The 144179-nt window shown below is 38.4% G+C and overlaps 1 long non-coding RNA gene across 4 annotated transcripts; it reads left to right on the top strand.

Annotated features, from left to right (window-relative positions):
• Positions 1 to 9165: 9165 nt before the first annotated feature.
• Positions 9166 to 115118, top strand: LOC129145888 (uncharacterized). 4 transcript variants are annotated; one of them, XR_008552033.1, is made up of 4 exons: positions 9166 to 9308; positions 106979 to 107204; positions 108601 to 108822; positions 114776 to 115118. It is a non-coding gene; the product is annotated as an uncharacterized LOC129145888 (long non-coding RNA). The 4 variants fall into 4 exon arrangements; XR_008552026.1 differs by having other exon boundaries at positions 106979 to 107192; XR_008552024.1 differs by having other exon boundaries at positions 106979 to 108822.
• The last annotated feature ends 29061 nt before the right edge of the window (positions 115119 to 144179 follow it).

The raw sequence follows: 144179 nt of genomic DNA on the forward strand, positions 1-144179 counted from the left end.
GACTTCTGCTTTCTTCTGAGGGCTCCTGGCAAGCAGATAGTAGGTATTAGTTGGTGAAACAGGAAATCTTTTGATAGTCAACTATAATCTATAAAAAGGTCTCTATGCTAAACCTGTAAGCTAAATCCCTAATCTTATATTAAGGATTTACAGGAATCCTGTAAGATAAATACAGAGGGACAGTCTTATATTATACATTTACTATGTATTTTTCTTTTTTGGATTATGCTTTTGTAACAGGGTGGTCCCCAGGAAAGGGGGAGGTTCCATGCCCCACCCAAGGGAGAGTGGAGCTGAGCAGGAAGAGGAGAAGCAGAAGAAGAGACTGAGGAAGGAAGCAGGATGGAGCCAGGAGACCTGGAGGAGGCGCATGGAGTCTAGAGACATGTGAAGAAACTGAGCTTGTCTTATGGTCGTGGACTGGGTGACACAGATGTGGGTGAGACCCGTGGGGAGGTGACAATGGCAGCTTTTATCTGGATGTTGATTTTGCTCTTTTCCTTCCGGGCTTGTCCGGTTGTTTGCGACCCTTTTCTGTGGGTCCCCACTGGAAGATGTTTTAGACTTGTGGCAGGCTTTGGGGCCTTGCTCTGGGCCGACCCCATATGGATGGAGTTTTACCCACGAGGGGATGGGTAACTTTGGGTGCTTCATTTAGAAACTAGACTCTTTGCCTTACCTGTATTGTTTCCTAGTTTTTATTAAAGTTCCTTCCCATTAAAGTGTCATATGTTTTGTGTTGATGCGGCGGATGGCAGAACCCATGTAGAATAGGCAGGTTTGCGGGGTTTGGGCTGCCCCTCTCCTTGTCCTATAACACTTTGAATATATATATATAAAATATTCTCATAATTCAATGTCATTAAGATTTCCTTTTAAAATTTTCTCATAGAAATCAGTAGTTTTGATGCCTACATTTATGTCTGCAATACCTTGCAAATTAATTTGTATATATGCTGTGTACTAAAGGTCTGTAGGGGCAGGATGGTCACAGGATGGTCTGTAGGATCCAAGCAGACGGGTAAAAGAGGAGTCCTGGAGCCCTCGGTGGCTTTCTCTGGCTTTTATTAAGCTTTACATGTAGTGTGACAAACAGGTACACGGCAGGCAGGTGTGCCAGGGGGCCAGGAGGCTGGCAGGACTCCAGGCGGCAGGCAAGTCTTCACACTGAGCTTCTCTGGCCTCTTTCTCTCCTTCTCTTTCATGCCTCTCTCCTGCTTCTGCTTCTCTTGGTGACTATCTCTCAACACCCCTCCCATGGCCCATAGAAATAAACAAGACAGTTTGCAACAATGTAACAACTGCAGGTGCCCCAATGGGGCAGGGCAATCCTAATGGTGGGAGGGCAGAAAAGCCTGAAAAACCATTTACCCTATAATCCACCCCCTCAGGGTTTTCTGCCATACAATCTATTTATATCTCTATATATACAATTTTCCCTTAAATATAAACAATGCAGCTGTGGCCCACAAAAGAAAATAAACAATACAACAGAACACAAGTAAGTCCAGGCAGGGCACCAACGTAGTGCCAAAAGACGATTATTGGCACCAGCAGACGATCCACCACTGCTGCCGAAGGCCCTGCTCATTGGAGGGAGGGAAACCACTCAGGAATCTGCCATCACACGCCAGGAGCTATCAGGCTTCCTGGCCTTCTCTGACTGTGGTCTCTGCCACAGGCCAAACTACATCCACCCCCAGGATGCACTCACTCTTGGATTGACGATTCTTTACTTTGGGGGTAATTGCCAACCCTCAGGGTTTCTGTCTTCTGTCACTCCAACACTGGGCTTTCGCAGCTACCAATGAGGCATGCAGACCCCTGCACTCAGGCCAACCCATTGCACAAACACATGGGTCCGTGTAGTGCAAATGGTTTTTCAGGCTTTTCTGCCCACCCACCATTGGGATCGCCCTGCCTGATGGGGCACCTGCAGTTGTTACATTGTTGCAAAATATCTTATTTAATTCAGTGGGCCATGGGAGGAGTATTGAGGTAGTTACCTAGAGAAGCAGAAGCAAGAGAGAGGCAGGACAGAGAAGTAGAGAAAGAAACCCAAGAAGCCCAGAGCGAAGACTTGCCTGGGGGCTTCGAGGCCTGCTGGTCTCCTTGCCCCCCCCCCAACCCCCGCACTCCTGCCTGCCATCTGCCTGGTTGCCACACTACATGTAAAGCTCAATAAAAGCCTGAGAAAGCCACTGAGGGCTCCAGGACTCCTCCTTTCCCCATCTTCCGGATCGTAGATGACCTGCTCAGTGCCCATCCTGCCCCTACAGTTGGGTATCCTTAGATACAAGCTCCACATGCGGTCTCTCTTGGGTCCCCTCTTTGACTGTGGGCTCCACCACAAGCCACGTTCCCCACCTAGCCCCAAAGACGGGGTCCTCATCTCCTCCCCCTTACTCAACAGTGAGCAGGGCATCACCCACATGTGATTTTAAGAGACTCATTGGCCTTCCTTAGCATGCATAGGCTGCTTAGCAGCCGCTCAAGGCTTCCCAATCTCAGCACCAGCTTTTGCCTTTCTAAGTTGGCCTTTTCCCTCTGCCAAGGTGCTGGACAGTACACAGGCTGCTTTTGGCCATCAAGGCCCACTGGCCACCCCCAGATTCCCATCTCCCGGGGTGTACAAACAATACCATCCTCCCCCAGGGTCCCCAAAACAGAACATTACCCTGCCAAAGTTACTCTGCGTTCTGGCGGGATTGTCAGTCCAAGTCCATCAGTCTTTTCCTGCATCAGCACTGGGTGAGCTCCCGAATTGTGGTCCTTTCTTCCCCGACGATTCTACTGCCTCAGGAGTTGTGGGCTTGTCCTCTCAGGCAGCCTGGAGGCTGATCCATCTCCTCCTCCAGGTGAGGTCTTGTCCTTCAGCTCCCAGACCTTGTCCTCCTCCTGTAGCATCTTCAGCTCTTTCCACAGTTCTTGGACTTTGGTCACCACCTGTGTTGTCATGGCACACACACCGCTGTCACAGGCAAACAGTCTACTCCTCCTCAGTCCCTCCTGAGGTCTTCGGAGGGCTCCATACCCATCTGCTTCAAATCATCCTGCCTACTTACACAAATTGTAGTGGCAGGCAGGGGTGCCGGAGGGGGGGACAGGACAACCCACCCCCAACAAGCCTTCACTCTGGGCTTCTCTGGCCTCTTCTCTTCCTTCTCTCTCATGCCTCTCTCCTGCTTCTGCTTCTCTCGGTGACTATCTCTCAATACCCCTCCCATGGCCCATAGAAGTAAACAAGACAGTTTGCAACAATATAACAACTGCAGGTGCCCCATCAGGCAGGGCAATTCTAACGTGGGAGGGCAGAAAAGCCTGAAAAAACATTTACCCTATAAGGTCAAAGATAATTTAAACCACATCTATCCAATTATCCCTGTACCATTTGTTGAACATAATATCCTTTATACCTATTTTGTTTCTCAGGTTACCTTTCTTGAAAATCAAATTGTGATTTGTTTCTGTTCTGTTTTCCACAGCACTATTGTTTCTATGTCAATTCCACATTCTCTGGGTTAGTTTAGCTTTATATTAAGAACATGAGGAACATTTTCATTTATTTCCACTTTTATTAAGATAACATTGGCTTGCAATGCTGTATATGACTCAGAAATATTGAATCCCACTTCTTCAGGTATACATTGTCACATCATTCTTACCACCATAGTTCTCCACCAACTTTGGTTTTCTTTTCAAATTAATTTTTAATTTCCATGTGAATTTTTAAATAATCCAGCCAGTTTCTACAAAGAAGACTGCTGAGGGCTTTGATTAAATTTACAGATCAATTTTGAGAGAACTGACACTGATACAATAATGAGTTCTCTGAACACTGACCACAGTATCTCTCTCCATTGATTTAGGTCTTTAATTATCCTAAATAATAATTTGCAATATTCAATTCAGTAATATAACCCAACACTTTGTTTAAATGTTTTGTTTTTTCTATAAGCATTTTTGTAAATCCAGTAGTATTTTCTCTGTAGTTATGTCTTTAGTAAATCAATTTTATTTTTTATTCAAATAATTTTATTATTTTTTCTTATTTACTCTACAGCCTACAGTACAGTGTTGAATAAAAGTTTCGAGAGAAGATATCCTTGCCAACTTTGTGATCATATAGGGAGGTGTTACATATTATATTCTTAGGTACAATGTTAGATGCAGTTATTTCATGTATGTGCTCTGTCATGGTTAAGATATATGTATATGTTTCTATATTATTGGCTTTTTTTCCCCAACAATCAGGAATGAATGTTTAGGTTTTTTTTTTTTTTTTCAAACTATTTCTCTAAGTCTTGAGATAATCACTTATTTTTCCTTTTTAAATTATTTGCATGGTAAAACACATAGAGTGTTTTATTTATTTATTTATTGATTGATTGATAAGATTTTTTTTAAGATTTATTTATTTATTTATACAAGCACTGGGTACAGTCAGAAGCATGGGAGGGTGAGAGAATTCACCAGAGCCAGAGTGGGAAACAGAACAGGGATACTGACAAAATACACTGCTGAGGGGAGCAGCGGGAGTGGCAGGAGAGGTCTGCCCGCCTGTGGGACTCTCACGGGCAGCTGGGGATTGAACTGGCGCTGTAGATGCTGCGGGCAGCTTCGCAGCCCAGTGCTCAACCACTGTGCCATCAGGGGAGGCCCACATAGAGTGTTTTAAAAATATTAAATCTACTGTACATTCCTAGGATTAATCACATTTAGATTAATTTAATTTGTAAAAAAAAGTCTAAAAAATAGGCATCTCTATTGATGAGAAATAAAAATCTATAGGGCCTCCCATGTTGTTCTTAATAAAATTGCTTTATAATAAATTTACTAACATGATTGCCTCCATTTTTCTCTTTTTCCCTCCTCAACAATGTCAATATTTTTGTACAATTTATATGGAAAAAAAGCTGGTATTTTGATTGGGAATTTCTTCAGCTTATATATAATTTTAGGAAGAAAATAATTTTTATTATGATTCTCCCCTTAATGAATATGGGATACTCTTATAATTCCTTGTGTTTGACTAAAGGATTTTAGTCATATATTGTAGTTCTTGTGTTTTATACACTTATTTAGGTTAATTCCAAGGCATTTAATTATTTTTGAAGCAATTATAATTGAAATCATTATCTTAATTTCTTTTGCTTCTTACTCATTGTTTGTATATAAATGGGTATGGATTTTTGTATGTTGATTTTGTTATCTGCCTCTTAGCTGTGTTCATTTATTGTCTCTAATTACATTTTGATATACCACTTGGAATTTCACTATGTAATATATTTTCAGTGATTAGCAACAGTTTTACTTCTTTTCTGACTTGAGTTCCTTTTGTTTCCTATGTTCTTCTTTTAATTCTGGCCCAAACTTCAAATACTGAGTTAAACAGAAGTGGTGTTCTGATCTTAAGGGGAAATTTTCAAGTTACATCATTATTGTATTGACTATTGGTTTTGTAATATAGTCTTTATTATATTGAAACAACTTCCTTCTATCCCCATCTTTTTATTACTTTTTATTGTAAATGAGTGATCAATCTTATAAAATGTTTGCTCTTCATCTATTGATAGCATCATATAATTTTTATCTTTACCTACATTGACATGATTTATTTCATTGATCAATTTATGTATATTAAATCATTCTTACATCCTGGGATAATTCTCACGTGATTATGGTATATGTTTCTTAATTTACTAGTATTTTATTGATGATTTTTTCATTGATATTTATCAGGAATATTGGTGTATAATTTTCTTTTCTTGTGCTGACTTCTGATTTGGGTATTAGGCATCATATAATGTTGGCATCATAAAATATATTAGGGAGCAGTCCCTCACATTTTTAAAAACAATTTGAGCAACAGAGGTCTCAGTTCTTTAAAGTTTTTTAAAGGTTTGAAGCAATCTATTTGCGAAGCCACCTAGCCTTGGGGTTTATTTTTTGCAAGATTTATTATTTCTTCTACTTCCACGGATATGATCAGTTTCTTCAATTCATCTGTTTCTTAGATTAGACTTGATAGGTGATATTGATCTAGAATTTTTTCTCTTTCTTTGGGTTTAGCAAATTTACAGACATATCTGTTTATAGTAATTTCATATTATCTTTTGTATTTCTGTGCTGTCTGCAATAATTTGTTCTCTTTCATTTGTTATTCTACTTATTAATATTTTCTCTCATCTTTTTATTATTAGCCTAGCTAGAGATTAACTATTACATTCATCTTCTAGGAGAAGAAGCTCTTGGTTTTACCATTTTTTGGATAGCATTTTGATCTCTAATTCATTTTTTTCTCCTATTACTTTTACTTTTTCTTCTTTCGACTAACTTTGGGTCTTTTTCTTCCTTTTTCTAAAGCTGCTTGTAATTAAATTTCTTATTTGGAACAATTTTTGTGCCTTAATGTGGGCAAGTGATGCAACTATTTCCACTCAACATTACTTTTGCAGCATCCCATTGATTCTTGTAGCTTATATTATCATTTTAATGCATTTCAATATATTGTCAAATACTGCTTTGATGTCCTCTTTTACCAATAGCTATTAAGCATCATGTTATTTAATCTCCATGTATGCATTGTATTTCTTGTGTTTTTATGGTAAATTTCTGTTTTTATGGCATTATGGTCAGAGAGAATACTAAGAATGTTACCAGAACTCAGCTGCCTCAGTATTGGGAGCCAGGAGCAGCAATGGTGTTCTCTCACCTTGCTGCTCCACCACAAGTCTGTTGTGGCAGTTTTTCCTCAGAGACCTTTAATGTAACAGTGTACTTCCTGGATTCAGGAATGGGCCAATCAGGTGTGAGCTATGGCCTGATTGGTGCTAAATGATCCAGTCAGCCACAGGATTGAAAAATGTCCAATCAGATTTGTGGGTGGGGCAGCCTGAAAGAATATATTAGCCAGAGTCAGAGGGAGCTGAAGATCGGAGCCGATGCCAGCCCCAAGGAGAACAGAAGAGATGATGCCAACCCAAAGAGGAGAGACAACACCAGCCCCTGAAGAAAAGAAGATGGTTCCAGCCTCTAGAAGAAGAAGAAAGAAGGGGAAGGCTCCATTCCTGGCCTATAAAGAAAGAGGAAAAGAAGCATCCAGCAGCCTACTTTCAAGGAAGGAAGAAAAACCAAAGACCTCTGTCAGAGACTGGGCTTCCCGTCCTGTCTCTGACGTTGTCTGAAAGGAGCACTAAAGATCCTGGGCCTGGTGCCTCAAAGAGCTGTTTGTTGTTGGTATAGCCCACTAACTCACAAAGAACTGTTAACACTGGGTGTCTGTGACACCATCTCTGAGGGACCAGTAGTGACCATCACTGCTGGCCAGTGCTATCCAGCTACTCCTAGTGACTGGTGACAACCATCACTGACATAATCTGGGTGAGATAGCCAGCCATTTGTGGATACAGTACGCTCTTTGTTGCCCTTATTTGTAAAATAAACCCCATGGATGTTGTTCCTGAAGCCTAAGGTCTCTTGCAATTGTGTGCATTGGTGAGAATACACTGTTAATGACCTGTCCTCTTATCAGGCACTGTCCTTTGTTAGGCTATAGCCCATATGTCCCTGTTGTGTGGTTATTGCACTGTTTTGGAACTTGGCTTTAGTTTTTGGCCTTTTGGGGCTTTTTTTGGTGGCTCTCTTGTCTCAGAGCCTGGGCAGTTGGGAGGCTGTTCCATCCTTCAATCTGGCCTCCTGCCTTGTTGCCCTCTGCCCTGTACACCCCTGTTTCAGGTATAGATTTGATCTTTGTTGTTTTAGTGACAATTGATTTGTGTCCCATCATATGGTCTATTCTTCACTATTGTCCATATGCATTTGGAAAATAAATATATATGCAGAGGGTTTTGGATGAAGAGTTCTGTAGATGACTGTTAGACCTATTTTCTCTAGTTCCTCATTTAAGGCAATTGTTCCTTATTTATTCTTTATCTTGTTGATCTATTCATTGTCTTTATTTATTTATTTTTTTAAGATTTATTTATACAAGCACTGGGTACAGTCAGAAGCGCGGGAGGGTGAGAGAATTCATCAGAGCCAGAGTGGGGAACAGAACAGGAAGAGTGATGAAATACACTGCTGAGGGGAGCAGCGGGCATAGCAGGAGAGGCCTGTTGCACCATGTGGGACCCTTGCCAGTGGCTGGGAATTGAACCGGTGTTGCAGAGGCTGCGGGCAGCTTCACATCCCAGCGTACTACCGCTTCACCACCAGGGGAGGCCCTATTCATTGTCTTTAGTAGGGTCTTAATTTCTTCTAGTAAACATGGGTGGACAAGGCAAAACAGCAACAAGGCAGGAGGCCATATGGAAGGATGAAAGGATGGAATGGCCACACACCTGTCTGGGCTCTGAGACCAGAGAGACACCAAAAAGCCCCAAAAGGTCAAAAGGCCAATAACCAAAACCAAGGCTATAGCCTAAAAAGGACAGTGCCCAGTAAGAGGACAGGTCACTGTCTGTGGGTTCCCACCCATGCACACAATGGTAAGAGATCTCAGGCTCCAGAAACAACTTCCATGGGGTTTAGTTTACAAATAAGGGCAAAAAAGAGCATACTGTATCCACAAATGCCTGGCTATCTCACCCAGATAACGTCAGTGATAGTTGTCACCAGTCACCAGGAGTGCTGGGCAATACTGGCCAGCAGTAATGGTCCCTCAGAGATGGTGTCAGAGACACTCAGTGTTAACAGCTCTTTCTGAGTTAGTTGGGCTATACCAACAGCAACAGCTCTTTGAGGCACCAAGACCTTTGGTGCTCCTTTCAGGCAATGTCAGAGACAGGACGGGAGGCCCTGTCTCTGACAGAGGGCTTTGGCCTCTCTTCCCTCCTTGAGGTTGGCTGCTGGATGCTTCTTTCCCTCTTTCTTTAGAGGTCAGAAATGGAGTCTTCCCTTTCTTTCTTCTTCTTTGGAGGCTGGAACCATCTTCTTTTCTTTAGGGGTTGGGGTTGTCTCTGCTGTTTATCTCCCCAGGGGTTGGTGTTGGCGGCACTCTCAGTTCCCTCTGACCCTGGCTAATATCCTCTTTCAGGCTTCCCCACCCACAAGTCTGATTGGACCATTTTTCAATCCTGTGGTTGATTGGACCATTTACCAATCAGCCCATAGCACCTGATTGGTCCATTCCATGATCAAGGAAGTACACTGTTATATAAAATCTCTCTCAGGAGCAACTGCCACAACTGACAAAAAGGTAATTATTGTCTGAGGAGCAACTGCCACAACTGACTTGTGGTGGTGCAGCAGGGTAAAAGAACACAACTGCTCCTGTAGTCTTTGACAGCTGAGGCAGCTGGGTTCAGGTAAAACTAATTATGTTGCTATTAAATATTCTCTGAAAATATTATTCTCTCTCTGAAGTTTATTATTAATAGTCTTATGTATCTTTGTGTTTCATCATTTGGCACACAGTTATTTATGTATGCTATTTCTTGTTTCAATGGACAATCATTTTGTAGTGTCCATTTTTATCACTTATGGCCTTTTAAAACAAATGTCTATTCTATCAGATATATTTAAAGCTATTTCTGGGGCCTCCCCGGTGGCGCAGCGGTTGAGCGCTGGGTTGCGAAGCTGCCCGTGGCCGCTGCGGCGCCGGTTCAATCCCCGGCTGCTCCCCGGCCACCGGAGGAGGGTCCCACATGGCGTGCAGACCCCTCCTGCCGCCCGCTGCTCCCCTCAGCAGTGTACTTCGGTCCTTCTGCCTGCTCTGCTCCCCACTCTGGCTCTGGTGAATTCTCTCACCCTCCCGCGCTTCTGACTGTACCCAGTGCATGTATAAACAAAACAAACAAACAAATAAATAAATAAAAAAAAAAACATGCCTCTAAAAAAAAAAAAAAAAATAAAGCTATTTCTGAATTTTTTTTGTTATTTGCTTGTATAATTTGTTTGTTTTTTTGTTATTTTTTGTTATTTGTTTGATGAATACACAAACAAATTATATGATTATAGCTAAGTCTATACTTGTCTCTGTTGGCAAGATGGATTTCTTGTAAACACCAGAATGTTAAAGTTTGCTTTGAAAAAATTAAGTCACTTTACCTCTTCTGACTAGTGAATTCAGGCTATATTTATTTAAAGGTGTTTTTTGTGTCATAATCAAATGGGGCTATAGCCAACCCAGGACAGTGCCCAACAGAGAACAGGGCATTGCCTGTGGGTTCTTCACCTGTGTGCCCAATTGCATGATGACTTAGGTTCAGGAAACAACAATAATGGGGTTTATTTAGCAGACAGGAAACACAGAATTACAAGGTCACAAGTGGTCTGCTATTGCCCAACATGTTCAGAAGTCCCAAACCAAATATCACTCATCCAAGATAGCACCATCCAGCCAACGAAGGCCTGGAGCTTGAAGCAGCTGGCAAGCAGCAGGTCAAGATCCAACTCACAGTGGCAGCTGGAGACACTCACAGGTGGGGTAACTGTAATGGTGTGGCAGCAGACCACAGAAAAGCACCAGATGCTGGATCAATAACAGAGCAGCACCAAGGTGATGCCAACTGATCTGATGAACAACTCTTTGTGAGATATTAGCCCACACCAACAGATAGCTCAGTCCGACACTAGGACTGGGGACTTCAGAGCTTCTTCCAGGCAATGGCAGTGACAAGACTTGAAGCAAACTTCTGGTCACTGCAAAACTCTTCAGCTTCTCTCTCTTCAGAGGTCAGCCGCAGGAAGTTTCCTTCTTCTTTTTTTGAGGCCTAACACAGTATATAACAACTATGGGAGTCTGGGCAGATTCCACAATGTCTCTTGTGGTGCCTCATATTACGTTTCACAGTCCCCCACCCTACTTGATACCTCCTGATTGGACCATTTAATCTGGCTGGTGCCTGAGGGAGGGACTGCTCACAGGCAGCAACTTTTGGTGTGGATGAATAAACCTGTTACCAGAACCCAGCTGCCCTAGCAGTGGGAGCCACCTCAGCAGCAGGACATAGCAGCAGTAGTGGAGTTCTCTCATCCTGCTGCTCCACCGCAAGTTAGTTGTGGCAATTGCTCCTCAGAGCCCAGAAACCACCCTTTTATTTCAGTGATGGCGGCTGCTCCTCCAAGCCAGCAACCGTCCCTTTACACAACCACTATTTCATAGATAATTCCTAGATTGTGGAAGAGACCAGTTAGGTGTGAGCTATGTGATGATTGGTGCTAAATGATCCAATCAGCCACAAAATTGAAAAATGGTCCAAACAGATGTGTGGGTGTGGCATCCTGAAAGAGCGTATAAGCCAGGGTCTGAGGGAAGGGTGTGGAACTCTCTGTTCCAGCCTCCAGACTGGTCCAGCCTCCAAACTCTGTTCCTGGCCCCTGATGAAAGAGGAAAAATGAAGGACCAGAACCCCACATCCAGCAAACAACCTCTGATGAGGGGAGAGAGGTCACCATCAGTACTGGCCAGTTCTGTCTGGCACTCCTGGTGACAGGTGACTGGTACTCTGTTTGTACTTCTGGTGGATTCTATCTGGGTGAGATAGCCAGCTGCTTGAGGCTATAGTAAGCTCTTTGTTTTCCCTGTTTGTAAAATAAACCCAGTAGTTGCTGTTCCCAGTCTCATGAAGTCTTTTACAATTGTGTGCATAGGTAAGAACCCACAGAAAGTAACCTGTTCTCTCATCCAGCACTGTGTCTTTTTTGGCTGTAGCCCATAAGTTCCTATACATGGGCATTATCTTACTATAGCCCTTGGTTTTGGTTTTTGGCCTTTGGGCCTTTTTGGTGGCTCTCTTGTCTTAGAGCCCATGCAGATGGGTGGCCTGTTATCCCTTCCTCCTGTCCCTACTGCCCTGTTTCAAACCCACCACATTTTTAGTGGTTCCCACTGGTTTAGCAGCAATGGGAAATACACCTGTCTTGCCCTGCAGGCCACACTACCAGGCCCTGGATACAATAAGTTTTCATTGTCATTTTGTTATGTTTTTGTTATTTTTTGTGGTTTACCGTATACAATATATATATGTGTTGATAGCGACCTGTTATGTCTTGCTTATGTTACATCTCTTTCTTTTTGCATCTATTTCTTTTTGAGGTTTCTACAAGTTATTATATGATATGTTATTTTTGTGACCCATAGGGTAGTCCTCTCTGACTTATTTTGATGGGCCACATTGTTACTTTTCTCCTCCTCCATGTGAAATGATTTACATGTGCGTTGCCTCAATATTCATTGCTCTGTTGTTTTATAATAATACTTTTAGATTTTTTTGTGTGTTCATATGTGTTGATAAACTTAGATTTTGATTTTCATTGAAATAACTTACTTATTCTTCCTTCTGTATTGAATGTGAAACTTGCTGATTAAAGGCTTCTGAGCTGAAAGTCTTTTATCTTAAGTGTGGTAAATATCTCCTTCCAGTCATTTCTTGTCTATAAATTCTCCATTAAAAACTCCACTGGGGCATCCCTGGTGGCTCAAGGGGTTAAGCACTGCACTGTGAAGTGGTCCTCAGCCTCTGCAGCACGAGTTCGATCCCAGGCCTGGCCAGAGAGAAACCCACATGGCGAAGCAGACCTCTCCTGTCTCACCCGCTGCTCCCCTCAGCAGTGTATTTCAGTCGGTCCACCTATTCTGCTCCCCACTCTGTCTCTGGTGAATCCTGTCACCCCCCACATCTCTGGCCTCTACCCTAGCTATTGTATGCGTAAATAAACAAATTTAAAAAAAAATTCCACTGACATTCTGATTATTTTTTAAGATTTATTAATTTATATGAGAACTGGGGTACAGGCCAAAGGAGTGTGAAGGTGAGAGAATTCACCAGAGACAGAGTGGGGAGAAGAACAGGCAGAAGGACCAAAGACGCTGCTGAGGGATGCAGTGGGTGAGACAGGAGAGGTCTGCTATGCCATATGGGTTTCTCCTTGGCCGGCCGGAATCAAACCCACACTGCAGAGCATGTGGACAGCTTCACAGTGCTGTGCTTAACCTGCTGTGACACCAGGGAGGCCCAGTTTTTAATATTCTGTCCTTGTCACTGTCACTGATTTTCAGTGGCTTTATTATGTTTCTTGGGTTGCATCCGGCATTATTTGTTTGGAACACCTTGGGCCTTTTTGACCCATGTCTGCTTCATTTTTCAAATGAGATAGTTTCAGGAAATGTTTAAGTAAATTTTCTGTACCTTTTGTTCTCATTTCTCCTTATGGGACACCCATGATGTAAGTGTTATTACTCTTTACATTGTCCTAAAAGTCTCTTAAACTACTTTGATTTTGCTTTAAAAATTTTGTCTATGTTGTTCTATTTTTTAAGATTTATTTATTTATGCACACAAGAACTGGGGTAGAGGACAGAGGTGTGGGGAGTGAGAGGATTCACCAGAGATATAGTGGGGAGCAGAACAGGCAGATCAGCTGAAATACACTGCTGAGGGGAACAGCAGGCACATCAGGAGAGGTCTGCTGCACAATGTGTGTAGCTCCCTGGCCAGGGGTCGAACTCGTGCTGCAGTGGCTGCAGATAGCTTCATAGGCTGGGTCTTAACCCCTTGCACCACCAGGAAGGGCCCCTATGTTGTTCTATTTATGTGCTATTCAAGACTGTGTTTTCAAGCTTATTAATTATATACATTTTTTCCATTTTCTGATGTTCAGGTCACCAATATAATTTTGTTTTTATTTTGCTGTAGCTTTTCTTAGCTTCATCATTTCAATTGTAGTTGTCTCATATTTTCTTTATCTTATTGTTGTTTTACATCCTCAAATTTTGTTTTTGTTTTAGAATTTATAAGCATCATTTTAACTATTAGTTAGAAATTCTCTTCTGTCAGGTTTTGCATTTGTGCTAAGTTGGAACTCCTCTAAGAATTTTGTTTTCCAGCATTTGTGATACATTCTTCTGTCTCCTCATTTTATTTTTTATTTTTTTTAACATTTATCCATTTATACAAGCACTGGAGTACAGGCCAGAGACATGGGGAGGGTGAGAGGTTTCACCAGAGACAGAGCAGGGAGCAGAACAGGCAGATGAACCCAAAGCACTGCTGAAGGGAGCAGCGGTGGAGACAGGAGAGTTCTGCCATGCCATGTGGCAATCTCCCTGGCTGGTCAGGAATTGAACCAGTGCTGCAGAGGTAGTGCACAACTTAATAGAGCTGTGTGCAACACACTGCACCACTGGGGAGGCCTCTTTTTTTTTTTTAATGAGTTGTAACAGGGATAGATTTTCAGACTGTTGTCTTCTTTGTACCTGTTCAAATAATCTGAGGACTCATACTGGTGAGGGGTATGAGATAAGAAAGAGGTCTGGATAGTAAGGCACTAAAGGATCATCTCCAGCTAACTCAAGGAGTTCAAACTTTCTACTACACTGTGATGGGAACTCACAGTGGTCAGTTCTGCAGTATTAGTATCTCTCTCTCTCTTTTTTTTAAAGATTTATTTATTATGCATACAAGAGCTGGGGTATAGGCCAGAGACACAGGGATGGGTGGGTGAGAGGATTCACCAGAGACAGAGTAGAGAACAGAACAAGCAGATTAACCAAAGTACACTGCTGAGGGGAGCAGCGGGGCAAGTTAGGAGAGGTCTGCTGCACCATGTGGGTTGCCCCCTGACTGGCCAGGAATAGAACTTGTGCTGCATTTTCACCTTGACCTTTGCACCACCAGAGAGGGCCGTAATATCTTTTATAGTCTCAATTCCACTCCCATTGTAGTAGGGGGAAATATCTGGTGGTCTAGAAGCCTAGGTGTGAAAGAATTAACCAGAGGCAGAATGATAACAAATAGGTGGATTTATTGAAATGCACTACTGAGAAGCAGCAGCAGGAAAGCTAGAAGTACATGCATGAGAAAAAAAATTAAGGCTGTCTTCTATAGTCTGTATTCTCAGGCCTTCTAAGTTTGGGCACCAGTTTACACCAGTTATTTGCAGGATTATCTCTTCTCAGGCTCTGGCCTTTGATACAGAAACACACTCTGGCCTCTGGTTCTTCATTCCTGGAACTGGGCTGTTTTTTCTGTCATAGTGGTGGATCTTAAGCTTTGTCCCCAAGACAACCTTATAAATTCCTTTATCTATCCAAGCCTCTCAGAACTGCCTGCTGGACAAGGAGTGGGGGCTTAGGTTTTAACCTTATTAAATTGTATTTCTACATCATTTTAGATTATTATTAACCACTAGATTTAGCACTGGGCATAGATTTTAGTTGATGTGAGGTCACAGGCCAGTGGTTATTGTCATTTTCTGTCCAGCATAGAGCCTTTCCTGGACATTTTGCTCTCATTATTGAAAGATACTTGAGCTCTAGTTTGTTCAAGTATTAATTTGTTATGGCTTTAATCCTGGATTGGGGGTATGGTGACAGGTATTTTGAATATATCAACCTTTGCTTGGTTAGTAGATTATTCTATGATGAGTCTTATGTAACTTGACCTGCTTCTCCCTGATACTTCAGGCTTAGATTCTTCTATATGGAGAGATGCATTTTCAAGACAGTAATCCTCACCCTGCATCCTTACACCTTCAGCTAACAATGTACCCTCTATCTTTAGTGCTAACTCACAGCCCACTTATCTAGTATAGTGTTGGATCTCAGTATCCTCTACATTGGAGTATGCCTAGGTCATCAACAGTTGTAGACTCTGCACCACAGCCACCCTACTCTCATGTGTATTTAACTGCCCAATCATCACTATAAATATATTTAGATTAGATATAAAATTAGGTTAGATATAAAAAACACAGAAATGATGATTTCAACTTGGAAAACTCAATAGAAAATTTAGCTAATATATAGTTGCTTTAGTTTTTATTTTTTCATTCTTTTTTTTTTTCATTTACTGAGAAATATACAGTATCCAAAAATTTTTTAAAAATGCACTTCCATTCACATCAATTTCCTTAATTTATCTCCAACAATGTTTCATGAATAGCAGTGGAACTAACTGCCTGTGGAACTTTATAAAACCAACCTCTATTTTGCACACAATAAATATATGACATGTATTGGGCACAGACTTTCAGAAATAAATATAATTCAGAAGATCCAGTTCTTGCTTTCAAAAATGCCAGTCCTCTTTTAGGAAGGAAAACAAATAACCAGACACATTTGATGTATACAATTACTGTCATAAACTCACACTTCTTTGTGAGTGCTATAAGAAGTTAAAAAAAAATCTATCAAAGAGTTGACTTTAGAGGTAGAAAGATTATGGAAAGCTTTCTGGATAGCTTATGGAAAGAAAAAGTGCAGGAGAGGAAAGACAGAAATTTCTTGACAATTTGTTGATTTTTGAGGTTAAACCACATTACTGAACTGTGGGGCTAATGTACATTGAATCATTAATATCTATGAAGCCATCCATGCTGCTGAAGTTCCTCAAGAAAGAGTAAAATGACATATCCAGAAGCTTCATAGCCACAGAAATGTAAGTTAAACTGATGCTAATATAGTTCATGCTCTTTATAAATCATATTGGTTTTATCTACTGCTATTTTCATTATATTTATATACAGAAAAGTAATCTTGAGAAATAACGACACTAAATTAACACATAAGAAAGTTTCTGTAGAACTTACAATAAAAACTCTTTCTATTTTAGTGCAATTTTGGGCTACCCTGATGAATACACTTTTGAGGAATGTGACTTGGAAAAACATGAATTGAACAAAAAAATTACACATGATCAAAGTAAATATATGAGAAATAACTTGCCATGGTATAATACAGACGTTGTCATGAAATTCCTGATTCAGGATAGGTTGTCTGATTCAATGAGAGTCATGACCTAGTCAGCAGAGACCCTCAAGTAAGTCTCAGTCTCAATGAATCCACAACCTCTAAACCTCTATATAACTTATCATCACATGTATTGAATATAATTCATTAATACAAACTTAAAATATTTTATAATGACTCAACATTTTTAGTCTAATTCTATCTATTTTTTCTTCAATTTGTTTTTGTGTCAATTGCTTACAAAACTATATAATTTGAGGGTTAATGAATCATTTCTTATGTGACATGGAAGTGAAACTGTGTTGCAAAAATATTTTTTTCTTCAAAATAGTAATTTGAAACCTTTGTTTTCCCTAAATGTCATGGTTAGTGTTGTGAAACCTCCTTTATTTTCTGACATGTTAGACAATAATGCACTACATACTTAATCCTTTCCTATTTCAGCCCACAAATTTCTACAAATTGCCATTTCAACATTTTGTTGGTTCCATTTAAATAATTTTATCTTCATTTGTATAGCAGCATTGGTAACAAAGTGATAGTTATAGCTACATTACTTTTAAAGCATAACTTTAACATTTATGAACTTTTACTTTTTGTTAAATATTTTGACTTAGATTGCTAAATATTTCAGCAAGCTTTTATAGGTTTAACATAAGTTGTAACATATTTAAGAATGCACTCAAACTTTCTTGCACAATCTGCTAAATTACAACCCTTTTCTTATAGCATACAAAGCTGCACTATTCCTAGGCTTTTACTTTATAAGGAAAAAGAAAAAAATGAAGACGGACACAGGTAGTATCAAAGAAAGCAAGTAGAAAGGTGATACTTTCATTCCTGACAATGAGTAATGAGATCTTTCTTACCCTGCAGTGTAACTGGAGGCCTGCCTTGAGGCAACATTAACAAGAAACCCTCTCACTCCTGGAGTGTGTCAGAAAGGATTCACAGCCCATTCTTTCATTTCTTGAGAAGTCCCCCTACGTTGCTGTGTGTATGGTGTTGAGGAGATCATAGATTGAACATGACCAACAAACTGAACACAAACAATAGGAGGCTCCTTACACTTTGCCCCTGTTCTTAGAATGTGCTTTCTGCCCCACTATTCTTGCATGAGGAGTCACTTCAAGGATGCAGTCTTGACAGAGTAATGTGTTGTTGAAACCATTTGAACTGTGTATATGATTGAACTTCATTAGGCCTTTGTATAAATCCTTAAGATTTAATGGGCTGGTGCACAGACCTACTCTTCTTGGCAGATGTCTAAGACAAATCTTATAAGTTTCCATGCTTATTAAACCTGCACCTGCCAACCTGCAATGATCTGCTTCTTTCTTTATTATCTTTCTGCCCTGAGTGTAGAAAGGTCAGTTTCTAATTTCACCATGGAAACAGCCACTATTACAAACCGACATGCAAATACAATATTAGGAACTGGAATGATCACTCTTGCCCAGAAGTAATGAGAAGTACCCCTCACTTGAGTGTCAAACAGGACAAAATAGGGAATATGAACTTCTGCCATCATATGAGAGCAGTGAGACAACACCCTCCTAACCCTGGCAGAAAGGTGTCAGTGAAACTACCTAAAAGTGAAGGTTTCAGTACAACCCAGAGTCTCAGAATGGAATATGATACTTTCCAGATTTCAGTAGATTCTTTAATAGAAACAGATTATTTCAATAGACAATCTCTAGGAGAGCTAGGGTATACTAAAATCAATTTAAAAAAGACATTTGTTGGGCCTCCCCTGGTGGCACAGCAGTTGAGCACTGGGCTGTGAAGCTGCCTGCAGCCCCTGCAGCACCGGTTTGATCTCAGCCATTGGCAAGTGTCCCACATGGTGCGACAGACCTCTCCTGCCATGCCCGCTGCTCCACTCAGCAGTGTATTTCATCGGTCTGCCTGTTCTGTTGCCTGTTCTGGCTCTGGTGAATTCTCTCACCCTCCCGCGCTTCTGACTGTACCCAGTGCTTGTATAAATAAATAAATAAATCTTTAAAAAAATAAAAATAGAAAAATAAAAAAGACATTTGTTGCCAACACTGAGATGACAAACTATTAAAATTATCTGACAATGATTTTAGAACAATCATGATAAAAATTCTGCAATGAACGGTTATAAAGAATCTTGAGACAAGTGAAAAAGAGTCAGATTTAGTAAAGAAATGGAACATAGCAGAAAAGAAATAGAAGACATAAAGAATGAAATTTAAATTTTAATTCTAAAAATACAAAAAATGAATGTGTAGTGAATGACTTCAACTGCTTAATAAAGGCAAATAGGAAAAAAATCAGTGAACAGATAAATGTAAATTTCCCAACCTGAACAAAATAAACAAACTAAAAAGAATGAAAAGAACCTCAAAGACTAGAGAAACTAAAACTACAAATCTGGCACTTATGTCAAAGGAGTCACTGAAGTAGAGGGAGGATTTGCGGTGCCTTGGTGGTGGGTGTGGTACAATAACACACATGCAAGTAGGTGTGAACTTCTACCCCTAATACCTATACAGTGTTGTAAACTGATGTTACATCAGTTAAAAATGATATTTTTACAACTACCAAATAAATAACAGCTGAAAACTCTCCAAATTTGGAAAGAAATATATACCTGCATTTTCAAGGAGATGTGTAAACACTACATATGATTAACACAAGGGAATGTACACCTATAAATAATAACAGAACATTTAACTAAAAATTTGTCACAGAAAGAAACAGAGTGACATATATTAAAACTATTAGATAAAAATAGAATGACATCTTTGGGATCTAGAAACACAGGTTTGACACCAAAAGAAAGACCCATAAAAGGAAAGTTAATGAATAATATTTAATCAAAATTAAAAAATTACTTTGTGAGGCACCCACTTATGGGAATGGAAAAAACAAGCTCCAGAATAAGACAAAATATTTGGAAACTAGCTAACTGACAAAGGACTGGTATCTAAAAACATGCACATAACTAATTAAGGGACATTTCCACAGAGGAAAACAATCCAGTGTCCTTGGCCATATGAATGATAGCCAGTCTGTGGTCCATTTGACCTAGAATGCGCCTAGTAGTCTCATGCCTGCATTTCCTCAGGGACAATGTCCTGAGATTTTTTTTTTTTAATTTTGTTTATTTTATTTTTGCATAGAAGAATGTGGTATAGGTCAGAAGATGGAAGGGTTAGAGGATTCACCAGAGACAGAGTGGGGAACAGAACAGGCAGATTTACTGAAATACACTGCTGAGGGGAGCAGAGGGCAAGACAGGAGAGGTCTGCTCTGCCATATGAAGGTTAGCTTCCTGGGCCAACCTACTGGTGCAAGGGGTTAAGATGCAGCCTATGAAGTCAATCACAGCCACTGCAGCACAAGTTCGATCCCAGTACAGGGAGCTACCCACATGCACAGCACACCTCTTCTGACTCGCCTGCTACTCCCCTCAGCAGTGTATTTCAGCCATCCTGCCTGTTCTGTTCCCCGCTCTGTCTCTGGTGAATCCTCTCACCCTCCAAATCTCAGACCTGTGCCCCAGTTCTTGTATGCATAAATAAACAAATCTTAAAAAAAAAAAATGTTTAGCTCCCTGACCAGGGATTTAACTCCAACCACAGTGGTGATAGCATGATAGTGCTGAGACTTAACCCCTACATCACCAGGGAGGCCCCAAATTATGATACTTTAGAAGCTATAGTTCATAATCAATTTTTCAATTGTGTAGTGTCAGTCTTCTAATTTTTTCTGCTTCACATTTGTGTTATTCTTCACATTTGTGTTATGGGACTTTTTCATTTTATTTTTAATTTAAAAATAATCAATTTATTGTTAGTTGAGGTAATATTTGGATAATACTATCAGGTATTACCATCACAGTCCAGCGATAAATAACCATAGTCCACAATATAGTCCATTGTGTTTCCTTCCCTCTCACTGTGTTTCCTTCCCTCTCATTCTCAAACTCCTTGTCCTCTAGGTGGTTCAACTGTGTACATAGTTTTCTTTTTTTATATATATGTATAGTCAGTTTTTAATCGTTTTTAAGTTTGTTTTTATCTATTACTTTATATTCCACATATTGGTGACTTTTGGTATTTATCTTTCTCTCCATCAACCTTGCAGCAAATGGCATGTGTGTTTATCTTTTTTGATATCTGAGTAATAGCAACATCTTCTTGATCCTTTTGGGAGCGTTTAGACTGGTTTCATAATTTAGCTCTAGTAAACAGTACTGCAATTAACATTAAAGTGCAACTTTCAAGTGTTTTTTGAGATTTTTTGGTAAGATGCTGAGGAGTGGAGTTTCTTGGTCAAATAGCTGATCCATTTTTAATGGTTTGAGACACTTCCATACTGTTTTCCATAAAGGCTAGACAAATTTGTATTCCAACCAGCAATGTAGGAGGGTTTCCTTTTCTCCACATTCAACAGCACTTGTTATTTCTGGTCTTTTCAATATGTTTCAGTATGGGTCATTCTCACATGGGGTCTCTCAATGGTCTCTCCTTTTGGTCTTGATTGCATTTCCCTAATGATAACTGTTGTGAACATTTTTTCAAGTGCCCATTTGCTGTCTGTATGTCTTCTTTGCAGAAGGATCTGTTTAGTTAATTGTGCCCTTTTTCTGATTGTTTTGATTTGCAGTAATATATGTTTATGATTTCTTTGTCTATCTTTGATAATCAGTCTTTTATAGATGTATGAAGTGCACATATTTTCTCACATTCAAAAGGATGTCTTTTTGTTTTACTTATGATTTCTTTCACTGGGAAAAAGTGCTTTGGTTTGATGTAGTCCAAGTTGTTTATGCTCTCTTTTGTTTTCCATGTTGTTAGGGACAAACCCCTAAAGACATCACTAAAGCTTACGTTGTAAAGTGTTTTGCTTATATTTTCTTATATTTTCTTAATGTATTTTAAGGTTTCAGGTTTTATTCTAAATCTTTTAACCACTTTGAAATTATTATTTATTTTTTTTTTGTGGTATGAGATAGAGGTCTTGTTTCTTTCTTTTGCATGCAGCAGTCCAGTTTTGTCATAAAACCATTTATTGAGAGTTTATCCTTGTCCTGGTGTATGTTTTTAGCTCTTTTGTCATAGATTAACTATCCATATATATGTATGCTTATTTCTAGTTTCTCATTTATTCCATTGGTCTGTGTATCTGTTTTTATTTCATCCAAAGACTGTTTTAATTATTAGGACTTTATAATTTTAGGTTTGGAAGTGTGATACCTTCATTCTCTTTCTTTTTTTGGTCAAGATTAACTTGGCTATTTGGAATATTCTGTGATTCCATATGAATTTCTTTGAAACATGCTATTGACATTTTTATTTGTATTGTATTGAATCTTCATATTGCTTTCGGTAGGATGGACATCTGTCAATTCAGATTCTTCTAATCCACGAGCAGGGAATATTTTTCCATTTCTTTATATCTTATCTAGTTCTTTCAATAGTCTTTATTATTATTATTTATTATTATTATTATTATTATTATTATTATTACAGACTTATTTACCTCCTTTGGTTTACTTATAATTTTTCTTCGGTGAAATTTTCTTGGGATTAATTTCTTAATTTCTTCCTCCTCTATATCATTGTATATAGGAAGACTACTGAGGTATGTATTTTGATTTTATATTCTGCCAATCTGCTAAAGTGATTAAGCTGTTTCAATTATTTATTCCATGGTATCTTTTTTTTTTTTTTAAAGATGTTATTTATACATTCAAGAACTGGGGTGTAAAGCAGAGGTGCGAGGTAAGAGAGGATTCACCAGAGAGAGTGGGGTTGCAGAAAAGGTGGCTCTACTGAAATACAGTGCTGAGGGGAGCAGCAGGTGAGACAGGAGAGGTCTGCTGTGCCAAGTGGGTTAACTCCCTGGTGACCAGGGAAACCATACTCATGATAGTGTTGTGTTTAACCCTTGCTCCACCAGAAAGGCTCCTTTTTCCCATGGTATCTTGAGGGTATTTTTGTATATTATTACATCATCTGCAATAATGATAACTTTACTTCTTTCCCAATTTGTATTCCTTTCACGCCTTTCCATTATCTAATTGCTCTTGCTAGAAGTTCTGATGCTATGTCCAACAGTAGTGGTAAGTGTGGACATCATACTAGAAAAGCTTTCAATTTTTCAACATTGAGAATGATCTGAGATGTGGGTTTTCTAGTAGATGACTTTCATTATTTTAAGATATTTTCTTTTTATCCCCGTTTTTTTAGGGTTTTCATCATAAATGGATGGTGGAAATTGTATAAAATGCTTTCCCAGCAACTACTGACATGATTGTTTGTTTTTTTTCTTTTTTTGTTGTTGTAGTTTATGGGGTGAATTATGTAGATTGCTATCCAGATGCTGAATAACCCTTGTTTCCCTGGTGTTAAACAAACTCGCTGATGTTGTCTGATCCTTTTAATGTATTGTTGGGTTCAGTTTGCTAGGATTTTATTCAGGAATTTTATATTTGTGTTCAATAAGGCTATTAGACTAATTACAATAAAGTAAAAATCAAAATCAACAAGCAACTATAAACCAGAGACACAAAGGAGGGGGTGGGATGGGGAGGTGGGATTAGGGTCAAAATAAGTGGGAGTGGGAGTTGTATGGTGAATATAACCAAGATGAAAATGCATACATTGTGCACAAATGAAAAATGATGTAAAAATATATAAAAGAAAATAAAAGGAAAAAAAATCTTCAAGGAAAAAAATATTTTTATACCTCTTCTAGGTTACTGATTTTCTTTGCATATAGATGATTATGGTAGTCTCTAATTATGCTCTGAATTTCTGCAGCATTTGTTGTGATTTCTTCTCTTTTGTTTTTTTTTTTTTTTTAAGATTTATTTATTTATTTATACAAGCACTGGGTACAATCAGAAGCGCAGGAGGGTGAGAGAATTCACCAGAGCCAGAGCAGGGAGCAGAACAGGCAGACTGACGAAGTACACTGCTGAGGGGAGCAGCGGGCAGCAGGAGAGGTCTGCATGCCATGTGGGACCCTCGCTGGCTGCCAGGGATCGAACCTGCACTGCAGAGGCTGTGGCCAGCTTTGCAGCCCAGCACTCAACTGCTGTGCCATCAGGGGAGGCCCTCTAATGGCTTTTGTATTTGTTTGTTCTTTTACAATTCCTTGAGTTGAAAGAAAGCATTATTTATTGAACTCTTTCTTGTTTCTTGATGTGGGTTTACATTACTATACATTCCTGTTAATATTGCTTTTGCTGCATTCCGTATGTTTTGGATAATTGTGTGCTCATTATCATTTGTCTCAATGTATTTTCTAAGTATCTTCATTAACCCAACAATCTTTTGGTAGTGTGTTGTTCAGTGACCGTGTATTAAAGGATTTCCTTCTTTTCTTTTAACAGTTCATTCTAGTTTTATACCTTTATGGTCTGAGAAGATACTAAGTACAATTTGAATCTTTATGTATTTTTTGATTGTGTGTGTGTGTGGGGGGCTACAATGTGGTCTATTCTGGAGAATGTTCCGTGTGCACTAGGGGAAAATGCACATTCTTCTTTTTGAAGGTGTAGTGCTCCATAAATGTCTATGAGGTTCATAAAGTCTAATTCTCTGTTTAAGGCTATTGTATCCCTGCTTATTTTATGTTTAGTTGAACTGTCCATTGGTGAGAGTGAGTTGTCAAAGCCTCCTAAAACAAATGTGTGTACTTTATCCCCAATGTTTGTTTTTAGAGTTGATAGCAATTGTCTATTGTGTTTTGGTGTTCCTTCATTTGCTGTATATGCATTTACAAGTGTTATTTCTCCTTCATGTATCATTTCCTTAATCACTATAAAGTGTCCTTCCCAGGGCCTCCCTGGTGGCCTAGGGGTTAAGTCTCAGCCCTATCACCACTACAGCCTGGGTTCCATCCCCAGCCAGGGAGCTAACCCACATATGGTGCATCCATCAGACCTCTCCTGTCTCAACCACTGCTCCCCTTAGTAGCGCATTTCAGTAAAACCCACCTGTTCTGCTCCCAGGTCTGCTGCTCTGTCTCTGGTGTATCCTCTCACCCTCCTCCCCCACACACACACCTCTGGCCTATACCACAGTTCTTCTATGCACCAAAAAATATGAAAAAAAAACAAATCTTTAAAAATAAATAAATAAATAAAAGATGTGTCCTTCCCTGTCCCTTGTTACTTTTTGTTTAAAAATATTTTATTTAGGGCTTCCCCTAGTGGCACGGGATGTTGAACACAGCGCTATGAATCTGTCTGCAGCCTCTGCAGCGCCGGTTCAAACCCACCTGGCCAGTGAGGGTCCCATATGATGCAGCAGACTTCTCCTGTCTTGCCTGCTGCTCCCTTCGGCAGTGTATTTTGTCAGTCTGCCTGTTCTGTTCCCAGCTCTGTCTCTGGTGAATCCTCTCACCCTCCCGCGCTTCTGGCCTATACCTTGGTTCTTGTATAAATAAATAAACAAATCTTTAAAAAAATATATAAAAAGATTGTATTTATTTATGCATAGAAGAGCAGGGGGCAGGGTGAGAGGATTCACCAGAGACAGAGTGGGAAGCAGAACAGGCAGACTGATTGAAATACACTGGGAGGGGAGCAGCAGGTGACACAGGAGAGGTCTGCTACACAATGTGGGTCACCTCCCTGGCAGGGAATCAAACTTGTGCTGCAGTAGTTGAACATTGCTTCAGAGTGCTGAAGCTTAACCCCTTGCACCACAAGGGAGGCCCCTCTTGTTACCTTTTTAACTGGAAATATATTTTTTCTGATGTGTATATGGCCTTTCCTGCCTTCATTTGAATGTCATCCACTTGTAGGATTATTTTCCAACATTTTACATACATACTTTTTTTAGCATACCGTACATGTATATGCAGATCAACAGATTGGGGGTGGAGTGCACAAAGCCTGTTTGGAATTAGCTCAGGACATCCTTTCCCCCTACCAATTCCCCCCTGAGCTAAGTTCATACAGGCTTTGTGGACTCCACCGCCACTCCAGACCAAAATCCATCAAAACATTGGAAAAGATAAATTCCATCGCCACCAAAGGAAAGTTTGCTGGGACCTGAGGGTGGAGTTAAGCAGCCAGGTTTGGTATAAAAACCAGACATGTGGGCCTTGGGGGCCCCTTGCTCTTGCCTCTTGGCTCACCGCCAGCTCTCCGAGTGCCATTTGGGATTCCAGATAGGCAGAACGGGTAGGACACATTTATGACTTTATCTCCCACTTTTCTCCCTGAGTTGTACATTTCCTCATTTCCCCTTCCCTTTTGAATAAATATTTTATTAACCTTTTATGTGTGCCTGCAGTGGAGTATTAAGTCCCTTTTAAGTGTGCAGGTGAGGACCCACAGTCAGGCAACCTGTTTTATATCGGGGCTGCCCTTTAACAATAGCATTGAGACTTAACCCCTAGACCACCAGGGAGGCCCTGTTCTTATTTTTAAATTAAATTTATTTATTAATTTTCTTACATAATTATTAATTTTTGGACAGCATTTGGTTTCTTTCCTCTGGTGTAGTCCACATAATTCTCTCATACCATATCACCTTTGATTTACCTCCACAATTCCTTGTTTTCTCTTTGCTCCTGTTTTGAGCCCTCTCCCTCTCCTTCCCCTGCTGTATGCCTCTGATCTATGATCAATTTGCCTATTTTGTCTTTTTCCTGACCCTTTCTCTGGCTGTTAGCAATTTTTACCTGGAAGTATATTTTATATAAGTATGAATGTTCATGCATTTTGTTACGTACCAATTGTTTGCAGGATTACTTCCCAGCCGTTTACTTTGAACCTACATTTATCTTTCTATCTCAGATGGGTCTCCTTGAGATAATAGAAAGTTGGGTTTTGTTTTTGTATCCAAGCAGCCACTCTGTGCCTTTTGTTTGGTAAATTCAGTCCATTTATATTTAGAGTGATAATTAATGTATGGCTATTTTCTACTGAAATTTTATCTTCAGTTTTATGATTTCATTTATTTCCTTATTTATTTCTTGTGGACTTTCTTCACTTTAATTTGGAATTGAATGCTCCTTTCAACATTTTCTGCAGGGATGGTTTAGCATTTATAGTCTTTCACTTTGCTTTGCCTTTCAAGGCCTTTATTTTTCCCTTTAATCTAAAAGAGATTACAAAATAGAGTGTTCTTGGCTGTCAGTTTTTACTTTGAGTAATTTAAATACATCATTCCTTTTTTGCCTTGCCCATAGAGATTCTTCTTAGAAGACTGATGCAAGCCTTATGGAAGTATCTTTATCTGTTACCTGCTTGTACCCCTGTATCACCTTCATTATTTTTTTCTTTGTCTTAAACTCCTGCTAATTTCACTACAGTGTGTCTTATTGTTTGTCACATTGCATTTAGGTAACCAGATGTTCTTTTAGCTTCATGGACTGGTAGATGTAATCCCTTTTCCACTTTTGACATATTTTCCATTATTATTCCTTGAATAGACTTTCTGTTCCTCTCTTTTCTCTTTGTGGATAATAATTATTCATATGTAGGATTTCTTAATGGTGTCATATATTTCTCAAATTGCATTGCATTTTTTATATATATTTAATTCCTCTCTTGTTCCATCTGGGTTCTTCCTATATTATTATCTCTGGGGTCACTGATTGATCCCTTCTTTTTCCACAGCTTTCTCTAGAGTTCTTGATCTCATATTGAGCTCTTTATCTCCTGAATTTTTGTTATTTTCTTCTTTAAACTTCATTTTTTTTTTAAATCTTCGGTTCATTGATTTTTTTTTTTATAATACCTTTTTTTTTAAGATTTATTTATTTATTTATACATACAAGTACTGGGTACAGTCAGAAGCGCGGGAGGGTGAGAGAATTCACTAGAGCCAGAGCGGGGAGCAGGACAGGCAGAATGACGAAGTACACTGCTGAGGGGAGCAGCCGGGTATTGAACCAGCGCTGTGGAGGCTTTGGGCAGCTTCGCAACCCAGTGCTCAACCGCTGCGCCACCGGGGAGGCCCTCATAGATTTTTATATCTGATCGAATTAACTTGTTTTCCTGAATTTTTTTTTTGCATATCTTCAATTAGCATTTTTGAGTTCTCTTGAATTTATTTGACTTGCCTTTCTCAGTCCATGTTACATTGACTTGCATTTCTTTTTTTTCTTTTTTCTATCTCCTTGTGTAACTTTATTTTAGCGTTTCTGAACTCTCTATATGATAGGGAACTATGATCCCCCATCTTTTCATGTTTGGATTCTTCAAATTAGTTCTCACCTTGTAATGGCATACTCTCTTGTGGTTTCTTAGTTCCATGAACTGCATTTTTATTATGACCATGGTGTTCCTTCATGCCCTCCCATTGTATTCTTGTTACTAACATCTTTAGCAGAAAGCTAGGGTGCTAAACTATTTATATGTTCCCGTAGGTGGCGCTGTGGTTTTGCTTGATTTTATTTATTTACATATTAGCTTATTTGTACCTTTGCTGGCTTCTTTACACACTCCTTTCCCTCCCTCCCTCCCTCCTTCCCTCCTTCTTCCATCCTTCCTTCTTTCTTTCTTTCTTTCTTTCATTTTAGTTTCTGAGTCATCAGGGTGGAGAAGGGCATGGAGAGTTCAAAAAGTTGGTGAAGATCAGTTATATTTTATCTGGCAGTTCTCCTAACAACCCTTCTCTCTAGGGCTTGTGATGACAGCTGATAGTTCCTATGCTCTCTATCAGCTTCACAAACTAAGTAGCAGCATAAAACAATGCTTTAAAACAACTGTCTCTCTCACTCTTCCTCCTTCTCCTTCCTTCCCACTATCCCTAGAGATAAATATCACTTGGTACTTTCCAATCAGACATTCTTCTGAGCCCTCTCTTTAGGTGGAAGTGAAAGAACAAAAAATAACCTTTATTATTGGTAGCAGGACAAATAAAATCATGACAGCAGCATTCCCCAGTATAAATTGGCATTAAACATGAGCAACTACTTGACAGAATGTATCAATTAACTTATAAATAAATGACTTAATGAAAACAAATTTTTAACATAATTCTTCAACAGGAAATGTGATCTAATAATTGATTTACAATTCTAATTTTAACCGTTAAAATACATAATTTTATTTCATTATTACTGTATGCTCAAATAATCTGCCATATTCAGGAAAGCAATACAATATTTAGAATAGTTGTCACATTTCATCCACTGGGTAGTGTTCCTTCTAGTAGAGTGCACTGCTGAATATGTAACAGGGTGGTCCCCAGGAAAGGGGGAGGTTCCAGGTTCCCTGCCCCACCCAAGGAAGGGTGGAGCTGAGCAGGAAGAGGAGAAGCTGCAGGAAGAGACGGAGGAAGGAAGCAGGATGGAGCAAGGAGACCTGGAGGAGGCGCATGGAGCCTAGAGACACGTGAAGAAACTGCGCTTGTCTTTTGATCATGGACTGGGTGACACAGATGTGGGTGAGACCCGTGGGGAGGTGACAATGGCAGCTTTTATCTTGATGTTGATTTTGCTCTTTTCCTTCCGGGCTTGTCCAGTTGTTTGTGACCCTTTTCTGTGGGTCCCCACTGGAAGATGCTTTAGACTTGTGGCAGGCCTTGGGGCCTTGCTCTGGGCCAATCCCATTTGGATGGACTTTTACCCACGAGGGGACGGGTAACTCTGGATGCTTCATTTAGAAACTAGACTCTTTGCCTTACCTGTATTGTTTCCTAGTTTTATTAAAGTTCCTTCCCATTAAAGTCTCCTATGTTTTGTGTTGATGCGGCCGATGGCAGAACCCATGTAGAATAGGCAGGTTTGTGGGGTTTGGGCTGCCCCTCTCCCTGTCCTATAACAGATTCACTACTAGTCATGATTATAAAATTTATATGTAAATATTAATCTATATGTCTGATATTGTAGTAATTTCATCTTCTAAGAATAGTTATTACCATAATTCCTCTAAATGTGACAAAATATTTTAACTATAAAATGATTTTTGTTTGTTTTGTGTAGCTATATAATGTAAAATCTTGTTGATTATACTGTTACAGATAATGATGAGTGACATTCTTGGACTCAACTGATTTATCAAGAGAATGTTCCAATATCAGTTAAGCTACATTCTTCTCTACTAACTTTATATTTTATACATATATAGTCTAATAACATCTCAATTTTGATATGTTATCTTAAAATTTAGTAAAACTATTCAGGTTGTGCTTCTACAAGTTTATGATATTTATGTAAATTTATGTCAATGTAAAATGCATTTTTTTGGTGAGAGAAAAATTGCTCTGCTATCTAAAAATGTTTTGAAAACCTTGAGTGGCCTTGCTTCTACATTCCTGGTGGTACCTCAATGATCAAATAGTTATCTCATTGATGGGTCTATTGAAATGCAGGTTTTACAGGAAGCATAAGAAGTTCTGGTTTCCATTGTTTTGTAATGGATCCTTCTTTTGTCCTGGAGTCTCTGAAATATATAGGTTTGCACATATAACATCTCCCTGTCAATTAGAACCATAAAATGAGGAAGAAAAACAATTAGAACCATATAAAACTGTTTTGAGTAGTCCTTCAGCTACACATGTCAGTCACCTGACAATTTTGAATTCAACCTTGGTGACACAGGGGTTAATGTCTCAATGCTATGAAGCTATCGCCAGTCACTATAGCATGATTTTGATAGATCCCCTGCCAGGGGGCTGACCCACATTGCCCAGCAGACCTCTCCTGTCTCACAGCTGCTTCCCTCAGCAGTGTATTTCAATAGATCCACCAGTTCTGCTCCCTATTCTGTCTCTAGTGAATCCTCTAAACCCCTGTACCTCTGTCCTACAGTTTTTGTGTGCATACAGAAAAAAAAATCTTTAAAAAAAAATGAAATTGAAGGTAGTTCAAAAAGGAATCTTATCCCATCTCTGTAATTGTATTGACAAACATTCTTTCAATCCATACTTTCAATCCTTTATTACAGGAAACATTTGGCATATTTGTGGATTAACATTACCTATTGAATTTGGTTAATTTCTTTAGGAGAGCTAAAGACCTCTCTAAGTAAAACTAGTTAGCCTGCTGGGCCTCCCCTGGTGGTGCAGCGGTTGAGTGCTGGGTTGCGAAGCTGCCCGCAGCCTCTGCTGCACCGGTTCGATCCCCGGCCACCTACAAGGGTCCCACATGGCGCGCAGACCTCTCGTGCCATGCCCACTGCTCCCCTCAGCAGTGTATTTCATCAGTCTGCCTGTTCTGTTCCCAGCTCTGACTCTGGTGAATTCTCTTACCCTCCCACGCTTCTGACTGTACCCAATGCTTGTATAAATAAATAAATCTTAAAAAAAAAAAAACTAGTTAGCCTGCTCTTTGTATGAAGTTGAACAAAGCAAATTTTCAAGCCTCTTGAGATTTGAAAATTACTGTCATGACTTCACACAGCAGATTTCTTGTGTCATTCCACCCGTATAGTATGAAGCTGTATCCTTCTTTCTACTTGTTATTGTCAGCATTAATAAGGTCCAAGCAGCAAGTTTGCTGTTTGTCATCATTAAGCCCCATCATTACTGTTGCAAAACTAACATATAAAATAGTATGTGAATAACATCTGAAAATGAAGATGATTATGAAGATCTGAAAACCTAATAAATTACTTATCCTTTGTGTGGCACCTTGTCATCTCAATATAAGATAGGATAAAGAAGTGTAAATTGCAAAATGAAAGCTTTTCTATTTCCAGTACTTGCAAGGAAGAGATCAAAACTGAATATTATTTTCAAAAAAAATGTTCTAACCAGGTGAAACTGTTTTGAGTAGTCCTTCAGCTACACTTGTCAGTCCCCTGAGAATTTTGAACTCACAGTACATAGTAAATTAGACCCTAAGAATAAAATTAAAGATAATGTCCTAATAAAAAGTTGCAATGTACCAATTTATCAACTCATTCAACCCATTTTTACCTATGTATTATGACATTATTTATCTTAGGATATAATTCTATCATACTTTTCAAGTTTTATTTAAAAGCAATTAAAAATTTAAGTGATTTTGTTATCACCATTTCACAGGGGACAGATAGGGTTCACTTACTAAATATCTACAGGTATAAAGAAACAAGATATATAGAAGGGAAAAATGGATCAAATAGATATAATTAGATTTGTCCCTGAATCTTTGAACCTGTGAGTGTACTCTGTGTGTGTGTGTGTGTGTGTGTGTGTATATTTTACATCTTTTATGGGTGCTCATAACTGAAATGAAAAAAGTCTCAATAATTGTCAGCAGATAATTTTTTATGTCTTGTTCAGAAAAACTTATTTTTGCTTAAAAGTATTCAGACCTTCTCTAGAAAAAAAATCTTTTTTTTTTTAAAGATTTATTTTAAATATACAAGAGCCAGGGTACAGGTCAGATGTGTGGGAGGGTGAGGAGATTCTCCAGAGCCAGAGTGGGGAACAGAACAGGCAGACTGACGAAATACACTGCTGAGGGGAGCAGCAGACGAGACAGAAGAGGTCTGCTCACCATATGCATTGCTCAGAGGCTGGTGGGGATTGAACCAGCACTGCAGAGGCTGCGAACATATTTAGAGCCCTGTGCTCAACCACCTGCACCACCAGGGAGGCCCTAGAAAAACTCTTTTAACTGGACAGCTTAAATTTTTGAGTACACATAAGGGGAACTATTCTTATGTGTGTGTGTGTGTGTCTGTGTGTGTGTGTGTGTGTAGGTAAAAGCTAAAGAAAATAATCTTTAAATATTTGCAAGACAAGGGCCTCCCTGTGGCGCAGCAGTTGAGCACTGGGTTGCGAGGCTTCCTACAGCCTCTGCAGCACCAGTTCGATCCCTGTCCACTGGCGAGGGTCCCCCCCCAAAAAAAAATACAAGACAAAAATATCTAAATATAATTCCAATGCAGTAAATATAAGTTTCCTGTTTTCTAAATCATTCAGTGTATGAAGGATTAAAGCAAAGTTCTTGTGACTTTACTGACATGCAAATTAGACAAAATGATTCTCAGATCTGGGCTCACCGGGGAAAAGGATGACTTGTTTGAGTTCTAATTCAAGAGGTTACAGTTTGTAGTATTGAAGGACACAGTTGGCAAACTAATATTACAATCTAGCAATATAGGACAATTTTAAAACTCCATATTTCACACATATTTTAAAATTTCTTTTTTTTAAAGATTTAGTTATTTATTTATAAAAGCACTGGGTACAGTCAGAGCGTGGGAGGATGAGAGAATTCACCAGAGACAGAGCGGGGAACAGAACAGGCAGACTGAGGAAATATACTGCTGAGGGGAGCAGCGGGCATGGCATGAGAGGTCGGTGCGCCATATGGGACCCTCGCCAGCAGCTGGGGATCGAACTGGTGCTGCAGAGGCTTGCAGGCAGCTTCTTAGCCCAGCTCTCAACCACTGCAGCACCAGGGGAGGCCCCGAAATTTCTTAATATATAAAATTTCAATAATATAAAAATATAGAGAATAGTGAAATAGATCCCTCCTTGATCCATATTTTTTTTAATTTTATTTTTATATTCCCCATACAATTGCAACCCCCTTAGTTTGACCCCAATACCTCCTTTCCCACCCCTCAACCCCCCATAGTGTGTCTCTGGTTCATAGTTGTTTGTTGATTTTGATTTTTTCTTTCTTATACTTATTCTTTTTCCTGGTCCCTTATTTAGGTTTTCTAAATTCCTGCTATGAGTGAGACCATCCGATATTTTTCTTTTTCTTTCTGGCTTATTTCGCTGAGCATGATCCCTTCCAGCTCTATCCATGTTGCTGCAAATTGCATGTGTTAATCTTTTTTGAATGCTGAGTAATATTCCATGGTGTATATGTACCACATCTTCTTGATCCAGTCATCTATTTTTGGGTATTTGGGTTGTTTACAAAGCTTAGCTATTGTAAACAGTGCTGCTATAAACATAGGGGTGCAGGTGCTCTTTGGAGTTGATGTTTCTGTGTCCTTTGGGTAAATATCTAGGAGTGGAATTGTTGGACCATATGGAAACTCTATCTTTAGTAGGTTGACAAATCTCCACACAGCTTTCCATAGTGGTTGGGCCAGTTTGCACTCCCACCAGCAGTGCAGATGGCCAACAGGCATATGAAAAAATGTTCAACATCACTTGTCATCAGGGAAATGCAAATCAAAACTACAATGAGAAACCATCTTACACCAGTGAGAATGGCACATATTAAAAAAACTAGCAACAACAAATGTTGGTGAGGATGTGGAGAAAAAGGAACTCTCCTTGATCAATCTTGCTTAATCTTGACTCTCCTCCTCCTCTCTCTTGAAGCAAATCTTAGAGGATCTATCAGGTTTTCAATTAATGAATGCAACAAAATATTTCTCTTAAAGATATGTATTTTTAATGAAACATATGCCATCACAACATCAAAACATAGTTCTGTATTATTGTAAGGAAAAGAGTTAAAATTATCCTATTTGTTGCCTTCCACTCAATACATAGTCCACACTCTGAAATGCTACCTTTTTCAGTTGGACATCTAGCAAACAACAAATGGGCCTTGCATTTGCAACAATATATCAGTCTCATGGCTATGAGCACTTAAAAGCATAAAGGAGGTTAGGCAGTGAAGTTGCCTTTAATTCTCCAACACTGAGAATCTCTCTTGTTCTGTCTGCCTGCTTGTGTATAAGGTCTCCTGTTTCAGCAATAAAGGCCTGCAGACTCCACCAACGGCTCCAAAATTCTCTTTATGTGTACAGAATTTGTCAATGAACCTACACAGCCTGGGATGGTTGCAAAATTACCTTTAAATATCCAATCAATATTTACATTTCCCCCATTGTTTTATGTTTTAAAAGTAGTTCGTTACTTGTATTAGAATCCAACTAGGGCTCACATACTATATTTAATAGATATATGTAAGGTTATAGTTTTCATCTATGAGTTCTGATCCTTCTTTAATTGTTCTTAAATTGATTTAATGAAAAAAACAGTTAATTTTCTTGTAGAATACTATACAATCTAAGCTGTATGATTTCATATGATCCAGTGTTAGTAAGTTCTTCTTCCACCTACATTTATTGTAAACTCATATGTAAGGTTAGAGTTTTGAATTAATGAGGTTTTTATTCAAAATAATGAGTTTCTGGGTATATTGAGTCTCAAAGGTACAAAAAATAATCATTCTATCTGTGTTTATAATTACTATTGTGTGCAAATTTGGGTAGAATATGAATGCCAGTTTAAGTTTTGACCAAAAGTGTAATTTTTATTTAAAATTCAAAATCTCGGAGGAAATTGGTGATACATAGAGAGGATGAAGTCCTCAGTTCACAAACTCAGAGTCACAGAAGTTTTCACTTCAAGCTCTCTGTGTAAAGAATGGCAGAAATGTTAATTTTGCAATTTTCCCTCAACTGGAATAATATAGACCTTAAAGTGTAGAAAATTTTATTAAGACTGTTACCACAATGCAGCAGAATAAGGAGGTTTGGGTGAACATCTCCCATAAACATAGCTATAGATAAGCTAAATTTTGTTCTCAGAAAATTTTTACCTCTTCATTGCAAGTGGCAAGAAAGTACAATATGCATATCTTGGTCTGATTTTGTTGATTTGTTTTTGGAGCAGATCAGGGAGATAGTAAATAAATTATGGCCAAGGTGGCCACATCAGTCAAATAAGTCAAGAACGTGGCAGATTTTAAAGGCACACAAACCATGTGTGGGGATTTTATTAAGTGTGGGGAAGGTATTTGCATAAGGTACTAGAATTTTTGGGTTCAATTACAAAAATATGGCTACTGATAATGTGGGCTCGAGTTCCTGTTCTCAACCTTCTGAGAAATTTAAATTGTTTATTTTACACTATTAGAAACCCAGGCCTCATGCTGTGGCTCCATATTCCCTGCATCAAATCCCATGTACCTTGCACCAAGGCCTGTGTGAAGCATCAAATGTCACATGTACTCCATGTCATGGACAGGAGCAGGAAGGAGGTGGATCCTGGAATTTGGGCTCCATGAACCAGTGGACAGCATTTGCTTTGCAAAATAAGAGATGAAATGTCAATGCAAGTTGATTTGACTAAACTTGTATTCCTGATAAATGATACCAGAATATCCTATCTACCTCACCTGCCCCCAAGTTAAAAAAGAAGATAAACAAAAATAAAATACCCCAACTGGAAAAAAAAAAATAAAACACACACACCTTGAACATAAGGAGCATCTGAGTACAAAAAGTAAAATCAAACATTGAATTCCATAATTCAAGAAACAAATATACAAAGATTTTAAAATAACAATTACAGAAAAAAATGAAGTCCTGGGAAGGCAAGAAAAAAGAGAAAAGCAGGTGCAGGACCTCAGAAAAGATATTCAGAAGACAAAAAGAAAAAATCTTCACAGAGATTGAACTTCAAAAATATGACAGAGAGAGGGCCTCACTGGTGGCACAAGGAGTTAAGATGCAACCTATGAAACTATCCACAGCTGCTGCAGCACAATTTCAATCCCCAGCCAGGGAGCTGCCACCATGGTGCAGAAGACCTCTCCTGACTCACCCGCTGCTCCCTCAGCAGTGTATTTCAGTCAATCTGTCTGTTCTGTTCCCCGCTCTGGCTCTGGTGAATTCTCTCACCCCTCCCGCACCTCTGACTGTACTCAGTGCTTGTATAAATAAATAAATAAATAAATAAATAAATAAATAAATCTTAAAGAAAACTGAGGGGAAAAAATGAAAGTCCTGAGAAGCAAAATGACCAAACAGATAAAAAATGACAATCCAAGTAAATAAGGAAATAGCAGTGTTTCAGGATAAAAAATAATTAAAAGAGGAGATGAATAATAATATGGAAAGCTATAGAAGTCTAATAAGCCAAATTGAAAAGTGAATCAGTGAACTTGAAGATGCAGATTTACAGAGAAGCAAGATAGAAGTAAACGAGAAAGAGTTAAAAAAAATGAGGAAACCTTTTGTGAATTATTCATCTCCATGAGGAAACATAATGTGACAATAATGGGTATACCAGAAAGGTAAGGAAAACACAAAGGAAAAAAGCAGAGCCCTAGGTATCAACATGGCAGTGGGGAAACACTGCCAGGTAAGCCCTCCCATTAAAAAAAAAAAAAAAAAAAAAAAAAAGAAAGAAAGAAAGTTAATAGGGAGGAAAAGCAGCAGGTCCTGTGAAAATAAGAACATGGAAGATAAAAGGGCGGCTTTGGCAAACTGCCCAAAGAGGAAAGTTGCCATAAAAGAGGACAAAAAGAGAGGAAAACTCAGAACCCTTCTACCCTCCCACACCCACAAAGCCAGTATACTCTGACCAACAGAAAGAAAACAACAACAACAAGAACAATGAGAACAAACTACAGCTCAAGCAGGACTGTGAGTGGAAAGGAATTACTGAAGGTCCCAAAATGGAACTGTGGAAAACCATGCGGGAGTTGCCATGGAGGTGAGCGACCTGCTCTGTGCACCATTAGAAGAAGATAAGGACTCCAAGGAGAGACCTACAAATAGTCCAAGGCCAGGCGGTAAGCTTGTGCAGAAAAGTGCACGCACTGGAAAAGCATATGCAGATCAAGGCTGCTCAGGTCCCAGCTTCCGTGACCTAGGTTTGTGGGAAGACACCTGGGAACCATCACTGAGGTGAATGACCCTCACTAAGTAATCAAAAACCAGGCACTAGTGGGGCCTTCCCAGTGGCACAGGGTTGAGCGCTGGGTTATGAAGCTGCCCGTAGCCTCTGCAGCTCATGTTTGATCCCCGGGCAGCGGGTGAGGGTCCCACATGGTGCACAGACCTCTCTTGCTGCCCGTTGCTCCCCTCAGCAGTGTACTTTGTCAGTCTGCCTGTTCTGCTCTCTGCTCTGACTCTGGTGAATTCTCTCACCCTCCCATGCTTCTGACTGTACCCAGTGCTTGAATAAATAAATAAATAAATCTTAAAAAAATAAAAAATAAAAAATCAGGGGCTAGTGAAGGCAAAGATAAACAGCTGGGACTATATCAAAATAAAGAGGTGTGTAGCAAAAGAGACAGTAGCCAAAACAAGCAGACACCCCCACTGAATGGGAGAAAAGTTTTGCACACAACACTAATGATAAAGGACTGATCACAAAAATCTACAAAGTGCTGATGAGACTCAACAAAAACAAATTAAATAACCCAGTCAAAAATTGGGCAGAAGAGCTAAAAAGAAACTTTTCAAATGGGAAATGCAAATGGCCAACAGGCATAAGAAAAAAATATACCATCACTTGTAACCAGGGAAATGCAAATCAAAAATCAAAACTACAATGAGATAACATCTTTCACCAGTGAGAATGGCACATATTAAAAAAAAAAAAAAAACTAGCAACAACAAATATTGGCGAGGGTGTGGAGAAAAATGAACTCTCCTGCACTGCTGGTGGGAGTGAAAAATGGTCCAACTACTATGGAAAGCTGTGTGGAGATTCCTCAACCTACTAAAGATGGAGTGTCCATATGATAGCAATTCCACTCCTAGGTATTTACCCAAAGGACACAAACAATAATTCCAAAGAGCACCTATCCCCTATGTTTATAGCAGCACTATTTACAATAGCTAAGCTATGGAAACCACCCAAATGGCCAAAAATAGATGACTGGATCAAGAAGATGTGATACATATACACAATGGAATATTACTCAGCAATCAAAAAAGATAAACTCATGCAATTTGAAGCAACATTGATGGAGCTGGAAGGGATCATGCTCAGTGAAACAAACCAGAAAGAAAAAGAAAAATACTGGCCTCACTCATAGCAGGAATTTAGAAAACCTAAATATGGGACCAGGAAAAAGACTAATTATAATAAAATCAAAATCAACAAGCGACAAGCAACTATAAACCAGATACATGCTACTGGAGGGGGGGTGGAGGAAGGGTTAGGATCAAAACAATGGGGGGATGGGAATTGTATGAGGACTATAACCAAGATGAAAATGCTTACATTGTGCAAAAATGAAAAATGATTTAAAAAATATAAAATTTAAAAAACAACGGGTGCTTAGGCATGGAGGTGGGGTGCAAAATGTACCATTTTTGTGGACACTGAAGTGGGCTACTTCCCATATCCCAGATCTGAGGGCTTCAGAACTGAGACCCGGGGCATGAAATTCAGGGCCTGGGAGCCCCAGGACATGCAGCACAGGGCAGACACAGCACCCCATGCCTTTGAGCCATTCCACGCCAACCCCACTCAGTTCCTCAGAGACCCACTTGGAAAAAGCACTGCTCTGGAAAGATACTAGAGAAGATCTCTGGTGCCACCTAGTGATCAGAACAAAATCACCAGCTTCTTAGTAGTTGGAAGCCAGGGTTTCTAAAGCCACCCTCAGGCTCTGAGAGGGGGTGGGTCACAAAAATAGGGGTAAGAAGGGAAACAAAGCATGGAGTAAGACCCCTTTCTGGAACTGTGACCTAGGCACAGGATTCAGGGCATGGGACTTGCCGTAACAGTGGGCACTGCACAAGGTGATGGCCATTGTTTTGGATGTGAAATCCTGAGATTGAGAACTAGAGTGCAGAATTCAGGGCATGGTATCCACACAGCCATGGTAACAGCAACGGGTGAACACAGGGCAGACACAGCAACCAGCCTGAGCAATAGCCACTGTGTCCAGGTGCTCCCTTCCCCCCTCCCTTTCTCAGAAAACTATAGGGGAAAAGCACAGGTCAGTAAGTACATGTATCTAGCGCTGCCTAGTGAACAGAGAAAAATCACCACCTAAGTGATTCCGTGCTGGAACTTAATAAATACAGAGGGAGGGAACTGTAAGAGACAGTGCCCAGCAACATAGCCACAGCTGTGGTGGAGTTTGGCTTACTAGTGTTGGTCTCAGTCTGGAAAATGCAAATCAAAACTACCATGAGATACCATCTTACACCAGTGAGAATGGCACATATTAAAAAAACTAGCAACAACAAATGTTGGTGAGGGTGTGGAGAAAAAGGAACTCTCCTGCACTGTTGGTGGGAGTGCAAACTGGTCCAACCACTATGGAGAGCTGTGTGAAGATTAATGGACCTACTAAACATAGAGCTTCCATATGATCCAGCAATTCCACTCCTAGGTATTTACCCAAAGGACACAGAAACATCAATTCCAAAGAACACCTGCACCCCTATGTTTATAGCAGCACTATTTACAATAGCTAAGCTTTGGAAACAGCCCAAATGCCCAAAAATAGATGACTGGCTCAAGAAGATGTGGTACATATATACCATGGAATATTACTCAGCATTCAAAAAAGATAAACACATGCAATTTGCAGCAACATGGATGGCGCTGGAAGAGATCATGCTCAGCGAAATAAGCCAGAAAGAAAAAGAAAAATACCGGATGGTCTCACTCATAGCAGGAATCTAGAAAACTTAAATAAGGGACCAGGAAAATGAATAACTATAAGAAAGTGAAAATCAAAATCAACAAAAATCTATGAACCAGAGACACTTTTGGAGGGTGGGTGGCAGGAGGGGAGGGATTGGGGTCAAAATCGGGGGGGTTGAAATTGTATGGGGAATATAAAAATAAAATTTATTATTAAAAAAATGAACAATGATGTAAAAATTAAAAAAATAAAAAATTATAATAAAAATTAAAAAAAAAGTTGTTGACACCCCTGAAGGAACAATCCAAAGAGATGCCCACCAACACCAGTGGCACACGTCCCAACACATAGAACAAATGAGAAAGCAAACAGCAGGGAGAAGGAAAAATACAAATAACCAAGCAAGCCCACAGGAGAAGGACACACCACAGATAGGAAACCAGTCACCAGAGCTCAACAATGCTATGGAAGAAATTCTCTGCCTATCAGATAGAGAATTAATAATCATTGTGATTAAAAAGTATAATGATGGTGTATATGTATCACATCTTCTTGATGCAGTCATCTATTTTTGGGTATTTGGGTTGTTTACAAAGCTTAGCTATTGTAAATATTGCTGCTATAAATATGGGGGTGCAGGTGCTCTTTGGAACTGATGTTTCTGTGTCCTTTGGGTAAATACCTAGGAGTGGAATTGCTGGATCATATGGAAGCTCTATGTTTAGTAGGTCATGAAATCTCATACACCATGGGATATTACTCAGCATTCAAAAAAGATTAACACATGTAATTTGCAGCAACATGGATGGAGCTGGAAGGGATCATGCTCAGCGAAATAAGCCAGAAAGAAAAAGAAAAATACCGGATGGTCTCACTCATAGCAGAAATCTAGAAAACTTAAATAAAGGACCAGGAAAAAGAATAACTATAAGAAAGAAAATATCAAAATCAACAAACAAATATGAACCAGAGACACTCTATAGGGTTTGGGGGGCGGGGAAAGGAGGGATTGGGATCAAAATAAGGGGGTTGTAATTGTATAGGGAATATAAAAATAAAATTTAAATTAAAAAAGTATAATGATGACACAAATAATCAATGAACTGAAGAATGAAAAAGAGACTTTAAGAAAGGAAACAAAAGAAAAGGAGACTAAATATTACTGGTGGAGACAAAGAGCTCTTGGAAAATCATTGAAAACAAAACTGAGGAAATGGAAGAATGGATCAGTACTCTTGAAGATACAGAAATAGAAAGAACCAAAAGAGAAAAAGAGAAGTGCAAAGGAAGAAGAATGAGAATACCCTTAGACAATTATGAGACTCCATGAAGAGAGGAAATATAAGAGTTATAGGCATTCCAGAAGGTGAGGAGAGAGACAAAGAATCTGAGAAATTATTCAAGGAGATAATTGAGGAAAATTTCCCAAGTATGAAAAAGATGAATATAGACATACAAGAAGCAAGAAGAACACCCAATTGCCACAATGAAAAGAAAACTACAGCAAGACACGTAATAGTAAAACTTGCAAGGGTCCAAGACAAAGAAAAAAATAATGAAACTGGCAAGGGGGAAGAAACATAACTTATAAGGGAAAATCAATCAAGTTAACCTCAGACTTCTCCGAAGAAACACTACATGCAAGAAGAGAATGGAGCAACATATTCAACAAACTTGAAGACAGCAAATGCCAACCTAGAATACTTTATCCTGCAAAGATCTCCTTCCTCTGTGAAGAAAAAATATGGACCTCAGGCAAACAGGAACTTCAGAAATTCATTACCATGAAAGACCCACTCCAGAAAATTCTATAAGAAGTCCTAAAGCCAAAACCATCAGAGCAATGAACAAGAAGAATAGAATAAAGCAAGGAATAAAATCACAAAAAAAGACAAAATGGCAAATACAGATGCCAACATATCAATATTAACTCTAAATGTAAATGGATTAAACTCATCAATAAAAAGGCACAATGGATTAAAAAACAAAATCCATCCTTCTGCTGTCTCCAGAAAACACATTTAACCACAAAAGATAAACACAGACTGAAAGAAAGAGGCTGGAAAACAATCCTACAAGCAAATGGACCAAAAAAAAAAATAAATAAAAAAAGGAGGCAAGAACAGCTACACTTATATCAGATGAAATAGACTTCAAATTAAAAAAAAGTAAAAAAGAGACATAGATGGACACTGCATTATGATCAATGGGACAATACATGAGGAAGATATAATACTCATCAACATTTACTCACCAAATGAAGAAGCACCAAAATACATTAGACAGTTATTATCAGCTCTGAAAACAGACATTAAAGAAAATACATATGTAGGGGGATAGTTCAACACTCCACTTTTGCCAATGAGACAAAAAAATTTAAATAAAGACACTAGAGCCCTAAATAAAGACTAGAAGTCATGGACTTAACAGGCATGTATAGGACACTGTGCCCCCAAAAATCCGAGTACACATTTTTCTCAAGCACACAACGATAGTCTACAGAATCTGTCACATACTGGGCCACAAGACAAACATCAACTGATACATGAAGATCAATATCATCCAAATGATCATAAAGTCATCAAACTGAAAATAAATCATGAAAAGAAAACAAAGAACCCTCCCACTTCATGGAGATTGAAATCCACACTACTGGAAGACCACTGTACTAATGAGGAGATCACAGAAGAAATGAAAAAATATTTTGAGTTGAACAACAAGGAGGACACCACTTTCCAGAATGTATGGGATGCAGGAAAAGCATTAATAAGAGAAAAATATATAGCAATACAGGCTCATGTTAAGAAACGAGAAATAGGGTCTTCCTGGTGGTACAGGTCATTAAGTGTTGCATAGTGAAGCTGTCCACAGCCTCTGCAGCACAGGTTCAATCCAGGCCAGCAGGGGAGAAACCCACATGGCACAGCAGACTCTCCTGTCTTGCCCGCTGCTCCCCTCAGCAGTGTATTTCATCAGTCTGCCTGTTCTATTCCTCACTGTGTCTCTGGTGAATCCTCTCAGACTACTGCGCATCTAGCCTGTACTCCTTATATCCCAAGAATTTCAAGGACTTTTATCATGAATGGGTGTTGAACTTTGTTGAAAGCTTTCTCGGCATCTATTGATATTATCATATGGTTTTTATATTTCTTTTTGTTGATGTGTTGGATACCGTTGATTGATTTTCGGATGTTGAACCATCCTTGTATTCCTGGAATGAATCCCACTTGGTCATGGTGAATTATCTTAAGGATACATTGTTGGATTCTGATTGCTAAAATTTTATTGAGGATTTTTGCATGCGGGTTCATTAGAGAGATTGGGCTGTAATTTTCTTTTCTTGTGTTGTCCTTGTCCAGTTTTGGTATTAGTGTAATGTTGGCTTCATAGAATGTGTTTGGTATTATACCTTCCTTCTCAATTTTTGAAAGAGTTTGTGAAGGATAGGCACTAATTCATTTCTGAATGTTTGGTGGAATTCAATTTGTAAATCCATCAGGTCCTGAGCTTTTTTTTTTTTTTAAATAATAAATTTTATTTTTATATTCCCCATACAATTGCAGCCCCCCCATTCTGACCCCAATCCCTCCCCTCCCGCCCCCGCCCCCCTAAAAGTGTCTCTGGTTCATAGTTTTTTTGTTGATTTTGATCTTCACTTTCTTATAGTTATTCATTTTCCTGGTCCCTTATTTAAGTTTTCTAGATTCCTGCTATGAGTGAGACCATCCGGTATTTTTCTTTTTCTTTTTGGCTTATTTCGCTGAGCATGATCCCTTCCAGCGCCCAAGCACTGGTTACAATCAGAAGCGCAGGAGGGTGAGAGAATTCACCAGAGTCAGAGCGGAGAACAGAGCAGGCAGACTGATGAAGTACACTGCTGAGGAGAGCAGCAGGCAGCAGAAGAGGTCTGCGCGCCATGTGGGACTCTCACCCGGTGGCCAGGGATCAAACCAGCCTGCAGAGGCTGCGGGCAGCTTCCCAGCCCAGCGCTCAACTGCTGCACCAACAGGGAGGCCCTTGGAGAGGTTTTTGATTACCATTTCAATTTCACTGCTTGTAATTGGTCTGTTTAAGTGATCTATTTCTTCTTTATCTAGCTTTGGGTGACTATAGAGTTGTAGGAATTTGTCCACCCCTTCTAGATTGTTGAACTAGTTTGCATATAACTGTTCATAGTGGTTTCTGATTAATCTTTGGATTTCTGTTGTGTCTATTGTGATTTCTCCTCTTTCATTTGTGGTAATATTTATCTGTGCTTTCTCCCATTTTTCCTTTGCGAGCCTGGCTAAGGGGTTGTCTATTTTATTTATTTTTTTTGAAGAACAAGATTTTGGTTTCATTAATATTTTGGATTTTTTTTTTTTTAGTTTTGATATCCTTTCTTTCTGCTCTGATCTTTATTATTTCCTTTCTTCTACTAGTTTTTTTTTTGTTGTTGTTGTTGTTGTTGTTCTTTTTCAAGTTCTTTGAGCTTTGAGATTAGGTTTTTTCTTTGAGTTCTTTCTTGTTTCTTGATGTGAGCTTCTATTGCTATATATATTTCCTCTTATTACTGCTTTTGCTACATCCCATATGTTTAGGAATTGGTGTCCTCCTTGTCATTCAACTCAAAGTATTTTTAAATTTATTTTTTGATCTCCTCATTAGTCCAGTGGTCTTTCAGTAGTGTGGGTTTCAATCTCCATGAGGTAGGAGAGTTCCTTGCCTTCTTTTTATGGTTTATTTCTAGTTTGATGCCATCATTGTCAGAGAAGATGGTTGGTATGATTTCAATCTTGGTGTATCTGTTGATGTTTGTCTTGTGTCCCAGTATGTGAACGATCCTGGAGAATGATCTGTGTGTGCTTGAGAAAAATGTGTACTCACAATTTTTTGGGTTTAGTGTTCTATAGATGTCTGTTAAGCCCATGAGGTCTAGATCCTTATTTAGAGCTTTGGTGTCCTTACTTATTTTTTGTCTTGTTGATCTATCCATTGTTGATAGTGGTGTGTTGAAGTCTCCTACTACATATGTGTCTACTACATATGTGTTTTCTCTAATGTCTGTTTTCGGAGATGATAATAGTTCTCTGATATATTTTGGTGCTCCTTCATTTGGTGAGTATATATTAATGAGTGTTATTTCTTCTTGAAGTATCATCCCCTTGATCATTATGTAGTGACCGTTGGGGTCTCTTTTTACCTTTTTGAGTTTGAAATCTGTTTTATCTGATATAAGTATAGCTGTTCCTGACTTTTTTTTTCATCCATTTGCTTATAGGATTGCTTTCCATCCTTTTACTTTCAGTCTATTTTTATAATTTGTAGTTAAATGTGTTTCCTGGAGACAGCAAATGGTTGAGTTTTGTTTCTTACTCCAGCCTGTGACTCTGTGTCTGCTTATTGAAGAGTTTAGTCCAATTACATTTATAGTTAATATTGATATGTTAGTGTCTATATTTGCTATTTTGACTTTCCTCTGATTTTATTTATTTACTCTTAATAACTTTATTTTTTTAGCCTTGTTTCATTATTATTCATCCCTCTGTTGGTTCTGGCTTCAGGCCTCCTTGTAGTAATTTTTTGGAGTGGGGGTTTAGTTGTAATGAAACTCCGGAGTTTTCTGTTTGTCTGGGAAGGTCCTTATTCTTTCTTCATAGAGGAAGGAGAGCTTTGTGGGATAGAATACTCTTGGTTGGCATTTGTTGTCTTGGAGTCTGTTGACTATGTCCCTCCACTATCTCCTTACCTGTAGTGTTTCTTTGGAGAAGTCTGATGTCAGTCTGATTGGTTTTCCTTTGTATGTTATCTGTTTCTTCCCTCTTGTCAGCTTCATTATTTTTTCCTTGTCTTAGATTCTTGGGAGCTTTACTATTATGTGTCTTTCTATATTTTTCCTTTCATCATGGAAGTTTGGTGTTCTTCTTGCTTCTTGTATGTCTATTTTCAGCTCCTTTTTCACGTTTGGGAAGTTCTCTTCAATTATTTCCTTGAATATCTTCTCTGTTACTACGTCTCTCTCCTCTCTGGTATTCCTATAACTCTTCTATTTCCTTTCCTCATGAAGTCAGATACTTCCCAAAGTCTTTCTTCAGTCTTTTTCATTCATACTTCTCTTTCATTTTCTGTTTTGGTTCTTTTTATTTCTGTGTGTTTGAGAGTGCTTATTCATTGTTCCATTTCATCTATTCTGTTATCACTGCTTTTCCCAGAGTTCTTTAGCTCTTCCATTAATCTTTTGATCTCCTGCATTTCCTTCACGTCCCTCTTTAGGGACTCAATTTCATTCTTCTGATCATTGTTTACCTTAATGACTTCTGTCAGTTTTTTAATGGCAGCAGTTTTAAATTCTTTCTGGAAGGCTCAGAAATTCTTCCAAGACACTGTTGTTGCAATCTGGTGGGTGGTTTTCTTTTTGTGGGATGTCTTTTACCTGAGGACTTGCTTGGTTGCATGTAGTTTTTCTTCTCCCTGCTGCTTGTTTTCTAATTTGTCCTATGTGTTGGGACACTGTGTTGCTGGTACTGGCCAGCATCTTTTTGATGTGCTCTTTCTGGGATGTCGGAAACTAGTGGTCCAATTGAGTCAAAAACTGTTACGTCTGAATTCTGGTAGGGCAGTAGTACTATGAATATGTTAGTGGCTGCTGTCACAGAGAATCTCCTCCTTCTGTATTTGTTTAATTCCAAGGAGGGTCTTATTGTCTCACAGTCTACCCTGTGGTGGCAGGATCGCCTGCTGGGCTCCAAATCACTGGATCCCCCTCTAGGCTCAGACTGGTGGGCAGATGGGGTTGGGCTTGTGGGGGCTTTTCAGCTCACAGGCTTGTGCGGGCTTTTCAGCTCACCTCTGGCTGTGGAAGCTGCCCTTTTCCATCTCCACCCAGTCTAGGTGTATTGCAAACATGCCAAAGGTCCCTGGTCTAAGATGGGGAGTTGGGAAGTCACTTCTGTCTGCCCATGGTCTGCCTTGGCACTGACTGGATCTCCCTCTGGGCTCCCGTGGCCAGATGGGGACTGGCTTGTGGGGGTTTTTCAGCTCACCTGGCTGTGAGTGCCCTATTATTATTTTTTAAAGATTTGTTTATCTATGCATACAAGAACTGGGCTAAGCCAGAGGTATGGAGGGTGAGAGGATTCACCAGAGAGAGTGGGGAGCAGAACAGGCAGATCTACTGAAGTACACTACTGAGGTGAATGGAGGGCAAGACAGAAGAGGTCTGCTGTGCCATGTGGGTACCTGCCTGGCTGGGCAGGAATCAAACTCTTGCTGCAGAGGCTGCAGATAGCTTCATAGTGCTGTGCTTAACTTAACCCCTTGCGCCACCAGGGAGGCCTAATATATTCATTTTATTATGCAATCAATTATGCTGGATTTCAAAGGTTGTGAATCTAAATATTTAGTGAATTTTATCAAATTACCTTGTGAAAATTTGGTTTGGTTTACACTTCCAAAATAGTTCTCATTTTTTGAAATATCATTCCTTATCAATTTTTGTGAGAAATTATGAAATGCCAGCTTCTTTCACATAAGCCATATAGTATTATTGTAAGAATACTATCAATTAGGTTACAATGAAGTAAATTTGTAACTCCACACAACTTCATGTTTTGAAACTGTTGAAGCTCAATCCACAAAACTAATTTCCTTGGTAAAATCCCTCAGTTGGCAACTCTGGCAACTGTGGACAGATTTGTTATTTGTTATTTTTTGTTGATAGTAGCAGAACCAAGAGGCTAGACATTTAGCAATTGTTTGTGAAGTAATAAGGTTTAGGTGTTATAATGCAACCACCCCAAACCAGGTAAATTCATCACCTGTTCAAGCAGCCTCTTTGGTATTTTAGCTGTTCTCATGTTCTCCACTGCACTTCACCATACTCCGCTGTACTCCACTGCCACTCCACACCATGGCATGCCACAACACACTGTCCTCTGCTGCTCTGGCTACTTATATGTCCAGTTCATGGCTCAGGTTCACCCACCTTGCATGCCCACATGCATTCCAGGTGTCCGCCATCAGGTATACATCTAGGATCCCAGGGATTCCATCATTAATGCTAATGGCAGGAGGGCGGAAAAGCTTGATAATCACTTACCCTATAGGTGTGCAGGTCTATAAATCTATATAAGAAAGGGGGGTGTGAAATGAGAGTAAGTATACTAATTACTTTGATTGCTGTGGCTGTAAGGCATGGGGCATGTTTTCTGTGGATTTGGGAGATGGGTAAAAGAGTCCTGGAGCCCTCAGTGGCTTTTCCAGTATTTTAATGATCTTTCTATACCATTTGTAATGAGGTAACCAGGTGTAGGGCAGAGAGGGGGTTCAGGGTGCCAGGAGGCTGGCTGTCCTCCTGGTTCCCAGCTGACCTTTACTCTGTCTGAGCTCTCTGGAATCCTCTCGAGGTCTCTTTCTCTCTCAGCCTTTCTGAGTCCTCTGCTGCCCTCCACTGCCCTCCAAGGCACAGTCCTCTGCAGCCCTTATAGCCCAACCTCCAGGCTTAGGTGCACCCACTTATGTACACCCACACCAGGTGTCCACCATCAGGCACACAATACCCCCAGCCCATGCTCCCAAGCACCTCCTGCATTCAAGTGCAAGGTTGATAGCCACAGAGGCCAGCAGTGTAAAAGCCTGTGCATCTCCATTTACCCTTATAGTGGCGGGATGGGCACAGATCAGGATCTCTATGATCCGAGCAGATGGCTGAAGGAGGAGTCCTGGAGCCCTTGGTGGCTTTTTCAGGGTTTTATTGGGATTTTACCAGGTACATGGCAGGTAGGGTGCTGGGGGGCCGGGAGGCTGAGCAGACCTCCCAGCCCACAATAAGTCTTCACTCTTTCTGGGCTCTCTGGTGTTTTCTTATGTCCTATGCTTTTTTTTTTTTTTTTTTTTTAAGATTTATTTATTTATATAAGCACTGGGCACAGTCAGATGCGTGGGAGGGTGAGAGAATTCACCAGAGCCAGAGCTGGCAGCAGAGCAGGCAGACTGACGAAGTACACTGCTGAGGGGAGCAGCGGGTGGCAGGAGAGGTCTGCGCGCCATGTGGGACCCTCCTCCGGTGGCCCGGGAGCAGCCAGGGATCAAACCGGCACTTCAGAGGCCGCGGGCAGCTTCGCAACCCAGCGTGCAACCGCTGCGCCACCCCTCTGATTCTTTGCTGGTGCTGCTTTCTTGCTTGCTCTCTTCTGGTGGTTCCATTCTGCAACTCCACCCTTATAAGCCCAGACTCAGCCCAGGTGTAACCACCTGTGTATGCCTATACCCTATTCCAGGTACCCACCATCAGACATGCATTCAGTAATGCAGGGATCCATCATCATTCCTAATGTCAGGAGGGCAAAAAGCCTGATAATCATTTATCCTACAACCCTACACTGATCAAACAGATTGAATTTAATTTGGAATCAAATTTCTGCATAATAAAACTTAAATAAATACATTTGCATCCGTGTATTTTCTTTTTTTTTTTAAAGCTTTATTTATTTATTTATTTTATTTATTTATTTATACAAGCACTGGGTACAGTCAGAAGTGTGGGAAGGTGAGAGAATTCACCAGAGCCAGAGCTGGGAGCAGAACAGGCAGACTGACAAAGTACACTGCTGAGGGGAGCAGCGGGCGGCAGGAGAGGTCTGCGTGCCATGTGGGACCCTCCTCTGGTGGCCACGGAGCAGCCAGGGATCGAACCCGTGCTGCAGAGGCTGTGGGCAGCTTCGCAAGCCAGCGCTCAACTGCTGCACCACCGGGGAGGCCCAATCTAGTGTATTTTCTGATAAACAAAAGAAGTGTGTAAGTGTATGTGTGTTAAGAGGGTTTTAAACAATATTTAATGTTTTATTCCCAAAGACTGTGCTATTTTCATTTAGATTTTTGAAATAGATGTTTGAGGAACTCCATGTTATTTTTTTTTTCTTTTTAGTCCCTACGAATAAATAAATCATTCTTTCACAGTTAGCTCAGTTTTTCATTTCTGATAAATTTTAAAATCCAACTGGTTGAAAAGTGTGAGGGTTTTTTTTTTTTTTCATTTTTGTGTAGGGTGTATTAAGTCTAAAATATCCTTCAATAAGGAATCCTTTTCTTTTTCAATCCCTCACTTTAATGAGCTATATGTGACAGAAGCTCAGGAAAAATAAGGTGATCTTTATCTTGTAAATAAACATCCTGAAAAACAGAAATCACAGAGATATACCTGTCCTAGAGACTTAATTTTTAAAAAAGATTTATTTATTTTATGTATCCAAGAACTGGAGTACATGTCAGAGGTGTGGGGGGTGAGAGGATTCACGAAAGACAGACTGGGGAACAGAACAGGCAGACTGACTGAAATACACTGAGTGGAGGAGCAAGTGAGTTCGGAGAGGTCTGCTGTACCATATGGGTAGCTCCCTTGCTGAGAATCAACTCATGCTGCAGTGACTGCAGATAGCTTCATAGGTTGTGTCATAACCCCTTGTGCCACCAGGGAGATCCCTATAGACTTAATTTTTAATATGGCTTACTTAGACTGCTTAAAACATCATAGGGTAGGGCATCCCCGGTGGCGCAGCAGTTGAGCGCTGGGTTGCGAAGCTGCCCACAGCCTCTGCAGTGCTGGTTCGATCCCCGGCCACTCCCTGGCCACCAGAGGAGGGTCCCACATGGCGCGCAGACCTCTCCTGCCACCCGCTGCTCCCCTCAGCAGTGTACCTTGGTCCTTCTGCCTGCTCTGCTCCCCGTTCTGGCTCTGGTGAATTCTCTCACCCTCCCGCGCTTCTGACTGTGCCCAGTGCTTGTATAAATAAATAAAAATAAAATTAAAAAAAATCATAGGGTAGGAAATGAGTTAAAAATCGGGTTTTTTTTATGCCCTCCCACCACTAGCTTCCACGGCAGGCACTTGCCTATTATTATGGATACCTGGGGACAAAAAGCACAGGCTTACACATTTCTAAGTGTGCACACATGGACTGAGAAGGGAGGGATAGATAGACGGGTGACATCACTCTGGAAACAAGGGAAGAATCCTGGGCCTGAAAGGGAGGAAGGAGCTGCTCAACAGGAAAGAATACCTCTGGAGTGATAAGCCACCCTGCTCCAGGCAGGATGAAATGGATCATCCTTCTGGTTGTGATATCAGCCTTGACCATCATGAGCCTCATCCTTCTCATCGCTGTGCTAGTTTATTGGTGGCTGTGAGAACCATTGGTGAACCTACATGGCCAGGGATTGTTGCACAACACACATCAAATAAAATTACATCAAATTCTAATTGTTTTGTCACCTGAAGTGAAAGCCCTTTAAAATTAACATCGTTATCAGCTGTGTCAAATCTAGTCGACTAATTTATTTAAGTGCTTTTAGTAATTACTTTCATATACTTTTAGTTACTGACAGTTGTGATTTTTTTTTTCAGGATTTATTTATTTATATACAAACTAGGGTATGGGCCAGATACATGGGAGGGTGAGATGATTCACCAGAAACAGAGCGGGAAACAGAACAGAACAGGCAGAATGACTGAAATACACTGCTGAGGGGAGCAGCGGGCTAAACAGAAGAGGTCTGCTGTGCCATATGGGATTCTTGCCGGCCGGCTGGCCGGGATGTAACCCATGCTGCAGAGGCTGCAGACAGCTTCACAGTGCAGGACTCAACAGCCTGCACTACTAGGGAGGCCCTGTCAGATGTGTTGATGTGGCAGACACCATGCCAAGCCCTTGGCAATATTTCAATGATAGAGAGTCCCATACTCAAAGATTTGCACCTATACCTATGTTTTTTAATTGAAATAGGCTGAAATAAAATATCCTTTAAATGATATAATAAAAATTTTATAGTGTGTATGCATGAGAGAGAGGCAAAAAGAATTTAAATGCACAGCACAAGGGGCCTTCCTGGTGGCACAAGGGGTTAAGACGCAGCACTATGAAGCTATCTACAGACACTGCAGCATGAGTTTGATCTCCAACCAGGGAGGTAGCCCACATGGCACTGCAGACCTCTCCTGCCATGCCTACTGCTCCCATCAGCAGTGTATTTCAGTCAATCCACCTGTTCTGCTCCCTACTCTGTCTCTGGTGAATCCTCTCACCCCCCCACCTCTGGCCTGTACCCGGTTCTTGTGTGCATAAATAAATAAATCTTTTTTCTAAAAGCACAGCTTGTTATTTTGCAACAATTTTGGCATCTGCAAAAGCAATTGATTATTTGGATGTTGGGTTGACTTTTTTTTTAAGATTTATTTATTTATTCATTTATACAAGTACTGGGTAAAGTCAGAAGCTCAGGAGGGTGAGAGAATTCACCAGAGCCAGAAAGGGGAACAGAACAGGCAGACTGATGAAATAAACTGCTGAGGGGAGCAGCAAGTGTGGCAGGAGAGGTCTGCGCACCATGTGGGACCCTCTCCAGTGGCCGGGGATCAAACAGGTGCTGCAGAGGCTGTGGGCAGCTTTGCAGGCCAGCATTCAAACGCTGCGCCACCGGGAAGGCCCTGGGTTGACTTTGACAGTCCTATAAAAACCATCAAAACAAGTAAACATGTAACTTGATCTTCTAAGATGAAGATATGTATAGAGTAGGGTAATATAAAATATTTCCTGGACATCATTATCATATATTGGTTTGAATTAGACTAAATTTTGCTGATGTTAATGTTCAAATATTTTAAACACAGTGACTATAAGCAACTCTATTTAATGTTTAAATATCATAATTTGTAAATGGGCAAGAGTTTTTTAAGAAGTTTAATGACATATAATTTACATTATAAAATTTGTCACTTAACAATTCACTGATTTTTAGTGTATCCACGAAATTGTTTAGTCACCACAGTGATTTCTTTAAGATCAGCTTTGTATTACAAAAACATATTCATACTCATTAGTACACACTGTCTACCCTCCATATCTCTTAGGCACACATTTGCTTTCTTTCTCTGTAGATTTGCTTATTTGAGATAATTATGTAAAGAGAATACATATTAGAACATGAGGTCTTTTGTGACTGGCTTATTACATTTAATGTTTTCAAGTTTCTTTCATGTTGTGGCATCTTTTATTAGTATTATATTCCTTTTCATTGGAGACTAATATTTTTCATGTATGGTTATACATTGTTTATCAGATGATAAACAATTTGGTAGTTTCCACTTTGGGAATAATGCTGCTATAAAGGTATGCACAGTATTATTTGGATACATATTTTTAATTTTTAAGTATCTGCAAATTACTCTTCTATGTAGCTATATTTCTTTAGAGCTCAAACACAATTCTATTTTTGTTTCATATCCAACATTTATTAGTATCTCTCTTACGAGTATAGCCATTCTAGTAAGTGGGAGATGCAATATTGATGTGAATATCCTTAATGACTACCAATACTGATTATCTTTTTATCTGCATTTTGGCTGTTAATTTTTCTTTATCTTTTTTTAAAATATTTATTTTATTTATGCATACAAAAACTGGGGTGTAGACCAGAGGTGTAGGGGTGGAGAGGATTCATCACAGAACAGGCAGATCTGCTGAAATACACTGCTGAAGGGAGCAGCAGGAGAGATAGGAGAGATAGGCTATGCCATGTGGGTTAGCTCCCTGGCCAGGGATCTAACTCATGACACAGTGGCTGGTGACAGCTTGATTGTAATAAGACTTTAACCCCTGTGCCACCAAGGAAGCCCTAGTTTTTCTTTTTGACGTAAGCTTCTAGTCAGAAATTTGACTTATTTTTAAGCAACTTCATTGAGATATAATTCATATGCAATGCAATTCACTCACTTTAAGTGTATAATTTAATGACTCACAAATTATGTTATTAATTTTTAATGTGATAAAATGCATATAACCCAAATTTGCCAATTTAACCATTTTTCAGTGTGCATTCATTAGTATTAATTACATTCACAATGTTGTGTACTTATCACCAACATTTTCCAGAACATTTCAACACTCATAATAAAAACTCTGTAATCACTGAACATTGACTTCCCATTACATTTCTCTTCATTTTCTGTGTGCAGAATTTGCCTAACTGGGTACTTGATCAGTGAGTAATAGTCCATTGTGTATATATACCACAACTTTTTGATCCATTTACCTAATCTGTGGCATTTGGGTTGTTTTAATAATTTGGCTATAGTAAATATGTTGCAGTAAACATAGAAGTACAAGTTTCCTTTCAAATTAGTGTTTTTGAATTTTCTGGATAGATGCCTAGGAAGGGGATAGTTAAAATGAAAAAAAAAAAAAAAAAGAAACACCCTATTGAACAGGAGAAAATATTTGCACACTGTACTTCTGACAGAGGAACTAATATAAAAGATATGCAAATAATTCATCCAACTCTACAAAAACAGAACAAATAACTCAATCAAATAAAGGACAGAAGAACTAAACAGATATTTCAACACAGAAGACATTCAGACTGCTGATAGGCACATAACAAAAGTTTTCACCATTGCTTGTTATTAAAGAAATTCAAGTCAAGACAAAAATGAGATGAGAATGGCCCATATTAAAAACGCCAGAAACAATATGTGCTGGTGAAGCTGTGGAGAAAAGGTAAACCTCCCATGCTGCTGATGGAAATGCAGACTGATCCAGCCCTTAAGGAAAACAGTATGAAGGTGTCTCAAAACATTAAAAATGTATCTGCCTTTGATTTCCCCTTTAACCTAATAAGTATTTAAGGATGGGTTAATTTCTACATTTAATTTTTTCTCCAGTTTTCCTTGTGCTATTGATTTGTAATTCTCTGTTTTTGGTAAAAATACTTTATAAAAGTATTTTCATCTGGGCCTCCTTGGTGGCATAGGGGGCTGACTCACATGGCCCAGCAGATCTCCCCTCAGCAGTGTATTTCAATGGATCCACCTGTTCTGCTCCCCACTCTGTCTCTGGTGAATCCTCTCACCCCCCACACTTCTGGCCTACACCCAAGCTGTTGTATGCATAAATAAATAAATAAATATTTAAAAAATTATTTTTATCTCTTTAAATGTATAAAAACTTGTTTGATGACTTACAACAGTGTATATTGTGCAGAATTTTACATAAGCATATATAAGGAGTATGAATTCTGCTGTTGTGTGAAATGCCTTATATGTCTGTTAGGTATTGTAGTTTTGTTCAAGTCCCTTATTTCTTCTGTGATCTTTTGTCTGGATGTTTAGCCATTCCTGAATGCAGTATATTGAAATCATTATTATTATGTTTCTGTTTATTTTCCCTTTAATTCTGTCAATTTTAGATTCATACTTTTTGTAATTCTTTGTTTTTTATTTAAGATTTATTTATTTATTTGTTTGTTTATTTATTTATTTGTTTGTTTGTTTATGCAAGAACTGGGGTACAGGCCAGATATGTGGGAGGGTGAGAGGATTCACCAGAGACAGAGTGGGGAATAGAACAGGCAGAATGACAAAATACACTGCTGAGGGGAGCAGTGGGCAAGAAAGGAGAGATCTGCTCACCATGTGGGTTGCTCCAAGGCCAGCGGGGATCGAACAAGCAATGCAGAGTCTGGGGACAGCTTCACAGCACTGCGCTCAACCACCTGTGCCACCAGGGGAGCCCCAATTCTTTGTTTATAATTAGAATATCTTGCTATAATGACTTTTTGTCAAATATACATCAATCATTTGCTATTGCAAATTTTTATTTAAAGTCTATTCTGGGGCCTCCCTGTTTGTGCAAGCGGTTAAGCACGGCACTGTGAGACAATCCACAGCCTCTGCATCACGAGTTCGATCCCCCAGCCCGCCAGGGAGAAACCCACATGGCAAGGCAGACCTCTCCTGTCTCACCAGCTGCTCCCCTCAGCAGTTTATTTCAGTCTGCCTGTTCTGTTCCCCACTCTGTCTCTGGTGGATCCTGTCACTCCCTGCATTTCTGGCCTGTACCCCAGCTCTTGTATGCATGAATAAATAAATCTTTAAAAAAATGAAGTAGGGCCTCCCCGGTGGGGCAGAGGTTGAGCGCTGGGTTGCGAAACTGCCCACAGTCTCTGCAGCGCTGGTTCGATCCCTGGCCACCGGGGGAAGGTCCCACATGGGCACAGACCTCTCCTGCTGCCCACTGCTCCCCTCTGCAGTGTACTTCGTCACTCTGCCTGTTCTACTCTCTGCTCTGGCTCTGGTGAATTCTCTCACCCTCCCGTGCCTCTGACTGTACCCAGTGCTTGTAAAAATAAATAAATAAATCTTTAAAAAAAAAGTATATTCTACCTGTCATTAATATAGATAACCATACAGTTTTCATTTGGTTATTATTTGCATGGTATATTTCTTTTTCTTTTTTTTTTTTTTTTAATTCAATCACTTAGTGTCCTTATAGGTAAAGTGAATATATTTGTAAGGGGCATATGAAATGAATGCCTTTTTATTTTTTTTTTCAAATCATTTATTTCTTTTCTTTCACATTTGTTAATTTTTGGATAGTATATGATTTTTTTTAAAGATTTATTTATTTATTTATTTATTTAAGCACTGGGTACAGTCAGAAGCATGGGAGGGTGAGAGAATTCACCAGAGCCAGAGTAGGGAACAGAACAGACAGACTGATGAAATACACTGCTGAGGGGAGCAACAGATGTGGCAGTAGAGGTCTGCCACGCCATGTGGAATTCTCGCAGGCCAGCCACGATTGAACCAGCGCTGCAGAGGCTGCGGACAGCTTCACAGTGCGGCGCTCAACCGCCTGCACCACCAGGGAGGCCCCCTAGCAGTTCGCTTTTAATGAATAAAGGAGAAATGGATAAAAATAGGAGCTTTGTTGCAGAGAAATCTGGGAGATATCACCTTAACCAAGTCGTCGTGTTGATTTCATATATACTTTAATAAGGAAAGCACTTCATCAAATCAGCAGTATGATAATGTGATAACCTCAGAAAAATGCATATTGGGGGCATTTGGCAAAATACTTAACTATTAATATTCTGCAAAAGTGTCAAAATAATGAAAAATTAGAAGAAATTGCAAAACTATCTCCAATTAGATGAAACTGAGCAGACATCAAGATTAAATAAATGTGGAATCCTGATAAGATCAAGAAGCAGAAAAAAGGGATTTCATGGAAAAATGTTGAAATATTAATAGCTTGTTGTTTATTTATTTATCTTTTAAGATTTATTTATGGGCCTTCCTGGTGCCTTAGCTGTTGAGTGCTGGGCTGCGTAGCTGCCTGCAGCCTCCGCAGTGCCAGTTTGATCCCAGGCCTCTCGGTGAGGGTCCCACATGGCTCTCAGACCTCTCTGCCATGCCCGCTGCTCCCCTCAGCAGTGTACTTCATCAGTCTGTCTGTTCCGCTCCCTGCTATGGCTCTGGCAAATTCTCTCACCTTCCCGTGCTTCTGACTGTACCCAATGCTTGTATAAATAAATAAATAAATAAATAAATAAATAAATAAATAAATAAATAAATAAATAAAATCTTAAGGGAAAAAAAAGATTTATTCACGCATACAAGAACTGGTGTACAGGCCAGAAATGCGGGGGGTGAGAGGAGGCACCAGAGACAGAATAGGGAACAGAATAGGCAGATTGAAATACACTGCTGAGGGGAACAGCTGGCGAGTCAGAAGAGGTCTGCTGTGCCATGTGGGTAGCTCCCTGGCCAGAGATTGAACTCATGCTGCAGTGACTATGGACAGCTTCATAGGTTTAATCCTAATCCTTTGTGCCATCAGGGAGGCCCCTGTTTTTGTTTTTTTTTTTTTTATTTTTTTAATATATTTTTACGTCTTTTTTAATTTTTGCATAATGTATGCATTTTCATCTTGGTTATAGTCCCCATACAATTCCCATCCCCCTTGTTTTAATCCTACTCCCTCCTCTACCACCCCTGTAGTATGTCTCTGGATTAAAGTTGCTTGTTTTATTATAATTAGTCTTTTACCTGGTCCCTTATTAGGTTTTCTAAATTCCTGTTTATTTAACAGTATTACAAAATACTACCTTAGTTTTGACAAATCAGTCATGATTATATAAGATGTTAACATGAAAGAGGCTGGATGATAGGCATATTTTAGGGCTTTATACTCTTTGCATTTTATCTGTAAATCTAAAGTAATCCTAAAAACTGAAAGTTAAATTAATGTCTTTAAAATATGTCATGTAAATTTCCATCTTAGTTTATAAATCCTGCTCTTAGTAACTATAACAATACATTTGTCCAAAAAGAATAGTTTCCATCACAAATATATTTGCAATATATTGTAAAGTTTATTGGTAAACTTCAATTTATGAAAAAAAAATGAAAGTACATCAAATCTTAATAAACATGAAAATTGTTGTATAACTAGATGTACATTTTGGTATATTATGCATCTCTAAGAAGGACATAAAATATCTCTGACTTGAAGTAGTTACAAGAAGATTCTATGGCATGTAAAAGGGGCAGAAATACGTGTAAAGCACATCATGTTTGTAATTCTAGAGGGTAGAAAAGATCAGGAAATAAGGAGAAAGGATAGAGGAGAGTATATATTTTCAAAAAGAAAGTCTGGATTTATATATAAGTGATAAATCAAAAAATAAAGTTGGATAAAGAAAAAGAAAGAACAAAGATGAAAGTCAGAACATTCTGAAAATATTTTGCTAAATAGTATTGAATTAAAAATCTTTTCATTCCTTTTTACATATTTGAAGAGTAAAATTTGAGAAGAAATTAAATGCATGGTATGATTAAAAAACTTATTATATTATAACGAGTATCACAAAGATAACTGACATTCCCATAAACAGTGTTTGTTTATTATAAATAGAATATAGTTTATTTATTTATTTATTTATTCATTCATTCATTCATTCATTTTCATGTAATTTTTATATCATTGTTCATTTTTAAACAGTTTGCTTCCCCCACACCTGCCCAGGTGTATTCCTCCTAGAATTTCCTTCATCAGTACACCAGTGCACCATCACCACAGTCCCCTGTGCTCCTCCCTCCCTCCAATCCCTCTCCCTCCTCCTCCCCTGAAGGATGTCTCTGGTTTATAATTGTCTGTTTGTTTTTGTTTTGTTTGTTTTGTATTGTTATTATTTTTCCCTGATGTCTTATCTGGTTCCCCTATATTCCTCCTATAAGTGAAACCATCCAATATTTTTTGTTTTCCTCCTGACTTATTTCACTGAGCATAATTCTTTTTCTCTCTATCCATGTTGCCACAAATGGCATGAGTTTATCTTTCTGGATTGCTGAATAGTATACCATTGTGTATATATACCACATCTCAATCCAATCATCTATTTTTGGGCATTTGGGTTGTTTCCAGGTTTTATCTATTATAAATAATGCTGCAATAAACATAGGAGTAGAGGTATTTTTTTGAATCAATATTTTTGTGTCCTTTGGGTAGATCCCTAGGAATGGAATTGCTGGGAAAGAAAGCCCATGCCCCAATTAATTAACTTATGGTAGTAATAATAGTCTTATTTTATAACTATTTTGTTTATATGATAGAAAATACAGATCATTAATATGTTATTATTGTCAGGAACCAATATTTTCAGTGTAAGAGAAAATATAAAATAAAATTGAGTAAAATATATAATTGTCTGTATATAACTGTCACCCGCTGTTCCCCTCAGCAGTGTCTTCCATCTGTCTGCCTGTTCTGTTCCCTGTTCTGTCTCTGGTGAATTCTCTCACCCTCCCGCACCTCTGAACAGCTTCATAGCGCTGCACCCAACCCACTGTGACACCAGGGAGGCCCTCTATATGTTTTTATTTTTTTTTAATTTAAAAAGAATGAAAACTTGGGCCTCCCTGGTGATACAAGTGGTTAAGACTCAACCTATGAAGCTATCCACAACCACTGAAGCTCAACTTTGATCCCCGGCCAGTGAGCTACCCACATGGCACAGCAGACCTCTCCTGACTTACCCATTGCTCCCCTCAGCAGTGTATTTCAGTCAATCTTGTTCTGTTCCCCACTCTGTCTCTGGTGAATGCTCTCACCCCCTCCACCTCTGGCCAGTACCCCAGTTCTTGTATGTATAAATAAATAAATCTTTTAAAAAATAATAAAAAATTATGCTATTTTAAATTATATATATTTTAGCTCTCTCTGCTAAATAAGTAAGATGTCTTAGAAATGCTTCACAAAAAAAATCATACCTAGCATCAAATTAATGACCTCTAATTACCATTACTCAATTTAAGAAAATGAACAAAGTGTCTTAAATATTGGTTGATTACTGCCAGCCATAGAATTAGATAAGATCAGTCAAGATTTATAGTTTTATGTCAAAAAGTAAGCAAGCTATTAAGAACTAATAAGGTCACGCAGAAAGGACCCAGGATTCAATAAAAAAGGTCCCTTATAGACAAAAAAGAGGAAATTTGAGCCTGAAAATATAAACAATAATGGATGTTCTTTATAAATATTGTATGCATGTGTAACCTATAAGTACAAAATTATATCAAATAAAAAGCATAAGGTAGAAATGAAGGAAGGAAAGAAAGAAGACTAATTTGAAATCACTGGCTAATATGGTGACTTTAAAATGTGTCCGTAATTCTACAGTACTCTCTACCGAGTTAGGGATTAATTCCCTTCCTATAGAGATTTGTTGACCTCAAACAGACAGCTAATGAAACCATGAAGACATTTGATTCAGAAAAACAATGAACAGGAGAAATGGGCGGGACCTATACAGAGATAGGCCCTTACACCTCTAACTTTCCTTGGGCCCCTCATCTACATCTCCTCTGATATATCACCCTCACTATTCTGCAAGAAAAAGAAACAGTGTGAGTGTGCAAGGTATTATGAATCTGGGGTTTGCTGAACTGCATATATGCTGAACTCTCTAATCTCCCTACCTTTTTTAAATAAGATTCTGAATATTATTGTTGAGTATATTGGCAGAGTTTAGAAATTTAAAGTAGAAGTGGAGGTATGTGATTTAGGAGAGTAAGATTATAAAAGGCACAGTACTTACCTCCTTGTTTCTTTCTCATTTGGATTCTTTTCTATGAAGAAGTAAGCTGCCATGTTATAAGAACTCCTACAGAGAAAACCTCCTGCCAATAGCAATGTGAGTGAAATTTCATAGAAAAAGATTCAGTGAGGTCTAACAATGACTTCCTCTCAGGTCTACAACTTGACTGCAAACACATGAGCAATCCCGAGCCAACATTTTCAGTGCAGCTGCTCCCATATTAACACTCAAAAGTTATATTAGGTAATACATGTTTTTTTTATTTTAATATGCTATACTATAAGAGTAATTTGTTATACATAAATAGATAACAAAAGCAAATATAATTGGAAGCATCTAAGGCAATAATAACTAAATTATCCCAAATTTAGTTTCATCGCAGAAAAAGAAAGATAAAGCCTGAGTTTTACTCTCAACACAAAGACTTACTTAGTTGATGGGATAAACTCTTTTTTTATAGAAGCACTCAAATTAGAAAATTGTGTAATCTCAGGCCTCCCCTGGTGGCACAGGTGGTTGAGCACCACGCTGTGAAGCTGCCTGCAGCCTCTGCAGCACCAGTTCTATACCTGTTATAGGACAGGGAGAGGGGCAGCCCAAACCCCGCAAACCTGCCTATTCTAAATGGGTTCTGCCATCCGCTGCATCAACACAAAACATATAAGATTTTAATGGGAAGGAACTTTAATAAAACTAGGAAACAATACAGGTAAGGCAAAGAGTCTAGTTTCTAAATGAAGCACCCAAAGTTACCCGTCCCCTCGTGGGTAAAAGTCCATCCAAATGGGATTGGCCCAGAACAAGGCCCCAAAGCCTGCCACAAGTCTAAAGCATCTTCCTGTGGGGACCCACAGAAAAGGGTCAGAAACAACCAGACAAGCCCGGAAGGAAAAGAGCAAAATCAACATCAAGATAAAAACTGCCATTGTCACCTCCCCACGGGTCTCACCCACATCTGTGTCACCCAGTCTACGACCAAAAAACAAGCGCAGTTTCTTCACGTGTCTCTAGGCTCCATGCGCCTCCTCCAGGTCTCCTGGCTCCATCCTGCTTCCTTCCTCAGTCTCTTCTCCAGCTTCTCCTCTTCCTGCTCAGCTCCACCCTCCCTTGGGTGGGGCAGGGAACCTCCCCCTTTCCTGGGGACCACCCTGTTACATACCTGCCAGCTGGCGAAGGTCCCACATGGCGCGGCAGAACTCTCCTATCTCACCCGCTGCTCCCCTCAGCAGTGTATTTTGTCAGTCTGCCTGTTCTGTTCCTCGCTCTGTCTCTGGTGAATCCTCTCACTCTCCCGCATATCTGGCCTGTACCCTGGTTCTTGTATAAATAAATAAATATTAAAAAAAAAAAAAAGAAAATTGTGTAATCTCTAAGGTAACAATTGATTTAGGCAATCATCAGTAATGGATGCCAATATTAGATTGAATGGAAACATTTTCAATGGAGAGACTATGTTGTTAACAAATAAACTCATTGACATATCAGAATATTCTAATCACAAATAACATAAGACTATATTTTATTCTTCTAAACAACCAGCCAACAAACTGAAAGCCAATTTTTAGGCAATCAGTGACACTTGAATTTCTAGCGTAATGACACCAATAGTAATAGGTTATGTAGGAAGTGACAGTTTATAAAGATAAGATATAGTATCTCGGATCACCATTAAAGTAAGGAAATAAAATTTAAATATAATTTACATATTATATTAACTTACATATAATTTACATATGTCTACATGTATGTATGCGTACCGGTTGCTAATTTTTAATATAGAATATTGAATTAATAATTGTGATTAAATTCAGGAGAGGTGTTGTAGCAAATGTAGTGATCAAGGGACACGAGCACAAAGGAGTACATGGAAAGCTGTGAGTTCTAGGGTGCTAGCAGCACTCCATTTCTTTATCTGCATTACATGGCCATTTACTATATATTTGTACACTGCTTACAGGCTTTTATTATATTCTATTTGCAGGCTTTATACACTTTTCTATATGTGGGTTCCAGTTCATAATGAAAAAAAAAATCTTGCATTTGTTTATGAAGCAGCTCAGACAGATGAGAAAATATTAGTAAATATTTTTTCACTAGAAAACATAAATCTATGCCTCTTACGTTTGGATATTATAAATATAATTTGAATTTCCAATTGTGGTATTATCAACATAGACAGCTGAAAATATAGTTTAAAATATATACTTCTGAATAGTAGAGCTAGGAATGAACTAGGAAACTTTCCTTTTTTATTTACTTTCTGCAAGGTTTGAAATTTTTGGCTTACCATGTATTTACTATTTTTGTGGACAAACAAAAATATTTGTAAGGTAAAGACAGGAAGTGACTCCAGAAGAACTGCAGTAGCAACTTTTTAGCTTGAAAATTATAGTATTAGCAAAAATAAAGCAATATGTTTGTTTTACTGTTCAAGTATAGAAAAAAATGTCTGGGCAATCAAAGATACAGTTTATAAGGAAACTGTCTACCCTGCATACATTATTTTATTCTCCATCTTGAGGTCTATCTACCTCCATGATCATGCTTCACCTGTTGTCATATTTCTCATTACCTGAATATATTCTCAGTCCTTCCCTGGTTTTTTAGAGCCACTATTTGTTACAAATATTTTCCGAATATTAGTTACTGCACTTTATTTTTTTCCCCATAGGTCAGTCTCTACCTTGTACTTCCGCCATGTCCAAGATGTCTGAACTCCAAATTAGATCTCACCTCTTTGCACTGAAACATTTTGAAGAAAAAATATCACTTTGGGCTCAAATTTCAGCTTTCTACTAGAACATGAAAGCTGGGGACTCATAAATAAATTACACATTTTATGGGTTATATAGATTTTGCTATTTATTTCATACTTCTTACTAAGCAATAAACGGATGAGTTAATATATGGTTAAGAAATTAATAAAAAATACAAACTGTCATATCTTATTTAAGAAAAATCATTCTAATTCATACATTTAAAAATATATTATTTATTTATGCATACAAGAACTGGGGTGTAAGCCACAGATGTGGGGGTGATAAGAATCACCAGAGACAGAGTTGGGAGCAGAACAGGTGGGTCTACTGAAATACACTGCTAAGGGGAGCAGTGGGTGAGACAGGAGAGATCTGCTGAACCATGTGGGTTAGCTCCCTGGTTGGGATGGAATTCATATCACAGAGGCTGGAGATAGCTTGATAGCACTGATATTTTAAACCTCTATACCACTATGGAGCTCCCCCTCAATTCATAATTTTTGTGGGAAATTGTTAGATAATAATTTCACTACTCAACACATTTTTGGAAGTGAGAGCACTATATTTTTATGATCGTGTCATGTGAATCTTGATACAAAAATTGTAATATTTCTGTTTTATCCAAAATGGTGCTGGAAAATTGCTTATTTAGAAAAATATTTACATACATATAATGTATTCATATTTATTTTATTTAAAAAGTACTGAAAAAATAGTACTTAAAGTCTGTTTGCATGCATAATGAAGACTATATCATAAATACAAAAATTAGTTCTTATTAAATCTAGCTTGAAATAATTTTACAAGTTTTTTTCATTATATATAACAAAATATAAAGGTAAACAGTTTGAAGAAAAAAAATATATCTTCAAATTTTAGATGAAAAAGTAGTCTAGGGCTTCCCCGGTGGTGCAGAGGGTTGAGCGCAGCACTGTGAAGCTGTCTGCAGTCTGCAAGATGGGTTCAATTTCCCGCAGGCTAGGGAGATACCCGCTGCTTCCCTCAGCAGTGCTTTTGGTCTGTCTGCCTGTTCTGCCTCTGGTGAATTCTCTCACTCTCCCTCGCTTCTGACTGTACCCAGTGCTTGTATAAACAAATAATCTTAAAAAAGAAAGAAAGGAAAAGTAGTCTATACATACAAAAGGTAATGAAGAGAAAAGACAAATCTATGAAGACTGATCAGATTAGTAGTTTTTAGGTGTCAAGACAGGAATGGAAATTGAAACAGGAACAAGGAATATTTTGTGTGTGATGGAATATTATTGAACTGCATAATGATGCTCATAAAACTGTAAATTTACTGAGAATATTGAATTCTATACTTAAATATATAATTTCATGGTATGTGCTTAGATTTTTGTATAGTTGATTAAATTAATAAGCTAAGAAAGTACACATGAGGGCCTCCCCTGGTGGTGCAGCGGTTAAGCGCTGGGCTGCGAGGCTGCCCACAGCCTCTGCAGCACAGGTTGAATCCCCCGCTGCCTGTGAGGGTCCCACATGGTGTGCAGACCTCTCCTGCCACGCCCACTGCTCCCCTCAGCAGTGTATTTCATCAGTCTGCCTGTTCTGTCCCCCGCTCTGGCTCTGGTGAATTCTCTTACCCTCCTGCTCTTCTGACTGTACCCAGAGCTTGTATAAATAAATAAATAAATAAATCTTAAAGAAAAAAAAAAAAAGATAAAGAAACTGAAAATCAATTACCTTAGATACATAAAGAAAAAAAAAAAAAGAAGAAGTTGTGGGACTTCAGTCCCAAAATCTGATGTCAGACTATAACTAAAGGAGGGAAAAAAAAAAAATTGTTATCTAGATTAGAAAACAATGTGCCAAAATTTGGTAATAATTGGGTAGGGTCATATTTTCTTAGTTTTTCCGTACATAGCAAATAATGATTATCCAAGGGAAAGAATTTTGCCAGAGTTTTGTCTTATTTGAAAGAAGGAATTCTATACCACCAGGATTCAGGGATAAAAGGAAAAAGAAAGGAAATGTGCAGGAGAGATGGCAGTAAGGGGCAGGTAGCTGGAAAGCTTTTTCACTGAGAAATACTTGTAAATGACAAAACCCTATTATAGGACTGATGCTTAAATAAAGACTAAGGAATGTTCCTTTTCCTATAGTTTACTCCCACACCACACCTGTGAAGCAACATAAAAAGAGTGGATGACTTTTATTTTTTTTAAGATTTTATTTATTTATTTATATAAACACTGGGTACAGTCAGAAGCGTGGGAGGGTGAGAGAATTCACCAGAGCCAGAGAGGTGAGCGGAACAGGCTGAAGGACCGAGGTACACTGCTGAGGGGAGCAGTGGGCACGTCAGGAGACATCTGCGAGCCATGTGGGACCATCGCCCTGCAGCTGGAGATAAAGCCGGCGCTGCAGAGGCTGGTGCAGCTTCGCAGCCCAGCGCTCAACCGCTGCGCCACTGGGGAGTCCCGGTAAGAGTGGATGACTTTTTTTTTTTTCATGATCTATTATTTTTATTTTATTTTTTAAATAAATTTTATTTTCATATTCCCCATACAATTGCAACCCCCTTATTTTGACCCCAATCCCTCCCCTCCCCCCCCCCCCACCCCCCATAGAGTGTCTCTGGTTCATAGTTTTTTGTTGATTTTGATTTTCACTTTCTTATAGTTATTCATTTTCCTGGTCCCTTATTTAAAGTTTCATAGATTCCTGCTATGAGTGAGACCATCTGGTATTTTTCTTTTTCTTTCTGGCTTATTTTGCTGAGCATGATCCCTTCCAGGGCCTCCCATGTTGCTGCAAATGGCATGTGTTTATCTTTTTGAATGCTGAGTAATATTCCATGGTGTATATGTACCACATCTTCTTGATCCAGTCCTCTATTTTTGGTCATTTGGGTTGTTTCCAAAGCTTATCTATTGTAAACAGTGCTGCTATAAACATAGGGGTGCAGGTGCTCTTTGGAATTGATGTTTCTGTGTCCTTTGGGTAAATACCTAGGAGTGGAATTGCTGGATCATATGAAAGCTCTATGTTTAGCAGGTCCAGAAATCCCCACACAGCTCTCCATAGTGGTTGGAGTGCAAACTGGTCCAAGAGTGGATGACTTTTAACGTAGTTGAGAAACTCTGACTCTCTGAAGAGGAATGCCTAAGTAAGACCAAAGAGAAAAGAGGAGACACAAATGGGAGCACTATGTGAGGGAGAAAACTCTGACAGCTAGAACTCCAATATACATTGAATACAGACCAGTTCCTAGACAGTTTATCACAACTGTTCACCAGAAAATCTTATTATCCCATCTAACATTCCTAGTTTTCAATAAATGATGAACTTAAGGCAAATGTCATACTAAATGGTGAAAAACTGAAAGCTTTACTTCTAAGATAAGGTATAAGACAAGGATGCCCATTTTCATCACTACTATCAGCATAGTATTGGAATTATAAGCTAAAACAATCAAGTAAGAAAGATGTATTAAATGAATCCATATCGGGGATGATGTAAAAGTACAATTATGCCAATGATATTATAATATACATAGAAAACACTACAGATGCTGCTAAAAATGAACTGGGGCCTCTCCTGGTGGCGCAGCTATTGAATGCTGGGCTGCGGAGATGCCCGCAGCCTCTGCAGAGCCAGTTTGATCCCCGGCCACTGGTAAGGGTCCCACATGGCACGACAGACCTCTCCTGCCTTGCCCGCTGCTCCCCTCAGCAGTGTATTTCATCTGTCTGCCTGTTCTGTTCCCCCACTCTGGCTCTGGTGAAGTCTCTCACCCTCCTGCACTTCTGACTGTACCCAGTGCTTGTATAAATAAACAGATTAATTAAAATAAATAAATAAACAAATAAAAATGAACTGTGGAAACATAAATCAGTATAGTAAATTAGCAGGTTACAAAATTAATTTCCAAAAATCACTTGCATTCCTATATGTAAGCAATGAACTAAAAGTGAAAGACCAAGAGTTGTGTAGGAAATATTCTTCAACAACTGGTATAGGGAAAACTGTACAGCCACACACACACACACACACACACACACACACACACACACACACAAAATAAACCACCTCAAAATGATTTAAGTATTCATATGTAGGACCCAAAACAATGGAAAACATAGGAAAAAAATAGGCAAACCATTGACAACATTGCTCAGTGTTGTACTTGGACATTTAACTACTATAGCAAGGGAAATAAAATTAAAAGGTAATAAATGATCCTCTGTCAAACTAAAAAGCTTCTGTGCAATGAAGGAAATTACTATTAAAATGAAAAAAAATGGTCCTCCCTGATTGCCCAAGGGGTTAAAATGCAACATATGAAGCTATCTGCAGCCACTGCAGCACTAGATTGATCCCTCACCAGGGAGATACCCATATGGTGCACAGACCTCTGCTGACTTGCCCATTGCTTTCCTCAGCAGTGTATTTCAGTAGATCTGCCTGTTCTGTTCCCCATTCTGTCTCTGGTGAGTCCTCTCATACCCCACACCTCTGGCCTGTACCCCAGTTCTTATATGCATAAACAAATCTTTAATAAAATAAAATAAATGTGGAGTCCCTGGTGGCCTAGGGGTTAAGTCTTAGTGCTGTCACCACTATGGCCTAAGTTCAATCCCTGGCCAGGGAGCTAATGCTTATGTGGCATAGTAGACCTCACCTATCTCACCTGCTGCTCGCATCAGCAGTGTATTTAGTAAATTTGCCTTTATTGCTCCCCATTCTGTTTCTGGTGAATCCTCTCACCCCACCACAACCTGTAACCTCTGGCCTACACCCCAGTTGTTCTCTGCAAAAATAAATACATAAATAAATAAATACATAAATACATAAATGAAAAAAGCTCTATTGAATTTTGGGAAAATATTTGTACCTCATACATTTGACAATGTGCTAATATCCAAGATCTAATTTTTAAAGATTTATTTATTTATGCATACAAGAACTGGGGTACAGACTAGAGGTGTGAGGGGTTGAGATGATTCACCAGAGACAAAGTGGGGAACAGAACAGGCAGATCTACTGAAATACACTGCTGAGGGGAGCAGGGAGTGAGACAGGAGAGGTCTGCTGGGCCATGTGGGTCACCTCCCTGGCCAGAGACTGAACCCATGCTGCAGTGGCTGTGGACAACTTAATAGGTTGTGTCTTAACACCTTGCGCCACCAGGGAGATCCCTCAGCAGCTATTTTTTTTTTTTTTTAATAGAGGCATGTTTTTATTTATTTATTTGTTTGTTTGTTTGTTTTGTTTATACATGCACTGGGTACAGTCAGAAGCGCGGGAGGGTGAGAGAATTCACCAGAGCCAGAGCGGGGAGCAGAGCAGGCAGAAGGACCGAAGTACACTGCTGAGGGGAGCAGCGGGCGGCAGGAGAGGTCTGCGCACCATGTGGGACCCTCCTCTGGTGGCCGGGGAGCAGCCTGGGATCGAACCGGCGCCACAGAGGCCGCGGGCAGCCTCGCAACCCAGCGCTCAACCGCTGCGCCACCAGGGAGGCCTCCCCCAGAAGCTATTAAAAAAAAATCATGCAACTCAATGAAAAGGAAACAAAAAAATTAAAAATGGGTAAAAGAATTAGCTACTACTGGGTCTCCTGGATGGTGAAGTGGGTTGAACACAGCGCTGTGAAGCTGTCCACAGCCTCTGCAGTGCAGGCTCGATTCCGGCTGGCCAGGAAAATACCCACATGGTGTGGCAAACCTCTCCTGTGTTACGTGCTGCTCCCCTCAGCAGTGTATTTTGGTCAGTCTGCCTATTCTGCTCCCTGCTCTGTCTCTGGTGAATTCTTTCACCCTCCCATGCCTCTGGCCTGTACCCCAGTTCTTGTATAAATAAAAATAAATCTTAAAAAAAAAAGTTAGCTACTTCTCCAAAGAAGACATACAGGTGGCCAACAGGAACATAAAAGTTGCTCATCATTCTTTATCATCAGGGAAATGTAAATAAAAATCACAATGAAATACTATCTCACACTTGTGATAATGGCACATGTTAAAAAATACAGAAACATGTTGGTGAGATATGGAAATAAACCATGCTCACTGCTGATGGAATGTAAACTGTTCCAGCCTGCATAGAAAACAGTACGGTTGTTTATCAACTATTAAAAATAGATTTACCATATAATCCATCAATTATATTTGCAGGTATTTTTCCATAGAATGCATGAAGATTAATTTGAATGTATATATGCACTCCTATGTTCATTGCAGGATTATTTAATTTATTTTTTTTAAGATTTATGCATGCATGCAAGAACTGGGGAACAGGCCAGCAGTGTAGGGTGAGAGGATTCACCAGAGACAGAGTGGGGAAAACAATAGACAGACTGACTGAAATACACTGCTGAGGGGAGCAGTGGGCAAGTCAGGGGAGGTCTGCTGTGCCATGTGGATCACCTACCTGGCCAGGGATTGAACTCGTGCTGCAGTGGCTGTGGACTGCTTTCTAAATTGCGTGTTAACCCCTTGCACAACCAGGGAGGCCCTGCAGGACTCTTATAAATGCTAAGTTATGGAAGCAACATTAGTGTCCAAGGACACGTGAGATGAGTGGATTTAGAAGATTAGTGGGACGGGCCTCCCCCGTGGCGCAGCTGTTGAGCGCTGGGTTGTGAAGCTGCCTGCAGCCTCTGCAGTGCTGGTTCGATCCCCGCCAGGTGAGGGTCCCACATGGCGTCCAGACCTCTCCTGCCACCCGCTGCTCCCCTCAGCAGTGTACTTCGGTCCTGCAGCCTGTTCTGTTCCCCGCTCTGGCTCTGGTGAATTCTCTCACCCTCCTGAGATTCTGACTGTATGCAGTGCTTGTATTAATAAATAAATAATCTTAAAAAAAAAAAATTAGTGGGAGAGCTTCCTGGTGGAGCAGGGGTTAAAAACAGCTCAATCAAGCTATTACCAGCCATTGCAGCATGAGTTCAATCCCCGGTGGCTAGGGAGCTAACCCACATCGTGTAGATCTCTCCTGCCACTCTCCTCAGCAGTTTATTTCAGTTCACCTAACTATTCTGCTCCCCATTCTCTCTGGCAAATCCTCTCAACCCCCACACCTCTGGCTTACACCCCAGTTCTTATATGAATAAATAGATCTTAAAAAAAGAAAATTAGTGTATTAAGAAGTGTGCAATGGCACACTACTCATACACACACAACATATATATATGAACACTTGCTATTTGAAACAACATGTAAATAAGTGAGAAGGAGAAAGACAAATACTAGATGGTATCATATGTGTAATAGAGAAAAGAACAAAAAATTAGACACTAAACCAAAAACAAGCCCTAGAAATCTGACTATAAATGTAAGGCAACCAAAGTAAGAGATGGTGGTAGAGAGAAAAGAGAAAATGGTATAGGGGCACAAGGGATTATGGGTCAAGAACTATGGATGAGGGCCTTCCCAGTGGCGCGGTGGTTGAGCGCTGGCCTGCGAAGGTGCCCGCAGTCTCTGCAGCGCCAGCTGGATCCCCAGCCACAGGCGAGGGTGCTACATGGTGCACAGACCTCTCCTGCTGCCCGCTGCTCCCCTCACCAGTGTACTTTGTCAGTCTGCCTGCTCTGCTCTCCCGTCTGGTTCTGGTGGATTCTCTCACCTTCCTGTGCTTCTGACTGTACCAAATGCTTGTATAAATTGAAAAAAAAAAAAAAAAAACTATGGATGAATTTGTTGTGGATGCAAGTGTGATTAACTCACATCTGAAGAAGCGGAAACCTGTATTTCTGACTCACATATGGTGTTCTAACCAATGTTATCTTAGAAAAATAATTATACAAAAATAGACAATTATAAAAATAGAATCTGGTGCCTGCTCCAGTTCATAGCTCCTACAGAGGAACGAGGACTCAATATTCACAAAAAAAAAAAAAAAAACAACAAACAAGCAAACAAAAAAAAAAAAGAGAAGAAATAATAATTTCAAACCAACAAAAACTGAAATAAATTTTCCTTTACAGAATGCTAAGAGAGGGGGCCTCCCTGGTGGAGCAGGCAGTTGAGCGCAGAGCTGTGTGGCTGTCCGCAGCTTCTGCAGTGTCTGATCGGTCCCGCCAGCCACTGAGCAACCCATGTGGCAGGGCAGACCTCTCCTGTCTCACCAGCTGCTCCCCTCAGCAGTGTATTTCGGTAGATCATCTTGTTCTGTTCCCCACTCCGTCTCTAGTGAATCCTCTCACCCTCCCGCACATCTGGCCTGTACCCAGGTTCTTGTGTAAATAAAATAAAAATCTTTAAAAAAAATTAAAAAAAGAATGCTAAGAGATTTCTTTATGCATAAGGAAAATAACTCAAGTTGGAAACTAAGTACATAAAGATGGAATATATGAAAGGTAAAATGAAAACATCTATTGTTGTTATTTGATCTAAAAGAGAAATAGGGCCTCCCTTGGTGGCACAGCAGTTGAGCGCTGGGCTGTGAAGCTATCCGCAGCCTCTGCAGCGCTGGTTCGATCCCCAGCCTCCGGGCGAGGGTCCCACATGGCCCAATAGACCTCTCCTGTTACGCCCGCTGCTCCCCTCAGCAATGTATTTCGCTCATCTGCCTGTTCTGTTGCCTGCTCTGGTTCTGGTGAATCCTTTCACCCTCCCGTGTTTCTCACTGTACCCATTGCTTGTATAAATGAATAAATAAATCTTTAAAAAAATAAAAAAATAAAAGAGAATCATTAGTTTAAAATAGTAAGTAAAATAACAATAACAATGCTAACAATACACTATATTGTATTTTTTTGTTTGTTTTTGTTTTTGTCTTTTTTTTATTTTTTTTTTTACAAAAATTTTTTTTAATTTTTTTTATTTTTATATTCCCCAAGCAATTGCAACCCCTTTATTTTGAGAATGGCACATATTAAAAAAAACTAGCAACAACAAATGTTGGCGAGGTTGTGGAGAAAAAGGAACTCTCCTGCACTGTTGGTGGGAGTGCAAACTGGTCCAACCACTATGGAGAGCTGTGTGGAGATTTCTTGACCTACTAAACATAGAACTTCCATATGATCCAGCAATTCCACTCCTAGGTATTTACCCAAAGGACACAGAAACATCAACTCCAAAGAGCACCTGCACCCCTATGTTTACAGCAGCACTGTTTACAATAGCTAAGCTTTGGAAACAACCCAAATGCCCAAAAATTGATGACTGGATCAAGAAGATGTGGTACATATACACCATGGAATATTACTCAGCACTCAATAAAGATAAACACATGCAATTTGCAGCAACATGGATGGCGCTGGAAGGGATCATGCTCAACGAAATAAGCCAGAAAGAAAAAGAAAAATATCGGATGTTCTCACTCATAGCAGGAATCTAGAAAACTTAAATAAGGGACCAGGAAAATGAATATCTATAAGAAAGTGAAAATCAAATTCAACAAACAACTATGAACCAGAGACACTTTATGAGGGAAGGGGGGCGGGGGGGAGAGATTGGGGTCAATATATTGTATTTTGTGATTATAGCAAGCAAATAACTGAAATCAATGACAGCAGTGTCAGAGATAATGTGACAGAAATTGGGAATCAACTGTGACTTGCAACTAGTTTCTGTACTATACCTGAATCTGTTATTCAACCATTCAAATGTAGACATGAATCAATTATTCAAGGATATCATGTATTAGTTTAATGATATGTATTGGAAACTCCAGAGCAAACACTAGAAAGTTTTACAAAGAAGTATAATGGATACCTTAATAGAAAATATACAAAGTGGAGCATATAAATGCTCAAATGGTACCACAATAAATATACAAAGTGGAGCATATAAATGCTCAAATGGTACCACAATAAATAGAAAGAAAAAGGAAAAGAAAGAAATTTCACAAGAGATAGAAAACAGATACAAATATTATCACATCCTCTTTATCCTTCCATCTTTGTTGACCACTTAGGCTATGATTTCCATAGCTTGCCTATTTTAAATAAAGCTAATAATATGGATGTGTGTATGTCCTTTCAAATTAGTAGCTTTGCATTCTTTGGATAAATACTAAGGAGTGGATTGCTGAACCATGTGGTATATGTATTTCAAAAATATTTTGTAGGAACTACTATATCGGTTACCATAAGGAATGAGGATTGGATCAGTCTACATATTTACCAAGAGTATACAAGGATTCTTTACACCCAACATTCTTGCCAACATTAGTTATTTCTCGACATTATATATATTATACATTTATAAATCTGTCTGTCTGTCTATCTATCTACCCTACCCAGCTATCTATCTATTAAATTGTGGTTTTGTTTTGCATTTTTATGTGCCTGTTGACTGTCTGCATATCTTCTTAGGAGAAATGTCTATTTTGCACTCCTGCTCATTTTTGATTGCTGTGGTTGAGTTTTATGTGTTTATTGTTTAGAATAAGAAAGTAATCTTGAATAAAGGAGTACATGAAAAATGTCAATCTGCGAAAAGACATGACAATTTTAATGAAAGAACTTAATAGCGCATGAGGCAAAACTGAAAGGAGAAATAGACATATTTAACATTATATTTGGAGTCATTTACAGTCCTATTTCAAAAATGGATACATTAAGCAGATAGAAAATCTATAAGTTTATGGATGATGTGAACAGCATTATCACACATAGTGATCCAATTATTTATAAAATGATTCATGAGTAGCAGAATGCACATACTTTCTAAATCTGCATGTTCCATTCATGAAGATAGACCACACTCTGGTTCACAAAATACATTTTAACATATTCTGAAATATAGAAGAAATATTTTATTTTTTCAGACCACAATGTAACTAAAGTAAAAATTAATAATAGTTAAAAATCCCAAAATAATTGGCAATTAATAACTCACTTGTAAAATAAGTAATGGCATCAAGAGAAGTCCCTAGAGAAATACAACATAATTTCAACTGCATGAAATTAAAATATAACTTACAAATTTTGTGGATGCCGTAAAAGTTTTGCATGAAAGAAATAACATTAAATGCATACATTAGATAAGAAACATCTAAAAGTATAGTTTAACCTGGGAAGATAAAGGAGATTAAATTAAGCTTAAAAGAAAAGAAATTTAGTAATAAAAATTGCAGTAGAAATTAATGGCACTGGGCCTCCCTGGTGGCGCAGGTGGTTGAGCGCAGCACTGTGATGCTGTTTGCAGCCTCTGCAGTGCCGGTTCGATCCCTGCCGGTCTCGGAGCAACTCACATTGTGAGCAGACCTCTCCTGACTCGCCCTCTGATCTCCTCAGCAGTGTACTTCAGTCAGTCTGCCTGTTTTGATCCCGGCTCAGTCTCTGGTGAGTCCTCTCACCCTCCCGTGCATCTGGACTGTACCCCGGCTCTTGAATAAATAAAATAAATCTTTGGGAAAAGAAAATAAATTAATGGAACTAATAAACGATTTTAGAGCATAGGCTAAAAGGTTAATATACAAAAGTTAATTGTTTTCCTACATATCAGAAATGAACACTTAGAATTAAAAATTAAGCCAAACACAAAATAATTAAAAATAGTTGCAAAGATTAAATACTTAAGCACATATATACTATGCATAATGTGCTTATGTAAGGTCTGTTTGCATAAAACTGGTAAAGGAAAATTAAAGAGCACAAATTTAATTAATTAGTAATAATATTTAATGTTTTCAAATTTTATTATTAATTTGTAGACTCGCTTCATATCCTTATAACATTGGGGATAATTTTCACACTTCCATATCTGCACAAGATTAACTTACTCTCCAGCAACACTTCTGTGTCAATGGAAGTGGCACATTGGCCTTCATTCTCCTATCCCTCATATCCCTTCTTCCTCCCCATTGATTCCCTCTGGTAACCAGTTTAATTTTTGTAGAATATAAAATTTATTTTTACCCTATGTTGCCATTTTTACATTTTGCCAGCTGCTCTTTGGTTGTTTAGCATTTTAACCTCATAATACATCCATTTTGTCCCAAAAGCTCCTACTTCATCATTCTTAAATATTTTAGTAGTGTTCCATTGAATTTATATTTAAATTTCTCTTTATCCAGTTGTGTGTTTTTGGACACTTATATTGGTTCCATGACTTGACTGTTGAGGATAGTGCTGCTAGGAAAAACAAATGCATAAATCTTTTCATATAATAATTTTCAAATTATTTTGGCTAAATGCATAACAATGTTATTTTTGGATCATATTACATTTCCATGTTTGTTTCTTAGTTATTTCCTCACTGTTTTCTGTAGAGATTACACCAAATCACATTCCCATCAACAGTGAACGATTGCTCCTTTTTCTCCACATACTCACCAACATTTGTTGTTTCCTTTGTTGATGATATAAACCATTCTCACACGGATGAGATTTCACAGCAGACCTCTCCTGCCTCACCCTCTGCTCCCCTCAGCAGTGTATTGCAGTTAATCTGCCTGTTCTGTTCCCAGCTCTGTCTCTGATGAATCCTCTCACCCTCCCGTGCATCTGGCCTGTACCCTGGTTCTTGTATAAATAAATACTCCTTAAAAAAATAAAATAAATGGAAACTCATTTCTAAAAAAAAATAAATAAATAAGTGATGTTGACTATTTTTTCATATGTTTGTAGGCTGTCTGAATGTCCTTTTTGGAAAACTGCCTCTGTAGATATTTTGATTATGTTTTCATTGGATTGTTTGCAGTTTTGTTGTAGTGTAAGCCCTTTATATGTTTTGGAAATGAATTCTTGTCAGGCATGTGATGGGCAAATATCTTCTCCCAGGCTATAAGTTTCCCTTTTACTTTTGTGAAGATCTTACATGATATACAAAATCATTTTTTAGTTTGATGTATCCTCACCTGTTAATTTAGTTGTTTGTTTTCTGTTTGTTTTTCTTGCCATTGGTGATGTATCCCCTAATACCTCTGTGCAGCAGATGTCCAGTAGTGTCACACCTATTTTTTAACTATTTTGTGGTTTCAGTCTTTAATCCATTTGAAATTAATTTTCGTGTTAGCAGTTAAGGATATAGCTTCATTTTTTTTTGCCTATATCTCTCCATATTTCTCAACACAACTGTTTTAAATATGAAGAAAGGTATATGGATTTTGACAGATATTATATTGAATCAGTAAGATGTGTTATATAATATGATAGTTGTAACGATATTTATTCTTTCAGTCCGTGAATATATCTTTCCAATTCTTTGTGTCTTCCTTTATTTACTTATTTATTTTTAAAGATTTATTTATTTATTTATACAAGCACTGGGTACAGTCAGGAGCTCTGGAGGGTGAGAGAATTCACCAGAGCCAAAGTGGGGAGCAGAACAAACAGACTGACGAAGCACGCTGCTGAGGGGAGCAGCAGACATGGCAGGAGAGGTCTGCGCACCATGTGGGACCCTCACCGGCAGCTGGGGATCAAACTGGTGCTGCAGAGGCTGCAGGCAGCCTTGCAGCCCACCACTGAATCTCTGCGCCACCAGGGCAGGCCCTGTGTCTTCTTTTATTTTATTTAACAGTGTCTTATAGTTTTTGATGTACATGTATCTTACCTCCTTCATCAAGTTTATTCCCAGGTATTTCATTATTTTTGGTACAATGTAAATAGTATTGCTTCTTAATTTCTCTTTCTTCTAATTTAATGTATGCTTATAGAAATATAGCTACTTTTTGCGTATTGATTTTGTATCGTGCCACTTTCATTATCATTTAATATTTTAGTAGCATTTAGTAAGAGCTTTTGGATTTTAAAGGTATGCCATTTGCTATTATTGATAATTTCTTTTTTCTTTTTATTTGGAATCATTTTATAACTTTTAATTGCCTTATTGTTCCATCTAGAACTTCCATTATTAGGTTGAATAGTACTGGTGATAGTGGACTTCTTTGTCTCATTCCTGATTTAAAAAGCTTTTTAATTTTTTTTTAAAGATTTATTTTTTTATTTATACAAGAACCGGAGTACAGACCAGATGTGTGGGAGGGTGGGTGGATTTACCAGAGACAGCACAGGAAACAGTACAGGCAGACTGATGAAATACACTGAGGAGGGAAGCAGCGGGCATGACAGGAGAGGTCTGCTGCGCCATGTTGGACCCTCACCTCCTGGCCCGCATTGACCCAACACTGCAGAGGCTGCGGACACCTTCATAGTGCTGCGTTCTACCTCCTGTGCCACCAGGAGAGGCCCCCGAAAAGCTTTTAATTTTTAACCATTGAGTATGAAGTTAACTGTGGGCTTGTTGTATGTGGACATTATTATGTTAAGATACGTTCTGGGTTTTTTTCACGTTTTATTTTTTTTAAAAGATTATTTATTTATTTATTTTGCATAATAAGAACTGGGACACAGGCCAGAGGTGTGGGAGGTTAGAGGACTCACCAGAGACAGAGCAGGGAACAGAATGGGTGGATTGACTGAAATACATTGCTGAGGGGATCAAAGGGCGAGTCAGGAGAGGTCTGCTCCACCATGTGGGCAGCTCCCTGGCCAGGGATGGAACTTGTGGTGCAGTGGCTGTGAATAGCTTCATAGGTTGCATCCCAACCCCTTGTGCCATCAGGGAGGCCCTTTTATCACAATTTATTGAAAATTTTTAACATAAATAGATGTTGATTCTTGGCATCCATTTTAATGATTATGTAATTTCCAGCAAGGGAATGTGTATCCACATTACCTCTGTGCACCTCTCTTTATTAATCTGGCTGTGCTGACACTCCTAACAGCAGTGTTTTCTACTCCAGATCAAAACTCTCTCCACCCACATCCTGTTCAATGTAGCATGGATCTCCTCATTGTTGACTTTCTTTAAGGAGTTATTGTTTTTGTCTGTCCAAGATAATCAATCCTACTCATACCTGTAGGACTATGCCTCAAGCCTGTGGCCCAATTATTTGCTGCCAGTGGGGACCATACTTTGATGTTGACTCCCTATGCTAGTGGCTGGAGACTAGGGCCAGCCATACTCAAACGGCTAGTAGTTGGAGGCCAGGTCCCTGCCCATGGCTTGGAGTTGGGAGCCAAGAGTGTCTGTTCTTTCTTAGATGGAATTTGGTGGCTGTTAGTCAGCTAGGCTCTTAAAGCTAGTGTGTGGAAGCTGGGTTCCTATGGAAAGTGACTGGTGACCGGGGAGAGCTGGGCTTCTCAACTGGCAGATGGAGGCCAGGTTCATTTAGTTGTTGTCTTAAGACTGAGAGTTGCCAGGCTGGTAGCCAGACTTAATAAGCAACTGGACTGTCCCCTCTCCCCATCCTTAGGATATCACTCCCAGTGCACACTAGAGTCTTTTGTATCACCTTCAGGAGTCATTGCCTTTATTCTAGACAGCTCATGTCAAAAGAAGGAGGAGAGCCTGCATTTTACCTCTGCTTCCATCATGTTACAGTCCTATCTTTCACTTTTGATAATTTAATTTTAAAGTGCCTTGGTGAAGGTTGTTTACATTTAGAATATTGGTGTTCATTCTGCTTTCCTGGACATTGATGTTCGATCTTGAGAAAGTTGGAATTTTCAGCTATTATTCCAATTAATAGGGTCCCTGTTCCCTTATCCTTCTGGAATAAACAATATACTGTTTCCTCTTCTAATTGAGTGTACTATTTCATGTAGGGTTTCTTAATTTTTCTGATATGGTATTTCTCATCTTCCAACTGGGCAATTGTAAACTTGCAACTTCTATTTCTGAAATTCTCTTTTCTACCAGTTCATTTTACTTAAAAACACTTTACATATTTGTCCTCCTTTCATTCACAATTTCTTTTTGTGTTCTTATAGTATCTTCAATTTCTTTTTTTTTTTATTATTTATAGAGGCATGTTTTATTTATTTATTTGTTTGTTTGTTTTGTTTATACATGCACTGGGTACAGTCAGAAGCACAGGAGGGTGAGAGAATTCACCAGAGCCAGAGCAGGGAGCAGAGCAGGCAGAAGGACCGAAGTACACTGCTGAGGGGAGCAGCGGGCGGCAGGAGAGGTCTGCGCGCCATGTGGGACCCTCCTCCGGTGGCAGGGGAGCAGCGGGGATCGAACCGGCGCCGCAGAGGCCGCGGGCAGCTTCGCAACCCAGTGCTCAACCGCTGCACCACCGTGGAGGCCCAGTATCTTCAATTTCTTTCATGAAAAATTGTTTTGTGATCTTTTTTCTAAGATTCTGTACCTGTCTTTCAGTTTTTTATTTCCATACCACATTGACCATTTTAAAAATTGTTTTTCTGAATTCTTTACCAGTTAGGTCCCATTTTTCTCTGTCTTTTATGTCTCTGGACTTTTATTCTCCTACTTTTTCCACATTTGTTCAGATGTTTTTTGCTTCTTAAGCATATGTATTGCCTTATTTGATTTTAGGAGGATGTAGCATTGTGGGTTTAGTTTTGTCTCACTTACTTGTACCATTTGCAGAAGGTGAGGAGCTAAGGGGAAGCTAAGACTCTGAGAAATTTCATAACCACTCCACCACTGCCCAGCTCTCTGTGCCTGAGTCTGGGTTAGCTCCATGTGCAGTTACACTGTGTCACTGCAATCTTCCCTTTTTTCTGGTCTTCCCTATAGGTGGAGAGGGGTGTCCCTTGCTCCAGCTATCAGCAATCATACCATCTTGATTGAACACGCAACTGCTTGTGGAATTGTGTATGTGCCCATCTGTACCACTCTTTGCAAATGGTTCCTCTGGTAATATTCACTGCAAATAGAAAAGAACTGGTCTTTGGCCCTCAGCCTGTTCAATTTCCCTGACTATAACTTCCTTCCTTTGCCTCTTCAGTCACATTCTCCACAGCAAGTCACCAATCTTGGTATTAAACTTACAGGAAAATCCTATATGTAAAATGATGAATGCCTTCAGTTTCTTTTGAACTAATTTTATTCTAGTTTTATTTTATTTTTAGTTGTGTTTAGGAGAGACAGTGATTTAAACCTCTCTAATCCAACATGTTCTTGAAGAAGATCTGAACAATGGCATTTAGATATTTTGATTATTGTATTTAATATTTAATGTGAATGAATTAGAAGACTCAAAAATAAAATGTAAATTCTTCACTACTTGTTTTATACTTTCAATGAAACAACACTCAAAATCCCAGCAATTGGGGCCTCCCTAGTGGTGCAAGGGGTAAAGCACAGCTCTGTGAAGCTATCCTCAGCCTCTGCAGCATGAGTTCAAATCCCAGGCCAGCCAAGGATCTACCCAAATGGTGCAAGACTTCCTGTCTTGCTCACTGCTCCCCTCAGCAGTGTATTTCAGTCAGTCTGCCTGTTCTGTTCCCCAGTTTGTTTCTGTTGAATGATCTCACCAACCCCCACCCCACACCTCTGGCCTGTACCCCAGTTCTTGTATGCATAAATAAAATAAATATTAAAAAAATCACAGCAATTTATTTTAAAGATGTCATCAAACTGACTTCAAATCGACAAAGAAAAGCACCAAGACTCACTTTCACTATAGTAAATGAGAATGACAATATTGAAGGACTCATGTCACCTATGTTTTTAAGATGTATTTATTTATGCACACAAGAGCCCAGGTGCAGGTCAGAGGTGCAGGGGGTGAGAGGATTCACCAGAGACAGAGTGGGAAGCAGAACAGGCTGACTGACCAAAATACATTGCTGAGGGGAACAGTGGGCAAGAAAGGAGAGGTCTGCTGTGCCATGGGGATTAGCTCTCTGGCTGGGGATCAAACTCATGCTGCAGTGGCTGCAGATAGTTTCATAGTGCTGTGCCACCAAGGAGGCCCCCTTACCTCACCTTTTGAAAGATGAGTATAAGCTATAGTAATCTAGAAAGTGTGATATTTGGGAAATGATAAACAAATAAGTAAAATAGAAGAGAATACAAAAATTGACCCATAATATAGTCAAACAATTTTTGTTTGTTTTTTTAAGAAAAGGGTAAATAAATTCAGCAATAAAATATATAGTCCATGCTATAAACGGTGGTGGAAAATTTGAATATCCATATGTAAGTCATTGAACTTAGACACAGATTTTTTTCCTTACACAAATACTAACTTTGGATCATAGACCCTAATATAAATGCAAAACTTTTAACATTTGTAGTGGAAAACATGGTCGAAGATTTATATGGACTTGGGTTTGAAAATGAGTTTCTAGATATTGTATGAAAAATTACAAATACATGAAAACATTGAAAATTTAACTTCAGGGAAGCTAAAATATTTTCTTGTGTGAAAGTACTATTGAGAGACTAAAAGTAAAGTTAGAGACTAGGAGAAAATGTAAAACATACATCTGATAAAGTATTTTAAAATATAAAAACAACTAAGATTTGCATAAAGGAAACAAACAACTTTATTTTAATGGATAAAAATAAACATTAGAAAAATGTTATATACTGGGCAAATAAGGATATAAATGCTTCCTCACAATTATTTATTATTAAAGAATAAGAAATTATCATGTTAGTAAGATAACACTATAAACCTACTATCATGACTAAAATCCATAAAACTGATAATATCAATTTCTGGTAAGGATGTAGAGAAACAGTAATGCCTGTTCATTGCTAGTGAGATTGCAAAGTGGAAAATCACTTACAAGACAGTTTGTCCATTTCTTATAAGCTAAACGTAGTTTTACCAAGCAATCTAAGAATAACATTCCTAGATATCTATCCAATAACTTGAAATTTATTCATAATTGACTCAAAGCATAAGTAATGAAAATGTTTTTCAACACAAATATGTATAAACACAAGTGATTATCCTAAAATTCAATATTATTGAACTGCAGACAGCAAAGAACTATTATTCTACACAAAAGCATGGATGAATATTGCAAATATATTACTAAGTGTAAGAAACCAGTTTGAAAAGGTCATATACTGTGTGATTATGTTCATACAACAAGGGTTGACCTAAGTAATATGAAAATAAGTGGAGTCTATAATACCAAAGACAAAAAGGAACTGCACAAAAGCATTGTACTCAGACTGATACAATTGTTTCTCACAGTCACATGAGTTAACAATTCAGGTACTGCTATCAGTGCATAATATAATTGAATAAGAAAATCAGTGGAAGATGATTGAGGTCATATTTCTCACTGTTGGAGTGGTAGTTGAAGATAAACAATGGTGGAGCAAGAATGGGCCATACATATAATGATCTTGGGACAGAAAAAGGATATCTGAAAGACAAACAAACAAAAAAAAAACAACAAAAAAAACTAAGGATACCTGAGTAAAGTGTTGACTTAGTTTAGTAAATAATATTAATTGGTTAATTAATTGTTGCCCATGTGTCATAATAAGGTAAGATGCTAATAATGAAAGGTACTACATATAAGTTATATAAGTCACAAGTTCTTGTTATTTCCACAACTTCTTTGTAAACTTATAACTCTTAGAATTGTATTTATTTAAAAAATCAGTGAAGGGAATCACAAAAGAAAACAATGATAAATTTGATTGAGTAACACTGGAAGCATGGGTGCATACAACATATAATACTTTGAATTATACATACCTGAGGCAAAGGCATTGACAAAATATGGTACTATCTTATCTTAAAAGCATCAAAACTGCCTTAAAATTGCTGTGAGAATTGGGCCAAAAGTATTGGAAATAAATATGAAAATATAAATGAAAAATGTGCATCATTTACCCGATTAATTATATTTTTAAATGACTGATCAACAGTTCCGGTATGCTCACATTACTTTATATTGAATGATGTTCATTGAAGTATTATTTATAAGAAAAAATCATGAAATAGCCTGTAAAAGTAAGAACATTGAATAAGTTGTATCTAATCTTTATGATGCAATAATATATCCATTAAAGTGCATGTAACATCAAATATTTATGGCAAATGAAAATGCTTATGCTCCAAACTGGTTATGATCTTTGTTGTACATTACATTATAAATTATCCTAGATACATAAAAATGAAAACAAGGAAATGTTTATTATTTTAGCCTAGTTTTCTTTTTTTGGCATGTTAAATGTCAAGTGATGATTGTTTCCTTATTTATACTTTCTTGATTTATCACCAATTATCATGTACTATTTTGTAATGAAAAAATTTGAAAATATTTTTCCTCTTTTACCAAGTTGAAATACAGCCTCAGAACCAAACTTTATTAATAATCAATATTGTCAATAAAATTTCTGGCAGATCTTAAGATGACTTATTTCTCTCCTAAAAGGTCATATAGTCTCCCAGAATACATATAATTTCAAATTGTACTTCCCCTCTAAGAACAAACTCTGAAGAAAATAATGACTTCATTTGGCATTTCTTCACTCCTCCCATTTTTATCTACATATCTCTTTTAACCTTTCTCAAGGGTTTAAGCAGCTTCATTCCCACAAACCAAGCATATGGGACAGATCCCCCCAAGATAAAAAGCATGTGTAATAAACATAAAATTATTTATATTGTATAGTTGGAAAATTTATCGTAAATAAGAATTTCAATGAAAGTAAGAACTAGAAAAGAGAAAGGATTTGAAAATAAAAGAGTATTTAATAACAGTTGGAGGAAGCTATGGGCAATGACATGCAGCAAGATATTTATCTATATGGTTAAGAAAAAAAAGTAATCCCAACTTACAGCATTTGTTAGTTTCCACTGTGTAAATATCCCATCATGGGGAAAATATGACACACATTTATACAGTGTTTCCATCATATAAATACCAAAAGCATAAATAAACATTCTGTAAACTACAGAATAAAACGTAGAGAACATATGTATACAGAATAATTCTGTAAATAATTTGGAGGCAATGTACATGGAACATGTATTACTATTGTTTTTAATTTATTGCATTTTATTTATTTTTTTAAAGATTTATTTATATATTTATACAAGAACCCAGGTACAGGCCAGATGCAAGGGAGGGCGAGGGGATTCACCAGAGACAAAGCAGGGAACAGAACAGGCAGACTGATAAAATACACTGCTGAGGGGAGCAGCGGGCGAGACAGGAGAGGTCTGCCACGGCATGTGGGACACTCGTTGGCTGGCCGGGATCAAACCAGTGCTGCAGAGATTGCGGACAACTTCACAGTGCAGCGTTCAACCACCTGCACCACCGGGGGAGGTCCTTAATTGATTGAATTTTAAATGTAATTTAATTTTAAAGAAGCTTGCTTACAGCTGGATGTCAAAATTTTGAAATATTTAGCATCATTTTCATGAATTCATGCAAGCCAACTTCAGCATAGCAATTGGTATGTGTCGTGTTGAGTGTTTTGGAGACATTAAAGTTGAATAAATTTTTAAAAAATAGAGGAAGAGGGTCCTAGGACAGAACATAAATATGGCCAGTTGAAGACTTTGAATACCAATCTCAGGAAGGTAGACATAATTCTTTATTCCACAGAGAACACTGGAGGGCTCTATGTGTGTGCATGGACACATGTGCACACTTTTATCACAGTAAAAGTGTCATAAATGCTGAAGCTATAGTTAACATTTATGGTGAATTCTTCAAATAGGGCAATATGGATAAAGGGAAATCACTTGGGTAGCTTAGTCTATATTCAGAAGGGGTGATAGAGGAAGATGTGCTGAGTACCTCTGAAAAGAAGATAAAGATGCAGATGGAGGCTGTCTTTGCATATCACTGCACCATGCTCTAAAACCAGTCTTTGGCATTAAGAAATATTTCTTAAGTAAAACATGATCCTCCCAGTGTAAAAACCAGCAGTTGTAAAAAGCAAGAACTAAAATAAGACTATAGGGGATTCTCACATAATAAAATAAAAATATTTATATGGTAGTTTTGTTATTCATTTTATTTTCAGATTATTATTATTTTCTTTAAACTGGAACCTTTTTTCTTTAAGATTTATTTATTTATGCATACAAGAACTGGGGTACAGGACAGAGGAGCAGGGGGTGAGAGAATTCACCAGAGACAGAGTGGGGAGCAGAACAGGCAGACTGACTGAATTACACTGCTGAGGGAAGCAGTGGGCGAGACAGGAGAGGTCTGTGTGCCATTTGGGCATTTTGCCAGCTGGCCAGGACTGAACCTGCACTGCAGAGACTGTGGACAGCTTCACAGCACTGTGCTCTATCACCTCCACCACCAGGGGAGGCCCAGTTTTCAGATTATTTTTATGACATACCTGATGTGCTTGTTTTAATATAATTAAATTTAATTTAACATAATTTTATATTTAATTTAATATTATTTTGTTAGCTAGCTTATATATAAGGGGAGTTATTTAACTTTCATTGTATCTAACAACTCAGTTGGGTAATTTTTAATATGGTTTCTAACTCCAGGATTCATAGGAAATAGGATGGATGTGAAACTTTATTTTTTTTTAATTAAAATTTTATTTTTGTATTCCCCATACAATTACAACCCCCTTGTTTTTACCCCAAGCCCTCCTTTCCCTGTCCCCTCACCCCCCGGATGTGAAACTTTATTAAAAGTTTATTTATAACTTTATGAAAGTAAGTACCAGCACCATTTTTCTTTGTTATTTTACAAATGAGTAGATGTTAATTCCAAAAATCAGAACAGGTTTATGAATTTTCAGCTTGGGTTTATTTCTTTTTAAGATTTATTTATTTGTACAAGAGCTGGGGTACAGGCCAGAGATGTGGGAGGGTGAGAGGTGAGAGGATTCACCAAAGACAAAGTGGGGAACAGAAGAGGCAGACTGAGTGAAATACACTGCTGGGCGAGCAGCAGACAAGATAGGAGAGGTCTGCTCACCCTGTGGGTATCTCCACGGCCAGCAGGGATCGAACCAGCACTGCAGAGGTTGCGGACAACTACCCAGTGTTATGCTCAACTGCCTGCACCACAAGGGAGGCCCAGCCTGGGGGTTTGAACTGTATTAAAATGCAAATATTTTGGCTATTATAATAGCTGAAAGAAATCTTTAAGATCAGTCTCATCGAACCATTTCATTGCATGGATGAGAAATCTGAGACTGCGTGATTTAGTGACATTTAACTGACAAATTGTGATAGTACATATCACATACAGATTGTTCAGAATGAGAAACTGTATAGGCCCATGTCTATGGCAAGCTTAGAGCAGTACCTGTGTCATTTGCTCCATAAATATTCATCCAAACATCCAAGTGGGGAATTAGGTGGCTCCATACATCCTAGAGAGTCCAACAGAAACCTGTCCAATGGAGCAATTACCACTGCAGTCATGATAATTGTTATTAGCATTATTATAATTTTGAAAACAAATATCTTTTAACATAAACTTACTATATTTCTGAGACTTATATAAATTTTATCCAGAGAGAAATTCAACTAGCTTTATTATTAAATGACTCCAAAAATTTGGTAATTCATGTCAACATGCTAGGTCCTAGCTACCTGTAAAGTCAGGAAAATAATAGTCCTTTTGTGGGGTTGTTCATGTTTATACTGGGTCATTCGTATAGAGCATGACATTGTGCCCTAAAGAAGAACTTCCTGCATTATGAAGTTTAAAATTAAACAAGTACCTTTCTAATTAGGGTAAGGTTTGATAGAATTTTGTCATAATTAGAATTAAAAACTCAGCAAACTGGCCTCCCCTGGTGGCGCAGCAGTTGAGCACCGGGCTGCAAAGCTGCCCGCAGCCTCTGCAGCGCCAGTTCGATCCCCGGCTGCTCCCCGGCCACCAGAGGAGGGTCCCACATGGCGCGCAGACCTCTCCTGCCGCCCACTGCTCCCCTAAGCAGTGTACTTCGGTCCTTCTGCCGGCTCTGTTCCCCGCTCTAGCTCTGGTGAATTCTCTCACCCTCCCGTGCTTCTGACTATACCCAGTGCTTGTATAAACAAACAAACAAATAAATAAATAAACAAACAAACAAAAATAAATAAATAAACAACTCAGCAATGATCAGCTTGTTTGAGAAATTAAGAATCATCAAAGCCAAACCCAATAGTTTAAAAACTGATTTATTTTCTTGGAGTAATTAGTTGGTTTGTCTATGTACATTCAGTAGAGGCCAATATCACAACAAATATTCATAACAAGCAAGAACGATTTCCTTCTTTGTTTCCCTTATAGGAATCTAACCATATGCCTGGTTAATTTGGTGCCTGCACTTGCCTCTTTTTAATATCAACACATTTCAATATCAGATTTCGGAAAGTTGAGACATTTGAATTCACTGACTGATCTAATTCCTTGCACTCACATTCATTTGGTAATGACTCATTATTGAAATCTAAGAATTTCCTCAGATTTGAACTTGTACCACCACATTTTGTTTACTTTGCCTCTAGATATTTATAGCTTTTTTTTTTTTTGGTTATCTCTTGGAAGATGGACTCAATTGTATCATCTATGATTTAAGCTAAATAAATGTTATATATTTAGAAATAAATTTCACAAACCTTACTAAGCATTACAGAGCACTAAGCATGTAGTTTGATAATAAAACTATTTTAATAAGTAAAAAATACTCTTTTCATGAAGAATATCTCACAGTAAAGGGCTGGGGACAGAATGTGTACAAGCCATATGGATTCAATCATTTCTAGACAGGCAAGCAGGCTCTAAGGAAAACACAAAGCACCCAAACCATCCAGGATTTTTTTGAGTAGATGGGGTCTGAATTATATCTTCAAAGCCAATAGGAAAGAGTGGAGCAGTGAAAATGACAACATTATAAGGAGAGGATGCAGACTTGAAGGTGGGAACAGAGACAGTGTGGCTTCAATGGAGGGAATATATCTTATTAAGGAAAAAGTACTTGAGGGAAAAAAAAAAAACTGTATTATGGAAGTCTTCATTTGGTTATGCTTAGCTAAATTTGCTTAGTCTGAAAGCAGTGTGGACCCCTCTATTCTTTTTTTTTTAACAAGGAAATTGGCATGATTCCCTTCCTATAGAACACACTATAAAAGTCAGGTCTGAGAAGAGACTCTGAAAAATGGAGGGCAAGTTAAGGATCAATGATGATAGTTTGAAATAGAATTGTCAAAGGCCTATCCTATAGGAAGACATAAAATAACTTTAGTCAATAATATGTAACACTGTCTAATTCTGAGTTAAATGGTAACAACTAAATATTTCATTTTAATAAAATGATTTATCAAGGGGCTAGATATATTGTAATTCTGGTTTCTAATATTTCTCTTCCCACTATTCAGAGCCTAGTGGAAATTTCACTTTCCCAGGGCACCACAGCCTTCCCAGGGACAGAAATTGACTGTGACATACGGTGTTAAATTTTCAGCCTAACATGAGCTCTGTGATCAGTGATGTACAGTTCAATGAGGTCAAAGGAATAAAATTTACAAAGATAGTCTAGTTTGTGTTACAGAACAATCTCAGAATTTGCTTTCAAAACACCCATATCTATTGCAGGCTTATTATATTTATTGTATCATCTTCAAATTAGGGTTAATGTTAAAAGTTCTCTTTAGTTTTGAGAGTCCTAGAAGTTATAGAGATGATGTGAATAACAAACAATAAACACAATAAAGATAGTAAAGATCATCCAAATATCTAAACATGGGTTGTGTTGATACCAGTCTACAGTGGTTATCTTCTTAAGGAAAAACACTGACTAGTTCCATTTTTTTCTTACTGATATTTTTTCTCCACATATAAATTCAAAGTTCATGCTCCTTGCTAGTTTTTCTTCTTTCCCCCTACTGACTTTATGTTTCAGATAGTGATGTATGTGAAAAACAACTTGATGGCATTGCTTCCCTAGGGGAAAATACAGCACAGAGGTAAATAGAAGTTTCTGTTTAAGTTTCTGATATTTATTTGAAAAGAAAAAAATAAAACAGGAGAGAAAAATTGTCTTTAAATGGAGCAAAGAAACTTTCCCGGCAATAATATGGTAGACTTGCAATCACCAAATAGCAGTGAACTGAGGGTCAACTTATTTGCCAGAACTTGGTCAGGATCTCAGAAAAATTCCCAAGCTACTGGGAACTCTGTTGATTCTGTGGAGAGAACAGTGTTAGGAATTTCTGGAAGAAATAAATACGGTCAGCTGAGGCAAATCACTGAGATGCTAGGTAAACTGGGTAGTCAGAATAGGTTCATTGTATTGAGTAGGTGTGTTTGTGTATGAGAGAAAGAAAATGATGGGGGGTAGGTTGTAGATCATATTTAATAGAGGTCCCACCTATGAAATGGGAAATCAACAACTAAAGAATTTATTTGATGGTAAATGAAGGTGTAATTTCAGTCTTGCAGGTCTTACTGACTTGGAGAAGGAGCACAAAAGCTTTAGAATTTTTTAACGAATTATTTTATTTTATATAATTATTACATCATTTTTCATTTTTGCATAATTATGTATTTTCATTTTGGTTATATTCCCCATACAATTCCCACCCCCTTTTTCTGACCCTAATCCCTCTTCTCCTCCCTCCCACCCCCAGAGTAGTGTGTCTCTGGTTTATTGTTGCTTGTTGATTTTGATTTTTGCTTTATTGCAATTAGTCTTTTTCCTGGTCCCTTATTTAGATTTTCTAAATTCCTGCTATGAGTGAGACCATCCAATATTTTTCTTTTTCTTTCTGGCTTATTTAGCTGAGCATGATCCCTTCCAACTCCATCCATTCCTCTGCAAATTGCATGAATTTAAAACTAGCAACAAAAAATGTTGGCGAGGATGTGGAGAAAAAGGAACTCTCCTGCACTGTTGGTGGGAGTGCAAACTGGTCCAACCACTATGGAGAGCTGTGTGGAGATTTCTTGATCTACTAAAGATAGAGCTTCCATATGATCCAGCAAGCCCACTCTTTGGTATTTACCCAAAGGACACAAAAACATTAATTCAAAAGGGCACCTGCACCCCTATGTTTATAGCAGCACTATTTCCAATAGCTAAGCTATGAAAACAACCCAAATGCCCAAAAATAGATGACTGGATCAAGAAGATGTCGTATATACACACTGGAATATTACTCGGCAATCAAAAAAGATAAGCTTTAGAATTTTTTTTTGAAGATTTATTTTTAGGGCCTCCCTGGTGGTGCAAGAGGTTAGGCACTACACTATGAGGCAATCTGCAGCCTCTGCAGATTCGATGCCTGCTGGCCAGCGAGAAACCCCCATGGTGCAGCAGACCTCTCCTGTGGTGCCTGCTGCTCCCCTCAGCAGTGAATTTCAGTCAGTCTGCCTGTTCTGTTCCCCACTCTGTCTCTGGTGAATTCTCTCACCCCCCGCATCTCTGGCCTGTGCCCCAGCTCTTGTAAGCATAAATAAATATTTTCTAAAATAAGATTTATTTTTAGTTATTGATGCATACAAGAACTGGGGTATAGAACAGAGTTGTGGGGGGTGAAATGATTCACCATAGACAGAACAGGTAGATCTATTGAAAAACACTGCTGAGGAGAGAAGCAGGTGAGACAGGAGAGGTCTGCTGTGCTATATGTGGGTTAGCTCCCTGGCAGGGGATTGAACTAATGCTGCAGTGGCTGGCAATAGCTAGATAACACTGAGATTTTAACCCCTGCACCACCATGGAGGCCCCAAATACTGTAGAATTGAAGCTACTTGGGCAAAATGTCTCACCATGGTGTTCTGATTGCTAGCGGTTGTGAAAACAAAATTTACGTGGGGAACAAACCAGGTGATAGACTATTGAAATAAATGGGATTGTATTCACTTTCATAATATTTAATTTCTCTTGTGGACAATGAATAAGCTCTTCTACTCCTTTTAATTCTTCATGACTCAGCATAACCCAACATGCACTACCTTGTTTAAAAAGTTTTAATGTCTTTTTGTCAGTCTTAACAAAAACAAAATTTTCTTTTACAGTTCTCAAAATCTCCCATGTCTGGACATGTCTATGCCAAAGGGTACAATGGGGATAAATCCCATGCCTATGAACAAACTTTTAGACCTGTTGGTTAACATTTCTCCAGGAGAGAAAAGACTATCTGGCCCTTCTAATTGATCAGGATTTTGAGAAGAAGGATCATCAATGAAAAACACGAGAATTCAATACCTAAAAATTATCATCTTCCTGATCAGGAGACCAGTATGCCTGAAGAGGGGATCTAACTTAAGGGAAATAAATTATAGAGAACAATAGATGTTTCTGAAAAGTTTATATTGGCTCTTGAGTTTGAGTATTTTTTGTTTCATTGTACAAAATAAATTTATCACTGGAAAGAGTAGCCTGTATAATGGCCACAATTAATCAGGGAACCATGGAGAAGAAAGATTAAAGAGAGCTGATAGAAACAGATATTTTGGGCACTTATTGAAATACCCAAGAAGTACAAAGTAACAGAGATAAATTATTTGCATTTGAAAGATCTTGAAGTTAAAATTCTAACCACATGACTTGGCAAATAATTTAATTGACTATATGATGGAAATATTTTCCTCCTAACTTTGAGAAAGTACTTTGAAACCAATGAAGGTGAAAGTTTTACAAACTGTCAATAATTATTAATAAAAAGTGCAGATATTTTTCATGCATTGCACCAAACAAGTAGGTTCTTATACCTATTTTTTTTTATTTTCCAGTATTTCTTTGAAGTATTCAATCTTAATTTTCAGCATTCCAACAATAAAGACTCTTTTGGTGTGCCTTCATAATCTGTATTTTATAGCTTTCTCTGTTGATATTTAGAGTAAATATACTTGTCCCTAGAAGACAAACCTGTTTTTCATCTTTGGAGCACACGATTATTATCACATAACAATCATGTCACCATCTGGAGTTTTTCAGACATTAAAATTTATTGAGACTAATGATTCATCTTAGTATATATCATCACTGCTTTCAATGTTGACAAAGACTTATGTATTAAAATGATTTGTGTGTATGTGCAGTATGTTTATTAATAAATTCCACCATCTGAAAAAATTTCAACACAAAACAAATATTATTCTTTCCGTTTCATAAAATTAATCCAGCATGTTCTTGTTGCATATTACCTACTTTTATCAAATTATCTGTAAGTCAATTCCCTGACAGATTTCACTCAGATTTTTCATCTTGAATTCCCTAATAGACAGCAGGGAAATTTCTACAATATTCACTGAAACTAATTTTAAACTAATTGAAGATCATTCTGTGATTAGCCATCTATTGTCCTTGGGCCTCTCCATCTTCTTCCTTTATAATCAGATTATGGATTCTATGTTAGCTGATGACTGTTCAAGTTCCTGACATTGGTGCATAAATGCAAGTCAATTTTAGCTCTGCTAGTTCTCTTGATACTCTTTCATCAGTATAGTATTTTTTTTTTTAAAGATTTATTTATTTATTTATACAAGCACTGGATACAGTCAGAAGTGTGGGAGGGTGAGAGAATTCACCAGAGCGGGGAGCAGAGCAGGCAGAAGGGTCGAAGTACACTGATGAGGGGAGCAGCGGGTGGCAGGAGAGGTCTGCGTGCCATGTGGGACCCTCACCGGCTGATCAGGGATTGAACTGGCGCTGCAGAGGCTGCGGGCTGCTTTGCAACCCAGCGCTCAACCGCTGCGCCACCGGGGAGGCCCAATATTGTATTATTTTTCCTAAGAAATAATCGTAAGTTTTTCATCTCATTTATGCAGCCATCTTGAGTGTTTAGACATCTAAAATTTATTGAAGAGACTTATTCATGTTAGTATATGTCATCATTGCCTTCAATGTTGCCAATGACTTTGGCATTTTCTCTTCACAACATCTCTGAGTATGATATATTATACATTATTTTCTGTTTTACTTTTTAACTCAAAACTTATTTTAATATAACGAGTTAATTTATATTTTCAAGATTTATTTATTTGGGCCTCCCCTGGTGGCAGAGGCAGTTGAGTGAGGCACTGTGAAGCTGTCCGCAGCCTCTGCAGTGTGGGTTCGATCCCGCCTGGGCGGGGAGAATCCCACATGGCGTGGTAGACCTCTCCTGTCTCGCCCACTGCTCCCCTCAGCAGTGTATTTCACTCAGTCTTCCTGTTCTGTTCACCCGCTCTGTCTGTGGTGAATTATCTCACCTTCCTGTGCTTCTGACCTGTAGCCCAGTTCTTGTATATATGAATATATTTTTTAAAAGATTTCCATTATCCTTTTAAAATATCAATTTCTATTATCCATTATCCATTTCCATTATCCACTTCCATTTAAAAAAGACACCCATTATCTTTAAAAAAAAAGATTTATTTATTTATACATACAAGAACTGGGTTGTAGGCCAGAGGTGTGGGGGATGGGTGAGAGGATTCACCAGAGACAGAGTGGGGAAAACAATAGACTGACTGAAAATACACTGCTGAGGGGAGCAGCCAGCAAGACAGGAGAGGTCTGCTGTGCCATGTGGGTGAGCTCCCTGGCCAAGCAGGGAAGGCCTGGGATCGAACTCACGCTGCAGTGAGTGGTGATAGCTTGATAGTGTTGTGTCTTTAATCCCTGCACCACCAGGGAGACCCTAATGAGTTTAATTTAACTTTAAATTAAAGAATGTATTAGATTCATATTACATTTAGGTAGCTCTTTTATTACAGAATCACTCACTTATAAATGGACCCTGCACACAATGCCTTCTGGCCACTTCAGTAATTTTGTCTTATTTTTATTTTTATTTTTTTTAAATTCACGTATATTTTACATCATTGTTCATTTTTAAACAATGTTTGATTTCCACCCCCCCCCACCCCCGCTCAAGTGTAGTCTCCATAGAATTTCCTTCACTAATTCACTGGTGCACCATCACCATAGTCCTCTGTGCTCCTCCTTCCCTTCCTCCCTCTGATTTCTCTCCCTCCTCCTCCCCTACAGGATGTCTCTGATTTGTAATTGATTGTTTCTTTTTGTTTTGTTTTGTTATATTTTGTATTGCTATTATTTTTCTCCTGATGTCTTATTCAGTTCCCCTATATTCCTCCTATAAGTGAAAACATCTGATATTTTTATTTTCTACAGAAAATACAAGGAATGTTGATGCCATTTCAGTTTAATGATTCTGAGTTGAGGATATCCATTATCCCTTATATTGTGACCCATACAATATTTTTTTTAGATATTTTTAAATTTATTTACGCATACAAGAGCTGGACTTTAGGCCAGAGGTACAGGGCTCATGAGAGGATTTGCCGGAGACTGAGTGGGGAGCAGAACAGGTAGATGTACTGAAATGCACTGCTGAGGGGAGCAGTGGGCAAATCAGGAGTGGTCTGCTGTGCCATGTGGGTTAGCTCCCTGGCTGGGGATTGAAATTGTGCTGTAGGCCATGGACAGCTTCAGAGTGCTGAGACTTAACCCCTTTCACCACCAGGGAAGACCCTCATCCCATGTAGCTCTCTCTGTGCTTCTCTTTTCAGATTTCATAAAGAACACATACAATTTTTCTGTTATAAGACTGAACTTTAATATGTGAAGTTATCACTCCGTTTAATAGAAAAGTGACTTCCTAACAAATACTTCCTGGTCTGATGAGTTATTATCATCTTTTCACAAGCTCAGCATTAAAGCAGAAAGCAATGTGACATCCTGAGGTTGATTGGAGATATGATTGCCTGGTAAATGCTTGAGTTTCTCATCAGGTAGTTCCTTGAAAACCTTGTTCAATAGAAAAATTTATCCTGTGGCTGAAGATTTTTACATTTACTGAATTAAATTATTATTACAATACTATATGATTTCTCAGTAACTTATTGTTCAAGAACTACAGTATTAGGGAAATGGGGTGTTTTGGACACAAGTAGTGATTTTACCACTGACAGTTCTCATTTTTTGAAAGCATGTAGAACTCAAGACCTAATGGAGAAGAAGTGAGCTTTTTCAGAATTTATTCTGTCAAATGTATCGTTTTCATGTTGTTACAGGCTAGGGAATCTGGAGAGATGAATCAGCTTTCTCATCATTATAGAGTTAAATGTAGGATTCTTTTAGTCACTGTATGTCATGTGGTCATCTTCCTTATATCAAGAAAATATCCCTAATTCTATAGTTACTTGCAATTTCACAGCACAAATTGTGTTCTTATTAGTAGAGATGTGTTCAATATTATACATGAATAAGTATACAAAAATATGTCAATGCAATACCATGGAAACTATTCTAAATAGCTCTGAGAATTATAACATCAATCAATTCTAACGATACATAATTAAAATTATCAAAACCATAAACATCCAAGTGATGTCTAATACAACTGTTTTAGACTGATTTTCTGGCACTATCTTACTCCAGCATAAACAGTGAGAGACGAAGTCCATGTGTGGAGGAATCAGACTACATCCAATATATTGGGACAGTTTTCATGTAACTTTATTCCAGTCATGGTTTTGTAACCCATTATCAAATGGACAATAAGCTATGTATATCATTACATATAACTATGTAAGATAAAAAATAAAAAGAGAGGGGTGGGGCCTCCCTGGTGGCCCAGGGGGTTGAGCACCGCACTGTGGAGCAATCCGCAGCCTCTGCAGCACAAGTTCAATCCCCGGCCGTCCAGGGAGCAACCCACATGGTGCAGCAGACCACTCCTGTCTTGCTGGCTGCTCCCCTCAGCAGTGTATCTCAGTCAATCTGCCTGTTCTGTTCCCCGCTCTGTCTCTGATGAATCCTCTCACCCCCCGCACCTCTGGCCTGTACCCTAGCTCTTGTGTGCATGAATAAATAAATCTTACAAAAAATAAATAAAAAGAGGGGCATCCCTGGTGGCACAAGGGGTTAAGATGCAACCTGTGAAGCTATCCACAGCTACTGCAGCACGAGTTCAATTCCCGGCCGGCCAGAGAGCAACCCACATGGTGCAACAGAGCTCTCCTGTTGCTCCAGCTGCTCCCTCAGCAGTGTATTTCAGTCAGTCTGCCTATTCTATTCCCTACTCTGTCTCTGGTGAATCCTCTCACCTCCCCACCTCTGGCTTGTACCCCAATTCTTGTATGCGTAAATAAATAAATCTTTTTTTTTAAATAAGAGCTGGGCCTCCTTGGTGGCATAAGGCTATGAAGCAGTCCACAGCCACTGCAGCATGAGTTTAATCCCCAGCCAGGGAGGTGATGCACATGGCACAGTAGACCTCTCCTGAATCACCTGCTGCTCCCCTCAGTGTGCAGTTCAGTCAATTTGCCTGTTCTGTTCCCTGTTCTGTCTCTGATGAATCCTCTCACTCCCCCACCTCTAGCCTACACCCCTACTTTTGATGCATAAGTAAATAAATCTTTAAAATAAAATAAAATATCTGGCATTTATTTAGCAAATAAAATGTTTCAGGTGTTATATTAGACATTATGAATATATTCTTGTTTGCTTAATGATCATAAAAATGGAATGCTATACATATGCTTTTATATGGAATGAATATTGATTTAAAATTACATATTTATTTATACAAACACAAATTGTATGCTTCAACTCATTTGAAAACTAACAATACACACTGCTCTTGGTAGTTTGGAGACATATTCCATTGCAAATGCTGTTGGAATTTTCCCTACTCCCTAAGGTCACAAAATAATAGCTTATGTAGTATCAGGAAAAGGGAGGAGGTAGCACATCATTTTCAGTATATCTTAGTTACCTTATCTTCGTTCAATATACAGAAGTGAGGAAATGGTCATTAAAGAACTATAGCCAGGGTTAAGGGACCAAATAGGAGATAGATAGGCATGTGGAAATCATCCAGAGAAGCAAACATTAAACAACCTGAGGGTCCACATTCTCCTAGAGAAAATATCCTTCCAGTCTCCAAATTTTCTGAGCAAATGAAACTGCCACTCTATAAGTTGTGGAAATATCACTATATAAGAACGTCACACACACACACACACACTCAAAAGGTCTATTTCCCTCTCATTCCTTTGAGTTACAATGGAATTTTAAACCATTCATTGGAATCTTATCCTTAGAAAACAAATGTCATAGGTCTGTCTTTACCTTCCTTAGCAACAGTAATACTATTATTTGGAACAAGTGAATTAATTTTAAGCAAGGTGGGGAAAGTTAAATATCAAATACAGCGATTTCTATTCCAATTAAATATAGTGATATTTCCACATTGACATATTAGTGTTAATTGAGGCAAGAACCCAAGCCTAAATTAACATTGAGGCCAATCTCATGTCCTTGGTTGAATCACATCCTTTAACTTCAGAGGAGGGGTGACTGTCAAACTCAATTCACATAGAATAAGAAAGATGGAAGGATGATTCATGACCGTAAAATAGAATTCTGTTTCAGAATATATAGTTATATTGGTCAGATTGATTATATATACATACTTGACAATAATGGTAGATAAAACAGTTAAAGAATTTTCAGATACTAATTTTAAAACATTTTGTAAATAAAGGTAACATCTGTCCAGTAAAATATAATCTACTAACATGTTCACAAAGATGTGGAAAGCCTATTGGGTCAATAATAAGAATTCAAGAATAGTATTTAAACAAATATATAATATTCCAAATTAGACATTAAGCTATAATAGTTTTGTGGGTGAGCTATTTGCATATTAGAAGAGCATAACAAGCTGCACAAAAATTTGTAGAATAAAATGTATAATTAATATATTAAACCTTAAACTGAAAACATATACAAGCTATATGAAATGACATGTGTAGACATGTTTAATATACTATCCTTTGTAATATTTTATGATATTGAAAATATTTTTTTACTACAGCAAATATTGATTTACAACATTGTATATGGTTGAGAAGTATAGGATCACACCCTTCAGATGTATGTTATCACACCTCACCCACCACAATGGCTTCCATAGTCGTCCACCATAGGCATTGGTTCCTCTTCCCCCCTTTGCTTCCCTTCCCCCCTTGACATATGGCAGCCTCAATTCTATAGTCAGAATCCACTTTCCAACTGTGTTTTGAACACATTTACTACTGAAAGACAGGAGACATCAATCCTGCCCTTGTTTGGAATAAGGCAGCCAAGGTAATTTAAAAATGATATACTAGAAAACATTTTAAATGAAAAAAATTAACAGAATCATTGAGAATTTTTGTCATATGCATCTCAGCTACATGCAATTCTTCTTTGGAGAAATGTCTATTTAGCTTTTCTTTTTTCTTTTTTTTTAAGATTTATTTATGCATACCAGAACTGGGGTACAGGCCAGAGGTGTGGGGGGTGAGAGGATTCACCAGAGACAGAGTGGGGAGCAGAACAGGCAGACTGACTGAAATACACTGCTGAGGGGAGCAGTGGGCAAGACAGGAGGGTTCTGCTGTGCCATGTGGGTAGCTCCCTGGCTGGCCAGGGATTAAACATGTGCTGCAGAGGCTGCAGATAGCTTAAAAGTGCTGTGCTTAAACCCTTGTATCATTAGGGAGGATGCTAGTTAGCTTTTCTTGCCATTTTTGATTGGGTTATTTGCTTTTGTTGTTATGTTGAGTTGTATAAGCTCTTCATAGATCTTTGATATTAGTTCTTTATAAGATGTATGGTGTGACAATATGTTCTTCCTTTTAGTGGGGGGGGACTCTTCATTTTGTTTGGTGTCACTTTTACTGTACAGAAGATTTTTCAGTTTGATATAGTGTCAGCTATATATATATTTTTGTTTGTTTGTTTGTTTATTTTCCTTGCGTTTGGAAAAAAGTTCTCAAAGATGTCTGAAGTTTCTGTCATGGAGTGTTTGCCTATGTTTTCTTCTATATATTTTATGGTCTAGGGTCTTACATCAAGTCTTTTATACACTCTGAGTTGAGTTTCATATATATTATATGACAGCAGTCTAGTTTTAATTTTTGCATGTAGCAGTTCAGTTTTCCCAACACCATTTATTGATGTAGCTTTCCTTGTTCCAGTATATATTTTTGTTCCTTTGTCATAGATTATTTGACCAATATGTGTGGTTTTATTTCTGTTTTCAGTTCAGTTTCATTGATCTGTGTGTCATTTTTTGTTCCAGAGTCATGCTATTAAAATTATGGTTTTGTATTATAGTGTAAAGTCTGGGAGTGTAATATCTTGACTTCCCCTTTTCAGCCAAGGAATCTTTGACTATTAGGGTTTTTTATTTGTGATTTCATATGAATTCTAATAATATTTATTCCATTTCTTTGAAGAATGCCGGTGAGATTTTTCTTGGAATTGCATTGAATCTGTAAATTGCTTTTGGTAAGATGGCCGTTTGGATAATGTTGATTCTTCAAAAACATGGGCAGAAAATGTCTTTCCAGTTCTTTGTGTCTACTATTTCCTTTAACAGTGTTTTATAATTTTAATTGTGTAGATCTTTCATATCCTCTATTAGGTTTATACTCAGTATTTATTTATAGTTCTAAATGGTATGGTTTTCTTAAGTTTCTTCTTCTACAGATTGATGATTTGCATATAGGAAGACTGCTTATTTTTTGTGTATTGCTTTTCTCACTTGCTATTTTACTGAATCGGTTTATTCTCTTAATTTTTCCAATGAATTTTTAGGGTTCTCTCTATATATTATCATATCATCCACAAGTATTGATAGCTTTACTTCTTCCTTCCCAATGTGCAATCTTTTTACGTCCTTCTTTTGCCTAATTACTCTAGCTGTATTGGAAAGCAGTGGTAAGAGTGACATCCTTGTTTTCTTCAAGATCTTAATAAAAACACTTTCAATATTTCAGCATTGAGAATGATGTTAGCTTTGGGTTTGTCATATAAGGCTATGTTAAGATATGTTCATTTTATCCCAAGTATTTTGAGGACATTCATCATAAATGGACATTGACCTTTATCAAATGCTTTCTTGGCACCTATTGTTATGATCATATATATACATATATATATATATATAATTTTCATATTGTTGGTGTGGTGAAATACATTGATTTTCAAATGTTGAACCATCCTTGTGTTCCTGGAATTAATCCCGCTTGGTCATGGCATATAATGGTGCTTTGTTTGATTCAATTTGTTAAGATTTTATTCAGAATTGTATCATCCATGTTCATAATGGAGACCGGTATGTATTTTCTCTTTTTTGTGTTGCTTTGGTTTTGCTATTAGTGTGATGTTGGCCTCATAAATGTATTTGATAATATCCCTTCTTTCTAAAATTTTTGAAAGAGTTTTTGAAGGACAGGTGTTCATCTTTGAATGGTAGAATTCACTTGTGAAACACCCTGGTCCTGGGCTTTTGTGTTTTGGGAGGGTTTTGATGACTGCATCAATCTCCTTGCTTGCAATAGGTTTGTTCATGTTTTCTCATTCTTCTTTGTACCTCCTTATGTCATTGTATAATTCTAAGAATGTGGACATCTCATCTAGATTATTAACTTGTTTGCATATAGATGTTCATAGTGACCTCTAATTATCCTTTGGGTTTTTCTGTTGTAATTACTTCTCTTTGATTTATGAATGTATTTATTTGATTTTATTCCCCTATTTTTCTTTGTGAACATAGCTAGAAGTTTGTCTATTTTATTTACTTTTCCAAAGAACCAATATTTAGTTTCATTGACCTTTCCATTGTCTTATTTTTATTTCATTTATTTCTGGTTTATTTTTTTTATTTTTTAAATATTTTATTTTATATAATTCTTACATCATTTTTCATTTTTGCACAATGTATGCATTTTCATTTTGGTTATATTCCCCATGCAATTGCACCCCCCTTATTTTTACCCTAATCCCTCCTCTCCCCCCCACCCCTGTAGTGTGTCTCTGGTTTATAGTTGTTTGTTGATTTTGATTTTTACTTTATTATTTATTACTTCATTTCTTTTACTGGCCTTTGGGTTATTTTGTTCTTTTTTTTCTAGTTTCTGGAGATGGGGACTAGGTTGTTTCTTTGGCTTCTTTATTGTTTCTTGATGGGATCTGCTATATATTTTCATCTAGCATATTTGTCCTGCATATTCTAGAATATTGTGTTTCCATTAGCACTTATCTGAAGGTACTTTTTTCCTCTTCTTTGATTTCTTCATTAACACAGTGGTCCTTCAGCACTGTGTTATTCAGTCTTAATATATCAGAGGATCTCCTTTCCTTCTTTTTGCAGTTGAGTTTTAATTTTATCCCTTTATGATCAGAGAAGATACTTTGTATGATTTCAGTCTTCATGTACTTGTCAATGTTTGTCTTGGGGACAAGTATGTGGATGATCCTGGAGAATAATCCATGTGCACTTGAGAAAAATGTTTAATTATTTTTTGGGGGGGCTGTAGTGTCCAATAAATACCTGTTAGGCCCAGGTGGTCTACATATTTGTTTAGGACTTTTGTGTCCTTACTTATTTTCTGTCTCATTGATCTGACCATTGGTGAAAGTGGGTTGTTGGAGTCAACTACCACAAATGTATTTTCTCTAATAATGTCTGTTTTCAGACATGAAATCAAATGTGTTTTTGGAGTCCCTACATTGGATGAATTTAACTTCATTCAGGTGTATTGTCCCCTTGACCATTACATAGTGTCTATCTATGACTCATCACTTTTTTTTATTTTAAAAGTTTTTTTTTTAAGATTTATTTATGTATTTATGCATACAAGAACTGGGGTGTAAGCCAGAGGTACAGAGGTGGGGTGAAAGGATTCACCAGAGACAGAATAAGGAGCAGAACAGGCAGATTGACTATAATACATTGCTGAGGGGAGCAGTGGGCTCAGCAGGAGAGGTCTGCTGTGCCATGTGGGTCAGCTCCCTGGGCTGGGGATCGAACTCCTGCTGCAGTGGCTGGTTGTAGCTTGATAGCTCTGTCTATAACCCCTGTAACACCAGGGAGGCCTCTCCTCACATTTTTTAGTGGGAAATCTATTTTATCTGATATAATTATGTCTATCCCTTCCTTCTTTTTCCAAGTTGTTTGTGTGCGGAACTGTTTTCCAACCCATTATTTCAATCTATGTTTAACTCTGGAAATTAGGTGTGTTTCCTTGAGACAACAGAAGGTCGGACTGTGTTCCCTAATCTGTTACTCTGTGTCTTTTTATTGGTGACTTTAGTCCATTAACATTGATAGTGGTTATTGATATATGGAAGTCTGTTACTGCTGTTTTGTTCATTGATTTGTGGTTCTATTTAATTCCTTTTTAAGTTATTCGTATTCATTACTGTTTTGGACTAGATGCTAATGCTCCTGAGAATATTACTTGTAGCAAGGGTTTGGTTGTAGCAAATTTCCAAAGGTTTTGTTTGAAAATGTCTTTATTTTTCCCTCTTATGAGATGGAGACTTTTCAGGGTAAAATATTCCTGGGTGGTATTTCTTGTTTTGGAGTTTTTGTTTTTGTTTTTGTTTGTTTGGTTTTTGTTTTTTTTACTATATCACTCCATTCTCTACTTGCCTGTAGTGTTTCTTCAGAGAAGTCTAATATTTGCCTAATCAGTTTTTCCATTATAGGTTTTCCATTTCTTCCCTCTCATCAATTTTATTATTTTTTAAAAGTTTTACTACTATGTGGCTTGCTACAGATGTCCTTTCATTAAAGGAGATGGTGTCCTTTTAGCATCCTGTATGCATATTTTCATTTCCTCCTTCAAGTTTGAGAAATTTTATTCAATTATTTTCTTGAGTTTTCCCACTCCTTTCTCTCTCTTTTCCTCTGGGGTTCCTAGGCCTCTTATATTTCCTTTCCTTGTGGTATCAGATAATTCTCAAAGTGTTTCTTTCACATTTTACTTTGTCTCTTTTTCTTTTTGTTTATATATCTGTGTCTTCTATATTATTTATTTATTATTCCATATTGATTTCTATTTCCCTAACGATTTGTCTCCTTCACTGAACTTTTTTACTACCTGCAGTTTCTTCATTTTCTTATTTAAATTTTCAGTCTCGATCTTCTGTTTGTTATGTGCCTCTCAGCATTCTTTTCTGCTTCTGCATCTTCTCATGTGTTTTTTCTGAATTTTGTTTATGCTGTTCAAATTATTTAACTTCCTTAATTATGCCAATTTTGAATTTGTCATCAGATAAGAAGAAAAATTTTTTTCATATCAGTGTTGTTGGATTCTAGAGATTGATTTTTTTGTTGTTGTTGCGTGATGTTCCCCAGAGGGTTTGCTTTGGCTATTTGTATTTTCTTTCTCCCTATTATTTACTTTAACTTTTGTACCAGAGGTGTGTTATGAGGGTAGGTGTCCAGGCTCCTGGGGTAAGTGGGTGACTCCTGAAGCTCCCTTCCAGGTTTGGATTGTCTGGCTGGAAAATTGGGATCCAGGAGCATGATCTCCAGACACTTAACTGAGCATGGGTTGCCCAGGCCAGTGTCTAGGTTGCTGGGGTTGATGACAGATATCCCACATCCCATATCCTACATTTCATCCTGATGTAGTTCATCTGGGCAGGTGTCCAGGCTGCTGAGGCAAGTCCATGAAGCCAGAATGTTTAAAGAAAATATTTTTATTCTCAAATTGATCCATACAGTCAATGCAATTACAAGGACCCAATAATCCAAATTTAAAATTATTCAGAATAGGGCTTTCCTAGTGGCCTAGGGGTTAAGTCTCAGTGCTGTCCCTGCTAAAGCCAGAATTTGATTCCCAGCCAGGAAGCTAACCCACATATGGTACTGCAGACCTCTCCTGTCTGACTCACCGCTCTCCTTAACAGTGATTCCACCTTTCTGTCTGACTCACCGCTCTCCTTTCAGTAATTCCACCTTTCTTTTTTTTTTTAAGATTTATTTATTTATTTATTTATTTATTTATTTATTTATTTATTTATACAAGAGCCAGGGTACAGGCCAGATGCGCAGGAGGGTGAAAGGATTACCAAAGAGAGAGCGGGGAACAGAACAGGCAGACTGATGAAATACACTGCTGAGGGGAGCAGCTAGCGAGACAAGAGAGGTCTGCCATGCCATGTGGGATCCTCGCCTGCTGGCCGGGATCAAACCAGCACTGCAGAGGCTGCGGACAGTTTCACAGAGTGGCGCTCAACCACTTGCGCCACCAGGGGAGGCCCAATTCCACCTTTCTTCTCTCCACTATGTCTATGGTGAATCCTCTCACCTTCTGTACCTCTTTCCTACAGCCCAGTTCTTCAACAATACATACATACATACATACATACATACATACATACATACATATGTACATACATAAAATTACTTGGAAGAACAAAAGGCCTGACAATGGATGGGAATTTTTTGTCCCCAACCACTAGCACATTTTGGATAAAGGGACAGTTTTTATGTAGATTTTTACTGGATATTTCATTCTAGCTAGGTGATATAGGTCATGAAATGCTTTTTCCAGAATCAGCAATTCATCTTTAATTGAGTATATTTCACAGTGACAATATATGAGACTGACACATATTCCATTATGGTGATTAGCATACAGTTAACTTTAATAAAGGTTAAATGTTGTCATTCATTTCTCTCATCTACTATGTTTCCAAATAATGTCCCTTTTAATCTACTCTAGACTTAATTTATCAAGTCACAAGGCCATGAGCCCAGCAGTCATTTCATTGTGTACAAGCAATTCAAGAAAGAGATGTTGGTACTTGAAACATATAAATGATCTTAATAATTTACAAAGATGCATGACTTTCAAGGTTAAACTTTACCTGCAGTAGTGTACTTACTCCAAAGGAACAGTTCATCAAAAGAGTTATCATACTAGAGCAAAAAGCTGAGATATTCCCAGGTGTATCTTTAGCTTGTGGTTTGTGTATTCATTCAATCTATGTTTCTCTACATGTTTCAACATGAAAATCTCTTTCAAATGCTTTTCTAATAACTTTAAACGCCTGTCTCATAAATATACATATACTTTTCATGCAGTTCTATTTACTTCAAAACAATTGTGAACATATGAATGAAGGGATAGCCTGTTTTCATTCTACTTCCAACTCTTTCACAATGATGTTATTGTGAAACATAAAACATGATATTGTGAGACTTGTTATTAATATCTTCTCAATCTTGTTATATTTTATAATGTTAATATTGAATGAATGTCTTGCTTCTTTTATATTTTATAACTTTTCATGTTTTTTGCTGCTTAAATAAGTTTCTGAACTGCGAAGCATCTATTATATGACTTAGTGAGCTTTCATGATAAAATTTACTGTATAGTTTAATAAGAAGAAACATAAAAAAGCTTGAGTTAGTTTTTCATAAATATTCAGAAAGAAGCAATCTCTTTTATTGAAAAATTAGCCTATAAAAGTCTATACAATTCATCTTGATACCCATTAAATTTGCAAAAATATGAGTCTAATATCCTTATTTGTATCAATTTGAATTTCTATGCAAACATTACTTGATTTCTAGGGAGGAAAGAATTAAAAAGTTCTAAGAATCTAAAGATGACAAAAATTATGTATAATTTATTTATTTATTTTTTTAGGCAGGTGGTTTGCAACATCTATATTCTGTATATATAGGACAGACAATGTGATATTTCATGCATTATTACATTAAGTCTTTGAAAGTCTCTGTCAATTGGGTAGTAATATTCTTACTGAAACTGGATCCCTGTGGTGCCTAGAGGCTGTGGGGCATGGTAGCTTTCTTGGAACTTAGCTTGGAACTTACCATCTTATCTTGCTACCTGTGGACAGCTTCTCCCCTGGTTCCCACCAGTTTGGCACACTGGAATCCCTGGGGTTCTGGCACCATCTGCTTGGCCTGCTCAGTGGGAGCTTCCCAGGGTGGACAAACATGTCGTCTTGTGGACAAACATGTTGCCTGTGGGAAGTGTCCAAGTTTCTTCGAAAGCTGCAACAGCAGACATTTCCCCACCTGCCACAGCCAAGTGCAAGTGTCCCTGGGGCTTCCATAGTAGAAGCAAACTCCCAAGACCCACAGCCCCTGCTTTGGGCCTGCTGGGAGGAGTGTCAGTCCCTACTGTAGCAGCTCTAATGCTGTGACTCCCTGAGGCTGTAGGCAGATAGGCCCACAGTGAACTAGGCCAACATGAGGGACTCCTAAATGCAATCCACCTTGCAGTCACTGGGTCCTGTGACCCAGTACTCTAACAGGGCTCCATGAATTGTGGAGCTGAGTGCAATATGCTTCCAGTTCCACTGAGGTTTGCCCCAGCTCATGAGGGTTTTTTTTTTTTTTTTTAGATTTATTTATTTATTTATTTATTTATTTATTTATTTATTTATGGGTACAGTCAGAAGAGTGGGAGGGTGAGAGAATTCACCAGAGCCAGAGCAGGGAGCAGAGCAGTCAGACAGATGAAGTACACTGCTGAGGGGAGCAGCAGGCAGCAGGAGAGGTCTGCACTCCACGTGGGACCCTCGCCCAGTGGCCGGGGATCAAACCAACACTGCAGAGGTTGTGGGCAGCTTTACAACCCAGAGCTCAACCACTGCGCCACCAGGGAGGCCCACCAGCTCAAGAGTTTATCTTAGCCTCAGTGCAGTTAGAGTCTGGGAAGGCACTGGGATTTCCCATTTTGTATTGGGTACCAGGATAATAAATGGACCAATCAGGTTAAAACTCTCTGTCAGGCAAGGACTTGAGTTCATAACGCAGATTGAAAATAGAGCAAGTGTGATTGGTGTTTAACTAGCACCAATCACACATTTAGGATTGAACAGTGGTCCAATCAGGCTTGTAGGTTGGGGGCCCTTGAAGAGGATATAAGGTAATGAATAACTCAGTTTTATTCATTCAGCAGATGGCCTCCAAAGAGTGAGGACTCAGCACATGTGTCCAAGAGAGAGGGGATTCAAGCAAACAGCATCTGTGGGACTTTGAAAACCCCTTAGGCTCCAAGACCTCCAGACCACTGCAAACTTGAAGACTTTCCAAGACCTCCAGAATTCCATAGATCCCTGGACATCTATAGGCCTTTGCAGAGACTGGCTGCTGTACCTCTGACATTACATGTGAGGAACACTGTAAGCCTTGGCCTGGTGTCTCAAAGAGTTGTTGGCTATTGGTTCACACCAATACTCACAGATACCTAAAAAACTGCTGTTTCTGACACTGCTTCCTGGTGATAGGTGGTGACAAGCATTATTGACCTACATTAACTAGCACTGCTTACATTGACTGGAACTCTGTGTCTTGTCACCTTTGAGAGCAATCCATTGTGATTGCCCAGTACTGCCTCCGGATGCTATCAAGTCCAGCACTGTATAGTCGGACATCCAGTGTTGTGCAGCCCAGCCCTCAGACAGTTGCTGTATGCTTCTGTGGTGTCACCTCACCAACACCCCTGGTGATCACCTCCAGTTGGCACCACAAATTGAATGTTGGTCTATTGCTTACTGGTGCAGACCAGTTCCAGGTCCTCATCAAAGGAAAGACACTATTTTACATAAGAGACTCTTGTTTTTGACTACTAGATACTACAGAAACTATCTAGGGTGATAAAGCTGGCCACTTGTGACCTTACGAAATCTTTTGTTTTCCTAATCTCCTGTTTGTTAAATAACCTTATTGTAGTTGCACTTTGAGCCTGAATGGTCTTGAAATTTTCAGTGCTTAAGTGAAAATTCATAGACAGTAACCTGTTCCCCAATTTGACACTCTCTTTGGCACTATTTTTAGTAGTTTTATTACTATTCTTACTTTCATTTATGAAGCAATGAAGTGGAGGGATTATTAACAAAACTAACTGCTAGCCATTCAGTTGGCGTTAAGAATACATATGACATATGACAAATTATAATTTTCACTATACTAAATATGACTTAACCATCATGCTAGCATAATAACTTGCTAACATGCATTATATAAACTGACACATTTTCAAAATCCATAGAAGGCCAAGTAAAATTATTGTGTGAATATTGATTGTAACATATTTGATATTACATGTAACTAATCTTTTATCTGAATGCTTTATAATATCTGAGTTGTTTATAAGCTTTATTTTTAACTCTTTATAGCAAACAATATTACTGTCATCCTAGTTTTGTATGGAAGAGGGACCAAATCTTCCTCTACCAATCTGGGTACTTACAGTAGTTAAATTGACATAAGGCATGGTAATAGAAGGAAAGGAAAAATTTAATTGCATGCACTTGGAGATAAAATTATGAATATGGAATCTAGCAAATGATCAAAAGAGTCCATTTATATAGCTTTTAAAAATAAGTAACAAATTTGTGTAGAACAGAGAGCAACAAGAAATTCTTGATTATTTTTACTTTGACCACTGATTTTCTGAGCTACAGAGAGTGTTCCTAGAGCTTCTGATACCTGTCTGTTACTAAAAGAGTGTCTTTCTGAAACTATGGGAAAAACCAAACTGTTCAAAATCCTATTTCTATATTTTCTGCCAAGCAGGATAATCTTCACACTGTGAAAAGAAGACACTACTAAGAAAAATGTATTCTCTGCTGAGCTAAAGAAATGTTTATTAGGAGATCATCAGCTCTCTAGAAATGTATTTTTTGCCACAATACCTTTGACATTTCAAGGAGAAAACTTTTGCCAAGATGGCCATGTTCAGACTGACATATTTAAAGAGTTAAGAGCTGGAAATGGAATAAAATAAAGAAAAAAAAAGTAAGTGGGTTATATGAAGGATAATTTGTTTTGTTCTAGAAAAAAAAGAAGTCTTTCCTAGCCTTAGTCAGTCTGCAGCAGAATAAATAAATAAATGTAATTAACTCTGCTTTCCATAGACAACTATGGTGATTACCAGTCATTAATTTAACATTAGGCAATTGATATACACTCAAAGTAAATATCTAAAAACTGTTAGTTTGACCATCATAATTTGCTTTCATCACCTTCTATTTGCCCTTTGGCCACCAGTTTGTGAGTTAGCATGTGTCAATGCTTCACAGAAATATTTTCTGTTCATTTCATGAACAGAACATGAAATGTTTGTTCATTTAATATGTCATAGGAAGTGATATCAACATCCTATCAATGTAGAAATTGAGATTCATCAAAACTTTTGCAGCCCTGGAGCCGGAAGGTAGCCAGAGTGGAAAAAGATTTCCTCTTTGCTACAAGGCTTGAGAGTACCAAATGCATAGAACTTACCACTGGGCTATAGGAATTCACTAGAGCTTTTGTCACTGGGTTTAAACAAGAGCTTTGGCAATTTGTTTTGTATTACTTTGTGAGACCAAGGAGAAAAAGTCGCATAAGTTTTGGTTATTCTAACCTGATACTCAGATAATACAGATAGCATCAATAATTGTTCACCTCTCTAGAGAAATCATCCTTAATCTTCCCTGAATTACAATTACCAGAAGCTTTGTTAAAAACACATATTCATAAGCTTCAATTCCAGAGGTCTTCATTCAGAAAGACTATGTGAAGCCTAAAAATCTGCATTTACCACAAGCTCCAATTGATGTTGCTTCCAGGTTTAGTCACACCATGAGCAAAACTGCTCAGATACCTACTCTTCGAATAATGTAATTTGGAGCCAAATATGGTATCAAATAAAGGAAATATGACAGTTACTAACAAATTAAGTAAATGGGTAAAATATAAAATTATGACTATATATATGTAGATCTCTCTATATAGATAGATATTTAGATATTTATATATCTAAATATCTAGCTATATGTGTGTATATATATATATATATATATATATATATTCTTATTGCCACATTCAAAATGCTTCACTGCAAAATGTTGCTCAGTCTCATAAGCCAAAAATTATTTTGTTAGGGTTACTAACAAATTTCAGGTGACAGCAGAAAGAGGTAATGCTATGTTGGTTAGACTGAGTATATTACCCACAATAAAAAAGACAAAATTTCAAGACAGAAAATGCCAACCAAGAATACTTAACCCTCCAAAGCTCTCCTTCCTCTATGAATGAAAAATAAGGACCTTCCCAGACAAACAGAAACTCCAGAAATCCATTACAACTAAACCCTCACTCCAAAATAATCTACAAGAAGTCCTACAGCCAAAACCAACTGAGAAATGAATAAGAAGAACAGAATAAAACAAGGAATAAAGTCACAAAAAGACAAAAAAATGGCAAATACAGACACCGACATATCTATATTAACTCTAAATGTAAATGGAGTAAACACATCAATAAAATGACACAGAGTAGCAGGTTGGATTAAAAAACAAAATCCAAACTTCTTCTGTCTCCAGGAAATACATTTATCTACAAAATATAATCATAGACTGAAAGTAAAAGGTTGGAAAATAATCCTACAAGCAAATGGACCAAAAAGAAGGCAGGGACAGCTATGTTTATATTAGCTAAAATAGACTTCAAATTAAAAAAGGTAAAAAGAGACATAGATGGACACTACATTATGATCAGGAAGCTATAACACTCATCAACATATATTCACCAAATGAAGGAGCACCAAAATATATTAGATAATTACTATCAGCTCTGAAAACAGATATTAAAAAAAATACATATAAAGTAGGAGACTTCAAAACTCTACTCTCACCAATGGACAAATCAATGAGACAAAAAATCAACAGAGACACTAGAGCCCTAAATAAAGCCATAGAAATCACAGTCTTACCAGATATCTATAGGATAGTGCACCCCAAAAATTCCGAGTACACATTTTTCTCAAGCATGCGTGGATCATTCTCCAGAATTGATCACATGCTGGGCTACAAGACATACATCAAGAGAAACATTATGATCAAAATCATTCCACTATTGTTTCTGATAATAAAGGCATAGAACTAGAAATAAATCATGAAAAAAAAAAAAAAAACAGGGAACCCTTCCACTTCATGGAGATTGAAATCCACACTACTGGAAGACCACCGGACTAAAGAGGAGATCAAAGAAGATATGAAAAAATACTTTGAGTTGAACAACATGGAAACACCAATTTCAAGAACATATGGGACACAGCAAAATTAGTAATAAGAGGAAAATATATAGCAATACAGGCTAACATCAAAAAACAAGAAAGAACTCAAAGAAACAACATAATCTCCCCTCTCAAGAAAACTAGAAAAAGAACAACAACAACAAAAAAGGAAATAATAAAAATCAAAAAAGAAATAAACAAAATAGAAATTAAAAAAAAATCAAAAAGATCAATGAAACCACAAGTTGTTTCTTTGAAAAAATAAGCAAAATAGATAAACCTCTAGCCAGGCTCACAAAGAAAATATAGGAGAAAACACAGATAAATAGGATCATAAATGAAAGAGGAGAAATAAGAACAGACTCCATTGAAATCAAAAGAATAATCAAAGATTAATATGAGCACTTATATGTAAAAAAAATTAATAATCTAGAAAAGATGGACAAATTCCTAGAATGATATAATCATCCAAAGCTAGATAAAGAAGAAATAGAACACCTAAACAGACCAATTACAAGCAGCAAAATTGAAGCAGTAATCAAAACACTCCCCCAAAACAAAATCCTTATACCAGATGGCTTTACAAATAAATTCTACCAAACATTCAGAAATGAATTAGTCCTATCCTATACAAACTCTTTCAAAAAAATGAAGAAGAGGGCCTCCCCTGGTGGTGTAGTGGTTGAGCACTGGGCTGTGAAGCTACCCGCAGCCTCTGCAGTGCCGGTTCGATCCCTGGCCACTGGTGAGCATCCCACATGGCTCGACATACCTCTCCTCATCAGTCTGCCTGTTCTGTTCCCCGCTCTGGCTCTGGTGAATTCTCTCACCCTCCCACACTTCTGACTGTACCCAGTGCTTGTATAAGTAAATAAATAAATCTTAAAAAAAATGAAAAAGAAAAAATGCTACTAATACATTCTACAGAGCCAACATTACACTAATACCAAAACCAAAGACAACACACAAAAAAGAAAATTACAGGCCAATCTCCCTAATGAATACTGATGCAAAAATCCTCAAGAAAAAACCCTTTCACTACCACTCTTCATTATAATACTGGAGATCCTAGCCAGAGCAATAAGACAAGAGAAAGACATACAAGTAGTCCACGCAGGGAAAGAAGTAAAATTATCACTGTTTGCAGACAACATGATAATATATACAGAGAACCCTAAAAACTCCACAGCAAAACTATTCAAAATAATTAACCAGTTTAGTAAAGTAACAGAATACAAAATCAACATGCAAAAATCAGTAGCCTTCCTATACACAATCAATCTGAAGAATAAGAAATCAGGAAAACCATCCCTTTTATAATTGAAACAAAAAAGAATCAAATACTTGGGAATAATAACAAAAGAGGTAAAGGATTTATGCAAAGAAAATTATAAAACACTATTAAAGGAAGTAAAAGAAAACACAAAAAAATGGAAAGACATACTGCTCATGGGTTGAAAGAATTGCCATTATGAACATGGCCATCTTACCAAAAGCAATCAGATTCAATGATATTCCAATAAAAATCTCAATGACATTCTTCAAGAAATAGAACAAATACTGATTAAATTCATATGGAAACACAAAAAAAAAAAAAAAAACATGAATAGCCAAAGCTCTTACTGATGAAAACAAAGGAGAATGGAGATATCACACTTCCAATCTTCAAACTATGTTACGATTCCATAATAATTAAAACAGTGGAGTACTGGAACAAAAACAGACACACAGACCAGTGGAACAGAACAGAAAGCCCAGAAATAAAGCTGCACATATATGGACAACTAATCTTTGAAAAAGGAACAAAGAATATGCAATGGAACAAGGACAGTTTGTTCAATAAATGGTGCTGGGAAAATTGAACCACCACATATAAAAGAATGAAACTAGACCACTACCTCCCAACATGTACAAAAATCAACTCAAAATGGATAAAAGACCTGGACATGAGACCTGAAACCATAAAATATATAGAAGAAAATATAGGTAAGACACAAAAATACACACATCTATCTCATTAACATCTTTGAAGACAAAGTAAAAAAATGTGAAGGAAAGAGGAACACCTGGAATTACAGCAAACTGAAAAACTTCTGCACACCAAAAGAGACATTAACCAAACAGAGAGACACCCCACTGAGTGGGAAAAATATCTTTGCACTCCATACAACTGACAGGGGACTGATCATAAAGATATTCAAAGAACTCATAGGACTCAACAAGAACAAATTAAACAATCAAGTGAAGAAATGGACAGAAGAATTTAAAAGACTTTTCTAAAGAGGAAATGAAAATGTTCAACATCCCTTTTAATCAGGGAATTGCAAATCAAAACAATAATGAATTTTACTCTGGTAAGAATGGCACATATATATAAAAACAATAAAACAAAAAAACCTCCCAACAGCAAATGTTGGTGAGGATGTGGTGAAAAAGGAACTCTCCTACAGTGCTAGTGGGAGTGCAAACTGTCCAACCACTATGGAAAGCTGTCTGGAGCTTCCTCAGTGTACCAAAAATGGAGCTACCATATGACCTAGCAATTTCACTCCTAGGGATCTAACCAAAGGACACAAAAACATTGATTCATACCCCTATGTTTATTGCAGCTCTATTTATTATAGGTAAAACCTGGAAACAACCAAAATGTTCAATAATAGATGACTTGATCAAGAAGATGTGGTATATATACACAATGGAATATTATTCAGTAATCAAAAAAGACAAATCCTTACAGGAGAAATATAGGGGATCCAAATAAGACATCAGGGAAAAATAATAACAATACAAAACAAAACAAAATGAACAAAAACAAACAAATAATTATAAACCAAAGACAGACATCCTGCAGGGGAGGGAGAGGAATTAGAGGAAGGGAGTGAAGAGCACAAGGGACTGTGATGATGGTGCACAGGTGAATTGGTAGAGGAAAATCTATGGGGACTACACCTGAGGGAGGAAAAATAGCGAACATTGGAATCTCTAATCCCTTTCTAGTTTTGCCTGTTACCTGACATCAGCAACAAGCAGGCCACTCCACGGAGGAGTGACCCCTCCCAAAGAGAAAAGGACTATATCAATGCCATCTCTGCACAGGCCCAGGACAGCACTCCCACTGCCCACCTGTGACTATGCATGTGCCTCTTTTCACCAACTCTCTCCCTCTGCAGGGCAGCAGCTTCCTGCCTGCCCGTGACCTGTCAAGGCCGCCTGCCAGCAACCATGCAGGCCTCTCTCAGCAAAACTTGTCCCTTTCCCTAATAAACCTGCTCTTTAAATATTTAAAAAAAAAGAACAATGATGTAAAATATATATAAATTAATTAACTAAAAAACCAATAATGTACCAAAAAAAGCCAACATTTGTATTTTAGTGGAGCACTAACTACAGTTATTGCTAATGCTAAAATGTGTACATGTTTATATCTGTATGAGGAGAGGAGAGGAACTAACTCATTTGAATATCAGGTTTGTTATGCTTTAGAAAGCAAGAAATAAATGAAAACAAGGGTAAGAAATGGAGAAGCAAGAGTTACTAAGGGAGTTACTGAGTCTTAAAAATCAAGTTTACAATCTATACTGCCTTAGTTTTTATTTTTTTAATGCTCAGGCATGCAAAATTTGACCATTAACAGAGGAAATACTAGGTACACATTCAGAAATTTATTATGGATATTTTTCTTTGATCCAGCAGGTTAAGAGCACAGTCATGCTGCCTGAGAGCAGGGCTACAGGAGAAAAGCAAAAGAAATCTTTCCTTCAAATTTCCTGGTAGAGATGGTATTGGGACCACATGTTTCAGGGCCACCACAAAATGATCTAACATCAAGTGAAATGAGATGGAGGAAGAAGGAGGGATGAGAGGCATTTTTCCATAATTGTACAGAACATGGCATAGTTTCTTCCTTCTGAAAGTTCCAGAAAATGTACTTTGATGCCTTGAGGAATCCCTCTGCTTGTTATACCATTAGAGATAACAGTGTCTGGTGGTGATGGTCTACTAACAGAAACTCACAGGTCTAAACAGTTTTTGAGTCAGCTTCATTTCTATATTGAATAAATTTTTGTTTGTTTATAATACTTGCTTTAATTATTTCTTACCTTTACCAAATTCTTGCCACTGTTCATTCTTGGATAGATAATATGATGTTTATAGAGTTTCTTCTTTCAATAGAGGTTAAATTCTGGTGGAAGGAGTGGCAATTAATCAAGACATCAATGACATACTACAGACATTAAGAGAACAGGACATGGAGAATTTACAAGTCCCTATCAGGAGAGTGTCAGGCTGAGTGTTGACTACTGATACAGCAAAATTATTCATGTCACTCATTATTAAAGGGAAAAGCAAAAGAAAAAATGTGAAAGCAATTAGCAAAACAAAGTATATTACTTAAAACATAACAATGGAATACTCACACACAACACAACATGGACTAAAAAGGCTGCAATCACCTTCTCTATTGAAAACCATTAGAAAAAACACTGATGTGTGCTCCCAGAAAAATCCAGATGCTTCAAACCAGCTATATACAGCTCCAGGACATCCTTAGGGAGTTCAAGAAGTAAAGTCAGTGGGCACTGAGGGCAAAGGATAGAAGGAGGCAAGGGGGAGCTTGCCAGCAGTGGAGGTCAACATCCCAGGTCACACCAATAGAAGAACAGGACATTGCAAAATTCCTTGGAAGAGGGTTCCTGTTAAGCATGTGGGCCTGGGTAGAACCCAGGGCAGCAGGAACTTGGCAATCCCTGATGCAGGAAATTGAGAACCCAGCAATTGGGGCAGCATGCCCACTGAATGGTCCCTTTATCCTCTCAGAAGAGATCAAAGAATAACCAGGTGGAGCAAGGAAGGATTCTGTACAAGGTTTTACACCAGAAAAAAGAACTTTAGAGTAAACTTACAAATCACCCAGGAAGGCAAAACAAGAGCCCATATATGTGGTAGCCATGCAGAAGCTGCATCTAAGGCAAGGGTGGAGTAATGAAGGCCATTGTGGGCTGACAGATAAATGGGCACACCAATGCCCATTACACACAGAGTTCTTCCTCTGAGCCAATTGCAAATTATCACCAGAGGGTGAGCCTGGGAATTTGGGTATTACCCTTCCCACTGAGAGGCCCAAGCTTCATAGATCATGCATGATCCCTGGCAGAAAGGAACAACAGGGATGTGGAAAGGAAATGAACACAACCTAAGCACAAAATATAGCTTACTGCAAACAAAACAAGAGGTAGAGGTGACTAAGGTAACTCCTCAAACCAAGATCAAGTATTAAAGACTTAGAACTCCTCCTTCCTCCACCTCACAACTGAGGTAAACTAATAAATATAAATTTCCAGCACCCCATTACTTTCAAACACAAAAATAGCAATAAATAAGGCAATATGCATTCCTAGGAAACAAGGAATGTCTTAATACAGATAGAAGAAACAAAATAAGAAGGACACAAGTCCCTGAACAAGTTTAAAGGAGACAGAAATAGAGAAAATGTCTTACAATGATTTTAAAAATATTAAAGGGGTTGGTGGCCTAGGGGTTAAGTCTCAGCAGTGTCACCACTACCACAGCCTAAATTTGTTCCCTGACCAGAGAGCTAAACCACATGGTGCAGTAGACCTCTCCAGTCTTACCTGCTGCTCCCCTTAGCAGTGTATTTCAGTATTCCACTCATTCTACTCTGCACTCAACCTTTGGTAAATCCTCTCATCCCCTGTAACTCTAGCCTATGCCCCAGTTCTGCTATGCAAAAATTTAAAAAAAATATCAAGACTTTTAAATGAGATACTAGAAGGCCAGTCAAAGGTAGACAAGCAGATGCAGGATGTCATTAAGGAGACACTAGAGCAAAGAGATTTTTTCACTAAAGAGACCGAATATGTAAAAAGTTTACATAAAGATATTCTGAATAAAATGCAGACAAACAGTGCTATAAGTACAATAACTATGGCAAAAGATAGAGTTTCAACTGTAAGAGATTCAAAGAAACAAATTGCACATTAAGAAAAAGTGTCAAGCCAGAAAGAAAAAGAAAAATTCCTGATGGTCTCACTTATAGCAGGAATGTGGAAGACCCAAATAAGGGATAAGGGAAAAAACTAATTATAATAATATAAAAATCAAAATCAACAGACAACTATAAATGAGAGACACACTACTGTGGGTGGGGAGGGCGGAAGAGAGTAGAATCAAAACAAGGGTGGTGGGAATTTTATGGGGACTATAACCAAAATGAAAGTGCATACATTGTACAAAAATGAAAATGATGTGAAAATACATAAAAGAAAAAAATAAATAAATGAATAAAAGAAAAAAAAAGTATCAAGGCAAAGGAAAAATGAGGAAACACTATGAGAAATACCAAATTCAATTAGAAGAGGAAACCAATGAATGACCCCACTCCTAGGAGGGGAAGAAAAAGAAATAGGTCTAGGAAACCTATTCAAGAAAATAATAAATAAGAATGTCCCAAGTCTATGGAATGAATTAAATGAATTAAATATAGAAATATAGCAAGCAGAAAGAACACCTAAATTCCTAGATGCAAAAAGATCTACACCCAGATACATAAGTGACAAACTCTCAAAAGTTAAAGAAAAATTTCACAGGAAGCAAGGAAAAAAATAATATCTGGTAAGGGTTTCTGAATTAGGATTTCAGTCCAAATACTCTACAAGCAAGAATAGTGAGGAAGACAATATTCACAATCTTAAAAGACAGTAACTGTCAACCAAGAATTTATCCTGAAAAAATTGGCAATTAAATATAAACAGGTAATAAAGGTTTTCTTGGACAAGGAGAATCTAATTTAGTTGCCACCAACAAATCTTCTCTTCAAACAATACTATAAGGAGTTTTTCACAGGAAAATAATACCTAGTATAAATAACAAAACAACAAGAGTGATTTTAAATCAATGTCAAGATCAATGTTTAGATCAATGTCAATGAGCTAACAACACCAAATATGAAGGGGGAGGGAGGAAAAGGGTGCAAGTATAGTAAAATGTCAGAAAGCAGACACCAGGCCATAAACATCCTAAAATATAGGAATTCAATTAAAACCTCTATGGTATCCACTAACCTAAAATCCAGAGTAGCCACCCTAGGTGAAGACGAAAGGAAATTGAAGAAATTATAGGGAAAAAGAAAGAACAGAAAAATGAAACAGCCCAAAACAAAATAACATAATAAGTAGTTTGTATCAACAATCACCCTAAATGTGAACAGTCTGAATTCACCAATAAAAATACATAGCCTAGCAATGTGGGTGAAAAAAAAAAAAAAATCCCAGCTATCAATATTTTGTTTACAAGAGAACCATTTAAAATCAAAAGATAAAAATGAACTAAAAATATTTTACACCATTTTTCATTTTTGCACAATGTATGCATTTTCATCTTGGTTATATTCCCCATACAATTCCATCCCCCCTTATTTTTACTCTAGTCCTTCCTTTCCCGTCCCTCCCTCACTCCCCACCCCCTGCCCCACAGTGTGTCTCTGGTTTATAGTTGCTTGTTGATTTTGATTTTTACTTTATTATAATTAGTCTTTTTCCTGGTCCTTTATTTAGGTTTTCTAAATTCCTGCTATGAGTGACACCATCCAGTAAATGATGTAAAAAATATATATAAAATAAAATTTAAAAAAATCCCTCAAAGACTTCAAGCTCCAATAAATAAATAAATAAACTAAAAATAGGCTGGAATAAGTATATAAATGTTAATAATTCACAGTTAATCAGGAACTGCTATTTTTCATGTGTAACAATCTAGATTTTCAACTAAAAAATAATCCAGGGCAAAAACAGACTCTGTGTAATGATCAAGGGAACAACTCACCAAGAAGATATAACTCTTTTTAATATTTGCTCCAAATATAGGAGCACCTAGCAATATAAAGGTACTATTAACAGATCTAAAACAATATATCAACAAAAATACAATTTTTGTTGGATATTTCAACACAACACTGACATAAAGGAGTAGGTCATACAGACAGAAAATTAACAAAACACTAAAAATCTTAAATGACATGTTAGATCAGATGAACATGAATAGAGTTTTTGATTCCGAAAGTGATTAATACACTTTCTTCTCTACTACACATGGAACATTTTCAAGAATAGATCACATACTAGGATATAAAATAAATCTTAGAAAAACTCAAAAATTGGAGTTATATCAAGCACCTTCAAAGACCACAATGCTATAAAGCTAGAAATTAAACATAAAAGAATCTGAAATAAACCAAAACTTAAACTCGTGGAGACTAAATAGAATGCTTTTGAACAATTCATGGGGGTCAACAAATAAATTAAAGAAGAAAGAAAGAATGTGTGTGTGTGTATGTGTGTGTGTGCGTGTGTGGGTGTAGAGAGAGAGAGAGAGAGAGACTAAAGAAAAAAGAAAGATAAACTACCTGTTTCAGTTATATACTTTGTAAATACTTTCCTCTTGTTTGTAGCTTATCTTTCTTTTTCAGTAGTGTATTCAGGAGTGATGCTTGTTTTTTAAAGATTTATTTATTTATGCATACAAGAACTGGGGTATAGGCCAGAGGGGCAGGGGCTGAAAGGATTCACCAGAGATAGAGTGGGGAACAGAACAGGCAGATTGACTGAAATACACTGCTGAGGGGAGCAGCTGGTGAGTCAGGAGGGGTCTGCGGCCCTATGTGGGTAGCTCCCTGGCCAGGGCTCAACTTGTGCTACCGTGGCTGCAGACAGCTTCATAGGTTGCATTTTAACCCCTTTTGCCACCAGGGAGGACCAAGAGTGAAGCTTTTTTAATGTTGATAAAATTCGAGTCTCTATTTTAGTTTATGTTTTATGCTTTTTGTGTCCTATATGAGCAAACTCTGCCTAATCTAGAGTCACCAAATTCTTTTGACTTGGTAATAGCTACTTATAGAGCTTAATCTTGGGGGAAGTCAAGTTGTATAATACTTAGAAAGTGATTGGTAATATATATTGCAAAAAACTTTTCACTCTCTGTCTTAAATTTTCAGTCACTTAGTACACCATTATATAATAACATACACAAAAATTAATTAAAAATGGATTAAATATGTTGTTGTAAAACCTGAAATTATAACAAACATAGAAAAAAATATGGTCAATACAGTCCTTATCAGCCTTAAAAGTGTGCTTGGGCACTCAAATCCAAAAGCAAAGAAACAAAAAATAATAAATAAATAAATAAATAGTACATATATTTGAAGAGATATGAACTTTCCTCTCTGAATCATACATAGTGTTGTATAGCAATATTACCTCACCTAAAAAAATTCCGATTTAAGAATGTGAGCCTGTATCAAATTAAAAAGCTTCTGCTTAGAGAAATATACTATCATCAAAATTCAAAGGCATACTATTGATGGAAGATAATACGTGCACAACAAATGTTGCAAAGGTATTAATTTCCAAAATATGCAACTAACTTCTAAAACTCAACAACAAAAATATCAACAACCATTTTTTAAAAAAGGGCAGAAGATCTAGATATATACTTTCCCAAATAAGACATACAGATAGCCAATAGGTATATAAAAGGATGTTCATCTTCTCTTATTATTAGAGAAAAACAAATCAAAACAATGAGATAGCATCTCACAACCTCAAACCTATGAGAATGGCTTGTTTTACTCCCTAGTATAAGAAAAACAAGTATTGGAGAAGATGGGAGAGAAGGTAAATTTGGTACACTGTAAGGATGCAAGTTTTGGTATAGCCATTATGGAAACCAGTATGGAGATTCCTTAAAACATTAAAAATAGATATTCCATCTTCTATATTTATCTCACTTCTGGTTATTTAAACCCCATACAATGCAAAAGTGCTAATTTGAAGCAATATATACAACCTCATGATCTAAAATACAATACAATAACAAAGAGTTGGAAAAATATCTAAGGATTCATCAATAGATGAGTGGATAAAGAAGATGTGGTATATACATTCAATGGAATACTATTTGCCTGCAGGAAAAATGAGATCCTGCCATTTGCAAAAATATACATGGACCTAGCTGGATCTATGCTTAATGAAATAAGCTAGACAGAAAAATGCAACCAATATATGATTTCCTCATATGGTATGTAGAGAAAATGAACAAACAGATGGATTAAATGAAACAAAGGTGAACTTTAGTATTATATTATCAATTAATGGTTACCAGAATGGAAGGGGAAAGGAATGGGTATAAGTTGGGGGAAGAGAGGCAATGAAAGATAGATTTGGACTATCTTCACGGTGAAAGATAGATTTGGACTTTTGTTGGTGAATTTACTTTAGTATACACACATGTTGAACAGTCAACACTAGAAATTAATATAAGGTTATAATGCAATGTAACATCAATAAAAATATAAATTAAAATATAAATTGGTGTTGGTGAGGACATGAAAAACATCAGAACTCTTATTTCTAATGAGCATATATACTGGCATGGCCAATTTGGAAAATTGTTAGAAAATTTCAAAAAACAAATTAACAATTTTTCTTTTTCCTTCTGACTTATTGCATTGTGCATAATTCCTTCTAGCTCCATCCACGTCACTGCAAATGACATGAGTTTATCTTTTTTGATTGCTGAATAGTTTTCCATTGTGTATATATAGCACATCTTCTTGATCCAGTCCTCTGTGCTCCTCCCTCCCTCCTCTGATACTCCTCCCTCCTCCTCCCCTGCATTATGTATCTGATTTATAGTTGTCTGTTTATGCTTTGTTGTGTTTTGTACTGTTATTATTTTTTTACACTGATGTCTTATTTGGTTTCCCTATATTCCTGCTATAAGTAAAACCATCTGATCTTTTTTCTTTTTCTTTCTGGCTTATTTCACTGAACATAATTCCCACTATCTCCATCCACATTGTTGCAAATGACATGAGTTTATATTTTTTTCATTGCTGAATAATATTCCATTGTATATATATGCCACATCTTCTTGATCCAGTCATCTATTTTTGGACATTTTGGTTGTTTCCAGGTTTTACCTATTGTAAATAAACACAGGGGTACAGGTGGTCTTTTGAATCAATGTTTTTGTGTTCTTTGGGTAGATCCCCAGAAGTGGAATTGCTGGGTCCTATGGTAGCTCCATTTTTAGTAGACTGAGGAACCTCCAGAGAGCGTTCCATAGTGGTTGGACCAGTTTGCACTCCCACCAGCAATGTAGGAGAGCTCCTTTTTCACCACATCCTCATCAAAGTTTGCTGTTGATAGTTTTTTTTTTTTGTTTGTTTGTTTGTATGTTTGTTTTGCTATGTGCCATTCTTACTGGTATAAGGTGGTATTATCTCAATGTGTTTTTGATTTGCATTTCCCTGATTATAAGGGATGTTGAACATTTTTTCATATGTCTGTTGCCACTTGCATTTCCTCTTTGAAGAAATGTCTTTTAAGTTCTTCTGCCCATTTCTTGACTGGATTGTTTACTTTGTTTTTGTTGCATCATGTAAGTTCTTTGTATATCTTTGAGATCAGTACTTTATCAGTGGTATGGAGTGCAAATTTATTTTTTTTCCAATCAATAGGGTACAAAATACAACAAAACAAAAACAGACAATTATAAATCAGGGACATACTTCAGGGGAGGAGGGAAAGGGATCAGAGGGAGAGAGGGAGGAGCACTGGGGACTGAGGTGATGGTGCATGGGCGCATTAGTGAAGGAAATTCTATGGGGACTACACCTGAGGGTGTGGGAGGAAGCAAATATTGTTTAAAAATGAACAATGATGTAAAAAATAAAAATAAATAAAAAGATTTTAAAGATTTATTTACTTATGCATACAAGAACTGGAGTACAGGTCAGAGGTGCCGGGGGTGAGAGGATCCACCACAGAGAGAGTGGGGGACAGAACAAGCAGACTGACTGAAATGCACTGCTGAGGGGAGCAGCAAGCGAGGCAGGAGAGGTCTGCTGTGCCATGTGAGTCACCTCCCTGGCTGGGGATCGAACTGGTGATGCAGTGTCTGTGGATATCTTCACAGTGCTGTGCTTCAGCCCTTGTGCCACCAGGGAGGGCCTAAAATTAACAAATCTTAACATGTGACCAAGTCATTCCACTCCTCGGTTTATACTTAACAGAAATAAATTATATAAATACCATACTTTATTCACAATAGGCCAAACAGGTAACTTAATAAACAGAATTTGATATATATGTGATAGAATTGTTTACTATCTATACATATGTATTCAGCACTATGTCTACATCTTATATAAATTTGAATATTACTCAACTGAATACTCTGGACAACCTAAACTAAACAAAATATTGGAATACGCAGGTGGATCTTATAAACTATGCTGAGACAAAGAAGCCAAACAAAAGAATAGAATCTAAACACTTTGATTCTTCTTTTGTGAAAGTTAAGAAATGATAATCTATTCCAGAGAACCAGAGAACAGAATATTGATTGAGCTTGGTGTGTTTTGCAATGACTGCATATTCTGTCTATATCTCAATGATGGTAGCAACTCCTCTATTATTTATAACTCAATGAACTGTATGCACACTTATTATTTTTAAATAGATTATGCATATGTAATTATATCTCAGTAAATTGTGTAACACAATTAAAATATAAAAACATGTAAATAATAGGTTTTTTTTTTAAGATTTATCTATTTATGCATATAAGAACTGGGGTATAGGCCAGAGGTACGGGGAGGTGAGAGGATTCACCAGAAATAGAGTGAGGAACAGAACAGGCAGATCTACTGAGATATACTGCTGAGGGGAGCAGGTGACGAGTCAGAAGTCTACTGGGCCATGTGGGTCACTTCCCTGGCTGGGGATCAAACTCATGCTGCAGTGGCTGCTGGTAGCCTTATAGGCTGCATCACAACCCCTTGCACCACCAGGGAGGCCCCAATAATAGGTTTTAAAGGACAATGTCCAAAAAAAGGAAGTAAATATAAAGATAAGTCCTTATATTTTACTCCTGTAATTCAGTTGAATTCTCAACACAATTCTTACTTAAAATACTTTTGTCCAGCTTCACAGCTCTCTTGATTATGACCCAATATCCTGTGTAAGTCATCTTGATGAGTATCCCTTGCACAAACAGGTTGCATCTTAATCTTCTACTTCTTCAACCTGTAATGATATAAGCAAGTACTACTTGCCTCATTTCATACATTTTCCTTCTTTTTGTCCCTTCTCCCACATCCATTTTGAGTTACCATGAACTCTGTAGCACATGTGAGCTTAAATGACTTTGATTATTTGACATCTGATTGCACTTACTCCTTGGACATCAGCCCAGTTAGATTGCCACCAGGTTCTATAGCTGCTACTTTTCTCTCACATAGTCCTGTAATTATTTTTTGCTATATGGAAGAAAAGAGAATATCCAAGTTATGATAATTCATTAAGGAAAAATGTATCATAGGAATCATTGTTAAAATATTAAACTATAGGATTTCATTGTCTGTTTGCTACATACTTGAATTAAAAAAATACACTTAGAAAAGAAGATAAAGGCCATCTTATTCACTGAAACTTACAGAAAGCTCTTGCTCTTTTAATGTTTCCATAGTAACAGATAAGACACTAGCAAAGGTGATGTCAGGTCCTTTAATATAATTTTCCCTCAGTAGTGATTTTAAAGAATCAGTTTTTTTTTTTTTTTTGGTCACGATCATTATCATCTGCTTGAAATTAACCAGTGCCCTTATTTTGTAGAAGTCAAAGTATAGCTCATTGAAATGCAAGTTGTGTGTTCTTTCTTTAGAACAATACATCTCGATCCTCTGTTTTAAATGACATCTGACTAGCAGTTCTGACACAAACTCTTCCAGGTTGTTAAGATAGCAGTATAGGAACAGAAAGACAAAAGTATTCAGTGATATTGAAAATTAGGACTTACCGGTGAACATTTCTGAGAATTCTCATTAACCACGGGGTTGAAAATCTTGACTTGCAAAACATAATCTGCAGACCTGCCATGACATGTCCTAGTAAAAGATACATTGGTATCTCTTTTACCTTTCCTTTACTGCCTTTATTTGATAAATGCATTCTCTCACCCTGTGCAAGGCTGACGTTTTTTTTTTTTTTTTGAGTTACCTATAATGTCTCTAATAGTCTCCTCTTTCTTTAACTGTTCAGAAACTATAGCCATGGGGCCTCCCTAGTTTAAGCACAGCACTGTGACTGTCTGCAGCTTCTGTAGCACGAGTTTGATCTCTGGCTGGCCAGGAAGCTACCTGCATGGCACAGCAGACCTCTTCTGTCTCTCCTGCGGCTCCCCTCAGCAGTGTATTTCAGTCAATCTGCCTTGTCTGTTCCCCACACTATCTCTGGTGAATAATCTCACCCCCTGAACCTCTAGTCTTTTCCCCAGTTCTTGTATGCATAAATAAATATTTTTTTTAAAGAAACTACAGCCATGTACAAAGTGGTAAGATGAGTGTGTTGTGTTTTTATGTGTGTTTGTTTTGGATATGTACTTACAAATATCTTAGTGTGTAGTTGCAGAGTGGAGAAACTAGAGTTCTCTACCTTAGAATAGGGGTCTGAAAAAAGGAGATTTTGTGGTTGTGGCATCCTATTTTAGATAAAAGGGATGCAAGTTTCTTCCCTAATGGACATAAAGTGAGTATAGGACAATTCACATTCAAGAGTCTTGGCACAGTCTCTGACCTGAGATGACATCCTCTGAGCCCAATCATAGACACACATGGACAAGAGGGGGCATTTAAAAGCTATAATTTGGGCCTGCCCTGGTGGTGCAGTGGTTGAGTGCTGGGCTGTGAAGCTGCCGGGAGCCTCTGCAGCGCCGGTTTGATCCCTGGCTGCCGGGTGAGGGTCCCACATGGTGGGCGCAGATCACTCCTGTCTTGCCCGCTGCTCCCCTCAGCAATGTATTTTGTCGGTCTGCCTGTTCTATTCCCTGCTCTGGCTCTGGTGAATTCTCTTACCCTCCAGTGCTTCTGACTGTACCCAGTGCTTGTATAAATAAATAAATAAATCTTTAAAAAAAAAAAAGCTGTAATTCATGTGGCATGCTCTTGAATTAGACATCATATAAATAAATAAGCAGCATATAAAACTAGTTGTTCTAAAATTGTGTGTGAACTGCAAATATTAGTAATTTATGTTATCTCATGCGATATTACTCTTTTTTTCTCTCTGTTGTCAAATGAGGACTTTGAAGTTTACTGTTTCCTACTTCTATCATAACATTCAATTCTCTTGAGGAACAATCAGGTGATGTTTCATGCCAGGTTAGTTCTTTACTCCTCTCCTTTTTGTGGAAGATCTCATAAATGCTCCCACTACCTTTTTGTGTGCACAAGACCACTATTTACGCTTTTCCTTGGACTATTTTTCCCTCAACCTGGTTATAGGATGGAACATATACGCTGCAATTATCCACCACTGGAGAGAGCACATTCACACAGATCCATTTTTCCACAGAAATAGAAACGAACAAGAAAATTAAAATAATGAATATTATATAAAGCCAATAGAGTAGATTTCTAAGATTTTTATCTGAGTCAATTTTCCCTACATTAGTTTTTATGTGCAAAGGTTATCTATTTTTCCTTTTTTTTTAAGTTGAAATCTAAACCCTGAGCAAAGGACTTCTAGTCACACTCACAATCCTAATCCATGGAAGTTCTCTTATTCAGGACTCAGTCCTATATCAGAGATTAGTGCAACAGTTATAGTTTTTCAGATACTAATGCATTCTAATGAAGAGCATTTTCATCACTTCAGTACTAGGGAGTAACAAATCTGGTTACAGAATATCCTAGCAGGGTAACAGGATCATCTCCCCTTAATGCTGCTCTGATTTCAGCTATTGAGACCACATTTTGGATGAATATTCAAGAAGATCTGTGTTTTACACAGTATTTCTTCTTGACCTCTAAGGAAAAACTTGTTAAATTATTTTTCTCATTTTTTAATTTTTTTATTAATTCTTTTATTTTTTACATCATTGTTAATTTTTAACAATATTTGCTTCCCCCACCCCCTAAGGTGTAGTTCCCATAGAGTTTCCTTCACCAATGCACCTGTGCACCATCACCTCAGTCCCCTGTGCTCCTCCCTCCCTCCCTCTGATCCCTCTCCCTCCTCCTCCCCTTCAGTATGTCTCTGATTTATAATTGTCTGTTTTTGCTTTGTTGCTTTTTGTACTGTTATTATTTTTTTACACTGATGTCTTATTTTCTTCCCCTATATTTCTGCTATAAGTGAAACCATCCAATATTTTTCTTTTTCTTTCTGGCTTATTTCACTCAGCATAATTCCTTCGACTCAACAAAAACAAAATAATCCAGTCAAGAAATGGGCAGAAGAGGGCTTCCTTGATGGTGCAGCGGGTTGATCGCAGCGCTGTGAAGCTGTCTGCAGCCTCTGCAGTGCCGGTTTGATTCCCGGCTGACCAGGGAGAATCCACATGGCGAGGCAGACCTCTCCTGTCTAGCCCGCTGCTCCCCTCAGCAATGCTTTCGGTCCTTCTGCCTGTTCTGCTTCCTGCTCTGTCTCTGGTGAATCCTCTCACCCTCCCGCAACTCTGGCCTGTACCTCAGCTCTTGTTTAATACAAATAAATCTTTAAAAAAAAAAAAAAAGAAAAGAAATGGGCATAAGAACTTAAAAGACATTTCTCCAAAGAGGAAATGCAAATGTCCAACAGGCATATGAAAAAATGTTCAACATCCCTTATAATCAGGGAAATGCAAATCAAAACCACATTGAGATACCACCTTACTAAGAATGGCATATATCAAAAAAACAAGAAACAGCACATGTTGGTGAGGATGTGGTGAAAAAACTTGTTAAATTCTTAAAGCCAGCATTCCAACTTAGCACAGATTCCAGAGATATCCCATGAGATCTGACCAGTGAAGGTATGGCCACCATAGACACCCTACAACATGACTATTTGTGATACCTCTGCTAATGATGTTTCCAAAAAAATCAGCTATCCATAAAGGTCACTTTACAGCAATCCCAGAAATTAAAAATAGAGTTGTAAAAACAGGAAGCTGGGCAAAATGAAGATAAATAAAGGACATTCAGAGAATATTATTTTTTGAATCATACAGCACAGCATAATCTGTATACTTATACAATCTAGAAATAAAATAATCTCAGGGATCAGATTTAAGAGTTGCTTATTTAGATTTCAATTTTCTCTTTGAAAAATCAAAGAAGTAAGTAGATAAATATTTTTTCAACTATGACTAAAACATTTAGCCTTCTAATTCTAACAAGAACAAAGGTATAAAAATCCCTCATAGTCAAATTATGTCCTTCTCTCCCTGGTTTTAGCTCACATCATATAAATGCAGAATTGCTAAGTGATTTGTATCACACAGAAGCAGACATGACTTCAACAGAACTGCACTACTTATCCAGTTGTTTCCAAACTAATGGTTTCCAGGGATACCTGCAATACTAGCTTCCAAACATAAGTGAAAATACAGATCGGAACCCTGGTAGGTTGACTCTGTCAGGCTGACAGAAAACGTGCACTCTCTTGCTGGGCCCAGAACTGATCCCTCTCTTTCATTAAGAACAGTGTCTAAGAGAGTGTTGGTGATTGAAGTCCTCAAACTCAGGAATTTAATGGGAATTACTGACCATTGGCAATTTACTGCTGCCTTCAAAATGTGAGTGCCTCTGAATGGTCTTTGGGTGTGTGCATGAAAAGATTTATTAAAATTAAATTCACACATTGACTTTACCCATAAAATTATGAAGTTTATTTACTAATTACCCAAAAATCAATGAAACCTATTTTTAGAACACATTCATTAGCCAATAAAAAATCAAAATACTTCAGCATCCACTCTTCATCCCTCCCAAATGCAATCACTGGGCAAGCACTGAGCTGAAATGGGAAAAACACAGAGGAAAGAGGAACCCAGTTTGTGGGTTCTTACTGATAAGCTGAAGAATAAAAGATACAATTCAAAAGCAGATACAAGGTGAAACAAAAGTCTTTATTTACATGGAGGGAAAGGAAAAGGGAAAATAGAGTGAAATAAAGGAATGAAAAATTATTGGCCAGCACATGGCCAACTGCCGTCTGTCCTACCCCACAGAGCATCCACAAGACAAAGTTTCACAATGTTTTCCCACTGAATAGAAAATGAAGTTCAAGCTGAAGTTGCAAGTGGCAAGACAGTGACATCCAAGGGCAGACTCCAAGCTGGAGCCGTATTGCAAAGAGGACAGCTGTTTGAGTCAATACTGAGGACAAGCATGGAAGAAGAGTGTTGCCAGCCCATGCTCAGTCTTTTTGAAACCCCAATGGTGACGCTGCTCTTTCCTGATACCATCTGCCATCTGCCACCAATCCAAGATCAAAATGTCAGGAGATGGAATTCAGACAGTCACACACTAGATTGGAGATTTTTACCTTCCATCCCTTAACACTATGTACTCTTTTATTGTGGACACTTTCAGGTATGGAGTCATTCAAAATAAGTACTTTTTGTATCTAGCTTCTTTCACATAACTTGATGCTTTATAAGTTCATATTGCAGTATGTATCATTATCCAATACCTATTTATGGATAGATAATATTCCATGGTAAGAACAGACCATTTTTGTTTATTTGTTTATCAACTGGTGAACAATTGTCTGTTCCCACTTTTTAGTTAGTGAACAAGTCTTTGAAAATTTATACAAGTTCTTGAGTGGATGTATTTTTTTCATTACTCTTAGATAACTGGAAATGTAAATAGATACTTAGGAGTTGAGTTATATGGTAACTATATCCTTCGTTCCTCATCCTGATAAACTGCCAAGCTCTGTTCTATTTTACATTCCAAACAGTTGTTTATAAGTTTCCAATTTCTCCATATTCTCACCAACACCTGCTCTTATCTGTCTTTTTGATTATAGTCATCCTAGACGGTGTGAAATTGTATCTCATTGTGGTTTTGATTTGTATTCCTCTAATGGCTAATGATATTAATTATCTTTTCATGTATTAATGGTAATTTGTATATATTTTAAAAACAAATATTCAGATCCTTGTCCACTCTTTAAAATTGGGCTGTATGTCTTTTCATTGTTAAGTGATAATAAATCAATGTATTCTCAATATGAGACATAAACTTCTTTACCCTTTCTGTGGACTATCTTGCCATTTTATTGATGGCATTATTTGTAGCACAATATTTTTTAGCTTTGATGCTTTCTTTTAAAGATTTATTTCTTTATGCATACAAGAACTGGGGTCCACACCAGAGATGTGGGGGGTAAGAGAATTCACCAGAGACTGAGTGGGGAACAGATCTGGCATATTGACTGAGATACACTGCTGAGGTGAGCAGCATGTGAGTCAGAAGAGGTCTGCTGCACCATGTGGGTAGCTTCCTGGCCGGGGATTGAACTCATGCTGCAGTGGCTGCTGGTAGCTTCAGAGGTTGTGTCTTAACCCCTTGCACCACCAGGGAGGCCATGATGATTTTTTTTTTTAAGATTTTATTTTATTTCTTTGTGCCTACAAGAGTTGGGGCATAGGCCAGAGGTGCCAGGGGAGATGAGAAGATTTACCAGAGAAAGAGTTGTGAGCAGAACAAGCAAATTGACTGAAATACACTGCTGAGGGAAGCAGCAGGCTAGACAGGAGAGGTCTTCTGCACCATATGGGTTTAATCCCTGGCCCAACAGGGATGGAACTCCTGCTGCAGTGGATAGTGATAGCTTCATAATGCTGAGACTTAACCGCTTGTATCACCAGGGAAGCCTGAAATCTGTTTTTATTTTTTTTCTCCCTTGGTTGTCTGTGATTTTGGTGTCACAGCTAAGACTCTCTTGCCACATCTAACTCTTTAAAGAGTTTAAAAATTTTAGTTCACATATTTACATTTTCAATCCATGTTAGTTTAATTTTTGTATATAGACTAAGGTATGGGAAAGCAGGCACACACATATTCAAGCTATAATAATTAGTATCAGTTCTTTTTCAAGTGTTCAGTAGAATTCATCAGTGATTTAACTGTACCTGGACTTTTCCTGGTGGATTAAATTATCAGTTCAGCCACCTAATTTTTCCTGTATATTCAGATTTTTCTATGTCTACATTGTACAGATTTTTCTATTTTTCTGTAGTCACTTGTACTTTATGTATCTAAGATTTGTAAATTTCACAATTTTTTCAAATTTTTTCATTCAGTTGTTCAATGTTTTTTTAAATTATTTTTATTTCTCCTATGTTGGTAATGATACTTGCCCTTTCATAGATTATGTTAATAATTTGAGGTTTTTCTCTTCTTATTGTGTATAGCTAAAGGCTTGTAGATTTTGTAGATTTTGTGATCTTATGCGAAGGACCAACTTTTGGCTTTGTTGATATTCTGTTGATATTGTTGATATCAAAAAATTGATATTTTTATTTTTTATTTCATTTGTTTGCACTCTGATTTTAGTCTGTTACTTCTTTTTGAATGTTTTGTGTCAGTTTCATTTTTTAAACTTTATTAAAGTAAAACTTTGTTTCTGGCTTTTAAATATTATTACATATGTGCTTATGATGCATGCATTTCCTTCAAGCACTTTTTTAGTTACATTTCATATATTTGCCAGTATTAGTTTTCATTATCATTCACCTGAAAACATGCTTGCTATTTTCTAAAATATTTTGTGTACAGAGTCTCCCCTAAGGCGCAGCGGTTGAGCGCTGGGCTGTGAAGCTGCCCACAGCCTCTGCAGCACCATTTGGATCCCAGGCTGCCAGTGACCACATGGCGCCCAGATATCTCCTGCCACACCCGCTGCTCCCCTCAGCAATGTACTTAGGTCCTTCTGCCTGTTCTGCTCCCTGCTCTGGCTCTGGTGAATTCTCTCACCCTCCTGCGCTTCTGATTATACCCAGTTCTTGTATAAATAAATAAATAAATCTGTAAAAAAAAATATTTTGTATATATATATATATATCTGTAAATTTATCCTGGTTGGTACATTACATTTACTTTTGTGGTTCTATATTTTTTTTTTATATTCCCCATACAATTGCAACCTCCCCATTCTGACCACAATCCCTCCCCTCCTACCCCCCAACCCCCAAATAGTGTCTCTGGTTCATAGTTTTTTGTTGATTTTGATTTTCACTTTCTTATAGTTATTCATTTTCCTGGTCCCTTATTTAAGTTTTCTAGATTCCTGCTATTAGTGAGACCATCCGGTATTTTTCTTTTTCTTTCTGACTTATTTCACTGAGCATGATCCCTTCCAGCGCCATCCATGTTGCTGCAAATTGCATGTGTTTATCTTTTTTGAATGCTGAGTAATATCCCATGGTATATATGTACCACATCTTCTTGATCCAGTCATCTATTTTTGGGCATTTGGGCTGTTTCCAAAGCTTAGCTATTGTAAATAGTGCTGCTATAAACATAGGGGTGTGGGTGTTCTTTGGAATTGATGTTTCTGTGTCCTTTGGGTAAATACCTAGGAGTGGAATTGCTGGATCATATGGAAGCTCCATGTTTAGTAGGTCCAGAAATCTCCACACAGCTCTCCATAGTGGTTGGACCAGTTTGCACTCCCACCAACAGTGCAGAAGAGTTCCTTTTTCTCCACACCCTCGCCAACATTTGTTGTTGCTAGTTTTTTTAATATGTGCCATTCTCACTGGTGTGAGATGGTATCTCATGGTAGTTTTGATTTGCATTTCCCTGATTACAAGTGATGTTGAACATTTTTTCATATGACTGCTGGCCATTTGCATTTCCTCTTCAGAGAAGTTTCTTTTTAGCTCTTCTGCCCATTTTTTTGACTGGATTATTTTCTTTGTTGTTATTGAGTCTCATCAGCTCTTTGCAGATTTTTGTGATCAGTCCTTTATCATTAGTTTTGTGTGCAAAAATTTTCTCCCAGTCGGCGGGGTTTCTCTTTGTTTTTGTTATTGTCTCTTTTGCTGTGCAGAAGCTCTTTAATTTGATGTAGTCCCAGCAGTTTATCTTTGCCTTCACTATCACTGCTTTGGGTGATGTGTCTGTAAAGATGTATTTGATGTGAATATCACGTAGTGTTTCGCCTTTATTTACTTCTATGTATTTTATGGTTTCAGGTCTTATGTCTAGTTCTTTAATCCATTTTGAGTTGATTTTTGTGTATGGTGTGAGGTAGTGGTAAAGCTTCATTCTTTTGCATGTAGCGACCCAGTTTTCCCAGCACCATTTATTGAACAAACTTTCTTTGCTCCAATGCATAGTCTTTGGTCCTTTGTCAAAGATTAGTTGACCATAAATCTGTGGGTTTATTTCTGGATTTTCTATTTGATTCCATTGGTCTGTGTGTCTGTTCTTGTTCCAATACCATGCAGTTTTGATGATTGTGGCTTTGTAGTATAGTTTGAAGTCTGGGCGTGTGATGCCTCCATTCCCTTCTTTTTTTTTTTTTCAGGAGAGCTTTGGCTATTTGGGGTTGTTGGTGATTCCATATGAATTTCATCAATAATTGTTCTATTTCTTTGAAGAATGACATTGAAATTTTGATTGGAATAGCATTGAATCTGTATATTGCTTTTGGTAGGATGTCCATTTTAATAATGTTTATTCTCCCAATCCATGAGCAGGGGATGTCTTTCCATTTCTTTGTGTCTTCTTCTATTTCTTTTAACAGTGTTTTTTATAGATTTCTTTGTATAGGTCCTTTACCTCTTTTGTTAGATTTATTCCCAAATATTTGATTTTGTTTTGTTTCGATAATAAAAGGGACTTTTTTTTTTAATTTCTTCTTCAGATTTATTGTTTGTGTATAGGAAGGCTACTGACTACTGCATGTTGATTTTGTATCCTGCCACTTTACTGAACTGATTGATGAGTTGAATTAGTTTTTCTGTGGAGTTTTGGGGGTTCTCTATGTATATTATCATATCATCTGCAAATAGTGATAGTTTGACTTCTTCTTTTCCTATTTGGATTCCTTGTATATCTTTCTCTTGCATTATTGCTCTGGCTAGGACTTCCAGTATTATATTGAAAAGCAGTGGTGAGAGTGGACATCCTTGTCTTGTTCCAGATCTTAATGGAATTGCTTTCAGCTTTTCACCATTGAGAATGATACTGGCTGTTAGCTTTTTATATATGGCCTTTATGATGTTGAGGTACGTTCCTTGTATCCCAAAAATTTCAAGGGCTTTTATCATGAATGGGTGTTGCACTTTGTCGAAAGCTTTCTCAGCATCTATTGATATTATCATATGGTTTTTATATTTCTTTTTGTTGATGTGTTGGATAACGTTGATTGATTTCCGGATGTTAAACCACCCTTGTGTCCCTGGAATGAATCCTACTTGGTCATGGGGAATTATCTTATGGATACATTGTTGGATTCTGACAGCTAAAATTTTATTGAGGATGTTTGCATCAGTGTTCATTAGGGAGATTGGCCTGTAGTTTTCCTTTTTTGTGTTGTCCTTATTCGGTTTTGGTATTAGTGTAATGTTGGCTTCATAGAACGTGTTTGGTACTGTGCCTTCCTTCTCAATTTTTTGGAAGAGTTTGTGAAGGATAGGCACTAATTCGTCTCTGAATGTTTGGTAGAATTCATTTGTAAATCCATCAGGTCCTGGGCTTTTGTTTTTGGGGAAGTTTTTGATTACCATTTCAATTTTGCTGCTTGTAATTGGTCTGTTTAGGTGTTCTATTTCTTCTTTATCTAGCTTTGGGTGATTGTAGAGTTGTAGGAATTTGTCCATCTCCTCTAGATTGTGGAACTTGTTTCCATATAACTGTTCATAGTAGTTTCTGATTATTCTTTTGATTTCCGCTGTGTCCGTTGTGATTTCTCCTCTTTCATTTATGATCCTGTTTATTTGTGCTTTCTCCCTTTTTTCCTTTGTGAGCCTGGCTAGGGGTTGTCTATTTTATTGATTTTTTCAAAGAACCAGTACTTGGTTTCATTGATCTTTTGGATTGTTTTTTTAGTTTCAATTTCATTTATTTCTGCTTTGGTTTTTATTATTTGTTTTCTTCTACTGGTTTTGGGGTTTTTTTGTTGTTCTTTTTCTAGATCTCTGAGCTTCGAGATTAGGTTGTTTCTTTGAGTTCTTTCTTGTTTTTTGATGTGAGCTTCTATTGCTATATATTTTCCTCTTATTACTGCTTTTGCTGCATCCCATACATTTAGGAAATTGTTGTCCTCCTTGTCATTCAATTTCAAAGAATTTTTTAATTTCTTCTTTGATCTCCTCATTAGTCCAGTGGTCTTCCAGTAGTGTGGTTTTTAATCTCCATGAGGTAGGAAAGTTCCTTGCCTTCTTTTTATGGTTTATTTCCGGTTTGATGCCTTCATGGTCAGAAAAGATGGTTGGTATGTTTCAATCTTGGTATATCTGTTTATGTTTGTCTTGTGCCCCAGTATATGATCGATCCTGGAGAATGATATGTGCGTGCTTGAGAAAAATGTGTACTCCGTTTTTTTTTGGGGGTTTGTGTTCTATAGATGTCTGTTAAGCCCCAATGCTCTAGGTCCTTATTTAGAGCTTTAGTTTCTTTGCTTAATTTTTGTCTTGTTGATCTTTCCATTGTTGATAGTGGTGTGTGGAAGTCTCCCACTACGTATGTGTTTTCTCTGATGTCTGTTTTCAGAGATGACAACAGTTGTCTGATATATTTTGGTGCTCCTTCATTTGGTGAGTATATGTTAATGAGTGTTATTTCTTCTTGAAGTATTGTCCCATTGATCATAATGTAGTGACCATTGGGGTCTCTTTTTATTTTTTTGAGTTTGAAATCTGTTTTATCTGATATAAGTATAGCTGTTCCTGCTTTCTTTTTTGGTCCATTTGCTTGTAGGATTGTTTTCCATCCTTTAACTTTGACTCTATTTTTATCTTTTGTAGCTAAATGTGTTTCCTGGAGACAGCAAAAGGTTGGATTTTGTTTCTTAATCCAGGCTGCAACTCTGTGTCTTTTTATTGAAGAGTTTAGTCCATTTACATTTAGAGTTAATATTGATATGTTAGCATCTGTATTTGCCATTGTGTTTGTCTTTCCTTTGATTTTATTTATTTATTCTTTTAATAACTTTTTTTGGGGGCCTTCTTTCATTGTTATTTGTCCCTCTGAGGTTCTGGCTTTAGGATTCCTTGTAATATTTTTTGGAGTGGGGGTTTAGTCGTAATGAAATTCCAGAGTTTCTGTTTGTCTGGGAAGGTCCTTATTCTTTCTTCATAGAGGAAGGAGAGCTTTGCGGGATAGAGTATTCTTGGTTGGCATCTGTTTTCTTGGAGTCTGTTGACTATGTCCCTCCACTCTCTCCTTGCCCTTAGTGTTTCTTCAGAGAAGTCTGATGTCAGTCTGATTGGTTTTCCTTTGAATCCCATTATCTGTTTCTTCCCTCTTGTCAGCTTCATTATTTTTTCCTTGTCCTGGATTCTTGGAAGCTTTACTATTATGTGTCTTGCTGTATTTTTCCTTTCGTCGTGGAAGTTCGGTGTTCTTCTTGTTTCTTGTATATCAATTTTCATCTCCTTCTTCACATTTGGGAAGTTCTCTTCAATTATCTCTTTGAATATTTTCTCTGTTCCTACATCTCTCTCCTCTCCTTCTGGTATTCCTATAACTCTTATTTTCCTTTCCTCATGGAGTCATATATTTCCCGAAGTCTTTCTTCGTTCTTTTTCCTTCATATTTCTCTTTCCTTTTCTGTTTTGGTTCTTTTTATTTCTGTGTCTTCAAGAGTACTTATTCGTTCTTCCATTTGATCTATTCTGCTTTCATTGCTTTTCCCAGAGTTCTTTCGTTCCTCCATTAATTCTTTGATCTCCTGCATTTCTTTTGCTTCCCTCTTTAGGGACTCAATTTCATTCTTCTGACCATTGTTTTCCCTCTTTAGGGACTCAGTTTCCTTCTTCTGATCGTTGTTTTCCTTTATGAGTTCTGTCATTGTTTTAATCACGGAAATTTTAAATTGTCTTCTGGAAGGCTCAGAAGTTCTTCCAAGTTACTGTCGTTGCAATCTGGGGGGTGTTTTTTTTTTTTGTGGTGTGCTTTTTTCCTGAGGAGTTATTAGATTGCGTGTGGTTCTTCTACTCCTTACTGTCTGTTTTCTAATTTGTTGTATGCATTGGGATCTGTGTTGCTGGGACTGCCCGGCATCTTGGGTGAGCTTCTTCGCTCCCCTCTGGCTCCTCCAGGAGCCATCTGTCTGTTTCAAGCAATCTTTACTGAAGAAAAGTCCCTGTTCTAAAATGCCGTGTGTGCTTGGTCTGCCCCGGCAGTGGGTTCCTGATCCCCCTCTGGGTTTGGACTGCAGGCCAGAAGGGGCCTGGCGTGGGCGAGATTCCCTGCTCACCTCTGGCTCCTGAGGGAGCCTTCTGCAGGCAGTCTTTACTGAAGAAATGTCCCTGTTCTAAAATGGTGATGCGGGACGCACTCCCTGCGCATCCGTTCTCAGGCACATTCTTCTGCGTGCCCCGTCTGCCCCAGCCATAGGTGCCCGCTCCCCCTGTGGGCTCAGACTGCTGGTCTAAAGGGGCCTGGGGTGGGCTAACTTCCCAGCTGGCCACGGGCTCCTCCAGGAGCCTTCTGCCGGTTTCAAGCTAGGTGGCGCCAGAGATCTCTCCCATTGTTCTTGGGGAGCTGTTTTTTTTTTTCACCCCGTGGGTCAGGGAACAGAGTGGGAATGGTAGGGAAAACCTCAATGGCTTTGGGGTGCTGTGTCTGCCTTGTGCCCCACTGACATGGAGGACCCACACCCCGAATTTCGTGCCCCGGGTCTCAGTTCCAAAGCCCTCAGGTCCAGGACGCGGGCTGTAGCCCAGTTCAGTGGCGCCTTTTGCACCCCACTCCCGTGTCTGGGTGCCTGGTTTCTGATTACTCAGTGAGGGACTTTCACCCCAGTGAGGGCCCCCCGCGCGTCTCCCTGCAAACCTAGGTCACAGGTGCGGGGACCTGGGCAGCCGTGATTAACGTTTGCTTTTTAAGTGCGCTGCTTTTCTGCACAAGCTTACCAGCCAGCCTGGGGCTGTGTGCAGATCTCTGGGGTCTCTGTTGTTCTCTAATGGCGCCAGGAGCCGTTCGCTCACTGCCGTGGCGAATCCTGCAGGGTTCTCCACAGCTCCCGTTCACGGGGTGTGGTGGCTGAAATAGTTCCTTTCCACTCGCAGTCCCGCTTGATGCTTGATGCGTAGTTTGTTCTTGTTGGTCATTTTAGTTTGTTTTTTTTTCCTCCTCTCTGTTGGTCGGAGAGTGCCGACTTTGTGGGTGGGGGAGGGGCGCAGGGTTCTGCGCTTTCCTCCCTTCTAGTCCTCTTTTATGGCAACTTTCTTCTTCGGGTAGTTTGCTGGAGTCATCCGTTTATCTTCCGTGTCCCATTTCTCACTGGGACCTGCTGCTTTTCCTCCCTATTAACTTTTTTTTTTAATGGGAGATCTTGCAGCGTCTCCTCACCGCCATGTTGCTCCGCCTCTCTGTGGTTCTATATTAATCTTTAGTATCCTATTATTTCAATCCAAAGAACTCATTTTATTATTTCTTGTAGTACAGATTTATTTTTTTCTCCTTTTTACTGTCAAGTATTTACTAATTTCAAAAATACTAATCTAAGTTAATTATTTTTGTCAAATGACATTTTTGAATGGTTTTAATCATTTCTAAGGTTTTTGTTTGTTTTATATAATGATGAATGGTTTGTGATTGTGCTGTTTGGAGTAATGTGTTTTATAATCTTTAAGTTCAGTTGGTTTAAAGATTTCTGCAATTCTTCTATTTCATTATTGAACTTTTGTTTAGTAATTGTACTCATTATTGAAACTGGGATATTGAGGTCTCTTACTATAATTATTAAAATATTTCTCATGTTAATTATTACTTTTTGCTTCATATAATTTAGGTCTTTCCTTTACAAACATATAGGTTTATGCTTTTTTGAACTTCTTTACCTATTGAACTTATTGTCATGTTAAACTGTCCCTGCTATCATTTATTAATGATTTTTGTTACAGTCTTTACTTTTTTTTTTAAAGATTTATTTATTTATTTATACAAGCACTGGGTACAGTCAGAAGTGCAGGAGGGTGAGAGGATTCACCAGAGCCAGAGCAGGGAGTAGAACAGGCAGCAGGACCGAAGTACACTGCTGAGGGGAGCAGTGGGCGGCAGGAGAGGTCTGCGCGCCATGTGGGACCCTCGCCGGCAGCCAGGGATTGAACTGGCACTGCAGAGGCTGTGAGCAGCTTCGCAGCCCAGCGCTCAACTGCTGCGCCACCCTGGGAGGCCCCACAGTCTTTGCTTTTAATAATATTTTCAGTGACAGATACCCAACTCTATTTTGGTGACTGTATGCATAGTGTATGTCTTTGTTATCCCTTTACTTTCAACCAATTCATTCCTTTTTTTTTAAGATTTATTTATCTATGCATACAAGAATTGGGGTATACGCGAGAGGTGTGGGGTGTAAGAGGATTCACCAGAGACAAAATGGGGAGTAGAACAGGCAAATCCATTGAAATATGCTGCTGAGGGGAGCAGCAAGTGAGGCAGGAGAGGTCTGCTGCACCATGTGGTTCACCTCCCTGACCGGGGATTGAACTCATGCTGTAGTGGCTGCAGGTAGCTTCATAGTGCTGCATCTTAACCCCTTGAGCCACCAGGGGGTTATACATTCTTTAAAATTTAATTGTGCATTTTAAGAAAGCTTATACGTAAAATATGACTTCTTTGGTTTATTTTATCCATTCCTTGTAGTATTTATTCTTTTAGATTTGAAGTAATTTGTAAAAATTTAGGATGTACAGGGCCTCCCTGGTGGTGTGAGGGGTTAAATACCACGCTATGAAGCACAGCACAAATCTGCAGCACAAATTTGATCCCCGGCCGGCCAGGGAGCAACCCACATGGTGCAGCAGACCTCTCCTGACTCGCCTGCTGCTCCTCTCAGCATTGTACTTCAGTCAATCTGCCTGTTCTGTTCCCCACTCTGGTGAATACTCTTATCCCCAGCATCTCTGGCCTATACCCCAGCTCTTGTATGCATGAATAAATCTTTAAAAAAATAAACAAAACTTTGTACATATGCCACTTTGATATTTCTCTTTCTAGATCTGTCTTACTCTTTTTATTTGTTATTCATGTTCTTATTTTAAGTAGGTATCTGTAGGATAAATGAAGATTGTTCAGGCTTTTTGCATCATTTGGCCTCTGGCTATACCCTGCAGCCTTAAATGCAAGAGGCACTTGGGAGCATGGACTTGGGGTATGCATGCCTGATGGTGGACACCTGAAGGATGGTGTGGGCATGAGTAAGTGGGCATACCTGAGCCTGGAGGCTGGGCTATAAGGGCGTTGTCACAGAGGATGGGGGCAGTAGAGGACAGTATGGCGGGGGTAGCAGAGAGGGATGGAAAGACTGGAAAGATGGTGAAGCCATGAAAAATGTCAGGCTTTTCTGCCCTCCCGCCATCAGGATAGATGATGGATCCTTGCGGTCCTGAATGCATGCCTGAAGGCGGGCACCTGGAATAGGGCATGGGCATAGGTAGATGGGATTCACCTGGGCTGAGACTGTGCTTTTAAAGGCGGCATCACAGGGACACCAAGTAAAAGCTGAAAGAGAAGCCGAGAAAGCAGCAGCAGAAGCCGAGAGAGAAGCAAGAGAAGCAGAAGCCAAGAGAAGGTCAGAAAGCTCAGAAAGAGTGAAGACTTGCTGGGGGCTGGGAGGCCTGCCAGCCTCCCGGCCCCCCAGCACCCTTGCCTGCTGTGTACCGGGTAATCACAATAAAAAACCTGCAAAAAAAACCGCTGAGGACTCTGACTCCTCCTTTACCTGGTCTGCTGGATCATAGAAAACCTGCACTGTGTCCTGCCCTTATATATGGCTATGAGAGGGAGCGATCATGAGACTATACCATAGAGAGCCCAAAGAGTAAAGATTTCCCCAGCAAGGATGAGGAGACCTCCCAGCCTCCTGCCTACCCCCTTCCCTGATGCCCTGCACCTAGTTACCTCACCACAAATGGTGTAGTAAGATCATTAAAAGCCTTAAAAAGCCACTGAGGACACCAGATTGTCCTTTACTCATCTGCTTGGATCCATAGAGAACCTGCTCTGTGCCTTCCTAATACTACAGTGTCTTTATTGCATTCACCCTGAGTTGGACTTTCCCTCTGGAGCTGTTGTCCAAGGGGACAGTAGCAGTGAGGGTCCTCAGGTGTGACTGTCCTTCCCTCCTGGCACAGGTGAGGCCTGGGCCTGTCTGACGCCCCGAGGCCACCCTGCCCATGCTCGGCCTCCCACACCACCCCTGCCCCATGCCCACCAAGGGGTACCTCAGCATTTCTACTGGTGTTGGGAAACTGGACCCCAGAGTGAGGGAAGGAGGGGGTGGTGCGGGGACAGCGCTCCTCGCTGGCTGCAGCAAGAGGGCGAGGCAGAGAGGCTTAAGCCCAAGATGTGGGTGGTGGGTTTGTCTTTGGGTCAGAGAATTAGGTTGAAATCCAGGTACTAGGTGTCTTCTGCCAGAGACGTGTCTGTGGCCTGGCCGGAAGCTGAGTGGTGAGAGCTGTAGCTTACTGCTTATGAGTATTGAGTGTAGGGAAAATGGAGTTGTAGGGGGCAGGAGGACACAGGGCAGGATCTCTATGATCTGAGTAGACGGGGTAAAGGAGGGAGTCCTCAGATCCCTCAGTGGCTTTTCAGGCTTTTGTTGGGATTTACCAGTGTAAAGTCAGGAATAGACACAGTGCAGGTTTTCTGATCCCATGCAGACCGGGTAAAGGAGGAGTCAGAGTCCTCAGTAGTTTTGCAGGTTTTTTATTGGGGTTCACCAGGCATATGGCAGGCAGGGGTGCTGGCTGGGGGCGCTGGGAGGCTGGCTCCCAGCAAGTCTTCACTCTATCTGGGCTCTCTAGGGTTCGTTCTGCTGCTTCTCGGCTTCTCTTTCGGCTTCTGCTTCGGCTTCCACTGCTGCTACTGGTGTCCCCGTGATGCCGCCCTTAAAAGCACAGTCTTAGCTCAGCTGAATCCCATCTACCTATGTCCACACCCTATTCCAGGTGCCCGCCATCAGGCATGCATTCAGGACAAGGATCCATCATCTATCCTGATGGCGGAAGGGCAGAAAAGCCTGACATGTTCTTTACCTTACAACCAGGTACACAGCAGTCAGGGGGGCTAGGGGCCCAGGAGGCTGGCAGGCCTTCCAGCCCCCAGCAAGTCTTCACTCTATCTGGGCTCTCTGGCCTCTGGCGTTCTCTCTGTTTCTCTTCTCTTCTCGTGGTTCTTCTCGTGGTTCTTCTGGCGTCCCTTTGAAGCTGCCCTTATGAGCTCAGTCTCTCCACACAGGTGTATCCACTTATGTATGCCCACACCCCACTCCAGGTGCCCACCATCAGGCATGTATTCAGGACCGCAGGGATCCATCATCAATCCTAATGGCGGGAGGGCAGAAAAGCCTGATATTTTTTCCCTTACCCTACAGGAGTTAATCAGGCTTTTCTTTGCCCTTGAACTACTAGTCTCTACAACCACCACCTGTGGTCTATGCGGTTCTTCTAGTACGCTGGGAGTCAGGAGGCATGGGTGTGAGTACAAGCATGTGTAATTACGGATACCTGGACCGGAGAGCAGGTATGTTCATGTGTAAATATGAATACCTGGTGTAGGGTAAAGAAAATGTCAGGCTTTTCTGCCCTCCCGCCATCAGAATAGATGATGGATCCTTGTGGTCCTGAATGCATGCCTAATGGCGTGCACCTGGAATAAGGTGTGGGCAGAGGTAGATGGGATTCACCTGGGCTAAGACTGCGCTTTTAAGGGAGGCATCACGGGGATGCCAGCAGAAGCCAAAAGAGAAGCCAAAAAATCAGCCAAGTATGAACAGAAGCCGAGAGAGAACAAGAGAAGCAGAAACCGAGAGAAAGCCGGAGTGCCCAGAGTGAAGACCTGCTGGGGGCTGGGAAGCCTGCCAGCCTGCCAGCCTCCCAGTACCCCTGCCTGCCATGTACCTGGTAATCCCAATAAAAACCTGCAAAACCACTGAGGACTCTGACTCCTCCTTTACCCGGTCTGCTGGATCCTAGAAAAACTGCACCATGTCCATTCCTGCCCCTACACCTGGGCTGAGAAGAGAGGGATTAAAAAAGGGCTCCTCAGCTGCATCACTCTGAGGCTGGGGGCCCAGTTGCTCCCTGTTAGTTTATCTGTGTCTGGTTCCCTGCTTCATTATTAAAAGCCTATAAAATGAAAACAGGTGCCAAAAAAAAAACCTCTTTACATTTGAGAGAATCAACAGTGAATCTGCCCAACCTGGGATGGTTGCACACCATTGAGTTAGCAAATGAAACTGAGAAACTGAGCAAGCCAGTAAGGTAGGAAGAAAGGATTTCAAGGAAGAAAGTATCACCAACTGTGTCAGATATTGCTGAGAGGTCAAGGAAGGCTGTGACTGAAAATTGATCTTAGGACTTGGTATTCAGTAGCTTGGTCACTGGTGACCTTGCTAAGAACTTTTGCAAGTGGAGGGAATAATGTGTGATAGTGGCAGGTGAACATGTGGGGACTAACTTGTTCATGAAGTTCTCTTTAATAAGGGGTAGAATAAAATGGGAATGTCTTCTAGTGGATAATTCTTTAAGTGGGGCCCAAATGTAATACAGTTCATAGTTAATAAGACTGTCCAGATAATTACCATGTTCTAAGGACACATTGTTAGGAGCTCTATTGTAATTAGAGTTTTAAAATCAATAAAATTTGTGTTCTGTCTTGAAACAAACAAAAAATAAACAAATAAATACATAAATGTCCTTACTAGTTTTTATAATGACTTATAAAATTATCTTTGCTGGCCCTGCTTATTTCCCTTCGTGGATATGAATTAACATCTATTATCTTTTTTTTTTTTAGTCTTAAGGAATCTCCATAATGTTTATTATAGGACAAGTTTACTAAGAGAAAATTATTTTATTTATTTTTGCTGAAAATTTTTTTAATTTACCCTACATTTTTAAATAATGGAGTTGCATTGTAAAATTCTTGGTTGCCTTGTGTTTGCACTTTGTATATGTTACCCCACTGACTTCTGGCCTTCCTGGTTTCTGAAAAGTTAATGTTTAATAGTATTTAGATCTATTGTTTACAATGAATTACTTTTCATTTATTGCT

This window comes from Talpa occidentalis, unplaced genomic scaffold (genome assembly GCF_014898055.3).
Source record: "Talpa occidentalis isolate TD23 unplaced genomic scaffold, MPIMG_talOcc4v2.1 talOcc4.10, whole genome shotgun sequence".
NCBI lineage: Eukaryota > Metazoa > Chordata > Mammalia > Eulipotyphla > Talpidae > Talpa > Talpa occidentalis.